The following is a 104,832-nucleotide window of genomic DNA, read 5'->3' as shown; positions in this document are numbered from 1 at the left end:
GCTGTAAGATGCGTGTTTAGTGGGAAATAATCAGAAAAATATACTTATCCCTTAATCATGCTGTACATGCTAGACAGTAGAAATTGTGTGTGCGTGTGTGCAGAGAGAGAAACATGTGCATTTTAATGATATTTTGAACCACTTATTTTGTCCTCATTTCTGGCATTTAACTTAAGTATTTGACAAACAACTTTGAAAGACTTATTCAAGTCCTAAATGTGTGGAAACGGTAGCCCTTTTGAGTACGTACTCTTGGCATTATTGACTCACAACCTTTTAGGAGTTTCTACCTTAAATTCCAGGTCTCTGTCTTAAAAGTTTTTATGGACCAGGAGATGTTATCCTATAAATCTAGGCTAGATAGCTATTTCTGCGTTTTGGTTCATTATTTTCCATTTTATAAGGAAAACTGGGTTGGCGCAATTATGGGGGAGAAAAACTTCACAGGAAACTTAACAGAGAAATGGAAGATCATCCTTTCTTCTGGCCTTACCTTAACTATCTCCCTTTCCAGCTCATCAGTTTACCTACTATGATAAATGATCGCCACTACCTCCCTTCTAATTCTATAAGTCCCCCAATTTTTACCTTCCAATCTCATGCCTAGTTCTTTCCTCCTTTTCCTTTTCTGCTCCTGCCTCCCAATTCAGCCCTTTTTCCTCCTGGGCGCCTAGCTCAGGCCTCCCCAGATACTCCCTCCCAGTCCTCCTAACCCTGCAGATCCCCAACCCCCACCCCTTTCCCATTTGGTCTCTCTTCTCAGCAACTTTACCTCCTTACCTCTCTTTGACCTCCTTTCCTCTCCTTCACAGTTTGGCCCTTGACTTCGGGGCCTTCTTACCTTTCTTTACCTGAAATGATCTGCCCCTTACCCGGGTCTCCTTCACACCCTTCTCTCTGGTCCTAACCCTTCTGCGGCCAAGCCCAGCATAGCTCCCCGGCTCGGCCTGGTCAGCTTGAGCTGTATTTTGTTCGAGTGCCCCTGGCCTAGGAAAGGAGTGTGTAGTGTAAAGTGGGGCCAAGTGTCCCCCCGGGCTGGGGCCACTGCCTCGCCCCCTCCGCCCCTCCCGAGTCCCGGTTGCAGCGCTTCCTGGGCGGATGGTTTGGACTTGCTGCAGCAGCTGCGGTTCTGCTGTGTCATGCAAGAAGGAGGCGGCGGCGGCCGGAGCTGGAGTGGGAGGAGGGGAGGAACCTGATCCTCCGGTAGCGAAGGGCTGGAGGCAAACACCGAGCTCCCCCAGAGCCGCCCGGGAGCAGGGAGGGCTCCGCTACCCCGAGGGGCCCTCCCCTAGGGGCCGAGGGTAAGTCGGGCGGCGCAGGTGGTCGCCTTGGGAAGGGAGCGCGCAGTGGGGTTAGGTGGGGCGACGGGAGCATCTGGAGGGAGCCTGGCCCAACCGAAGGAGCCCAGTGTCTAGCTGAAAGGGACCCAGGCCATAATAAGGATGGCAAGCCAAATGCAGCAATAATTACTATTCGAATAACGCCCCTTAGTTGGTCCTGGCTACACAGAGGGTGGAGTTGTGCATCCCGAACTCAGGGCTACGCTGGAGGCAATGATTCAGGGTTGGAGAAACATCATCCCGTCAGCCCTGGCGCTTTAGGGTCCAGCTGAGAGGCAAAAGCCAACATACCCCATATTCCCCTAGCCTTGCTGCGCTTTCTGGGTTGTCTTATTGAAAACTAGGGAAGGGGATGGGAAACCTGCCCAACCTCACTTTAGCCACAAAAATAATGCTCTTGGCCAATGGCCCTGGAAAAAACAACCTCTGGTGCAATTAAACAATCAATAGGAAAAGAGCTTCACTCCCCTCACCACCCTCCTTCACCAGGCTCCTTCGACCAGGGTAATTCTTTGGGTTTAAAGGAGAAAGAAAATTTGTTACATTCCTTCCCACCAAGCCCCCGCCCCCATCAGCCTCTTCATCAAGCAAACTGCAAACAGCACACCCCTGGCTCACCCCACCTTCAGAGCTGAGCTTCTGAGAGAGGTTTCAGTACTGTTCCATGTTGCAGGAGGAGACAGCCTTAAACTCTGAAGGATTACATCTCCGTTGCCCTTTACCCACAGGGGATTCAGAAACCTAGCATTGACAGCAGCGAAATCTAGGGCCAGGCTGGGCACAGAGGAACATCACTCCCCCCACCCCATACAATTCTCAGGGTAACTATTTTATTATTGTAAGTACTAGTATTCCTTTCCATTTCATTTCTAGAAAATTCAGAAAGCACTTTCTGAAACATAATTTTTTTAAATGTCAGTCATACATTTAGAAGTAAGGGGTTGACGGGATTAACTGAAAGGCTAATGACTGTCTCAAAAGCACATGCGGTTGCTAGGGAACTCAAGCTCATCCTGCTCTCTAATCACCAGCGTGTTAGGTGGAAATCAAACTGCTCAGGGTGTTATTAAAATGAATGGCATTTGGTTAAAGACTTTCTTGCTATGTTGTAGCATCCTGGATTATTATCGATTGCCTCACACCCACATATCTTGTTTTCCTAATTTGATTTCTGTATTTGCGTCACTGCCAGGGACACTCAGACTAGACCAGTCAGGTTCACTTCCTGTTTCTCAGAACTGGTTTATATTTGGTCTCAAAGCACTAGCTGGTAAAACATTATCAAACTGGTCCTCTTGGAAAGAAACCTCTGCTTTCCGTTGAAAACAAATTATCCCAATTAAATGCTAACTCCCATGGAAAACGTCATCATTTGAGGAATAAGGTAGACTGCCAACCTACTTTATTAAGAAAACCATTCTTGAAATGTAAAGACTAAAAAAAAAAAAAAAAAAAAAGAAACCCACATCATCTTTATTTCTTTTACCCAGAATCTTCAGTCTTCAGCATTGGAACTAAAACAAACTCAAGTAGAAAACAGATTTAAATATGATATTTCTAAAATGAAGCACAAAAAAATACACATGGAAACTGGGGAAGTCATTTTGACTAAATAAGGCATAGAACTGAATGGAATCCAGGCCCAGGAAGGACAAATAAATTAGGGTTAGCACTGTGGCACTCAGAGAACAAAGTGTAATTACAGGACTACGCTATCAATAGGAAACCTCATCACTTTGTGTACCAATCATCTCTTTTACCAAGTCTCCTATGTCCCTGGAAAAGATAACCTTGTTTTGTGGATTTTTCCCATCTCATTCCTTTCCCTTTATAAAAACAGTATCACAAAGGCAATATCATAAACGTAAGATTATGCAAGTACTTGGGTTCTGATGTGATTGATATATTTAAAAAGCCCCTTGGAAAAGTTGTATGTGGCATGAAGAAAAGATTGCCCACTCAAAGTTGGGAAACTTGCTCCCACTTCTACAAACTCAATGAATTTTGGCTAGCTACTAGAGTTCTTTCAGTGAGTTTCTCTTATGGAAGCATAACTAAAAGTGCTAGACTAAAGGACCTGTAAGTTTCTTTGCATTTACAAAATTCTTTGACCTCACTACATAATTTCAATTTTAGCTACATTTTGCAAAGTTAAAATTTTAGCACTGAACCTTTAATACCTATCTATAGAGACACTGAGATAAATGATTATGGGAATGATTCCCTGCTGATCCATCAGACTTCAGTGTCAGTTGCCAGATAAATAGAAACTACCTTGCTCCTGACTTATTTACTCCCTCTTTGCCTGATGTTGGTAGGGAAGCACCAGGGTAGGAAGTTCAAAACATATAAAAGTGTAGAAAAAGGCCTCTTCCTTATTTTAGATGTAGTGAAGCCAAAGTACTTTGATGAATAAAGTGGAGGAATGACAGAGAAAGAGCTATATAAGAAATAATTAGCTGAATCCTCATGGAGCTTTTTGCCTGTATTTTAATTTGTAAGAGGTAAAAACATATGTGACTCAGATTTTAGAATTTTCAGATCTGAGATATTAAGAAATAGCATGAAGAAATGTGAGATTTGTGGCAGAAAGAAAAATCCTGACTTTGAAACCCAACTCTGCCCCTTTATCTATTCATTATTGAGTGCCTGCTGTGGGTCAGGCACAGGGCTAGGCCTTGGGAATACAAAGATGAATAAGACTACAGTCTCTGACTTGCAGGAGCTTATAGCATAATGAGGAGGCAGATGAGTACACGGGGAGGTGGTTTCTTCAGGGGGGCTCATAGGTACCGGAGCTCAGAAGATGAATCTTGAGAGGAGTACGGAAGGATGAGTAGAAGTGATCCAGACACCTGGGTGAGTCAAAGGGAAGGTGTTCCAGGCAAAGAAAGTGCTGTGTGAAGACCTTAAAGTAAAAAGGTGTGCCCAAAGACTTGAAGGCAAAGGCCAGTGCCCAGCAGATAAAAGGTTCTCAATGAACACATTGTACAAATGCATGGCAGAAATCCTGAAGGATGCATCCAGAAAGATCAGCACAGTTTTGTAATGTGAAAGATTTTGTCTATCTTCCTCAAACATTTGACCTTATCTTGAGGCCAATGGAAAGCCATCAATTAATTTTAAGGAGCATGAAGTGATCAAATGTTCATTTTAAAAAGAGCACTCCAGTTTGCAGAATTTATTAGTAATATTGTGAGCAGGGAGACTAGTTAAGAGGTTATTTTAACACTATGGGAAATAAAAGATGGACATCTAACCTAAGGCAGCAAAAATGAAGATGGAAAGAAGCAAAGGACTCAATAAACGTTCTAGGCATAGAGTCAGGGAATTTGATTGTTGATTATATCTGCAGGATTAAAGAATAAGGAGAGATTTATGGCTCAGGTAAATGGGAGAACAGTGGTATCATTCATCAAGATGGGGACCTTATGAGGAAAAGCAGGTTGAGGGAGGAAAGTAATTAATTTTAAACATGTTGCATTTGAAGTGTCCATGGGATGTCAAAGTGAAGCTGTCTTCTACATAATTGAACAGATTGATCTAGAACTCAGGAGAGAGATCTATGTGAGAGTCATTAGAATAAGTATAGTTCCATAGAAGTAGAGGAAATCCCCGAGACAGAAGGGATAGTGAGAGAAAATAAGAGGACCTGCTATAGAACCGTAGGAAAACACCAACATTTAGAAGTGTAGGGAACAGCCGAGCATGATGATGCACACCTGTAATCCCAGTTCCCTGGGAGACTGAAGCAGGAGGATGGCAAGTTTGAAGTCAGCCTGGACAACTTAGGGAGACTTTGTCTCAAAATAAAACAGGCCGAGGATGTAGCTCAGTGGTAGAGTACTTGTCTAACATGTGCCAGAGAGCTAGGACCAGGAGCAAGGAGAGCTTCAGGAGCCAAGGGAGGAAATACCAACAGTATTAAATGCTAGAGAGAGACCAAGAGAAATGAGGACTGAAAAAGTCTTGAATTTAGCACAAGGAGGTCATTGGTTTTTTGGCAAGAACTATATTGATAAAAGGGGATAGTAACCAGATTGCAGTGGGTTGAGGAATAGATGAGAGCAGAGGAAGTGGCTAGAGGATGTTCTCTTAGATAAGAAGGACGAAAGGGCAAGTAGGAAAGGAAAATAAAGATATTTGGAAGTATTTTTGTTTGTTTGTTTTTAAACTCATAGTCTATGAGGTTCAGGCTATCTAGGAAAAAAGGGGAAATAATATGGAATTCCAGATTCTTTTAGCCATCTTCAAATTATGTGGTTTCACCATCCACCAATTGCTCAAGCTAGACAAGAAGTAGATTTCTTTGTTTTGTTTTTCTCTTTCCCTCCATTTTCATGTCCAGTCCTTGAGGAATTCAGGTCAATTCTATCTCCAAAGCATTTCTATCTCTACTGCTACCACCCGGATGTAGACCACCATTATCTCCTTCCTGTGTTCCTGTAATAGTTTTCTAAATGGTTTTCCTGCTTCCACGCTTGTCCCCATTCTCCACAGCACAGCTAGAGACATAAATCATACGTTATAAAACATAAATCAGATTATTTCGCTTCTCTTCTTAGAATCCTTCTGTGTCTTCTGACTTCACCTGAAATAAAGTCCAGACTCCTCTCCTGGCCTCCAAAGCCCTGCGTGGCATCTGAGACCACCTCTTCAACCTCATCCCCAACCACTCTCCCAGACTCCAAACACACCAGCCTTTTTTCTATTCCTCAAACACACTGAGTTTCCTCTTGTTTCAAAGGACTTACTTTTCCTGGAATATCCTTTGGGTCCTTCTGATCTTTGTTTACATGTTATCTACTCAAAGTGGCGCTTCCTAACCACTTCTGCCTGAAGTACCCTTCTCTGCCCACCTTTCCAACCATGCAATGAATTTTTTTTTCACAGTAATACAACTTTATTGCTGAGACTTTATTACCATTTGTTTTTATTGGTTATGGTTGAGGACTCCTTTAAAATATAAACTCCATGAGGATTCCTGACACATAGTAGGTACTTAAAATGTCCACTGGATGTTTGTAGAAGGAAAGAAAGTGAACAGATCAGGAGAAATTAAAAGCATCAAGGAAACAGAGTCTGGTGTGCTGAGGAGTGGCCAGTGATGATGGATTGCTAGGCTTTGAAGATTTCAGAAGAGAAGGTTACTAGCTGTGTGACCCTGGACATTCTCTTTCTCTGAACTTCACTTTATGGTTAATAATAGTACATGTCTCCATGAGCTGTTAGGAGAACGACATGAAGTAGAGTGGACAGACACACATTGTGGTCTTGTCAAGCCATTTCAGGAAGTCGGTACTTGCACAAATGGATTCATAAGCTCTATGTTTGGGCCTCTCATCGTGGAATTTACCCCCTTGATAATTACTTGTTATTAGAATTAAAAATGGACAAAATTGTAACTTTTTAAAAACACCTGGATATCTGATGGGAACTGGAAATTAGATTAGAACAAAGCATTTCCATCAACCAATAAGAAAAATATAAAAAACTCTGGAAAACTCGGCCAACGGTGTGATAAACAGATTTCAGTTCAAGAAGTACAAAAGGATCTTAAAAATATGTAAAAACACTTACCTTTTCTCATACCTATAGATATGCACTTACAACTGCATTGAAACATATTATTTATATATTAGGTTGACAAAAATCCTAGCATTTAATAACATACTTGGTTGGCCAGCCTGAGAGGCAGGTGCATTCTTATATATTTGGTGGAGGAGAAGTTGGTACAACCTCTGTGGAGGGCAATTTAGCAATATTTATCACAGTTTTAAATGCAACGCCTTGGACTTAGCAATTCTACTTTTATGTATTTATCCAATAAATAGGCTCAAACATATTTTGAAGGATGACTCTTCTAGAACCTTCAGTAAAGCATTCTTTATAATCATTAAAGACTGAAAACAGCCATCAATAGAGAAGCAGTTAAATAAATGATAGTAGAGCTATACAAGTGAAAGGTAGGCAGTTATTAAAATTTGTGAGGCAATTCTAGCTATACTGATGTGAAAAGATCTTTACAATACATTACCAAGTAAAAAAGTTAAAAATGACACACATACTTGACTAACACTGTATCTTTTTGAAAGAAGTTTTACAGAAACACATTAACTGTGGGAAGATCAAATACAATAGGGCAGGAGCATTTGTAGAAAGACTGGTTGAAAGGGCACTCTAGTGGTTTGTGTGAGAGATGATGGTTACTCAGGTAAAGGCAGTGATGTGCACAGGAACAAATGATTAGAGTCAAACAGCTGTTTTCAAGAACTCAATGACTGTGTAGGGATGGTGTAGGGGGAAGGAGTTACTGTTATGGTGGGCTTAAGAATTCTTCCATGATGGGACACATGAGCAGAAGTGTCTGCCGGCAAGATGGTCAGTCACAGAATTGCAGGGGAAAATCAGAAGTGGAGATGTCCACTGTAGACTTGTAGATATGGTTCTGGAGCTCAGAAGAATTGCTGGAGAGGTGAATTTGGGAGCAGATTGCCTAGGGAGGGCAGATAGAATAAAAAAAAAAGTGGCACTAGGACTAAGCCCTGAACATGTAGAGATTGAACAGAAAAGAAAGATCTGGCACTGGAGACCCCAGAAACCCAAAAAATAAAACTAGGAGAACACAATGCCACAGAAGCCAAGAGTGTTAAGGTGGATGGACTTGTCCTTATTCACTGATGAAGATCAAGAAGGAGCATCATAACTCATTTCTGTTATAAACTTTAAGCTTCAGGAGCTTATTTTATATATTTTTGTATCCCAGAGCCTTGCCCTATACATCACACATGATAAATGATCAGTAAATTTGTGTTAAATTTTGGAAAGAAATATATGCACAGAGAGAAAAGCAGACACACAGAAAGACAAAAGAGTTTATGTTTGGATCTCCAAAAATTAAAAATTAAAAAATAAACAAATAAAACAGATTCCCTTGAAGTTTACCACAAACTAAACTTGATCTTAGGCAGTAGGGAGTCCTGCACCCTTTGTTTGCTCTCAAGCTGGCACGGGATAGGGCGTTCACAGTACCATGTTGTTGCCTTCCAAAAATATTTTGATAGGTGATACCTGTGCCTGGTCAATCTGAGTCATTTTTTTATCTTTATTTAGGTCCTGAGTGATGACAAAAAGAGCAATTTGCTTTCCCTCGTCTATCCGATCCCATCACACCACCCTGAATCAGTTGATGGAATCTGGGGAATCCATTTCCATGCCCTAAATTCTGTAAGAACCTCTTACAGAAGCCACCAGCTTCTCAGTTTGTTATTGACTCTGCATAAAGGTGTTGGCTGCTATCAGCAGAAGCCATAAAGAATATCACAGAGAAAAAGGTTGACTTGGTTGGGAGAACATGGAAATCTACAACAAAGTGTCCTTGAAGTAGAAATTTTAGAAACTAAAATAATACATGTACTTTAAGCGATACTAAAAATGCTGTGACATCCTGTGTTATTTAGTTAGACCAGAGGACAGCAAACATTTTCTATAAAGAGCCAGACAGGAAGTATTTTAGGCTTTCCTGGCCATGCAGTCTTTCTCAATTACTCCATTCTGCCACTATAGTGAGAAAATAGCCATAGTGATAGGTAAATGAGCAAGCCAGTTGTTTCAATAAAACTTTATTCAAGTACACTGTAGTGTTTATTTCACATAATTTCCCCATGTTATGAAGTATAGTTCTTTTCTTGATTTTTTTTACCCCCAACTGTTTTAAAAATGTGAAAACAATCCTTAGCTCACAGGCCACATAAAACAAGGCATGAGCTGGATTTGGACTATGGGCAGTATATTAGCAACATCTGGTTTAGACACACATGAAGATGATGAGAACAATATTCAGATTTGGACTTATAAAGACAATAATGTGTTGTGTGTGTATATATGTATATATCTATCTTTATTTTAAACTCTCAAATTTACTTGAACATATAAACACATTTGCCTACCTCTGACTTAATTTGGTAATAAAGTATGTCTCTTCAGTTCAGTAATGCTTTGCTTTCTCTTCCTGGTAATGGACATGTTCATGGTTATAGTACAGCCTTGCACCACAAAATGGCATTTTGGTTAACAACAGACTGCATACACAATGGTGGTCCTATCAGATTATAATAATAGAGCTGAAAAATTCCTGTTGCCTGGTGATGTTGCAGCCATCAGAACACCGTATTCCTCATGGACGTTAGTGTAAACAAACCTACTGTCCTGCCAGTCGGATACAAGTACAGTACGTGCAATTTTGTACAGTACCAATACTTGGTAATGAGAAGCAACTACATTACCAGTTTATGTATCTATTATACTATACTACTATTTTTGAGTATATTTCTTATTTTTAAAAAATGACAGTAAAAGAGTTTGCTGTTACACCAGCATCGGTTTCATACGTCTTTTTCTCATATTTGATTTAGTCTTTTTTCTTCTATCATGGCCTAGAAGCAATAGGCTATCTTACATATGTGTGTGTGAATGCACATGTACACTTGCATATCTACATACACACACACATACACCGTATAACCTAGGTGGGTAGTAGGCTGTATCATGTAGGTTTGTATAAGTACACTCTAGGAGTTTGCAAAATGACACAATTACCTAAGGACACATTTCTCAGAATGTGTTCCCATCCTTAAGCAACTCATGATTTCATCTAGAGCAAAATGAAGAATTCTTACTAGTTGGCTTTATAAATACCCAAATCAAGAGAGAACTGAGTGGTGCAGTTAATCACATTTCGAACTATATTCATTCATTCAGTAAGTATGTATTAAGGATCTACTTCTTGCATAGGGCAATCCGTGGTAATATGGAGTTAAAGAGGTTAGATTTCTGTGAGGTAGGTAGGTAGGTAGACAAAAAAAAAAAAAAAAACTAGTGACTTATAAGTTTAGTGAAAATGGTTTGGGCATGTCACTGTATAAATGTAGACATTTGAAGCAGTGGATAAGCAGACAGAAAAGGCTAAGTTTAAATATGAGCTCTTCTGCATCTCAGCTGTGTGAACTTGGGCTGCTGATATAAACCATATAAGCTTCAGTTTCCTCTTTTTAAAAATAGAGGTAACAATAACTACTCTAAAGGAGGTTGTGGGAATTAAATAAGGTAACATGTAAAGTAGCTAGCATGGTACCTGGGACGTGATCAGCAGTCAATAACTCCTAGTCATTGTTGTATTACAGCAATATGAGGATATATCACTTGTTCATCCAGAAAACACAGTAGGAGGTGGGGGAGCATGACCTTGTCAGTAATGAAGTCATGGATACATATGGAAACCCACAAACCTGAGGTTTGACACCTGGTGGAGAACATTTGGGTGAAAATAAAAGCAGAAGTGACATTGTCCCAGGAATATGTAATGAGGCACCAGGCCAGTTGACTTCCCTAGCAACCAGCAGCTGGATTGTTTTAAGAAGCTCCACCTACAGGTCTGACTCCCCAGCCTGCCAACACTGAGAGGCCAGTTCTAACTGGAAGAAAGTGCATCAAGGATAAGGGCCCCTACCACCTTGCTTCCTTCCAGGCAGGTCAGCTGTGAGCCTGGAACACATGTAGGTCCCTCCTACTATGTCTTCCGGCCGTGTTTGCCCAATTCTTGGCCTCCAACATGACACACTCCTTTCTGGCCATTGTGCCTTGCATCTAGATCTCAGTCCTGAGATGTGGGAGCCTGTCCTGGTCCCTAACTTACTTTCACCATGATTTTGATGTCTTGTTTAGCTCAGCTTTGACCAGTCCTCTTCCCCAGGGGGCTATATTCTATTACCCACACTCTTGCTGTGATCATCTTAGACCATGGACACAGGTCCCTTACCCTTCATGGGTAACCTGCTGCTGGAGTAAGTCTGGACTGCTTGGTATTAATAGCTTTCTGAATTTTTACTTTGGTATGGGACACCAGATCTTGCACAGCCTAGCTTCCCTAATCCAGGCCAGCTCCTGTATTCACAGTCTGGCCCTGGGAATACCCCCACCCTGGTCTTGACTCACACCCTTTCTCCACTGGCCATATTCTGTCAACTAGTTCTAGCATGCCTGTGATCCTGTTATGGCAGCATTCAATAATGCTTTCCAAGTAAAGATGACAAAACTATTGGCATAGGAGTGTAGTGGAGAAGTTCAATTGATCTGACATCATCAACTGACAATATTGTTCTGTTGAAAATCGAGCATCAAATAAAGTTGGCACTATTTAAATTTAAACTAATTGCTTATTGAAGAAATACTATTTTATGCCTGATTCTAACCAGCTAAAAAGAATGTGTTAGCAAAGTAGAAGTGACAGTCAACTTGAAGTAAGTGACCACAGCACCCTTGAAATTGTAATAGCCAGAGAAGGCAACTGCATTCACTAACCTCATGTGAAGACAAAGACATCATATGTACATGAGACTGGGCAGGAAATAGGGAATAAAAGCTCAAGAAAGATGACTTGAAATATATGTTCTTGTAAAATCAGTGATTTCAAGGAAGAAAAAGAAAACATTAGAATGCTTGCTGAAGAAGTGATCTGATAAACTCGTGGGTTTGGGGGGTGGGGGTATTTTGTTTTGTTTGTGGTACTGGGCTGAGCTATATCTCCAGCCCTTTTTATTTTGAGACAGGGTCTTCCTAAATTGCTGAGGCTGACCTGGAACTTGTGATCCTCCTGTCTCAGCCTCTAATTTGCTAGGATTACAGGCATGCACCATCATGCTCAGCATTAGCTCATATTTATAAAGGATATGCAGGAAAGACTGGAGGAAGGATGTACAGTAGTCCTGCCCTTATCTGCAGGAAGGTTATGTTCAAGGCCCTCAGTGGATGCCCAAAACCACGAAGAATACCAAATCCATATAAACTATGTTTTTTTCCTATACACAACATACCTATGATAACGTTTAATTTACAATTTAAGACACAGTAGGAAATTAACAACAATAACTAAACTAGAAAAATTATGACAATATATTATAAGAAAAGTGATTTAAAACTAGTGAATTGTTTATTTCTGGAATTTTCCATGTAATATTTTCAGACTATGGTTCACTAAAGGTAACTGAAACTGCAGAAAGCAAAACCTCAGATAAGGGGGAACTACTTTGTAAGAAGGGCCCATGAGAATAATGCTTGAGGGGTTCATGTCCAGAGGCAGCTGGAGTCTGGGAATAGTACTGAAGACAATGATTGTTTTCCATGTTTACTTTTGCTTACATTTATAATAAAGAATAATAAAGAATGAGGGGTAGGGCTATTGAATGGGGCAGACTGACTGATGTGAATAGTTAATTAAACAAACAGAACGGTTCAACTGTAGCCTTCCCTAGATTCTAAGGTACAGATTCTTTTTTTTTTAATATTTATTTTTTGGTGTAGATGGACACAACACAATGCATTTTATTTTTATGTGGTGCTAAGGATCAAACCCGGGTCCCGCCCATACTAGGCAAGTACTCTACCGCTGAGCCACAATCCCAGCCCAAGGTACAGGTTCTTTATTCCCACATTTTTAATATTTCTAAAATCAGAGTGTATTTTCAATAGGCACCTGTAATGTGGTACTGTGTTTTGGAAGATCTTGAGGCAGTCATTAAAGCGTGGTGCATCCTACCATAAGTTGATTTTAGAATACAGGAAATTTGGAATTTTATTATTTTAGCTCTAACAGTATTAATTGCACTCAACAGATAAGGGGTCCACTTTGTGTCCTGAAAGTGGTAGTGCTGTTAGTGGTCACTGAAAGATAGAAAGAAGTTTGGACGCCACATTCAGAAGTGTGTTATTCCACGAAGGATACAGGATTGGATGAGCACTAGTGAAGAATAAGAGTGGCAAAAACTAGGACCCAGAAAGGCCAATGGGATTCAAGACCTTCTATAGACAAGGACACCACTGTCATCCCTTAGAAGCCAAGTCACTGAACTTGTCACAGGGGGTCTGGATGGAGACAGGGAATGTATGTTGAAAACGCCAAGGGAGTTAAGATACAGAAAAGGATAAACAATTATACAGATATTCAATATGGGGTTAGATGGACAATGGCTTCCCCTGGGCCTGATGTTTTGAACTGTGCCTGGCACATGGTACCACTATGTCCTGCCTCTTCTGAACCAATTAGGTGATTGATTTTAAACCCTGATGTCCTCAGCTTCTACTGACCCAAGGGAAGCCTCCTCTGAGAAGGTATTTAGAGGTCAGGGAACACAAAACAGGGGAAGATATTGCAAAGTGATTGAAACTTGGGCAAATAAATAGGACAAGGAATGGTCCAAATAATTAAAGAACCAGGTAGCCAGAAGACAGAGACTTGGCCAGAAAAAATTCAGGGGAGAGTTGAGGCTGTTGTCTATTTGTATCACATCTTTGAAGTCCATGTTAAAGAAGGAATTCAGAGAACCTATAGATCAGTTAACCATGGAGGAAATTGTTCCAACCACATCTGATCAGACCTCTAGAAACTGCAATGTGTCCAGGTGATCCATATATATCTTGAACATAAAGGGAAGGGACCATGTCTTTTCATGATCTGAGCTCTAGTGTCTATGAGTATGAATAGAGGTAAGACAAACCAGCTTTTGAATGACAGGGCATCTGTCATTTTCCATGAAAAAACAATGATATTGATCCTTTAAAATAGAACGTTAGTTGCCATCTTACTTGCTTTCCACCTTTCCAACTGCTCCTTCCCCGAAAAGTTCTGGGAAAGCTGGGTTCTCCAGCACTACCTTCATCTCCAGGGGGCAGGGCACGTGGCCAGGTTAAGCCAAGCAGTGAATAACATCCCTTCAGACTTAATGACTTACTCAAGTATGGGTATGAGACCTAAGTCAATTTCACCAAAGAGAATGTCAGGAGTTTTGCTGGGAATGCTAGACCAAAGATGCTTCCTTCTGGAAGTTAATACACAAACAAGTAACCCTGAAAATTCTTGGCACCATCAAGGGACCACAAGAGGAGAGTCTGTTGAGATTGGAGCTGTCACCAGTGGCTAAAGCAAAGAAATGAAGTGAGAACTGTCAGGTCCTGTCCACATTGTGTGAGACACCTGACCAAACAGACCTGAAGTCTTTGAACTTTTCACTTCCAGGAGCCAGAAAATTCTATTTTGTTGGTTAAGACACTTCAAGTTTAGGTTTCTATTTCTTGAAACGGAACCATCGGAACCATCGTCTCTGGTTCAATAGGATGGAACAAACACAGTTAAGAAGGAATGGAATACGTTGCAGATGAATTAAGGGGTTCATTTTGGAAAATGACCCACATAAGAAAAGTGACATGCGTTGAAAAGAGGAAAGTGCCACAGGCATTGCTTGATCTGCAGGCGGTAAAAGGCCTTTGTGAACAATAACATTAAGCTTGGTTGGTTTCTAAAAGAAAAATGTTGATATATCTGATTACTTAGAACTTTTAAATTTATGGAGATAAAACAGCATCACAAACAAAATTGAAAGGCAAATGACATGTCTAGGACTTTAGATAGAGCTATGACAAAGGGTAGTGTCCTTAACATAGAAAGAAATCTTACACAATTATAAGAAAAACACAACATCTCAAAAGAATGAGTAAAGAGGCCAGGCCTGGTGGTGGGCCACACCTACAATCCTAGCAACTGGGAGGCAGAGGCAAGAGGATTTCGATTTCAATTTGGAGGTCAACTTGGGCAATTTTGTGAGTTGCTGCCTCAAAATTAAAAAAAAATAAAAAGGACCGGCATGTAGCTCCACAGTAGATTCCCTGTGGGTTCAATTTCCAGGGCTCCCCACCCCCCCAAAAAAAAAGAATAAATAAGAACATGAAAGGACAAAAAGAAAAAAGGAATTCAAATACTCAACAAAGATTAAAAAGATTCAGTCTCACAGGTAATTAAAGAAAATGCAAATTAAAGTAAAAGCCTGGACTGGGGGTGAGACTCAGAGGTAGGGCTTGTGGTTGCATGTGTGAGGCCCTGGGTTCTCCAGCACTGCCCCAAACAAACAAACAAACAAACAAAAAACCAGCCAGATGCCTTTGAGCCTTGCAAATGGTCAAAAACATTTATAAGATGCTTTCTTGCATGGATAAAGATTCAGGGAAATAATTTCACTCCTATTATATTGGAAGCCCGAACTGATATAAGCATTCCACAGAGCAATTTGTCATTGAATGTTAAAAAACCTTAAAATAGGGCTGGAGTTGTGGCTTGGTGGTAGAGTGCTTGCTGCTTGCCTGACATTTGTGAGACCCCTGAGTTCAAGCCTCAGCACCAGGGCATTTGTGAGACCCCTGAGTTCAAGCCTCAGCACCAGATATAAATAAATAAATAAAATTAAAGATCCATTGACAATTAAAAAAATTTTTTTTAAATAGGGAAATAAGAACATACTTTTTAAAAAATTAAAATATACAAACCATTTAACACAGTAATTTCATTTTTAAGTCGTTATTCAAAGAAAATGATTGGAAATGCTCACAAAATTTAATGTCGAAGAACATTTAGTGTCATTGTTTTGTTTTGTTTTTTTGGTGGTACTGAGGATGGAATCCAGAGTCTCACACCTGCAATGCAAGGGCTCTCTTCTGAGCTGCATACCAGTCTTTTAATATTTATTATATTATATTTTATTATATTATTTTTGCAGAACTGGGCACTCTACCATTGAACTACATCCTCAGACCTTTTTATTTTATTTATTTACTTTTAAATTTTTGAGACAGAATCTCACTAAATTGCTGAGGCTGATCTTGAACTGACAATCTTCCTGCTTCAGCCTTTCAAATTCCTGGGATTAGCCTGGCTAGTACAGCATTCTTTATTAAAATTGAGTATTTGGACATCTAAGTGTCAAAAAGAATTATTGCATAATATTGGTATATTCCTATGATGGAATGTATGTATGTATACAACAAAAAGTGGGTTTGGGAAGATGTCATGGCATCAGAAAATGTTGGTCATTTATTTTAAGTATATTTTCTCAGGAAAAAAAGACTAGTAAAATATTAACAGTGGTTATATCTTTTTTGGGTTTGGTGGGAGGGGCTACTGGAGATTGAACTCAGGGGCACTTGACCAGTGAGCCATATCCCCATCCCTATTTTGTATTTTATTTAGAGACAGGGTCTCACTAAGTTGCTTAGCACCTCATTTTTGCTGAGTCTGGCTTTGAACTTGTGATCCTCCTGCCTCAGCCTCCCCAGCCACTGAGATTACAGGTGTTTGCCACTGCACCAGCAACAGTAGTTATATCTTGGTAGTGAACTCAAATTGATTTTATTTTCTTCTTCATGACTTATGTATATTCTAAATCTATCTCAGCAGACATACATATTCTTCTGGTCAGAATAAAGAAAAAGTTTAAGGGACTGGGGGTATAACTCAGTGGTACAGCACTTGCCTAATCCCCAGTACTGCAAAAAGAAAAATGATAAGGAGGAAAGAAAGAGAGAGAGAGAAGAAGAAAATTTTAAGATGAAATGGGATCCCAAGGTGAATGATGGCAGTGTAAATTTAAATAAAATTTAAATTTAGATAAGATTCAAATTTAAATGAATTCAAATCTTCAGATCTATATAAACTACATCTAGGGATACAAAAAATACTTCCAGATATGATCATAGACACATTGTGAAGAATCACTGAAGAGAGAAGTACATATGCCTGAGGTTAGGCAATTATGCCAGTTTTTAAAAAGGGAAAAGTGAATTCTAGAACCTATTCACTGATAAGTTTAGGATGCTTGGGGAAAGAAAACCCATATAAGTAAGCGCTAGCATGGGTTCACTTAAGTTAAATACCTGCAAATCACCCTCATTTCCTTATCTCCATATTCAAGTCATGAGGTCCCCTTCCAGACCTCCAGAATAGGCATCATTATTATTCCCATTATGCAGAAGCCACAGGTCCGAGATGTTAAGTGATTTGCCCAAAATCCTAAACCTGGTTTGTTTGGTTTTTTGGTTTTGTTTTGTAGATAAGGTTCCTATGTCCAAAGAGTAGAGGCATATTTGTCGTACCTGACATTGTAGAGATTTTCTAGGGATCCTGGTGGACAATATAATGGGACAATATTATACAGTATATTTAGTAGATGAAATGATTATATGGAGGTTTCTAAGTGGCAATAATAATAATACCACTCACTGATACTTATTGGATTGAAGGTTCCGGGCAGAGGTGCTTTCTGTCATCACCTTTGTTAATCATCCCTAACATCTGAGAAGCAGGTATTGATATCCTCATTTTACAGATGAGTAGGACAAGGCTTGGAGTGGTTTATAAATTCATTTCTGAGTACATAGCTAGTAAGTAGAGCAGCTGGGATCCAATCACAGAAAATCTGGGTGCAGAACCCATTTGCTTAACCGTCATGCCAAAGTATTTTCTTTTGGTCCTTGGCTTCTATTATAGTCAACATTTTATTTTATCTTATTAATTTATTCATTATAACAAGCATTGAACCCAGGGGCATTTTCCCACTGAGCCACATCCCCAGCCCTTTTTATTTTTTAATTTTAAGACAGGGTCTTGCTAAGTTGCTTAGGGTCTAGCTAAGTTGCTGAGGCTGGCTTTGAACTTACTATCCTCCTGCCTCAGCCTCCAGGGTCACTGGGATTATAGGCATGTGCTACTGTGCCTGGCTTTTCTTTTTATTAAAAGAAAGTTGTTTTTTTTTTTTTTCTTAATCTTTAGTAGCAAGACATACATCTACTAAGAACACAAAGCTGAGAGAATCCAAGGAAATCAAGAAAACCAAAATATACTGAGCACTCAGTAGATATTCTACCCTGCTTGTTTCAGCCTCAAAACCACTTTGCAATGTGGACAGGATTAGCTCTCTTCTCATTGTTAAGCTCATTGAGACTCAGAGAGATCACATGACACATTCAAAGTCAGTGGGCTACCTAACAAAAGCAAAATTTGAATGTAGAATGCCTGACTCCTAAACCCTTGCTCTTTTTTTTGCAGGGGGTGGGGTGGAGGTGGGAGGGTACAGGGGGGTACCAGGTATTGAACTCAGGGGCACATTCCTCAGCCCTATTTTGTATTTACTTAGAGACAGGGTCTCACTTAATTGCTTAGCACCTTGCTGTTGCTGAGGCTGGCTTTGAACTCATGATCCTACTGCCTCAGCCTCCTGAGCTGCTGGGATTACAGGCATGTGCCACCATACCTGGTTAACCCTTGTTGTTTTTACTACTTAGCTAATAAAAATCAATGTAAAAACATAATACTTAGTAAGGAAAAAATGTTAAATCCTGCAATTGACTTTTAAAAGTGTAAGATTTGGGAGACCTAGTTTGTAAAACTTTCACGTCCAAAAGATGTCAGGATATTGATTGTGAAACATCTGGAGGCAGCAGTATGGCCTCAGGACACATATACAATCTACAATCTCAGGTGGTGGGACCACAGAGACCATGTCCTGAACAAGGGAAAGGATGCTCCTATTGGTTTATACACTGCTTTACTAGATGAGGACAATTGCAATTAACTTTGAATGCAACTTTTTTTTTTTTTTTTTTGGTACCAGAGATTGAACCCAGGGGTGCTTAACCACTGAAACACACTCTCAGCCCTTTTCTATATTTTATTTAGAGACAGGATATCACTAAGTTGTTTGGGGCCTTGCTAAATGCTGAAGTTGGCTTTGAACTTGAGATCTTCCTGCCTCAGCCTTGAAAGTCACTGGATTACAGGTGTTTATCACCATGCCTAGATGAGTGCAACACTTTAAAAGAGATTAGCTATGGATACTTGGAGAGAAGCAGCCAGCTGATAATAAAATACCTACCTACCAACAAACATACACATGTGAAAAGACCAGATTATTTTGCAAAACTGAAACAAGTGGGAAATCCCCAAGGGGGCAGGGGAGAGGACTCTTCAGTTAGCAAAAGGACTGCTGTTTGAAAGAAACTCTTGTTGCATCAGGTACAGCTCCAGAGGACAGAGAGCTGTGGTCAGAAGAAGGCAAGTTTAGGCTGATAAATGAAAAGCCAAAATATGACTGCACCTGGGATTTCTTTTTGAGCGTTGCAATGCTGGTCTGCTACTTTAGACACAGCAGGTGCTCAATGAATATAGGCTGAACCAAATAGAATGCTTGGCTGTGCAAACACTCGGAGGTTGTCTTGTGGACAGAAGCTGGATGGCCAGCCACCTGCTGTACTTAAAACTCCCATCCCTACACCTGGCCCTGCTCCACCTTCTTCCGCCACTACCTGGACTGCCCCCAGCCACACTTCAAAAAAGAGGCTTAGCTAGGTCCCTTGCAGACCAGCTTCTAACTGTTTGTCTCATCTTCTAATTACAGAACCTCCTTGTCCTTTCATCCTGGCCCATCATTACCTCTCAGAAGGTGGCTCCTCCCTCTATTGACAGACCTTACTCTGTCCCACTCCTGTGCCACCTCTATGCAGGTTCGTTTCTAGTCCTACCTCAACCTCTGTTTCTTCTCTCCTGACAGCTGCCTGCATGCTTTCATTCTGGGCTCGTGGTTTGTCTTCCCCTGGACATCCTATCCATTATGAAGGCTTATCTGAATCTTTGCAGTCAGTCCAACCTCTCTCCTCATCTGCAGACCTGTCATTCATTCATACTGGACACCCTGCAATTGCTTCAAACTTAAAATGCTACTAATCATCCCCTCTGCACCTGGTCTCCCTGTGTTGAATGTAACTAAACTTTAACCTTGGCCTGTCTCCCGTACTGCCAGACTTACACCTAATCAATCATGGTGTATTTGATGCTGTTTCTAAATCCCCCCTGATTTTGTCACTACGTTTTTTTCTTTTCTTTTTTCAATACATGGTATTGAACCCTGGGCTGTTTTCCCACTGAGCTACATCACTAGTTCTTTCCCCATCCTCCACCCCTTTATAAATTTTTTTTTTTTTTGAAGCCAGGAGCTGTGGCATATACCTGTAATCCTAGCAGCTTGGGAAGCTGGGGCAGGAGGATCGTGAGTTCAAAGCCAGCCTCAGCAAAAGCAAGGCGCTAAGCAACTCAGTGAGACCCTTTCTCTAAATAGAATACAAAATAGGACTGGGGATGTGGCTTGGTGGTTAAGTGCCCTGAGTTCAATCCCTGTCCCGAAAATTTGGAGATAGGGTCTTGATATGCTGTTCTGGCTGGTTCAAACTTGCAATCCTCCTGCATTGGCCTCCGAAGTAGCTAGGATTATGGCTGTGTGCCCCTCACCTGGCTATTCACTATTTTTCATTCCACTGTTGCCATAGAGACCTTAATCCCTTCTTTATAGACTGTTTCAGTGGGTTCGTAATTGACCTTCCTGGCCACGTTCTCTCCTTAATCTAGTTCAGCCTCCATCTTGCTGCCAAAATTCATATTTCTATTTTTGAAACATAAATACTTATGTCTCTCCCTTCTTTAAGGACCTCTAAGAATTACTTCTTGTCTTCTGTGTAAAGTCCATATTCCTTAGCTGTTCATCAAAGTTCTTGAAACATACCTAGAACCTACTTACCAATCATCTCCAACCTGCACCAGACCGCTTCCTGTTCTCTGAACATTTTCTCTGTTCACGCCTTTGAGCCTATTTATTTATTTATTTTGCAGTGCTGGGGATTGAACCCAGGGCCTTGCACAGGTGTGGCAAGCACTCTACCAACTGAGCCTTTTTTTAAAAAAAAAGTTTTTAGTTTTAGATGGACATAATGCCTTTATTTTATTTATTTATTTTTATGTGGCACTGAGGATTGAACCCAGTGCCTCACACATACAAGGCAAGTGCTTTTCCACTAAGCCACAACCCAGCCCTCTTTTCTCATCCTCTTCCCCTTAGGGGGAAAAAAAACCTCTACTTTCTCCTCTTGGCCAACTCATCTCTCCTCCTTCAGGGCCCAGCCCAAACTTGAGCCCCCCTGGGGAAAGAAGTCCTCTTCAGAAGACAGGTCAGGGTGACAGAGATGGTATCTGTCTATTATTTTTGTGGTGCTAGGAAGGAAACCCAAGGTCTCATGAACCCTTTGCAAGTTCTACCCTTAGCCATATCCCAGCCTCCAGGGTGTGGTATTTAAAGCAATGGACTGAATGGGCAGTGATGGAGGTGCAAGCCCAAGGTGACTTCCAACATTCAGAGATCAGAAAGAGCCCAGCAAGAGACTAAGAACAAGAAGGAAGGAAGACAGCAAGTGTCAATAAGAAGGGACCAATCATCTGTGCTAAGAGGCTACAGAGGGGGGTGAGATGTGGTCTGAAAACAAACCATCGGAATCAACATCATGGAAGTCACTGAGACTTCCCAGCCGTGTGTTTAATGGAGTAACGGGAGCAGAAGGCTGATGGGGATGGCTTCAAGAGATAGAGATGAGGCAGGAGATGCTTCTTGAATGGATGAAGCCTGGATAAATGAAGAAATGATATGTCAGAGAGGATCCTATGAATTCGGAACTAATATCAATGAATTATTTTGAACTCTTAAAGTAGCTGAAAAATTCCCAAGTACAAATACGGGTGTGATTTCAGGGTCAAAGTTTTTCACAAGTGACAAGAGAAGGCAGAGTATGATCACTGAGGCAGTCGATTAGTCGAAGGACAGTTCTTTGTGAATTCTATTGTGTTTGTATTTCTTCTCTCTCTCTCTCTCTCTCTCTCTCTCTCTCTCTCTCTCTCTCTCTCTCTCTCTCTCTCTCTCTCTCTCTCTCCTCAGTTCATACAGCCTTCTCAGAGGGGAAGATGGAGTCTAGGAAAGAGCTGTCACTACAGGGACTTGGTGTAGAATTTTCAGAGGCCATTTCCAACTACCTCCTCCTCCTGGTGTTTAATCCGGCTCTTTACTAGGCTGTGCGTTTCTTAAAGTCTTTGATTTTGTTTTTATCCTTAACATCTAGAATAGTGCTTGATATCTAAAATAATACATTTTGGGCACAAAATGTTTGTCAAATGAATGCATGAATGCTTGAGAGTGTGAGGGAATGAAAACATGAATAAATACATTAAAAGATCAGAAAAACTCTCTGACCTGAAGCTCACGAAAGAACAAGAGTATCAGTGCTTTTACGTATGTGCTAAATTTGTATAGGTAATGGCGCTTCCCAGGTCGAGGCAACAAGACCATTATGACATAACTCCCACCAAGAGAGGATGACACCAGAGTGGCTTGTGGTGTGTGTGGTGCTGAGAGCCCTGCTGAGGATGAGCAGAGTTGGCCGGGAGTTGATTGGTTAGCTCTAGATTCATGAGGGCAGCTGGATCTGAGGAGCACGTGACTATGTTGGTCCTTGTTATTTCTCCCTAAGAGATTTTTCATTTTCAAATGTAAGGGTGAGATACACCTTTAATAAACATGTTTATCCAAAATGTGGCTTCATTGTTAATAAAAAGTGAAAAATAAACCAGCAATGACACCTCTTAAATGGAAGTTACATTGAACCAGTCATTTCATTCCCACCTCCCTGGATTTCTTTCATGCCTCATTTATAAAATGATAATAGCCCTTACTAGTATTTACATTATAAAAGTGTTGTTACTCTAAATTAGATAGTCCTAAGTGGGTAGGGTGTCTTCTGTGAAAGACAAGCATTATACACAAATGAGGTATTATTATTTAGTTTTTCCTTTTCAGTCCCCTCAAATGAGAATTAGATGAAAATTCTGCTTTAAGCAATATCTAGCAGGTAAATGATTATTGACTTTAGGGAAATGGAAAAACAAAACAAAAAAAATCTTCAGCTGAAAGCTCAGTTGGCCTTCTGTGCACTAACCAAAAATATTGGGCTAATCCGTGGTGTTTACTAGTGTTCTCTCTCTTTTCTGTGCTCTAATCGCAAACTGAAGACAGTTAAGCCTTTCGGTTTCCTCACAGTGTGCACTTTAGAGAACCTAGATGTCCCGGAAGGATCATAATTTAGAAATCATGTTTCCACTTTTCAAGTCATTAGGTAGTTTTCTTATTCACTCAGAGACTAAATCAACGGTCAGGCCTGTTTCCGCCTCAAGGAGAGCCATTCCTATGACCTTTTTAGGTTGGTGATCACCAATGCCTGTGGGCACCCCCTTAGCAGCTCCTGGGCCAGAGCTTTGCTGTCTCCTCAGAATACAGGGTCATGATGGTAGGAGAGGGGGTTAAAATTGGGGGACTGTTGTGAATGTCAGAAACTTCGTATCATGAAGGCCTGAGAACTAAAGCAGGGCCTCAGAAGCATGCAGGGTGGAGATGTGGACATGTGGACAGCGTCATCGCATCGGGCCTCTGAGCTTTACTTCCTTTCTGGTTCTTTGGTCCCTGTTCTTGCCCGGCCCCCTGGACTCCTGCAGCATCCAAAGCCCCTCTAGCATCCATCCATTATGTCCTGGCTCACCTTCACTCCCTGGGACCAACCTTCAGCATGGCTTGCCGTTCTGGTCATCTGTTTTCCACCTGACCCACTTATTTTGGCTTCTGGATTTTGCTCTCAGAGAGACTCCCTGCTTGCATAGCTGCCTGGCCAGCTGTGGGGCCAGCTGCCTGTTCCTGACTCCAAGGTGACCAGACTCCTCTCCCCTCCCCTGGCTGTTCCCATTACATGAGCCATGACAATAGGTGAGAGATAATGACTGTGAGAACCGTGTCTGACCAGATTTGTCCCTCTGTAGGTCATGTCGTTGGTGGATTGCTCAGAGAGGTCAGCGTACCTTCTTGCATCTCAGCAGGCCTTGGCCCAGGAACACCTACAAGGAGAACATAAAATTATAAATAAATGGCTTACCTGACAGTTCTGGCCTAGTCTGGGGCTGGTGGTTGGACCATGTCTGCCCAGAGCATTGCCACAGTGGTCAGCTGAGCTAGTGTAAACAAAAATCCTTGAAAATGGGCCTCCCTCAGGACTCAGTTTCCTTCCCTCGGGAAGAAGGTCTAGGGATCATGTCTTCTTCCACTTTGAAGGCAAACTTTTGACATATTGTCTGAATTCATTGGTTCCGTGGTCTCCTCAATTCACTGTGACCTGACTTCTGTTCCCACCAGCCTAGCTCCTTACCAAAATGGTCAAATATTTCCTTGGTGCACCTGTGGGTGCTTCTCAGTCTTTCTTACTTGATCTCTTGACAGCGTCTGCCTTTATTGCCCCCCACCCTCGTGTACGTGAAATGTACTTCCCCTCATCCTCTGAGATAGCTCTGCTTCCTGTCGCTCCTGTCTCTCTGGCTGCACCTTCTATCTGCTTCTCAGGGTCCTTCCTCTGCCTACACTGTGAGCTTCACTGTGGATTCTAGGGTCATGCTGATGATTTCTAAACCTGCGTCTTCTGACTTCTGGATCAACCGCCCTCTGCAGCTCTGACTGCTCACCAGGCATCAGAAAGGAACCCATCCAGGGCCGAATGGGTCACCTGCTCCCCCACCTACTGTCCATGTCCTTTTCATGTTTTCCACTGTCTTATGAGAGATATCACTATCCACCTTGTTGCCCAAGCCCAAAATCCGATCTGCAGTCTCAACTTCTCCCTCTTTGAAATGTCAACATGTCATCAATCACCATTCCCGTGCAGGGTACCTCCTCGATAACATGGCTTGCACATTTCTGCATCATGCAGTCCTTTTTACCTTGCCAGTCTCATCCCTGACCACTTTGCCTGATTCTCTCGGCCTCACCTGCATGGAAGTGCATTCAGGTTCCGTTCTGTTATTTCCACAGCGTGTGCTGTGCCTCTACCTGAAACGGACATGCCACCTCCTTAGGATTAACTCTTTCTGCTTAGAAGTCACTGACTTCCCACTTCCCATCCTTTTCTCTGTTCAACACACTGCTTCCTTAGAGCTGGCTTTCCTGTTTCTACCTCCCTCTCTATTGTGAGCTTCCTGGAAGCAATGACCATATTTTATCCTATTCCCAGCACCAACAAAGTATATGGTACAAAATAGATGACTGAATGTAAATACCAAAGGTATCATTGTGAGGTATAAGATGAATTTCCAACCAAAGGGCACAACTAGAATCTTAATAAACAAAAATTTATCAAGTCCCTTAATAACAGAGGGATGTAAAGATTGGAAATATTTAGAAGAACTGGGCACACCTATAATCCCAGCGACTTGGAGACTGAAGCAGGAGGATCACAAGGGTGAGGACAGCCTCAGCAACTTAGCAAGGCACTAAGCAAGTTAGTGAGACCTTGTCTCAAAATCAAAAAATAAAAAGGGCTGGAGATGTGGCTCAGTGGTCAAGCACCTCTGGATTCAATCCCCAGTACACACACACACATACACACACACACACACACACACACACACACACACACACATTTTAGAAGAATAATCAACATTAAAATCATGAGCAGAGAGCAGTTGATAGAGGCAGATTTCCAATCTGTCACTATGGACTTCTTTTCCAGAATTCAATGTGCAGACTCTCTGAGCCGAGCTTTGGGGTCACCTAAGTACCCCATCCTCCAGATTCTTCGCAGGCTATTGGACTTGGAATTCACTCCATTCTTGAGAACATGGGGATTGGAATAAGGTAAGCAGTAGCTTTTCAGCTTTTTCCTCTATTGTTTTGCTTTCAACCATGTACTGTGCCTGTAGTCTCAGGAGTCTTCATTAGGAGATGTGACTGGCTTCCTGGCAACTCCACTTGTCCTTAAGATATTTGAATATCCTATGTGGACAGAGAAATGGGAAGTCCTTTCAAATTCTTTTTTTGTTTCATGACTAATTAAATTCTTCATCATTGCTCTATTGATTTTTGTTCTAATATAATTCCATATAGAGAAAGGGGGTGTTGAGAAATCAGAAAGACTTGCTGCCCACTTGGGAAGAACTTTTGGGTCAGACACATACTGGGAATGCAGGACCTGCGCATTTTGCTTTAGCCATACAGCCGGTAGACAGTCCCCACCTCCATCCCTTTGTCCAACTTCTCTAGACTTTTATTTGCTTTCATTTTTCATAAAATTGAATGGAACTTACATATCTTCTTATTTTTCATTGTCTATTTCCCCTTCTAGAACGTAAGCCCCAGGAGGGCAGAGATTTTGTTTTGTAAGGCACTTGGAATAGTTCATGGAAGGCACTCAATAAATATTTGATGATTGAATGAATGATTTTTTTTTTGAGATGGTATCTCACTAGTGCCCAGGCTGGTCCCAACCTTGCGGTCCTCCCTCCTCAGCCTCCCATGTAAAACGTTCTTCCATGTAGCTAGAAATACAGCTGTCAACCACCATACCAGGCCTAAATGATGTCTTTTAAAAGTGTCTTTAAAAAATATATATATGTGTATATATATATATATATATATATATATATATATATATATATATATATTCTGGTTGTAGTTGGACAAATACCTTTATTTCATTTATTTATTTATATGTGGTACTGAGGATCAAACCCAGGGCTTCACACGTGCAAGGTGAGTGCTCCACCGCTAAGCCACAACCCCAGCCCCTAAAAGTGTCTTGTTTTTAAGAGGCAGATGCATACCCAGGTTTCTAGATCCAGTACAGGTCTGGCTTGCAACCATGTGCCCCCTAACACTTTTATTGATGACTAAGCTGGTGACATTGATGGGCATACTGAACAAAGTTACAGATGACACACAACAGTCAGGATTTCCTCCCCCTAGCTCCTGACAAATGTAATAATGACTCATATCTAACAATCTAAAGCTAATGGGTACAAATATAAAGTGCTCAATGATCCCAAAATTCAATTATACAAGTATAGAGTGGGGGCGGGATAGCTTATAACTGCACATGTCACGAAGATTTAGTCCCCTGTTGATTGTGAGTGGATGATGAGTCAACCTGGTGAGATGCTGCTTCAAAAAAAAAAAAATCAATCTTTTGTGTTAATAGAAATATGGTGTTCAAAAGGGAACTAGTTCTCTAATACTCTCTGGTGATCAGACCACATTTGCTCTATTTTATGAATGCTGGACTTCAGACATTCAGATGTTGAAAATCAGGAGATTATTCAAGAAGAGTAAAAAGTATTATAAAGAATCTGGTAAACAGTGTTAATCAGAACTAGCAAGAGGAGCTAAGGTTATGTGTGGGCATGTGAGAGGAAGGTGAGAACTGGCAGTTCATAGCTGCCTTCTGAAGTTCCAGGGACCGTTCCACATTGGACAGATTCGATTTCTTCTGGGTAATCCCAAATGATGGATGGAAGACCGATGAGTGGAAGATATAAGAATGCATAGCTCAATTCCCTGAAACTTAGCAGCAACTCAATTTGCTTAGCAACCAAATGGACAAGCATAGGATGTAGTAAATTCCTGACCCTGGTGGGGTAGCCAGGTCCCATTTGCAATGGAAATTTGCAATGGAAATTCAAACAGTGGGGTGAGGGAGCGGGGAGAGTGGGGTTAATCATCACAGAGAGCACACTTGTGTGTTGTTTATGTGGCAAGTACCATTGTAAAAGATTCCCAGGAGTTTTCTTTCTAACTTACCAATCCTATTAGCTCCATTTTACAGATGAGAAAAATGAGGCATAGAGGAATTTTTCTCAAGTTCTTATATCTTGGTGCAAACCAGATCCAGGATTTGAACTCAGGCAGTCAGATTCCTTACCTTAATTATTATTCTATAAAGACCTTTACTTCCAGGAACCCATTCTTTCCTGTAATCCAATCCAATATAGTCATCAAACCAAGGAGTTTATTATTTCAAAGAGTAGGTGATTCTATAACAAGTAGTTTCCTTCTACATGTAGTATGTAGGGACTAAATTCATCTGGGCATTTGCCACTCTTGGCACACTGGACGGAGCTCAGCTTTGGACCTTGCAGTCAGCAGGTGCTCAATAATTATTCAGTGAAAAGAATAAACAAATGCAAACTCATAAGATTGGCAGAATCTCAGTACATTCTAACTGGAGAAAAACAAGCACTTCCTGTGTGATCCACTGAAGACACCAAGCAAAAGTGACAATCCATCCAGCAAAAGGCCTCAAGAATTCCTGCTCCAATGTTTGGACAAGGCTCATTTGAATAAAAATTAATTGAGTAACTATCTGGTGCTGAGGATGCAGAGGTGACTCAGATACACTGTTGGTTGGGCAGTGGAGTGGACAGGTAAACAGATCACTATTGTGTGTATGTGTGCACACATGCATACGTTTTAAGTATCATGGAAACAGAACAAAAGAAAGGAACTGATTCTTCTTGGTTGAACAAGATGTCTAAAACTTGATTATGTTTTAAAAATAACTTCTTTAATTTTTTTTAGTTGTAGTTGGACACAATACCTTTATTTTATTATTTATTTTTATATGGTACTGAGGATCGAACCCAGTGCCTCATTTATGCTAGGCGAACGCTCTACTGCTGAGCCACAACCCCAGCCCCTAAAAATAACTTTTATATATATTATCTCGTTTGAATTAATTCTGTCTTCCTGAAGACCACACGAGACAGTGATCCCTTCTAGTGTAGAAGATGAGATAGAGTCCCAGAGAGGGTCAATATGATCCCCAAGGTCATGCAGCTGGTACTAATAGTTACTCTGGGCTGAGGCTCTGTGCTAAGCCCTTTTAGAATCTTGAAGCCTCACAAAAACTCGGTATGGTAGTTATTGACATCATTGCTGGCTTATGAATGAGAATATTGAAGCACAAGATTTAAAAACCTTGCCTAGAGTCACATAGCTAGAAAGTGGGTAAGTCGGATTGGCACTTGCATAGCCTGCTTCAGCGGGCACACCCTAGCCCATGGCTCTAAAACACTTTGACTGGTTCCCTGAAGAGCTGGAGCCACATACTTGGACTCTGACTGCAAGTTCAGTTTTCTTTCACAGTACCTGGCTCTTTAGCAGCTGTTGCATCTAAATGAGAAGAAGTGGTAGGCTGGGGCTCTGGTTCAGTGGCAAGAGTGCTTGAAGAGCATGCAGGAGGCTCTGGGTTCAATCCCCAGTAACCCTCTCCTAACACACACACACACACACACACACACACACACACACACACACACACACACACGGTGGTAATGTGGATGCAAAGAGGTTTATGTAGGTTGTGCTCTCCTGGTATTTCGGGAGCCATATGGTGAAATCTAGAAGGTACATTGACCCAACAACTGACCAGTAGCATGGCTCAAGTTTTAGACTTTCTGTGTTAGGTCTGCAGGGTTTTTCATGGCAGTTAGAATTTGGCCTGCTGTTCCCCAGGACAGTGCTCTGCGTTCTCGGGGGATATGACTTGTTACTCATAGAAACTATTGACCAACACTTACCCTGCAGCCTTCTGAAATGTAGTTTAAATTTTTCTAAAAGGAAGAAGACGAGATGTAAAATATTAAGAATAAAGCAAGTTGAATTCAAAACCTTGTAAATTAGCAAGAATGGAGATACAGCTAAGGAGAAATAAAGCATATAATTGCTTAAATTGTCCAAGCGTTCTCTCTATAATAAAAATTCTTGGGTTGAAAAAAATAGTTCAATCCGATATTATTGTGCTTTCTTAATTAAGTTGGGCTGGCTCTGTGGCAAATCTAACTGGGAAGGAACTGGTTACTAAAATGAATGAAGTAGATTACCCCTTCCTCAATAATTACCACTTAGGCCAATGTGGATTTGACCTATGAGATCAAAGCTATTGTGTTTTTAAGATACCCATCTCCCATAATTTTTTGGAGATGTGGTAATTTTAAAATCAGCTGCAGGCGGGATTTCTGTGGTAGGCGGCAGGCAGAAAAGGTCAAAGCTCTTCGGCATTCTTTCCTTCAAAGTAGGTGGGGTTTTTTGGTTTGTTTGGTTTTTAGCGTTTTGTTTTGTCATTTATGGAAACTTGGTAGATTCGGCTGATTATCTTGGCCTTTGTGTTTATGGATTTCTATTTTCTTGGCTGTAGGTCCCTGGAAACATTTGTTCCACCAGTGGCAGGAGAGCGAGTTTTGACATATTTTATTTTTGTTGTTCCAATTGATTCCTAATATCCCTTAGTTCAAGTCTACTTCCAAGGTGTCTATCTCATAGCCCATCTTTATGTCTCCACAGATAAAATGTTCCTGGTAATAATCGTTATGACCTTATAGGAACAGTTGATGTGAGGCTCCCCCGTGGATGCTCATCAGGATGATTCTGTAATAACAGTAGCTAGAACATTGAATTTTATCACTGGATGTAGCATTTAGCATATGAAATTTCAAGTTTCTTAGATCAATTATTTTTGAGTTACCAAGTAGCTGTAATCTTATAAACATTTTTTTTTCAATTCATTATTGAATCAATAAAACTTGGAAAATTCTTTTCTCATATATTCCATTCTTTAAGCCTGAAGGTAAATTACTTTGAAAAAACCACATCACAGTTTCTCATAAAGCTAAGAGCAAATGAATAGAGGGGGCTCTGCTAGCATTTGGGATGTACCTCTAATTAGAACTCTCAGTATTTTCAACATATAATTTACTAAAAGTGAGGGTTTTGATTCCAAACTTTGAGTCCATGGGGATGAAACAAGTGACCCGTGTTGGAAATATGACAAGAATCAATTTTCTCAGGTTGACCTTTAGCTCATTCATCATTAAATCAAAACATTGTCTATGCCTAGATTTCAAGATGTCTGAACTTTCTTAAGTTTGCTAAAAGATCAAAGCAGAAGGCTAGCTCTGCTTTGCCCTTGTGGAGAACAGATTGCCCTCTCCCTCCTCCCGGACCCTTGACTTTGATTTTGCATGAGAGCATGTTCCCACTCAGCTAGCAACATTTTTGCTCCGCTATTGAGTCATCTTTACCTCCTGTACATTTCCCAGGATGTAGGGGGAGCAGGGTACCTTGTTTTCACAACCAAAATAGATGGATATCAACCTTGAGCCAGTTTGACCTACTCTCCAATACCAGGCTGGGTCCTAGACACGGAGGACTGTTACAAATGTTCTCAGTTGTCATTATTCATAATGTAAAAGTGGATAACACAAGACTTGGAATAGCTTAATTACTATGTGACCTTGAACAAGCAATTGAAACTCTTTCAAAAATAACTATCTCACAAGGTTATTGTACTAAGTGATTGGGATTATATATAAAAATACTTAGCACAGGGCTGGGGCTGTAACTCAGTGGCAAAGCACTTGTCTAGCATGTGGGAGGCACTGGGTTCAATCATTAGCACCATATTAAAAAAAAATAAACAAACAAAATAAAGGCACACTGTCCATCTACAACTACAAAATAATAATAATAAAAAATAACTTAGCACAAAGCCTGGAAAATAGTTGCAAGTGTAGACTGAATTTATGTGAAGCATATAATAATCCATGGAAACTCAAAAGAAAAAAATGACATTATCTTCCTCTAGCAACTTTTTAATTAGAAAGTTTCACTTCCAAAAGAATAACTACATCTACCTACTTTCTTTGAAGTCTACATTCAGAACAAAAAGGTACTTCAATGATGATCCATTAATATTTCAGAACATTTCACAACAGTTTATATAGGAGAAAATTAGGTGAATAAAAGGAAGAATGAGAATTAGATAAGTAACATTTCTCTATTTAAAAGTGATGGAGAGATTATAAAGCATCGGGATGATTTTATAATTATATATGCAATTATAAAATATGCAGTTATTTTAAGTTTAGTTGGTTATTAAAAGTTTTATTGATCTGAAAGGATTGATTTTAAAAGATTAATTGAATGACTAACCATGTCATACTTCATACTAGTTTTTAATATACTAAAAATACCCATTAACTATCTTTCTTTCATTGCACCTGTCCTGGCCTACATTAATTTTAATGATACAAAAGAAGCAATTCAATTTGATAAGTGTTTGTTCTCACTGCATATCAGAAAATAGGAAAAAGAACCCTGAAAAAAGGACTCTCCCACGTTGCCAGGAACTAACACTGTAGCAAAATTACAGAGAAATTTTGTTAGGAAACCTTTGCTCAGCTGCAGGTTATTTGACTGAAATCTGAGGTGCCATATTTCAGCACAAAGGTGACTTTCGAGGAGAAAGTTTGCACCAAACTGGATCAGTTGTTTCTATGTTACGTAAAAAGGAAGGGAAAAAAATAACCATTTACTTCCAAGCTATAAATTCAAGATGATTCTGTTACGCCAAAAGACAGAATTTCCAAGCCACAAACTTGATGTTAGGGATAGATTTTCATAAACTATTACCTGTACCCACTCAAAACTAAATACAATTAATACTAAATGAGTCGCCTTGCCTAATTATATTTATAAAGTATGAAGTTATTTTACTCATGGCGTCAGAGTTGAATTATAGTTGAATTGTAAAAGTGATATTGTTAAACAAAATATTTCTCTTTTCAAATAACTTTTTTCCTGATCATGAAGAATGCATGTGGGGGCTGAGGGTGTAGCTCGGTGGTACAGCGTGTGCTTAACATGCATGAGGTCCTGAGTTCCGTCCCCGGCCTCAGAAAATAAAAAGGAATACATGTGCAATGTAAAATGTATATGTAGAATATATAGTACAGCAAAATAAAGAAAATAAAAATCACCAAATCACTCAAAATTTTATCATACAGAGATAATCACTATGAAAACTTTGTAGCATTTCCTTATAATGGTGTTTATGCAGTGTCTGTGCACTGGCATGTGCCTAATGCGCAAGCCTCAAAATACTGACTATATGAAATGCATATTAAATTTTATTATAGAAATTTCAAAACATAAACCAAAGTTGACAGCATAATGAACCCCATGTGCCTATCATCCTACGCTTGCCAGTCAAGAACCCCTTCTACTCTCTTGTTCTTATTTTTTCTTTGTAGTGCTGGGGATCCAACCCAAGGCTTTGAGCATACTAAGTAAGTGCTATGCTACTGAGCTACATCCCCAGACCTCTTTACCATTTTATTTTGAGACAGGGCCCTGCTAAATTGCCCAGGCTGGCCTCAAGCTTGTGATCCTCCTGCCTTAGCCTCCCGAATAGCTGGGATTGCAGGCTTGCACCACCGTGCCATCTTATTTTGAAGTAAACTCCAGATATTGTATCATTTCATCCATAAATATTTCAATCTGGATCTTTAAAAGATAAGAACTTTTAAAAAATTCACCATTTTCACATCTAAATTAATGAATTATTTAAAAGTATGAAATATTCAGTGTTCAAAAATTGTCTCATTAATTTCCTAATGTTTTTATAGCTTGCTTATTTTGTTGTTTTGAAGTTTTGGGTACTGGGGATTGAACCCAGGGGCACTTTACCACTGAGCTACATCCCTGGCCCTTTTTTATTTTGAGACAGAGTCTCAACTGAGTTGCTTAGGGCCTCACTAAATTGCCCAGACTGGCTTCAAATTTGAAATACTCCTGCTTCAGCCTCCTGAGTCACCAGGATTACAGGTGAGCAGGCCACCAAGTGTAGCCTGCAGCTTCCTTGTTTGAAGCTTGAAGCAGGACTCAAATATATTTACACATTGAGATTGGTTGATATTATCTGTCTGGTCTATCTATCTCAGTCTGTCTTACCCTCTGTCTTTCTCGTTCATTTTTCTCCCCCAGTGTTGGGGATCAACTCAGGGCCTTAAGCATGCTAGACAAGCACTCTACCACTGAGCCACATTCCCAGCCTAATATGCAAGAGAGGTGGGGAGTGGAGAGAAGAGGATGGGGATGGGAAGAGAGGGGAAGAAGGAGAAAGAAAAGAGAAGAAACCAAACCTGGCTGTTTCTCCTGTAGTTTTCCATAGCTGGATTTTCCTGCCTACATCCTCATGGTATAGTTAACATGTTTCATGTTTCTCCATCTTTTGTATTTCCTGTAACCATCTACAGCTTTTACCAGATTCAGTTTTTTTTTTTTTTTTCTTATTTGATTCACAGGTTGTGGTGTTTTGTCATTAGGATGTGTGTGATGTCTAATGAGCTCTTCATTTGTGAAGTTACCTAGGTCCACTAGTTCATTAAGGATTGGAAAATGGTAGTATTTGAATCTTATTATTCCTTGAGTTGATATTTTGGCATGTGTCAATAGTGTTGTTTGGTTGTTTAAAAAAGCTTTTGTTTTTTGTTTCTGTTTCTCAATTATCATTAGAACTCATTCCTTGAAACAGACTTAATGTATTACAGTATGTCTAATTTTTTTTCTTCTAGTTTTGTTGTTGTTGTTGTTTGTTTGTTATGGTACTGTGGATTGTACCCAGGGTCTTGTGCTCATTTCTTCTACTTATTGCTCAAATGATCCCTATTTGGTCTGTGATAGCACTTCAGACTGTCTCCTGACTCCTTCTGACATAGCTGCCCTGCTATTGGTATAAGATGACCTCCGCTCACCTTGTATATTTCCACATAGTAAAAATATGTTTGTATTCAAAACTTCAGCGTGTGTGTGTGTGTGTGTGTGTGTGTGTGTGTGTGTCCAAAAGCCATAGGGCAGAAACGACCTTCTATAATAAAACTAGAAATGAAGCAAATGTCCATTAATTGGTTGAATAAGCTATAATACTCCACACAATGGGGTTCTCTGCAGCTATAAAATGGAATTGGGAGGCCAAGGCAGGAAGATTACAAGTTCAAGGCCAGCCTCAACAACTTAGCCAGACCTTCCTTAACTTAATGAGAACTTGCCTCAAAATAAAAAGGGCTGGAAATGTGGCTCAGTGGCAAAGCACTCTTGGGTTGAATCCCCAGTACTGGGAAAAAAAAAAGATATTGGGAATCTTTAAATATATGTATTATAGACTGATCTCCAGGATGTATTGTAAGCAAAAAATCAGGGGACTGCTGGGCAGAATGGCACACTCCTGTCATCCCAGCTACTCAGGAGGCTGAGACAAGAGGATCACTTGAGCCCAGGAGTTCCAGACCAGCATGGGCAACATAGTGAGACCTGACTCAAACAAACAAAGAAAAAAATATGAGGAGAGAAAAGCAAGTAAAGGATACTACCACATATGTAAGAATGAACATATGTGTGTGTGTGTGTGTATAAAATATACACACAAACATATACATGCATATATATATACATATTTGCTTATATTAAAAACACAATGGAAGGATAAACATCACAAAAATCATAGTTACTTATAGAAAAGAAGGGAATAAATTGGAGGGAATAGGGATCAAAACTGGACAGCTTTGAATTTACCTTGCTTTGTAGATTTGACTTTGAAATCATGTAAATATTTTACATAATTATGAAAATATTTATTTTAAAAATGCAGTTCCTAAATGTTTTTAAAAAGACCTTGTGTATCTAATTGGTGGCCTACAGGGAACTATGTAAAGTGACTTCAAAGCATACTAATTTAAGCCACACACACAGCATGTCCCTGTCCCAGCTATTTGGGAGACTGAGGAAAGAAAATTGCTTCAGTCTAGGAGTTCAAGACCAGCCTGGGAAACATGGTAAAATCTTGTCTCAAACAAAACAAAACAAAACAAACAAACAAACAAAAAAAACCTCCGCCTAATTTGGCTATATATCCTTATTTGGATATATACTAAAGAAATGGCAAAAACATTTTTAAAGAGTTTTTAGTAGTTATGAGCCAGGCATGGGCACAGGTGGGATTATGCCTGTAATCCCAGCAGCTCAGGAGGCTGAGGTAGGAGGATCCCAAGTTCAAAGCTAGCCTCAGCAAGAGCAAGGCACTAGGCAACTCAGAGAGACCCTGTCTCTAAATAAAATACAAAATAGGTCTGGGGATGTGGCTTGGTGGTCAAGTGCCCCTAAGTTTAATCCCCGGTACTCCCCCAAAATATAAGTTTTTAGTAATCATATTGTTGATGGTAGTGTCAATATTGCTATTCTGGGAAACATGAGATAAGCTAATATGAAGGACTATTAATTATATCATGCTTGGTGTCCTTGGGAGTCAGGATCCACCTGGGAGAACAGGAATACAGATGTAAAATAGAAGAGGTTAGATACAACCCTGCAGGCCTGAATTTGAATTAGAAGTTATTGATATAAACTGACAATATATATGTCTATATATAGATATATTTCCCAGCTCCTCTGTTCACTGAAAAGACCTAGAAACAAAACCAGCAGCAGTGAGCACCTCTAGTATCTATATTATGATCTGGCTGAGGCTAGAAAAATATTAACACTTGTACACATAAACACACATCATAAATATATGTTCACATATATAGTTAATGTATATTTAGCTATTCTTTTATTTTCAGTTCTCTACACTTAGATTTAATGATGCGACAAAGTCTTTGTGCATCTCTTATTTCCTAAGTACAAATTTCTGTAAGTGATGAAAATGCCCAGCAGGTAGGAACACTTTGAAGCTCTTGATTGATTGTCAAATTGATTGTCAAATCGCCTCTAGAAAAGTTATAACAGGTTCCATGCCATGTGACAGGGTGGGAGAGAGTGACTGAGTCACTGTGCTCACAGTGATAGATAATTTTTGGACATTTACGCCAACATGTTTCCGCCAATCTGATAAGTGAGCTGGAACTACTCCTGTATTTCTTTGTCTTCCTCTCTTTGGTTTTTCTTGTAAAGAATTAAAAAAAAATTATAAATGCCACATGAAAAACCATATTGACATAACACTCTCATATTTATGTTGTGAATTAATAATTATGTATCAACAGAGATTGAAATGGCCTCTTCAAACTTAATGTATTACTTATCATTAATGTTTTGAATTTATACTTTAGTTGTACAAGTACACATTACAAATGTATTAAGATATGACTTGTTATAATAAAGTTTTGGTAATTTTGGTAGGTGCCTTTGAAATTCCTGAGGATTTTCATTGTAACCTCATCTTTGCAGAACTCTTTATATGTGAAACTTATTTCCCAGACATAGTTTAGGAAGTTAACTAATTATGTAAACACTGTTTTATATATCTTATATACAATTCTCTAGCACTATTCCCAATCACCTATGAAAGCCAAAAAAAAAAAAAAAGAGTAGCTCACAGACAAAATCATCTACTGCTGCTGCTAGAGACCTCTTAAAGTCCATCTGGTCTAACCCTTTCATTTTATACTTTGGAAAACTAAGGCAAAGGGCAGTTATGTAACTTTATCAAAGTCACACAGCTTCTTTGGGACAAAAACCCAAATCTGATTGAGTGCAGTGCCCTGTTCATATGGCTTCTCAGAATAAGCAAATCTTGAAGGCAGTGTGCAAAAATGGGAGTAGCCACTGTGCTAGGGAACTGGAATTTGGGTGTCTATCTTCAAAATTATGTTACATTTTCAATAAAAAACCTTATAGAAAATGGATCAATAACAACATTGTAAAATCAGATAAAATGTAGTAATATTTGAGAAGATAGAAATAAAGTATGGTGTTTCTAATATTTAAGAGGGATTTATAGTAATCAAAATATATGGTATCTGAATATACACACATACATATAATATATATAGCATATATAATATGTAACATATTATATATGCTATAAAATACATATTATATAGCATATAATGCATATATTTTGTATAATGTATTGTATATGTTATATATAGTATATGTATATGTGTTTGTATAATTCAGGTGCCATATATTATATATTATATGTATATATGTATATATAATATATTGAATAATATATTATATATATGCTATATATGTATATATTTCTGTGCACTGTTGAAAGCACTTTATTTGCATTATCTCATAATTGCAAATGCAGGGAGGTTCTATGACTTGCCCCAGGTTGCTCCAGAGTGTCAGACTCAGGATTTGAACCTGGGCAGACATAGACATACTGATTCACTTGAAGTTTCAAGTCTCTACTATCAATTGCATTGCCATTGAGGGTTGGTGATCGACTGAGTCTCATCAGTTATTTCCCTACAAGGTCAAAGTGACACCTTAGAAACCCCATTTGTTCAAGTAACTTCAGTGGTAGAGAACTTGCCTTGGCATATACCAGACCCTGGGTTCAATCTCTAGCACTGCAAAAGGAAAAGGAAAAGGAGAAGAAGAAATCTACCACTTTGAACACTATGATGAAATTTCTTGGTGCAAAATTTCTTAGAGATAGTTCTTCTAAGCCCTCATCTGTCACTTGCTCACTATGTGATTTTTCAATCCCTATCTTCAAAATGGGTGTGATAATATCTATTCATAGTATTTTAGAGAAATAAATAAGGTAAATTGCATCCATTTTTAAAATTTTTTTTAGGTACCAGGGAATGACTCTGGGGCACTTGACCACTGAGCCACATGCCCAGCCCTATTTTGTATTTTATTTAGAGACAGAGTCTCACTGAGTTGACTGGCACCTCGCCATTCCTGAGGCTGGCTTTGAATTCACAATCCTCTTGTCTCAGCCTCACAAACCACTGGGATTGTAGGCTGCACCACCATGCCCAGCAAATTGCATCCATTTTTAGAAGAATATCTAACACATAGTAAATATTCAATAAATAACTGATACCTTCAACCATCACTGATATCCTTGTTGGTATTATTAATATCATCATTAACAACAGTATCGCTATTACTTCTTTCTCTGTGTTGACCTCTTTTTTAATGCAAAAGCTCCGGGAAGGGATGTTGCATTACCCTTGGGGCTAGTGACTCATTAGTTGTTTTCCTCCTGACAGGAGTAAGCAGAGAGGTATTAAAGGCAAGAAAGGAAGGGAGATCTCAAAGAGAGGTGGGAGACCCCAAAAGACTATTCAAGCTGAGTTTTCCCCTAGAGTAGGTGGGATAAGTTTTCAAAACAGCTCATTTGAAGTCCAGTGCTCTTTTATGAGATCCTGGGATCTTTCTTAGGATTCCAAGAAGCCTGAGAGGGAATGAGGAAATTCCCTCTTAGCAGACTGCAGACACCAACTGCCCAAGGACTCCCACACCCCATGGTCACCTGCTTATTAAGCCAAGTTTGTAGAAGTAGCAAACAGCCTTCCACAGTCTCTTATGTTTACTGTGCCTGGAAATAGGCCTTTTGCCATGGAAAAGTTCCTTATTGTACCCATAAGCCCAGGACTCGAATTGCACAACATAAAAGGTCTTATTAAGACTACTTGTGGGGGCTGGGATGTGGCTCAGCGGGAGAACACTTGTCCAGCCTGTGCAATGCCCACAGTCCCCCAAAGACTTGTTCTTTTTAATTTTTTCCTTTGGTACAGGGGATTGAACCCAGGGGCACTTACCCACTGAGCCACATCCCCAGCCCTTTTTTTGTATTTTATTTAGACAGGTCTCAACTGAATTGCTTAGGGCCTCAGTAAGTTGCTGAGGCTGGCATTGAACTTGTTATCCTCCTGCCTCAGCCTCCCAAGACCCTGGGATTATAGGTATGCGCCTCTGTGCCTGGCTCTGGGTGCCTTTTCTGAGCTGTCCTTCCACTCTTAACTAAGAGGTTAGACGTCTAAGGGTGGCCTGCAGTGACATCCTCGTACCTCCTTCCAGAACCCTCAGGTGGTCACTGAAGTTGAGGCCACCAGTTTCTCCCTCAGGTCCAGGGAGCTTTCTATCTCCTGTGTTTTATTGTTCATCTTTATGGAAAGGACATAGGCAAATGGTACAAAATAAAATGGTGCACAGGGTATTCAGTGAAAGGTGCATCCGTCTCACTCCCAGTGCCACGGCGCAGAGGTCCCCACCATTTCTGCACCCTGCTATTCTGGATGCTGGGGATCGAGCACAAACAGCACAGTCAGGTCCCTGCCATCTAGTAGGAGTCGATGGCCACAAACAAGACATGTGATCAGATGATCATAGAGCACGCTAGAAACGGTGAATGCTATAAACAGAAATGGGCAAAGGTGGGGGCAGCGTTAGAAGTCACCGAGGCCACACTGAACAAAGTCCGGAAGGAGAAGAGGGAAAGAGCTGCTGTGGGAGAGGAGTGTTCCAGACCCCAGGAGAACAAGAGCAGGCAAGTTACACATGGCGTGGGGACAGGGTTTGATTTTCATTTATAAAACGCAGAGCCTCACAGAACAGGCACTCTTCGGAGCACCTGACATCTGTTAACTCTCTGCTTGTCACAACAAGCCCAGGAACTCTTGTCATCCATTGTAAAGGGAAACTGAGGCATGGAAGTGTTAGGGGAGGTATCCAAAGTCACAAAGCTAGCAAGTAGGGAGACCTGGACTTTAACACAGGCTGCCTGGCTCTGGGCCTAACCACTGCTCTCCATGCTCCACAATAGGGCAGGGGGCTTGAAGAGGGGTGGGGCTGGACCTGAGAGTGAGGTGGGACCCCCAGACAGTCTTGAACACAGGAGTGACAGGTGCATTTGCTCAGAAAATCCTGACACGCCACATGCTTACCTGTTTATGTACCTGTACATGCATTTGTCCTTTAGGTTGGACAATAAACTTTAAAGCAATTTTCTTTCTTATAAATATTTTTTAGTTGTTGATGGACCTTTACTTTTTATTTATTTATAAGTGGTGCTAAGGATCAAAGCCAGTGCCTCACACATGTTAGGTAAGCACTCTACCACTGAGCCACAACCCCAGCCCTAAAGCAATTTTCATTTATGGAAAGAAGAAGGAGGTTTGCTTTAGCTAAAGATGATATCAAACAATATTTCGGTCATGAGTAATTGCTTCTATTTTTAAAGTCCTACAAATGTCTATTCTGGGGCTCTGGCAATACTTGTACCTGTGACCAGGTTTCCTTAGGACAACAGATCAACTTTTTTGTTTCAACAATTCATTGGTATTTTACATTCACAGTGTTGTGCAACCATGGCTACTCTCTGGTTCAGAACACTGTGGAAAGAAAGTCCCACACCTGTTACTCTCAGTTCTCCCCTAGCCCTGGTTAACCATTTCAATTAACAATGATATCAGCCATGGATCTATATTCTTCTCCATGGATTTCCCCTTTTTGAGCTTTTCACATAAGTGGAATTATGCAGTACCTGACCTTTTGTGATGGGCTTCTTCACTTGTTTTCAAGATCCATCCCTGTTGTAGCATTATTAGTCCTTCATTCCTTTTTATGGCTGAATAATACTCCTTCTATGAATCTACCACATTTTGTTGATCTATTCATCAGCCTGTGGACATGTGAGTTGTTTCCCCTTCTTGTCTGTTATGAATAATCCTGTAAGAAACCTTTGTGTACATGAATTTGTGTTAACACCTTTTATGATTCTCTTGAGTATGTTCCTAGTGAAATTGCTTGGTTTTACCACAACTTTTTTTTAAGAATTTTTAGTTGTCAATAGACCTTTATGTTTTATTTATTGATATGTGGTGCTGAGAATGGAACCCAGTGCCTCACACATGCCAGGCAAGCGCTCTACCACTGAGCCACAACCCCAGCTTTTAATCACAGTGTGTTGCTTAACACCCTACTACGTGGAGGAAGGAAAAATATAGGAGCAGGTGATAGCTTTAACAAAAGTCTTCTCATGTCATATTTATATGAGAAGGTGACAGATTAGTAGTGCCTCCTTCTTGGGGTTTCATGAGTTAGTACTGGTCACTGGAGTTTACTGGATATATTCTCCATAAAGATCCATACATCAGATGGGGAGTGACTTTAAGGAGTCACCCCTAAAAGTAATCTGAGGACCGAGACTTGAGCAACCAGCCTCTTCAAGGCTCCTAAGAGCATTGTAGACAGGATCAGTCTGGAGAAGCGTTGAAACGTTTCCAGAGAACTCAGACTAATATTGATGATATTTTTTTTGCATTCACTAGATGTCTAGCATCATGCTAAGGACTTTGCAGCTTTTTCAATAGATTCACATTCTCCATACTGTAGCCACGAGGGACATATGGCTCTTTCTTGAGCGCTGACAATATGGTTGGTCTGAGTGGGGAGATGCCATGTGAGTCAAGTTCACGTGGGATTTCAGAGACTCCGAGAGAGTCACTCACTAATATGTCCTACAAGTTGAAATGATAATTTGGACACGAGTAAAATGTAACACTAAAATTAATTTCACCTGTTTCTTTTGCCTCTTCTTAGTGGGCTACTCCAACAATTTAAATTACCCATGTGTTTCACATTGCGGCTCGAATTATATTTGTATTGGACAGCCCTTGTTCTAGATTATTCCTCACAGTAATTTGATCAGCTGGACGGTATTATCATCCCCACATTATGGGTGAGGAAATTGAGGCTTAGAGAGCTTAAGTAAATTGCCTGTGATCACACAGCTGTGGCTTGAACGCAAATCTGTTTGTCTCCAAGCCTCAAATCTTACCCATTACTGTGTGCTGTCTCCTCCAGTCCAGAAATATGACCCATGTAACACAGAAACAGTTATGATCATTAGCTATGGCAAAACGCTGTCTCCATTACAGAGTACAAGAAGAGTGGCCCGTGCCATTCCATAAGGTAGAATTCAAAGCTGGTTGGGGGGAATTGCTTATGGGCAGGTTTCTTAAATGCTCACTCTTTGTTTATATCAGTGTGGGGTCACCTGCCCAGGACAGAAGAGAGGTAAAGCTTCTGGAACCTTCCTTTCATTTCTCTGACCTTGGCTTTCCTTGGACGCTCAGGTGGCCGCAGCTCTGACCCTCCAAGGGAGAGGAAGGACAGCAGGGTGGATGAGTGCTCCAGCTTCATCCCTGCCTCTAGCAAAGCAGAAGGCTTTCATTTCGTCCTGTTTCATTCAAATGTCAATGGAACATTCCTCACAGCAGCCCTGTCTTCCTCTAGTTGCAGTGGGAAGGGAAACTGTGAAGCAGACAGCCCTTCTTGTTCCTTTAACGTTCTCAAACACACATCTTAACTCTGCTACGTCTTTCCTTTCCTAAGGGCCTCTGTGTTCCTCGCTCACAAAGTCTCGTGAGTGCATCGTTAATGCTAGCTGTTACTATTTTTTAAGTGCTACGACTTAATTTTATTTGCATTTTTACTTATATTGGTGTATAGCGTGTATCAGGAGTATAATTTGCTTATTTAAAGTTCCAAGGAGGAAACCCAGTTTAGGACACATTAGCTCTTTGACTATTTTTGCAAGTTGGGAAAACGGGGGACTAGGATAATGGCGAATTGTACTTGGCCACTGAACCTCATTCCCCAATGTTTAAATCCTTCTCATATTTTTTAGGGGCTAGAAATGTTGCTGGGAGCTGTTAAGCAAAGGAAAAGGAAAACAATCACACACACACACACACACATGCTTCTTTTCTTTTTTTCCCCCTAGACTGCAAATTTACAACACACAAACTGGCAACTCGATTACTATAAACACAACTCAAAAAACAAAATCTAGAAAGCCAAAAACTTTCTAGAGGTGTACATGGTATGTGTTTTTATTGTTTGTTTTCCCCTTTTAATTCAAGTTTTTAGTTAAATTTTCACTTTGCCTTACATAGCTACATGGAAAATAGATCCCAGCATTTGTTTTTTTGCTTAGTCATTCTTCCTTAAAATAACTTAGCGGTTTCAGATGCAGTTCAGATGAGATGACAATGAACTACAGAAAGATAGAATGGTGTTGGGAAAGGTATATGGAGCTGGGAACAAGATGACCTGAATTTTAATTCTGTTGCGAGAATGAATTAGCAACGAGGCCTTGGGGACATTAAGTCCCACCAACATTTTATTGAACACCTAGTATGTTCAAGGGATTGTCATAAGTGTTGCGGGAGCTATAAAGATGTTCAAGGAACTTATCACCTACTAGGGAAGACAGCACATTCACAAACTGGGGTACTACATGGTGCCCAGTGTGTGAGTAATGCCAAATTTATGTGAGCACAGAAGGAAATAAGCAGAAGTGCAGCCAGGGAGATTGGAGATGGATTTGTGAAATGGTGGTATTAGGAGTGTATCTGAGGTGGTCCTAGGAGTGTGGGTAGAATTTCTCAGTGGGGCTGGGAGGGGAGAATTTTGTTAGTTTGTCTTGTTTCATTTTGGCCATCCTGGGGATTGAACACGGGGGTGCTCTACTGCTGAGCTGCATCCCCAGCTCTTTTTCGTTTTTTTGAGGCAGGGTCTCACTAGATTACCCAGGCTGGCCTTGAACTTGCAGTCCTTCTGCCTCAGCCTCCCGAGTCGCTGAGATTCCAGGTGTGTATACCAGTGCAGCCGGTAGGAAGGGGCTTTTAGATAGAAGGTTCAAGGAAGGAGAGACCATGTGAGCAAAGGTGTGCAGAGCTGGTTCAGGAAACTTGTTAGACAGGAAGGCAGTGAGTATTAAGGGGCGATAAGGTTTAACTACGAGATTAGAATGGAATTGTGGCAGGGCTTGAATTTCACTCTGAAGAATTGGAACCTGGTGCAGAGCAGGGTGACAGCAAAAGTGAAGAGCAGACCAGTGAACTACCAGCCTTGCCAGAGTGACAGTTCTGAAAGCAAGGGTAGCCTGAGTGGAGGAGCAAAGAGAGAGCTGGGATGGAGACCAGTCAAAAAACTGTCAGGGCACGTCTAGGCAGCAGGACTGGACGGAGAAGGCAGAAGCAGGAGATCTTTGGGAAGCAACGTTGACAGGGCTTGGTGACAATTAATTTTGAGATATAAAAGATGACCATGACCCGGGCTCTGAACATTATTGAGTCAGATAATAGAGTTGCCAAGAAAGGAGGAAGTCATAGGAAAGATGCTGAGTTTGGTTTTGGGCATGTTTAGTCTATTCTGAACACGTTGGCTAAAGTAATCACAGAAAACGCGAGCCAGTTCCCAGCTCCTCCTGCTCAAACACCTCTGTGCCTTCTCATTTTACTCGAAGGAAAAGAATCTTTCATGGCCAGTAAGTCCTTACCCGCCCTGCTGCCCCCTTTCCTTCTGACCTCATCTCCTTCCACCTTCCATCTTCTTACCAGGCCATATGGGCCCAGCATGGATCTGCCTTAGGGCCTTCATGTTGTTTCTGCCTGAACTCCTTCCTCAGACAGTTCTCCTTCTTTTCCTCCTCATTTCCTTCATCTCTCATTCAAATGTCAACTTTTTAAAAAGGCCTTTCCTGGATTGAATTGTCCTGTCTGAAACAGCCACGTCCCCCACTCTCCTCTCCTCTGTAGCACCGATCACTGCCTGACATACTAGATGTTTACTGGTTTATTATCACAGCCTGGAAACTGAAGCTGTAAAAAGAAAATTAATAATGAAACAATCCAGTGTTTTCAAGGGTGCCGTGAGGTTTGTCGCTTCCACACACCCTTCTTGGGACTGGGATGATAAGTAATTTGAAGGCAGTCTGGCAGGTAAGGATGAAGAGTTCATAAAATGTTTATGTCCTGGAACATTTTGTTTTGGAAATTCTGAAAGTCAATTCTAAGAAGGTGATCTAAAGCATGGAAAAGAAAATGGGCAGGAAAATGTCGACTGAAATGTGAAATATTTATAATATCCAAAAAGTTGGAAAGATTCTCAACGTCTAACAATATAAGATAGTTAAATTAAGTAAATTACTGTTCATTTGCTTAATGATATATTATTCACTTGTTAAAAGGAGAGTTATGAGAAGTTGGTTAGCAACAAGGAAAATGCTCATGAGATAATTTAAAAGAACAGGATCCACAATTGTATACCCTGTGATTTTGATTTCAGTTTTCTTTAAATATGCATACTAAAAAAGATGAGGAAGAAATTAACCCAAACGCTGCTATCAAATGTGCTAGGCTAATGGGATTCCAGATGGCTTATTTTTCCTAAATCTTTTGGATTTTCTGTATTTACATTATATGGTTGTTGTAATGTGGTTATTTGATTTTTAAAAATAATTTGTTTTTTTAAAAAAACACTCAAAAGAAACTGTGGCTACAACTCAGCTCACCCTCTAGACTGCACTGTTGGGTCTCAGTGCTCTGTGTGAGCTTCCGGGTTGATGGACTCTGCCTTTAGCACCAAGGGTCACCCACATAGACCACTGGCCCTGCCACTTATTAGCCTTCCACATCTCAGTGCCCCTCAAATTGACTCCTTCCTGGGCTCTCCTTCCTTGCACGTCGGACTGTGTTCTTCTGATTATGAAGTTCACAATTATGAAACCATAAAGGCTAAAAGAACACAACTTGCCCCCATGCACCTTGATGACATTTATACATTAGGCTAAACCACCTTATTAACGGCTCTTATTTTAGCTACCCCTGGGTAGACATCTAGGGTACCCATTTTTCTGTCCTCCATATTGCTGATCACCAGCTGAAATATTATATCTTTACTTTTTATTATCATGACTGAGAAACTGAAGTTATTAAAAAAAAGAGTAATATTCCAATATCTACCCACTAAGCACCAGGTAAACTCTTTGTATATATGACCTCATTTTATCCTTACAAGCCAGAGAAAGAAGTGCTACATGTTAGAGATGAGGAAAGTGATGCTTAGAGACATTATGTCATTTGCTTCCTTACAAAGGAAGTTACCAAATTGGAATTTAAATCCTCATCTTGGGGCTGGGGGTGTGGCTCAGTGGTAGAGCACTTGCCTAGCATGTGTGAGGCCCTGGGTTCAATCCTCAGCACTACATAAAAATAAATAAATAAAATGCAGGTATCGTGTCCAACTACAACTTAAAAAAATATTTAAAAAATAAATAAATCCTCATCTTTCTGACCTCAAATTCCATTGCCTTAGCTGTTATGTTGAGGAACATGTATCAATTACTGAAAGGGCCAAAGTTAGTATATTATGTAGACATTGCCCAGGCAGACTAAACAATTGAGAAACTGAACAACTCAACCAAAAACTCATCATCAATGGATGCTAAGTGTCTTTATGTCTGAGTTAACCAGTCAGATGCTTTAAACTTTCCTGGTATATGTCCAAGGTATCTTCAATAACTATTCGAGACTCTAAAATTAACAATTTAAAGTATGTAACTGTTTTGGTCATCGACAATATTCTAAGCAGTTAATTATTAGATAAAACTTAATTTTATCTGCTTTGATTGATGCCCTCCTTTGAAGGATTTAGCAGATTTCCTTGGGACAAACAACAACTTATTTTGATGAAACAAAATCCTTAGTTATTAAATATTAAGTGGGAGCCTTTAAAAATGGTTAGTTGGACTTCAGAATTGAGACTATTAATAGGAGACATATACCATGCCAAAAGGAATGTGCACGTTATACCTAATACTATTTCAGAGGAAATTTCTAACAAAAAGAGATTTTCCATGCAATAAGCCATTTATTTCAAGCAACAGAAAGTTTAATAAAGACCCTAAACAAATCTGTTGTAGGATGAAAGAAGGAATTGAATTGAATTTCCCAGGAAATATCACTCACAATGTTCACCAGCCTAGCAGTGTTCTTGAATGGCTTCTTTGGCTAAAATCCTACATAGAAATGCCTTCAGCTCCTGACATAGATATGAGCAGCCATAACAGGACTGTCCCAGCCATTTGAAAACTTTCTGTGGGCCAGAATTTGCGGCACACTAAACTTAGTTATTTCATTTTAATGTCAGCATCCAATAAAACAGGCACAAGTGCTATACTTGTTTTATAGATAGTCAAAGAAACTGAGGCATAGATAGGTTAAGTAACTTGTTCAAGGGTCCATACTGAATAAAACACCAGATATGTTATATTGGCTGTGTCGCCTTCTCTGTCATGCTGAGTGAATAACATTTTTTTTAAAGAAATGTTAAGTTAGACTATAGCTTCTATGTGAAAATGAAAAATGAAGGGCTTTTTGAATTGCTGCAGTTCTTATATGCCAGTGATTAATTCCACTGGAGAATTGGTTCAGTGAGAGTTTAGATTTTAGAAGTCTAAAAAGTCTGAAAGCGTGTGTTTCCTTTGGATATTTTGTGCTTCCCTCTTGGCTCCTTCCTGGTCTGGCTGGCTGTAAGATGGTTTCCTCTTGGGTGTGTGACTGCTGGAGCTGTCCTTGGTCTGAGAGGTCAGAAGAGGAAAGTCTTGCCTGGGGTCCCTGACTTCTCACAAGGCTGTTGCGTTGCTCGGCTGATTCATAAAAATCCTCCAACACATTAAGAAAATTGTCCAGAGAGGCCATGAGAACTCTAAAGGACTCATCCTAGTACATTGTCACCTTTCTCTCCTTTGAGCAGAGTTTTTCCACCTTAGATCAGGACCCAGGGAACCTGCTTGTGTTGAATTCCCATTTTCTGCACAATACAATTCTAAACTCTGCAAAAGATCAAGATATCTTCGCTCTCAAAGATTTTACTGCAGTGGTAAGACACTCCCACATACAAAATTAAACAGCCCAACACCAGAAAGAGATGAATCAGAAGCCAGCAGAATGCCTGGATACTAAGTGTTTGAAATCCAAGGCAGGGTGATGGGGAGGAAGTCAGCAGATGCTGAAGCAGTGGAGAGAAGTTTATCATAGGACTTGAAGAAGAGGAAGCTACCCACAGCACTGAGTATACAGGATCACCCAACCTGTATGTGTGGAGAAGGATACCTAGCAAGTAAGAAGGAGGGATGCCTTAGTCCATTTTCTTTTGCTATAATAATAATACCACAGACTGATTAATTTATAAAGGAAAAAAAGTTTATTCAGCTCATGATAAGCCCAAGAGCATTATACTAACATTTGCTCACCTTCTGGTAGGGGCTTAGATGCTGCATAACACTGCAGAAGGGCAAGAGGGTAGGAGCAGGAAGAGAGCAGAAGAGTTCAAACCTGCTCTTTTCAACAACTCTTGAAATAATGAGCGAAATCCCAGGAGAACTCACTCACTTCTGAGAGGAGGGCAGTAACCCTCTAAACCCTCCTACAATTCCCACCCCTGACACAGACACATTGGGAATTGGGGTTCAGCTCTAGAGGGAATGCATTCAAACCAAAGTGGGGAGAAGATGCAATTAGTGGGTGGTGAGGGAGGGGAAGGAAGGACTAGAATTCATAGGGACTTTCAGTTCTTACTGCACTTCTTAAATTTCTATATCGTTTAGGTCTGTCTCCAGTGAGAATGTATTCATGCATTCTTTCTTATTACTAGGAAATAGGAACTTACTCTGAAGGGATAGGACTTGGGATTACAGAACCAAAGGAAGAAGGTTGTTTCGGGTGAGAAGAACAGCTGGAAAAAATGCCTGCAGGTGACAATGTACAGGGTGTGTTTAGAGATCAGTGAGAAGCATGGGACCTGCAGAAAAGGGATGTAATAGGACAGTGGGTTAGGGTCAGGTGGAGGACAGCTGTGAACACAGAACCCGGGGAGGTGAGTCTTTCACCTTTGACCAGAAGCAAAGATGAGCCTTTGTGTGATTGATTAATCTGGCCACACAAAGGTTAATTTATAAGCAGGCACACTTGGAAGACCCAGCAAAGTGAGATCCATGAATTCAAATCTACCTTTCTTGGACTCCATGGAAGTCCATGAGAATGTCTCCTACAGTAACTTCAGCAAGAAAGGCCTGAGAGACATAAGCCTGTTGGTAGAGTCTTCAAGAAACTGAAAAATAAAAATGCTGTCAGATGCAATGGGGGATCAGCCACTTACACTTGATCCATAGTATTAATCCCACTATAAATCTTTATGTAATAGATGACATCTGTGTTGAATGATTCAAATGTATGGGGGAACATGTTATCCCTAGCATATGAGAAAGGATGGATTCAGATCTGCAAGTCAAATAAAAATTTTTTGATTTAAAAAATGAAAATCAAAGTATTCTATCACAGGTCTTTTAGTGAATTAGTCCTTTCTTTGGGTAAATTGATGAAATCAGTATTTTATTTAAACTTATGTTTATAATGACAGTACTATTCAAGTGTACACATTATATTTTGGACAGACACGCAGACACTCCTTCATACAGCAGAAATCTATGGCTACCTGGGGGTGGGGAAGTAGCTGACCTACCGCTCATCTAGGAGGACACCAACCCTAATATGAGGAAAAATCCCACAGCTGGTTGAACCTTGAGTTCATGCATTGTGACTCTTTTCCCAGTGATTGGAGGAGATGAATTTCTTTATTGACCAAGTGGAGGAGGGACACATCAGAGTCCCAGAATGATGATGTGAGATAGATTTATAAAAGCAGTCTGCATCTCCTGAAATGATCTGGTAACCCCAAGTGCTATTTGAGGAAGAAATGGACAATTGAAGTTGGTTGTCAGTTTTCACTTTCCTCCTTCTTCAGGCTTCTAAGATGTAATTCCCAGTGTATCCTTCACCCCATGTTCCCCACTCTGCCATCCCATGCTGTCCCTCCTTTTTCAGAGAGGCAGATGGAACTCTTAAGAGACAAAGCTGAGTTTCCTTGTCTGGTGATGGGAAAACAAATCATGGGACAAAATTACATGGAAAGAGAGTTTCCTAGTTTCATTTTCCTGCTGTCTCTTTTCTTAATCATTTAAAATTTATTTTGTGGCATCTCTTTCTATCACCAGGGTGAGGACAGTAGGAGGTAGACCTCTGCATGTCGGGAGAAGGCAGGAACACGAGATGACTCTGTACCTTGTGTGCTCAGACAAACATGTACATTGTACCATGACATTTTTCAGAATAAACAATGACCCTTAAATTTTTTTTCTAATCATTTTCTTTTTCTTTCTTTTCTTTGGTACCAGAGATTGAACCAAGGGGTGCTTAACCACTTAGCCACATCCTCAGCCCTTTTTTTTTTTTAATATTTTATTTTGGAGACAGGCTTCAGTAAGTGCTGAGGCTGGTTTTGAACTGATGATCCTCCTTCCTCAGCCTCTTGAGCCACTGGGATTATCGGCGTGCCCCACATGCTCAGCACGCTCGGCTCAAATCATTTTCATGTAGTTCTCGACACTGATTTTGAGAAGAATTGATAATTCAATACAGCAAATATTTACCTCTGTCTTCCAAGTTAAATTTAAAATTGCTCTTATAGTCCTGATAACATTGTGTCAATCAAAAGGGTTGCAGAAAACGAGAATCTAAGAATCTGTAGACTCCAAGCTTCTAGAATAATTCAGACTGGGCAGTTCTGTTCTCTGTCTTTCTCCTCTCTCTTTACTCTGTTTCTCCTCCCTTCTCTTCTCTCCCTCCCTGATAAATGGATACTCTGTATAAATTATGAAAGGGTATATTAAAATCTATCACTACAGTAGTCATTTCATGTATGTATACATATGAGAGAGAGAGAGAGAGAGAGAGAGAAACAGAAGCTAAAAGAAACTTCTCCCTGAGCTGGATGTTCTCCTACATCTGGAACATCCGTAAATGACAACAGCTTCAGCAGAGACTGGGAAAGAATATTTATGAATGCAGAAATTAATGAGAAGGTCATTCAAAGCAGAATACAGGAACTGGTTTTGCAATCACACAAAAATGTTTAAAAGAGAGAAAGGAGTAGAGATTGGTGAAAAATAAAGGCTCTAAGACGATGAAAACAAATTGTTAGGAATAGCTAGACAGGAAATACTGTGGACCAAAAAGAGAAAAACAGTCTCCATTTACCTGTTTGTATATCCACATCTTTGAGATGGAACATGCAAATGTATGCAAAAACACAAGCATTACTCTGATGATGCTGTTATAGATCCCCAGAAGCAAAGGAACAAGCACCCCATTCATTCCCAGATGACTTGTCAGTTTATCCTGGGTTTGTGAACTAAAATGAGTTGGGGAGCTGACTGTCTTCAATGGATTTCTGTTTGCCCTCTAAGTTCAGGGCTAAAACTTAATTTTTAATATAATTGATATTTTTATTATGGCTTATTTTATTAAAAGTATATATCAAGATATTGAATATTTATAATTTGTAACATATCCCATATACTTATAATTTGCTTATGTGAAATAAATAATTTATTAAAATACACACTTAATGTTATTCTTAATAGATGCACATATTTTCATAAATTAAAGTACTTGTTTCTGGAAGTTCTCGCCTTTCCTTACCTATTCTATTGTTGTTTCAGACACGGTCTCTCTAGGTTGCCTAGGCTGGCCTTGAACTCCTGGGCTCAAGTGATCCTCCTGCCTCAACCTCCCTAGTAACTGGGACCACAGGCGAGTGTCACTGTACCCAGCTCTATTTACCTATTTTTAAATGTTTTAAATGCTTCAACATTTTGTGGGTTGTCTTGAAGATTTATATCAGTGTTTTCCTTGTTCTGACCAACAGCTCAATCTAGGAGCCCTATCTTCTGTCCCCCAAAATCTTTGTTAACTTAAAACGTTTATATTTGTGTGGGGGGGTGCTTATAAAGACTTCTTGTCCTGTAACCCTCATTGACAAAGTTTTTGTCGATTGTCTTCGACTGTCCTTCATACTAGCTTTTGCCAGCAATAAGCAGAAATAAAGCTGAGACTGTGTCAAAAAAATTCACTGCCCACATTCATCCTTCTTCAGCAGGGTTTACTCTATAGTGCGCCGCATTCAGCAACTGTGCCAGCCGGCGGAAACAGCCAGTTGTTGTCTGAAAGGAAGAATAATTGGAAACATGGTGCCTGTTTCTTTCCCTGCAAGCAACAATCCATCCATTTAACATTCTTCTGTGCTCTTGAATTCCGTGGTAGACAGCCTGTGTTCCCTGTTCTGTGGAGGCCAGTCTGAGAAATGCTGACCTTCCAGTCTGCTGCTGGCCCTTTCAATATGGAGCAGTGACAGCCATCCCATGGCCCAGCCCCTCTTCACAGAGCTGGTTACACACCAGCAACATTATGTAGGTAAATGGCCATCGGCTGGAAAGGACTAGGCTGGGTGAGGTTAAAATTAGGAAGGAGAAAATTTGGGACTATTTCAATCCCTACCCTACAGATAAAGAAACAAAGTCCAGAAAGGCCAAGTAACTCGCCCAAGGTCACTTTGCTGGCATGCTACAGAGCACACATGATCGAATTTGTCAACATTCCATATCCATATAAAAAGATTGCATATGCTCTCTTTGTAAGGGATAAATATCTAGTTTATATTCTGTTTACTATTCACATACATATACTCATATTATATATATCATAAGCTTTAAATTAATGTGATTATAATCATCTGTATTCTTGCTGGTTTTTAATGTCATACTCTATCAAGTTCTGTAAGGGATATATTAAAATCTATCCCCGTGGTTGTCATTTCATTTCATAAAGTGCTACTTGTTTTTTGATATTTTTTTTTTATTTTGTGCTTTGTTTTTTAGTGCATAATAGCTGACGACTGTTAAATCTTTTGTTCATATTTTTATTTATGCCAAATGAATTGGGCTCCCTTCATATAAAAAAAAAGACACTCAAAGAATAGTGGCTTCGGGGGCTGGGGCTGGGGCTCAGTGGCAGAGCGCTTGCCTAGCATGTGTGAGGCACTGGGTTTGATTCTCAGCACGGCATATAAATAAATAAAATAAAGGTCCATTGACAACTAAAAAAATATTTTTTAAAAAAGAATAGTGGCTTCAATACATAGAGATGTATTTTTCTCATACATAAAAGATGTTTGGAGGCAAGGAGACCAAAACTGGTATAATGGCTTCATGGTCATCTAAACTGCAATGGTCTTTCTATTCTGCCACCTCTAATATGTGGCGTTCACTCTCCAAGTCCTAGTTGCAAGATGGCTTCTGCAGCTCTCACTATCACATACATACTCTGGGCAGGAAGGAGGAAAAAGAGGAAGGTCAAGAGGAAGAGTTCCCCACAGAATTGAACTTCATCAGGCTTCACCCACTAACCTCTGCTTACAACTTAGTATAAAAGGGGGTGGGAAAATCATTATTTTAAAAGTCTGGACATGTTGCTGTCCTTAATTAAACTGAGATTTTGTTAGCCAGGGTGAAGAGAAATAATAGATGGTACAGGCATCTACCAATCTCTGCTATGTACCTTTAAACATTCAGTCCTCTTGTTTCTATTTAATGCTTTTGGTGTTCAATTTGATATTAATATTGCTGTTTGTTCTTTTGGATTTGCCTGATGTATATCTACCCAATCATTTATTTTAAAACTTTCTCTGAATTGAGTTCCTTATCCATGGCTTAATTTTTGTGGTTGAGCCCAATCTGAAAGTTTATCGTTTGCAAGGGAAATTCAACTCATTTCAACATATATTATTTTTTATTCTTATTGTTTTGTTTTTACTATTTATTATATACTTCCTTGTTATTTCCTTTTTTCTTCTTTCATTAGGTTTTACTGACTTGATCATTTGTTAAGCTATCTATCCCCCACCCATCAGGTAAAAAGTTTCCTTCTAAGTAAGTGCTTTCATCTCTTAAATAAATAAATGCCTTTCCCTGACATAACCATATCCTTGTGTCTCAGAGATTCACCGTGAAAATGCTGAGGAAGAAATGCAATTTTATTTCTTCAATAGTGACATAATTGGCAAGGTCACTGGTGCCATCTAATAATTAAGGAAGCTCATTTTCCTCATTTCCTTCAATATCATATGCAGATAGCAACAAATATCTTGCCAAGTCTCTTAAGTAGAGCTGGAAATGAGCCCTGTGTTGACTAAGGTGCAACAAACAGCACTTCCCATATACCTTTCAGGGTCCACCAAGTTAAGAAAAAAGGAAACCTATTATCCCCAAATTCCAAAAGTCTACATGGGGATGAATTATAGGAAGTATGTATCCTTACACTTTTTATTATTTAGTGAATGCAAAATGAGTTATCATGGATGATAAGGCAAATATCAAGAAGACTGCAGTACATTTTATAGCTTGCTATCCACATTGCATTTATTTATTTATTTTTGGTACCAGGGATTGAACCCAGGGGTACTCAACCACTCAGCCACATCCCAGCCCTTTTTATTTTGACACAGGGACTCACTATGTTGCTTAGAGCCTTGCTAAGTTGTTGAGGCTGGCTTTGAACTTGTGATCCTCCTGCCTCAGCCTTCCAAGTCACAGGATTTCAGGTATATATCACCACACCTGACCGCATTTGTTTTTAAAGAGGTTATGAGCTGGACACAATGGTGCACACACCTGTAATATTAGCTACTCAGGAGGTTGAGGCAGGAGGATTGCAAGTTTGAGGCCAGGCCTGGCAACTAAGTGAGAAACCTGGGTCAAAATAAAATAAAAAAGGGCTGGGGATGTAGCAAAGTTTGTTATAACTCTATATGGAACTTGCATATGAAATGTGGCTTTAGATTACTTGGTAAAATTATTGATTTTTTTTTTTAATGCTTCTACATTTAGGTGAATAGATTGTTTCGCAAAGAAACCTTTTTTCTCTTGTCTGGCTCCAAATTATACCTTCCACTTCATGCCACAGCGGTATACTTGTTCCCAAGAGCAATCAAGGATCCTAAAATTAAGCAAATAGTACAAGTGCTACCACTTAGATAGGAACGCTGCTCTTTTTACCATGGGGAACAATATACAAGAAGAAACCTAAGTTTTAATAAAGCCATATAACTTCTACCCAACTTCACAAGTCTAATTTACTTCTTTCTTTAAAAATTATTTTAGATCTCTTCTGGGTATGATTTGACTATAAACTGTTATACATCTTGAAAAATCTTAGAAGAATAATTCTATGCTGCAGACTATTTGTACTCTGCAGAACATTTGTAATATATATGAAATGAGTTAAATAAATAGTAACATATTACAAACAAGAAATTGAAATAAATTAAATAAATCAGTAACATATTATATACAAGAAATTCTCTACCTGGAACATTTGGGTTATAATACCTGTCCCCAGCACATTCCCTTCCTTCAGCATTAAAATCACAGAGATGCCCCTGAGCGTACCTGCCACTCCCCATCTACTGTTGTGGCCAAGGGTCAAAAACGCAGTTGGGCTGTTGGCAATGCCTCCCTTCCCATTATCACTGTCTTCCTGCAACTCTCATTCCTAGGGGCATGGCATCCTAGGAAGAGAATCATTAATAAGTTTAAGTCCCCACTTCCTCCTCTTCTTAGATACTTCCATTCTGCTACTGACTATGACAGGGCTTGGCCTCACATCAGCCCCAAAGGGGGAGAGCCTGAGAGGGACAGAGAAAAGTGCCTAACAAAAATAAAATTATTCAAAAAATATAACTAGAAATAAGCGTGTCATCAGGTTTGAACATTGAAACGTATTAGTGTATAGTGGGAGTATAATTTTACTGGCTACTCATATATCTATTAAAAATGAGACTTGGCCAGGTGTGGTAGAGCCTACCTGTAATTCCAGCAACTTGGGAGGCTGAGGCAGGAACTTTGTGAGTTCAAAGCCAGCCTCAGCAACTTAGGAAGGCCCTGTCTTTAAATAAAATATAAAAAGGGGTGGAAAGGTGGCTCAGAGGTTTAGCACCCATAGATTCAATCCTTGGTACCAAAAAAGAAAGAGGCTTGAGGAGGAGTTGGGGGTATAGCTCAGTAATAAAGCTTGCACAAGACCCTGGGTTCCATCCCCAACACCAAAAAATAAAAATAAAAATAAATAAAAGCCTTAGTAAGAGAAGGCAACACTTAGCAAAGCCAAGTCATTGGTTTTCCAGATATTTCTAGTTTCGTGTTATTCAGGTTTAGAGAACTCCATGGGGAATCAGACATTTATATAAACTAACCTAGAATATGCCATTTAATTTAACTCTTAGTGTCTCTTTTACTTTCTCTCTAGTTAGAGAGGGAGTCCAGAGACTACATTTTATATTTTCTAGAAGCATTCTGAGAAATAATTTTGTTGGAAAGATTTTTCCAATGTATGATATAGAATTCTGTTACAACAGGAGATTGTCTTCTTTGCTAACAACACATAGGGAATAAAGACTATGAACAAATTAATTGTTCTTAGAGTCTGTTTTATAATGTCAACTCTTTGTGAAATTTCCCACATAAGGTACCATGTTTTTCATTTTCTTCTCAGCTGGCCTTGGCTTACAGCCATGATCTGCCACACTCATGTATCAGTGATGTGCTGGAATACAAAATATACAGGATCCTTGCCTGGGGTGCAATTTCAGTGTTCTGCTAGCAGCATAAGAAAGACTCTGACACCCTAGTGGGGTATGAATGCCTTGAACTCCGTGATCCTTTGTGATTGATGTGAGCATGACATGCGTTAGGACTTTTTTGGTTGGCTTACTCGGATTTCAATCAAATGTTAAGGTAACTATGGGGTAAAATGCACTAGGGAATGTATTACATGGTATCAGAAAAGACGCAGAGTGGCTTTTCTACTCAAATAAAATTAAATCCTGAGAAATAAAACCCTCAAAGGAACTGAATGTAGAGGAGAAAGGGAAAGACAATACCTTATCATTAAAAATCAATCAGATATTTACTAAGTGCGTCTTCTGAGGATTCCTTACATTTCAGTAGCTAGCAGATCTGGGTTTACAAAATAGTCTCACATGCATTATCTTATTTGATCCTCCCAACAACCAGTGAGAGAAGAGAGGCAATCTAAAGATGAGAAAATTGCATCTCAGACTTAAGTGCTTCCTGAAGACCTTACACCCAGCTTCAGAGAGTGGAGGGGCACTGAAATTCCCCCGGTCTCCACACACTCTGTCCTGGGCTCACTCTTCCTCCACCCCTGGGTATTGTGCTGTGTTTGGTTCTCCAAAGGAGTCTAAAGAAGTGAAGACATGATCTCAGCCCTTAGGAAGTTTATGATCTTAGATGGGGAAAATGCAAATTTTCATAATGAAACAAGCAGAGAATCCTTAAGTGTTAAACTGTAGTATGCAGGCTATAAATACAACAATTGGATTACTTTAATTGAAAAATAAGGTGCTATAAATTCTACTCAATGCCCGGAAAAAAAAAATATGTGAATAGGTATTTCTGAAGGTTTTAAGATAGGCCATCAACATTTTCCTGGAGAAGTTCCATGATTAATTCTTATTTATTTATTTATTTATTTATTATTTTTGGTAGTAGGGATTGAACCCAGGGGTGCTTAACCACTGAGCCACATCCCCAGACCTTTTCATTTATTTATTTATTTTATTTTGAGACAGGGTCTCACTGAGTTACTTAGGGCCTTGCTAAATTTCTGAGGCTGGGCTTTGAACTTGTGATCCTCTTCCTTAGACTCCCAAGTCACTGGGATCACAGGCATGTGCAACTGTGCCCAACCCATGGTTAATTCTTGACCAGGAGGAAAGCCAACAATCACAAGCTTGCACAGTTTTACAAGGACATTTGGTTGACTGGAGGACCAAATTGTTGAGTCCCTGACCTCATACTGGCCTCTGTTGTGCCTCAGACTGAGGACTGGAAGTCTGTAGGAGCTGGTCCTGGCCTTGATATATTTGTTAGGTCCTCTAAAACATCAGTGGAGGCCATCGAGAAAGGCCAGTTGGCCTCCTGTTATTTACCTAATTTGCAAAGGGAGTAAAGAGGCTTTTTTTGTTTTTTTTTTTTTTTGAGAAAACTGCCCAGAGACAGGAAAATGGAATACATTTGCTCTGTACTCAAAGGGACCACGGACTTCAAGGCTCTGTGGAGATCCTGTGATCATTTGAATGTTCTACTATCCTAATGTTCAAACCTAACACTTTTCAAATCCCAACTTGTTTTAGAAGCAAAATTCTATTCCAACTACCTGTTTTTTGTCTTTTCGGCAGAGCAAGCCTGTGCTGAGAGACAGCCCCTGTCTGTCACTGTCTTTGTCTTCCCTAAGGAGTTGATGTATTGCTTGAGAGGCCCCATGGGGACTTCCAGAGCCACAGTGAGTGACTGGCCCCAAACTTTTACCAAACATTGCCCGTGCCAGCTTCTCAAGCATTGTAGCAATCCTGGGTAGTCTTCCTCAAAATGCCCTTTGCTTCAGCAACTTAACAACAGTAATTTGTAATATAAGCTGGGTGCCCCTGAGACACTGCATCCTCTTCATCTTCTCAACACCTAGCAATGGCCAGCACAGAGATTTTAAGCTCATCTCTAGAACAGGCTGGCATGGATGGTTCTACTGGACGATCACCACCAGGGAAGACAGACAAAGACAGCCTGCTGACGGTGCCTGGGAGTCACTGAGTGCCACCCAAAGGGAGGAGAGGATGGTGGGGGAAATCAGATTGCAGCTCAGAATGCAATTGTTACTGCAAGAGCAGAACAAGAGCAGACCTTGCAGGTACCGACAACGCTACTCACAACCCTACTCACACGGAGCACTTGAGTGTCAACGTGAACACAGTGCCATCAACTTGTAAGCCCAAGCATATAACCACTGTCATGCATGACCTTGCAGGCGCCTCCTTTGGAGCCGTTTTTCCAGGAGTAGAAATAAGTTAATGCTGAGTCAGTCACTAGCTTTCACTTCACCCCACAGGTGTGAACAGGGCCTCTGGGACCCACTCTGTCACCTACTGGGTGTGTGATCTTGGGAAAGTTATCTAAAAATTCTCTGTGTCTTCGATTCCCTGTATGTGAAATGGTGATAATTATATCAGCTCCCCCATAAAGATGTTATGAGGATTAAATGAGGTTAGAAATATGCGGGGCTTAGAACATGCTAGAACGTATTCTGTACTGGGCTCATCTAATTTGAAATCTTTGCTCCAGACACTGAAAACAAAGAATAGGCAGTTTGTGCCTCCGTGAGTCTACAGTCTATACTGTAAATCGCTGTTTTAATGACTTGTGTAGCCTAGCCCAAGAGTCAGAAAATGCTCAATCAGGGTTTCTGAATGTGATTGGCCTGGGGAAACAAGCAAGTTATACCACCAATTTTAATTAAATGACGGTCTATACGAGTGTGTGGTGTATATATACGAGTTCTGGTCCCATAGAAGCATTACCTCTTTTATTTATTAGTTCTGTAGCATGAGTGCTGAGACTGAGTGTGGTCTGGAGGTTGAGGGTGAGGAGGTGGAGGTGCACTTGGGGAAGTCTTCCAAGAGGCTGTATCATTGAGCTTGGTTTTGATCAGTGAGTAGGCGTTAGCCAGTAAGAGAAGAGGGCTAGGAGTGTTCCAGGCAGAAGGAACATTGTGTGCACAGTTAGAGAGGCGTGAAATAGCACAATACATTCAGGGAACTCCAAGTAGGCAAAGTACAAGAGCAGCCCCATCATCAGTGTAACACACAGCCTGTGTTTGTGAAATGAGTAGTTGAGATTAGAGGCTGTTAAATCAAACAAAACAAAGGAGACTTTGCTTGTATCATTCTGGCCTTTAGCATTAACTAAACAACCAGACAAGGACAAGCTGCTCTGGAGTTTTAGTGATGAGGTATTGTATAAGCCTGGTATAAGCGCTCTATAGTCAGTCCCGTTGTGTATCCTAGAAGAAGTCAGTCCACTCAATTTGTCTTTTAATTTTTTTTTCAAAGTAGTAGAGGTGAATTAACAATAAAGTTGATGGAATCATGGTATAGGTGAAGATATTTTGGAATAGTCCTATATTGCTCTAGATCAGAGGTCAGCAAGCTGTGGCTTGAGAACCAAATCCGGTCCATGGCCTGCTTTAGTAATTAAGTTTTACTGGAGCGCAGCCATGCTCATTTGTTTGCATGTTGTCTGTGGCTGCTTCAGCGCTGCCACAGCACAGCAGACTGTACAGCCTGCAAAACCTGAAATATTTCCTACTTGGCCCTTTGCATTAAATGTTTGCCAATCCTTACTCTAGATTCAGTTTTCCTAATCTGATAAATCAAAACCAATATTTAAAACAAGGGCTTGGGTTGGTTGAGAATCAGTGTGATAAACAATAGGTTTATTGGATTTTTTTAAAAAATTCACTAGTAAGGAGCAAGAAGATTGCAAATATGTTAGCCATAAAGTATGAAATATATGCAAAATAAATGAATAAATGTAGATGCTAGGATTACCTTTCAGATTTGACTCTGAGACTCCTGGCTGTCAGATACAAACTAAAAGACAGGAATTGTTCCTCTAGTAGTTACCTATTTCCTCATAACAAATTATCTGAAAATTTAGAGCCTTAAAGCAACCGTCCTTTAGTATGTCTTATGAATTGGTGAGTTAGCTGGGTGGTCCAGCTGATCTTGGTAGACTTGTTCATACAGTGGTCAGCTGGCTTGTTGGCTTGGGGCTGGCTGGTCTAGGGTGACCTCAGCGGGGGACAGTTCATCCCTCCTGCACACACTCTTGTCCTCCAGCAGGCTGGCCTGGGCTTGCTCAGTTAGGAGTGGGAGGTTTCGAGAGAGAAAGTGGAAGCACAGACTTGAGGCTAGCTTGGAAGCAGCACACTGTTACTTCTGTTGCGTGGCCAAAGCAAGTCAAAAGGCCAGCCCAGATGCAAGGGGGAGGGGAATAGACTCCCATTCGTGATGAGAGAAACTGCAAAGTCACATTGCACGGGGAAGGGAAACAGGAGGGATGGAATTGAGGCCACGTTTAAAATCACAAACAATCAATCATAAGCTAAAACAGCATGTATCCTGACCACGCATTTTTAAAAAGTCATCTCTGTGGTCTCAAGTGGAAAGAAATATTCATCATACATGTCTCTTCAGCCCCACCCACAGATATGAATCATCAGTGTCTTCGACTAAGAGGACCATTATCCTGTAGCTAATGACAGATACAGAGGAGGAGTGGAAAGAAGCCTGAACCAGACCTGTACTCAAATACCACTTGACAGATTTCACTAGGAACCAGACACAGCAGGTATAACCAATGACCAAACTGAACAGCCTTTGTCACTAAAGTCTAAACTGACCTATGACATCTCTGCCAATCCTTCCATTCCCCTCCACCTTTGTTATCAGGTGGTGGCAAAACTGGTCCCTGAGGACATTGCTATCTGTTGTTTCTGGATGTGACTGAAAAGGCAAAAAATGGGATGGATATATATATTTGTTTAACTCACCAGCCATGGGATGATTTTTTAAATTTCTTGCTAAAAAATCTTCACTATTACAAACTTGCCTCGATAAATAATGTTAAGTATAAATAGCAACAGTGACGTCACAAAACCTCCTTCACTGTTCCTTTCCTGGTCCCCTAGGGATGTCAGTAAAAAGACAGCGAACTTGGTAGCCATTGCTTCTTAGACTATCTCAAAATCTTCAGAAAATCTAAAAGCAAAACAAAAGCGAAACTCCCAAACCACTCAGACAAAAATCACACAGCTTTGGGTTTGAAAAATGTTCTTTCTGGCCCAGAACCAGTCAGGGTCATTGGACTTGTCTGCAAGAAGCCAAAGCCTTTACACTCAGACTTCAACAGAAATGCCACTACCAGAATGCTGGAGAGGAATGTGCCAGAATTTAAGGAACTATTTAGACTCCTGTTGACTGGCATCAGAACCAGCTGTGAAGGGGACTATATTTCAACTTAGATACAGTGAAAAGGAACAGAACTGTTGACATTATTGAAGAGGGTGGAGACAAAAACCCCCGGATGTTTGCAGATAACTAATTAATGCACTGGGGGTTGGGTTGGCTTTGGAAGAACAGAGGACACTTCAAATTTTGGTTGTAGAAAATCAGAAGCTAACCTTAGGCAGGTCACAGAAAGGTTAAATAGACACAACTACCTGGTGGAGTACCCTAACAAATGTCGGTTCCCTTTCTCCCTCTGGATCTCCTACCCAATTAGGGATTTCTTTAAAAAACCAAGAATCCTGCCAGCCTGCTTCTCCTGGAAAAATGTCAAGTAGGATAAGCTGCTGATAGACGATAACAATCAACAAACTTCACGTTCAGCTGGAGGGAGCAGGGCGTGTCCCCTCTCCTGCCCCTCCCTCCCCTCATCATGGCTCAGTAGCAGCACAAAGATATTCCCTCCTTCCTGCGGAGGAAGTGTATGTGTTCTCTCAGACCTACCTTGGCATTCCTTGATGTCTTAGAGAAGCAGATGACCCCGGCTGAGCAAGACAGTCAGCAGAACAGCAGCCCTTGATGCTGCATTTGGAAATTTCCATTCTTTGCTTGCAGCTCTGAAAAAAAAAAAAAAAAAATCTAAAGAGCCCAGTAGCTGGGAAATTTCCACGATGGAAAATTTTAACATATTCTTTAGCTCTAAACTATGCAGGTTTATAGACACTTTTTTTTTCTTTTGGTAATTTCCTTCTTTAACAATAATTTATGAACATGGTAACTCTGGCACTGTGGCAATAAAGAGGGCAAGATGACCTGGAGGGGAATGGGCTCAGTTTGCCCAGTGGGAGTCTGCGCTATATAAGCACTTGACCACCCAAACCATAGAAATGCAGATCGCTGCAAGACCCACTGGTTGGGAACTTATCCAAAATCAGAGATAATTTGCCCTGGAGCCCTACACAGAAATCTGTATAGAGACTGGAGGTGGAAAGTGATGGATACAACTTTGGAGCAGGACATGGTGAGTTGCAATCTTAGGTAGATCCCTTAGACCACTGCTTCCTAAATCTAATTGTGTATGGGAATCACCTGGGAATCCTGTGAAGCTGCAGATTCCAATTCACCAGGTCTAGGGTGGGGCCTGAGTCTGTGTTTCTAACTGGCTTCCAGGAGACACTGAGGCCTCCCTTCTGAGGACCACAGTGTGTGGGCACAGCAAGGCCATAGGCAACAGGTGCTCATCCGTATGAGGTCAGTGATGGCAGCAGCAGAGCACTGCCTGAGGGGGCCGGAGGTGAACTCCTTTGGGGTGGTTTTCTCAGGTTATGAAGCTGAGGTCTCAGTAGAACTGAATGTCTCCTGGAGAGATGCACCGTGCCATCCTGGATACGGTAGAACTTCTGGAATATGGGAGCACATGCCATTATCAGAAGGCTGCCTATTCTAGCAGATTTCATTTGGGGGATTCTAGAAATCAGTGCCTTTCCAAAGAAACCCCTGTATCAAATTGATGAAGATTCTTGAACCGGTCAGAATCCTGTGAAGGGGAAGAGCACTCAGAGAATAAATTACCTTCATTGTAGCCAAAATATTTGTTTTACTATTTGGGGGATAAAATAAAAAGGGAATTGGAGAATTTTTCATTTCCTTAATAGCTATCCCACCTTTGAACTACCAACATGAGACAGACAGACAGACAGATATATCAAAGTCTACGGCATCTGTCCTCCAGGATGTTACTTTCACTTGATCTGTAATGTGTCTGCTTTGTACATTTTTAAAGCAACATTGGTCCCATTTTTCATTTTCCATTCAATTGAGTTCTGCATGGGTTATTACTCCTTACTTTTCAAATAAAAGTACACAGAGGAACAGATGGAAGGAAAGGAGGAGGGAGATTACAATCATGAAAATGTGATTGAAGTCAGAGTGTAACAAGCGTGGAAAGAATTTGATTACATAATAAAAAGAATTAATATAGATTAAGAGTAAATAAGTATCCTAGTATGCTAACAGCCACATGATATTTAAAAATTCTAAACGGCTTACAGGATTGCTTTAGGGGTTTGAGCGTCAAGAGGTTGGTTGATGTCTTCTCTTTCAGAAATCTTCACTGTAGGGTCAAGGCATGATTCAGCATTGAAACAGGCATGCTGATTACTTGAGTAAAAGAAATCAGATGATCTTTTCTAGGTCTCCATGAGCAATTATTCACCATTCACCTACAGCCAATCAAATACAATTTGTTTGATCCACCTAAAGCACATATTTAAGATTTTTTTTGTAATTGTAGAAGAACAGCAAGCCTTTATTTTGTTTATTTTTATATGGTGCTAAGCATCAAACCTCACATGTGCTAGGCAAGTGATCTGTCACTGAGCTACAGTCCCAGCCCCTGATGCCACATATTTAAGGAATACTTTTTAAAATAGATTTGAGGTGAATTTCCAAAATGAAAGGGAACATTTTAAAGCGAACAGTTTGGAGGCATTTAACATATTCATGACATTGTGTGACCACCATTTGTATCTAGTTCTAAAACAACTTCATCACCCCTGAAAGGAAATCCTAAATCCCATGAAGAGTTTGCCTCCCAATTCCTTCTCCCCCGATTCTCTGGCAACCACCAACAAACTTTCTTCTCTGTGGATTTAACTATTCTGGGTAGTTCAGATAAGTGGATTCCTGCAATATGTGGCTCATCTTCTTAACAATAAACATAATAATTATAATAAAATTTAGCATTGAGTGCTTATAACAGGTGAGGCACGTAATTATTTTTTATGTATATATTTATTTTTTAGTTGTAGTTGGACACAATACCTTTATTTTATTTATTCTTATGTGGTGCTGAGGATTGAACCCAGGGCCTTGCACATGCTAGGCGAGCACTCTACCTTTGAGCCACAATCCCAGCCCAAGGTATGTAATTCTTACAACAGACTTATAAACAGGTACTGTCATTATTACATAGAAGAGTGTTATGGTTTAGATATGAGGTGTCCCCCCAGAAGCTCCTGTGTAAGACAATGCAAGGATGCTGAGGGCCATTAGATGAGAGCTTTAATCTAGTCATTGGCTTCATCTACACATATGGATTAACTAACTGGATTGTAACTGTAGGCTAGAAGAGGTAGGTGACTGGGGACATGCCTTTGGGTTTACATTTTGTCCTTGGTAAGTGGATCTTGCTCTCTGCTTCCTTGTTGCCATGTCTCCAGCTGCTTTCCACCACCATGGCCTTCCACCATGATGGCCTGCCTCATCCTGGGCCCAGAACTGCAGAGTCAACCAGCCATGGACTGAACCTCTGAGACCATGAGCCAAAATAAACTTTCCTCCTCTAAGTTGTTTTTGTCAGGTTTTTTGGTCACAACGATAAAAAATTGACTAAAACAATGAGAAAATTGGCACTTGGCTAAATGAATTGCCTGAGATCCATAAATTATGGCCTAACAAGGAATAACCTTTGGTCAGACCCACTTACACTAGTGCTTTTTCCAAATGCCTCAGCTATATCTCAACTTCATTTCCCTTATCACAGACAGATGGATGGATACTCCTTCTCAAGTTTAACAACTTCATAGAACTTGATTCAAATACTGAATGTGTTGTTACTTGCTTACAGCTGCTATTTCTCTAGCAGTGCAGTAAGTCCAGGCAAACTCTTTTGAAGAGCTCATTAAAACTGCTAAAATAAAGTCTTAGAAGCAGGTGCATTCATTAGTTGAAATGCAGACGATTATGTTAATATCACATTCAGGTGACAAATTTAAAGGCATCAAAATCATGGAGGATAAAAGGATTTTCAAAGCTAAAGTTAACTTCTTCCTTTGTAGAACTCTTTGTTCTGTTAAGCATGTGACTGACTGCAGCTGTCCAACTTGGGGACCTCCAATGTTATCTCACAAAAATAAAGCTGTTTTGCAATAATTTATTTCCCTTACAAATTCTTGAGCCTCAATTTAGAAAAAGAAAGATAAGGAATTGTCTCCACCCCTGCTGCTAGATCTGGCACCCCATTTACAACTTATTTTCCACCCTGGGTCCAAGGGTAGGGGAAACACATTTAAAAAGATGATTGAAATATGGAGGCAGAATTGGGGACGTAGCTCAGTGGTACAGCCACATGTGTAATATGCTGAGTTTGATTCCCAGCATAAAAAAAAAGTCGGGGGGCTGGAGTTGTAGCTCGATAGTAGAGCACTAGCCTAGCATGTGTGAGGCACCGAGTTCAATCCTCAGCTCCACATAAAAAATAAATAAAATAAGGTATTGGGTCCATCTACAACTTAAAAAAAAAAAAAAGTTGGACTGTGAGCCCTAATTTGGGAAAGATGGGCCAACAATTCTTTTATTTTGCCCTTCTTCCTTTTCTTTCTTTCTCTTTTCTTTTTTTTCTTTTTCTTTTCTTTTCTTTTTTTTTTTTTTTTTTTGATACTTGAGCGCTCAACCACTGAGCCACATCCCCAGCCCTTTTTAACTTTTTATTTAGACACAGGTCTCACTGGGTTGATTAGGGCTTCCTCACTAAGTTGCTGAGGCTGGTGTTGAACATGGGCTCCTCCAGCCTCCGCCTCCTGAGCTGCTGATACAAGCATGCACCACCAAGCCTGGCTTGCCCTTTATTAATCTGAAAGAAATGTTGAGTGTGAAATGTGTATGTGTCCACATATGTGTTTGGCATATTATTTACATATTTATTTTGTGGTGGGCTGTTTGGCTGCTGTCACTAAAGGACCCAACCAGGACAGCTGTAGAGGAATAAGTTTATTTGAGGGCTCATGGTTTTAGAGGTCTTAGTCCTTAGACAGCTCCATTCCTTGAGGCTCAAGGGCGGGCAGAACATCATGGCAGAACAGTGTGGCAGAGGGAAGCAGCTCAAGAGATGATCAGGAAGCTAGAGAGAGGTCTCTGCTTGCAAGATAAAAATATATACCCCCAAACCACACCCCAAATTCTCACCTCCTCCAGCCACACCCCACCTGCCTTCAGTTACTACTCAATTAATCCCATCAGGTGATTAATTTACTGATTGGGTTCAAGCTCTTGTAACCCAATCATTTCTTTTCTGAACCTTCTTGCATTGTCTCATACATGAGCTTTTGGGGGATACCTCACATCCAAACCATAACATGAGGATTGAACCCAGGGGTGGAATTTGCAATCCTCTGCCTCAGCCTCCTGAGTAGCTGGGATTATACAGGCATGTACCACCATGTGGGGCCAACATATATGTATTTGAGAGCCTATATACCAGAATATTAATAAGAGTTCCACCAGAATAATTTAAATTTTCTTTTTTGTCAATTTTTATATTTTATAAATTTTCTGCAATAAATACAAAATTTAAATTTTTAAAAATTGATTTTTAAAATTTTTAAATCTGTGGCTTTTAAAACAATTTTTTTTTACTTTTTAAAAGTAAAAAAAAGTATTTTATTTGTTTACTTTTTATGTGGTGTTGAGGATTGAACCCAGGGCCTTGCATGTGCTAGGTGAGTGCTCTACTGCTGAGCTACAACCCCAGTCCCCCAAATTTGTGCTTTCTAAACTTATGAAAAATTATTGTGGAGCACATAGCCCTTCCACATTCAATAGTTTTACTGGTAAGATTAGGTTACCACTTAGTTGTCTAGCACATGGAAGCTGGGTGAGGTGTTTCTGTAATTCCCTTCCTCTTCTCAAACCCAGGATATCTGTGGAAACATTGCTTTTTCCTTGTAGAAGAAAATACAGTTCAGTATCAAGTTACTTAATAAGAATACAAGCATGGTTAAATAGTTTTATATTTTTCTTCAAAACCTCAGTCAAGTGGGCTTGCATTTGATGAATGTAGTTTACCTCTTGCAATGGGAAAAGGACTAAAAAAACCTATTTAGGACAAACATATTTATTTTTAATATTTTAGTTGTGCTGTCTGTGAAACCTTTGTAAACTATACTTGACTTTCTTTTTTTAAAAGTGTACAAAAATAATTGTGTTACTGATTAAAACATAAATACTGAAGCTGCTATAGACTTGAACCTTGCTACCAATAGAGCATGTTTATGTAGTGTGTGTGTGCATTGCTCAGTAGCTTGAAATTAACAAGCTGAAAGACCCCTTGTACAGTGTAATAGTCCTATTTTTGCCTTTCTCCCTTTGTCTTCTACTTTATCCTTCCCCTGTTCAATATTACTTTCTCTTTTTTTCTCTACATAATTTAGAAGTCCATCAATGCCATTTAAAATGAAAAGCCATACATTTAAAAAGTCAGAAAAATCCCCTTGGGATGGGTTTGGACAGTACTTTCATGTGGTAGTACCACATTGAAATCAGCGGGTATGTTCCAAGACCACAATGGATGCCTGAAACCATCGATAGTACTGAACCCTATAATTTAATACCTTTTCCATCTTAACTAAGCACTTATCAAGCACATGGCCATAACTTTTGCAGTTAGAGGTGAAGCAAAGCTAGTCCAGATTTTCTCAGATAGAACCATAGACCTCATCAACCACAGAATAGTTTTTTTTTTTTTCCTTTCCTTATTAAGTCAAAACTTTCACCTCTTTCCTTGGTCTCTTGTTGGCATATTTGAGTTGTTAGTACCACTACTCTTGTGCTTCGGGGCCACTATTAAATAAAATAAAGGTTGCTTGAATAAAATCACATGACACATAACAGTCAATCTGATGATTGAGATGACTACTAAGTGACTCACGGGCAGGTAGCATATACAGCATAGATACATTGGACAAAGGGGTGATTCATGTCCCAGGTGGGATGAAACGAGATGGCATGAAATTTCATCATGCTACTTAGAACAGCAAGTGATTTAAAACTTATAAATTGTTTAGTTTTAGAGCTTTTTATTTCATATTTTTGGACCAAGGCTGATTTGAAGTAGCCAAAACCTGAGATGAGGGAAAACTGCTGTATACCTGCCCCTCTTTTTGGTTAGCAGTAGCCTAGCTGAATCCTGTTCCAAAGTGCCATAATATGTCTCATTAGCTGAAACTTACATGGATACAGCTCCTTTGACTGCTGGACAGCTCCGAGTCTCCTAGCAGTATTTTCCCACCCACCCTCTTCTCTTTCTGTTTAATTCTCAGAGCTAACACCCTCACAAAGCTGCAGATTTTAGACAAAACAAGGAAGATAGCTAAAAGAGACTCTTGTTCTTCTAATATGATCCATCACTACCATAAGATAAGAGGGTAAATTTCAGACCATAGAATTTAGAGATAAACATGAGAGGTCACTCTAGTCAAGTTTCCTTTTCATGGATGTGTTTCTTCTAGAGAGTACCTGGTAGTCATCCAGCTTGACTTTGAAATTTTCCAATGATGAAAAACTGTTCTACTTTTGCCCCCACTTTTCTCCTGATAGATGGGTCGATAGAGCACAAATAGCATTATAACCACAATGCCAGAAAGAAAATAAATAAATGAATCCTAATCCTTAAAAACAAAAATCGGCTTTTTTTTTTTCAAATTTCTGTTACTGATCCAGAACCCAGTCTCAAGGAAATATAACCCCTTAGGATTCACGAGGAATGCAATGAGGTTGAATCATTTGGCTGAAAGACACAGATTTTATTGGTCCAGAGTGTCCATTACACCATGAGAACAATACCCAGAAAAGGAAAATTGTATAATTTATTTATAAGCCTGAATACCAGAGTGTCGTTCAAATCTCTTTCTAATTCATCCCCTTTGTCTCCCTGATGCCTGTGCAACAAAAGAAAATTTCTGAAATTATTTAATCCAGGAATCTTGCCTTCAAGGATATGCCAACATTTGCAAAGACTAAGTTGAGTAGTATGTTTCCAAGTTACCTAAATGTACATATTATGATTTTCCTTTCAGAAGAATTAGAGAGTTCAGCAGTATTCTGAAACAACTAGATATGAGAACACAAAGAAAAATAATAGCAAAAAAATTTTTTCAGAGACAGGGGGTCCTATGGAAGCCACGGGATATCCTGTCTTTTCACATTGGTTATGTCATCAGACCTTTTTTTTTTTTTAAAAAAAAAGTGATTGTAATGATTAAGTGGGGTTGAATTTGGAAAATCAATTCATTAATAGAAAGGATAGAATACTGTGAACTATAATTTTGTCTAAGTAAATATAAAGGAGAGAGTTTTTGAATGATTATTATTGTAATGAATTGTAAAAAAAAATTCAAGTACAAAAGAATGCAAAGAAGACAAGAAACCACCCTACATCCCATTGCCAAATAAATAAATAAATAAATAACCACCATAAATGTTAGGGGTATATCAGTTCAGTTATAGAAGTAAGGATACTTTAGAATTTTAAAAGGCAACTTATATTTGGGCAATTGAACATGGCCTTATTTATGGCCCAATTGAAACAGACACAAAAATTAAGGCATTTAAAAATTATCCATTTACTCCAAACAATTTTGAGAGGAAGGGTATTAATTAGAACTTTGAATCTATAAGAAATTCTGAGAATGTGAATTCAATAAGTATCAACAAATGTCTTTAATTTCTTCTGTATATCCATCTTCAATTCAGCTGCATCAAAAGTATATTATGGTAAGATATGTTTCCCTAATTCATTTCAGTTTACAAATCAACTTTATACTGACTTTCAAGACCCTGTAAAATAATCAGGGCTCCAGTCAGCTGGTGCATGCTAGTTGGGCCTTCTAGTTTTTTTAGTCTATCCTGGTTCCTTGGACATACATTGTGATTGGTCCTTGTCTATGCTATAACAGTTATTAAGATTGTTTTTTTTTTTTTGGTACCAGGGATTGAACCCAGGGGCACTTAATCACTGTGCCACATCCCCAGCCCTTGTTCATATTTTATTTAGAGACAGGGACAGGGTCTCACTGAGTTGGCTAGGTTCTTGCTTAAATTGTTGGGGCTGGCTCTGAACTCGAGATCCTCCTCCCTCAGCCTTCTGAGCCGGTGGGATTACAGGCGAGCACCACCACACCCAGACAGTTATTAAATATTTTGAACATCATCCCTGAAATAGGAAATAGAGGAAAACCTAATAATTTTGTCTAGCAATTTAAGTTTGAAATACACACTTCTCATCTGCTGGCCACATTCCCACTGTTCTTCTCTTTGGAGCAAATACTGAAGCAAAACCACCTTCTTATGATTCTTTTAGTACAACTTTGTGCCGATTCATACTTCCACATATTAGCAATACGTTTTGTTCCAAGGACGATAGATTTCTGTAGGGAAGAGGTGGATAGATGGAGAGGCATGTGGTAAACACCTTGGTTTATCTGAGGAAGAGGGCAGGTGGCAGTCATTTTACCCTCGGTCTTCACCGAGGTCCGAGCAGTGACCAGCAAGGCTGTGACAGGAGCTCAATTCAGCAGGGTTCCAAGATTATGGAAATAACATTATTCCTGGGACAGGAGATTCTGCCAGCTAGTCATGCCCATCATTATAAATAAATGATGAATGCATGCCCATCATTAAGGCAAAACCACATACTCTTCAATCCAAAGTCCCCATTTTAATATTTACCTAAGAATGTTTTTTTTTTTTTTTTTTTTTTTGCTTTGGCCAAATCTACCTCCCTCCAAGAAGAAAGGAGACTTCTTGTTATTGTAAATAAATGCAGACAACAATGGGGAGATCCAAATGCATCACATCAAGGTCTATTTATACTAGTGATAGCTTGTTATATGGCCATACTAAACATTCCCATGAGCTAAATTTGTGTGTGGGAGGGGTGCTGGGGGTAGAACCCAGAGTCTCACATTTGCAGCAAATGCTCTGACTAACCTTCACCCCCAGCCCAAGTTTTATTCCTTTGATTTTCTAATTTGGGGGCTGGGGTTGTGGCTCAGTGGTAGAGCGCTTGCCTAGCCTATGTGAGGCACTGGGTTCAATCCTCAGCACCACATAAAAAACAATAACTAGAATAAAGGTATTGTGTCTATCTACAATGAATATATTAATAAATACATGACAAATCTTTAAAATATATGTATATATATATATATATATATATAAAACAAATCTTGAAAAAAAATTAAATAAATATGTCTCTTATTAACTTCATCTACTTATTAAGGAGGTCCCTCTCAGTTTCTTTCTATTGAAGAGGTGAAGTAATTTTTGTTTATTTAATTTTTCTTTATAAAAAGGAATGAGTAACCCCCCACACACACACTTCCCTGCTCTTAAATATACCTCATTAAACTCATGTTGGGGCAAAAAAAAATTACAGGAAATTTTCAAACTCAAAGGAAGTTCTGCTTCTTTATGTTGCAAAATCAGAAACATCATGGTCTCCATGATCTTTGTGAAATTCAGGGACATTGCTTCTAACTCTCTAAATGGCAGATTATTACAATTATTTCTGTTTGAAATTTGTATGGCACTTCTCCCATCCTACTTACACTTGAGTAATGGTAATACAAAAATTAGATGCCAGGTCCTGCCTTACTCACCAACTTACATTGAAAAAATACAGGCCAAATAGATGGAAGAAGAAAGCCACTACTTCCTGGGTAACCCACATATCACAATTGATGGTAATGGCCTAATCAAAAGTACAGATTTCTGTGTAATAATAGCCCTGTTTACCTCATAAACACTAGACCACTTGATTGTTTTTCCTGGAAAAAAAAAAGTCCTAACTAATTTTAGTAAATTAAATCATATTTTTCCACTGACATGTTCTAATTTAAAGATATGACTTCATTTTTTAATTGATCCCAAACTGAGAGTGACACTCAACTGTCCTTCTTTTCTTTTCTTTCTTTCCTTTTTTAAACCCAGAAGTGCTGTGCCAGTGAGCCACATCCCCAGCCCCTTTTATTTTTTTAATTTTGAGACAGGGTCTTGTTAAATTGCAGTGGCTGGCCTCGACCTTGCAATCCTCCTGTCTCTGTCTCCTGAGTCACTGTGATTGCCCTCGTGCACCAGTATGCCCAGCTACTGTTTATAATTTCAAACTTGATTAGCATTCACTAATTAGGTACTTTAGGGAAAGGGCTAATTTGAATTAGTGAAAATTTTGAATGCTAAGATATAAAAATACAGAGTTATATCACCTCATAATACAATATGCAATTCCAGGAGTCTATAGAGAAGTATTTCTGAGAAGAAGGCTACTGTGAAGACTGTTTTAATAAAATTCCTCTTTAAACCTTAGGTAAATTCATGCTGCTAATTGATCTGAATACGTTTAGCTCATCTTCACTCTGTAGTTATTATATGCTTGGCATCATGCTAGAAAAAATTTTGTCCTCAAGTTAACAATTCACTCTAAATTATCATTCATTTTGCCCAGTGACATTTTATCTCATGCTTCATTCAGCACCTGTCTCCGTGTACTCATTTATTCAAAAGACACTTTAAAGTTATAATGGGATATAAGCACAAATTCAAAATGACTGGGGTCTTGAGGTGAAAGTCATTTATCATGTGGACTAACACCAATCCATCAGTAGAGCAATCGATCAACAAGTCCTTTGTTCTAGCTAGCACAGCTGGGTCAGGGTTTCTCAACCTTGGCACAATTGACCTTTAAGACTAGAGAATTCTTTATTGTGGAGGGCTGTTCTGTGCATTCCAGGAGCTTTAGCAGGATCCTTGCCTCTTTCCATTACATGCCAGTAATGACCCCACTTCCAGGTCTGACAATCCGAAATGTCTCCAGACGTTGCCAAGTCCCCAGGGGAAGGAGGGGAGTGCCCCTGATGGAGAACCAGTGGTTAGTGTGTGTATCATGCCTTCTTTATTAGATTATAAAGACTTTGAGGGCAGAGACCCAGTCTGATTCATCACTCTACCACCCCTTCTCTACCACCTAAATTTAGTTTCTGGCACAAAAATGCCTCTTGATGAATGTTCTGAAAGGAACAAAATATCTCTGGAGTGTCTCTGCTGCTGTCAGCCCTGCACAGGGCACCTTGGGAAATCCAGAAGCTGAATAAAGTAACTGGGATGAATTGTCTAGCAAACTTTTACAATTTGAATAATCATCTGCATTGTAGACCCACTTGGCTGCAAAATGTCTACGTTTGTATAAGCCTTTCCTATATTCGAAGTATGTCTCATATAATAATGCTGTTTAATCCAGACACCATGTTAATCAATTTGGCCACCACTGTTTATAATGTAAGCTCCCAAGTCCTAGGAACATATTCTTAGGCAAGAGTGGGAGGTATTCCGGTTGCAGTAGCCTTGACTTCTTTTATTAAATGGAACTCTTAGAATTGGTTTAATAATGTTAAATTTAAAGTTCAGATTCTCTTTTGTCACATTAGAACATCTAAAAGGCTCTCCAGTGATCTAAGTAATTTGGGTTTGCTTAGATTCCTGGAAATTGCCAGAAGACTTTAAGGGAGGAGGGGGAGAAAAAAAAAAAAAAAACGAGTGAGGAAATTTTCCCTGTGGGCAATTCGGGAAAACAAAAATATTTTTGTGCTGTGTGGAGACTTCTCAGGAAAGGAGGGTTGGCCAGTACCGGCTGCGTCTGCGCAAGGGGAATTTCCACATTTGGGAAAACATGATCATAATTAATGACTTAGGAAAGCCAAGAAAATGGACCATGTTGGAAAAATATGATCTTGGATGGCTAAGTCACTGTCAGTGGATTGGGCTAGAAAATTGGATTGTTTTAGACAGAGATTTTTATTTGTGGATATTTTCCTATAGTACCCTGCAACTGGGGCCATAGGAAGTCCTGTCCCTGGACAACTGGCTTCCCATATCTAGATCCACTCTCCCTGTCTCCCTGCCTTCAGGGTGTGTTTGCTTTAGACGTCTGGCCTAGCCACTGACTGGTCTGGAGTCTTTGGGTTTGAACATGACACAGAGGTCTAGCCAGCAGGGGCCGTTAGTATCTGTTAGAACCAAGACGATTATCCAGGACTCTGGGGTAAGGACAAGAGGATGAGATGGCCGGGTACAAATGCAGCCATCATTAACGGAGGCTTCCATGTCCCAGGCCTGGTGCTCAGAACATTCAAAACTGTCTTGATGTAGACTCACAAGCAACTGAAGCTCAACAAATTTGAGCCATTTGCCCATGGCCATGCAGTTTTTACCAACCAAAGTATATTTCCCTCCCTTCTGGTCCTTCACAGAAAGTCTACTTCCTAAATTGGAATGTTCTTCCTCGGAGTACAACCTCCTGCTTCCTGAACCGCTACCTTCCTCTTGCTCTTTCCCAGATCACTTTGTTTAAACTAGATCTGCTCACGGGAGTTCTCTATGGTTACCTCTCATTCTCCAGAGGAGAAATCCGGGTTAACAAGTTCAGCACCACTCACATCTCGGTTTACTTAGGGAATGATTATGCGCTTAAAACATTCTTGACCTGCTTTCTGGTTTTCTTTTACCTGGCCAATCAATTTTATTGATACAGGTGTGATCCTCTTATGCCTCTTCTCTCAGGATTTTCTCAAGGTAGAAATAGCTTGCCACATTTGAAAAGATTTTTTTAAGGTGAAGGTCAAGTTCTTCAAAAAAGGAAATCTAACTAGGAAAGAAAAAGATCCCTATATTTGACATGTAGACGGAGTATCCAGTGGATCACTGATAAAATGCAACACAGTGTTTTGCAAATTAAAAAAAGATTACAGGTTCATTCGGGTCCCTCGGAAGGAACAATTCCACACCCTAACCCATATGACGTAGCTTCTAAAGTTAGCTCTGTCCTGCAACTGCAATGAATCCAACAAAACAAACGTAAGCAGCATTGAAGAGTCTAATTGTCCTCGATTGACCCTTGAATATTGTAATTAATATAAAAATCACAGCATTTGGAAATAATTTAATACACTCTATTAAACCTAAAACAACATAATTTGTATTTGGAGTGTTTCATGGGCATAGTCAGACATTATTAACTTCATTTAGAGATCTGAAAACTGAAGAGATGTATTCGTTTTCTGTGACAATGAAAAAATTATCCCAACCTTAAGGATTAGAGCAGTAGCCCACTTATTCTGCAGGTTCTGTAGTTTTGTAGGTTGCTACGGTCCAGGTGGGCTTGCCTGGGATCCCTGCTTAGGATAGAAATCAAGAGATGAATTGGGCTGGACTCTCATCTAGAGGTTCTGGAGAAGAACTCCATGCAGTAATGCTCACGTATTGATAGGGTAGAAATCAAGAGATGAATTGGGCTGGACTCTCATCTAGAGGTTCTGGGGAAGAACTCCGTGCAGTAATGCTCACATATTCCTTCTCACTTGGTCTTCTCCATTCTCACAGCCAGCAGTCACGCTGGAGACTTTCTCACAAATGAAATCTTTTCATCTTCCTCTAAAAACTATTCTTCTAAAGGATTCACTGGATTGGGCCAGGCCCACTTAATAATCTCCATGTTTTAAACTCACCTGGGACTTAAAACCCTCCCCAGCTTGTACCCCAGTGACAGTCTAACGGAATAACCAGGGGATGGGAATTTGGGGCTGCCATCTTTAGAATTTCGTCTGCCATAAGGAAATAGTCACCCAGTTAATCTGAGACAAAATCTGGAGACAGACTCTCAACAGTACTGAGTCCAATAACTTAATTTTCCCTATATTCCTCTTATTGTTTTGTTTCTAAACATATATGTATGGTTTGTTTTTAATACATGTGTTTTGGGGGATGCATATCCCCATATTTTTCACTGATGCATGGTCAAAATCCGGTTGCCAAGGCTGGTTTGGGACATCGTGTTTCAGAGGTCTATCTGAGAATTATTATCTAGGACTAGAGCTGGACACTGTGCATGGTGGGGGAGCAGTGTTGATAGGTAAGGAAGGACAGTGGCTAAAGTTTCACTGAATACAGAGGAGGAATAGTTTAGTCTTTTCTTTTCTTTTCTTTTTGTGGTGCCAGGGATTGAACCCAGGGCCTTGTCCATGTTAGGCAAGCACTCTACCAACTAAGCTTCGTCCCCAACCCCATAGTCTTATTTTTAGTATATTCACTAAAGACAGTTGAGGATGGGGATTCTCTTATTATTTTCTTTTTATAATATTTATTTTTTAGTTGTAGTTGAACACAATACCTTTATTTTATTTATTTATTTTTTTTATGTGGTGCTGAGGATTGAACCCAGGGCCTCGCATGTGCTAGGCGAGTGCCCTACCGCTGAACCACAACCCCAGCCCCTCTTATTATTTTCTATAGGCAATTCCAGAAGTTCAAAGATCAGGAGACAGAGGAAGGGAGGGGAAAGGGAGAGGGAGAGATTGATTTGTGAATAGAATTTGAGAATCTATTTTTTTCCCAACAGGGAGATTTGGGAATGTGCTGGATAAGCATCACTAGCAGATACCTAGTGTGGATCTGAATGAACTTCCCAAACTTTTTGTTGTACAATCCCAACGAGTCATGGCCTGCAGGTGTGCTTGAGGTCTTGAATACGGGCTGAGTTCTTGGTCCCAGCTGACTGTTGATCCAGAAATCTGGGCCTACACAGGGTCACCTTGGGATTGGGAAGGTCTAGAAAAAACTGAGAGGATCCTAGAAAGAGAGATGAAGGAAGATGGCGTATTCATTTCTCTGACTTTATCATTATACCTGGAGGACAACCTAATAAAAAAAATCTAGTATTTTGGTCAAGGGAGTGGAGATGAATTTAGCCTTTGGAAAGTCATAGATAGAAATATGAAAATGTAAGAGAAAGGCAAGACATTTCAGAGGCTAACTAAATCTCTCTCTCCTCTTTCAAGTACATTTGGGTTTTCCCTTCCTTGAAATCCTGGGCCAGAAATGGAGAGGAGCAAATCATTCCCCAAATGTTTCTTTTCAAAGTCTCCCAAATCTTCAGAAAATGGTGAGACAATGCAATCATGTTATTAAGCAAAGAGAAAGAAGTCAGTGGACAAGACATTGAGAAAGAGCAATTTGGTTCAGAGGACACGTGGTTTGTTTGGCTTTGGAAATGAGGACACAAGGAAGAAAGAGGTAGGGCGGGAGTTAATGTTGCTTATTAATTGTGACGTCTTAAAGCAAAACACATTTGAGATTTTTTAAACTGAGTGATTTTGCTCTATAAAGGATAACTCTAAGGATCCTGATAACATGTTGCAGATGTTATTTTGATTCACAAAGTTTTCCACTTAAAAGTCTTTCCTTTCATGTCTTCGTTCATTCAGAAATATTGGATGAGAACTTCCAGCAAATGAACACAACAGATGAGGTCCCTGCTTGCATGAAGCTTCGTCCTAGTGGGGAAGTTAGATAATACACAAATACACAGGTCTCATAACATGATGCATGAAGAGGTAAATACTGTGAAAATTAGACAGTGATAGCTATATGGAGAAATAAAAAAAAAAGAGTGAATCGATGGATGACCTGGTGACATTTTAGACTGCATGATTTGGGAACCCCTGTCTGAAAAATGACATTAAACCGTGATCTCACTGACAGAGAGGAACCCATCATGAAAAGGTAGGAAAGAACAGCAGTCTAGGTAGAGAGCACAGATGACTCAGAAGTCTCTAAGATAGCAAGAAATATGAGTTTGAGAAAGAGAACCCAGGAGACTGGAACTCATTGGCAAATGGAAAAGTGGCACAAGATGAAGTTGGACAGGTGGACAGAGTCTAGACCATTTAGGCATGACAGGCTAGGATAAGGAATTTCAACTTTGGACAGATGGGAAGCCATTGGGAGGTCATAAACAAGGAAGTGATTTTCTGTTGGGGCATAGAATTGTAGAGAGCAAGAGAAGAAGTTGAGTGGGGAAGTCTTTAGGAAGCAATTGTCATATAGGTGAGAATGGTGGTTTGATCTAGGACGGTAACAGTGAAGCTGGTATCTGGGGCAGGTGCAGAAGGTGGAGTCCACAGGACTCTCTGTGGGTTTGTATGTGAGATATAAGAAAATGCAAGGACTCAAATCTATTGCCTCTACTGTCAGCTCAGGTACCAGGTGATGCCATTGGTGAGGCAGGTGACATAGGAATAAGAAGAGTGGCTGACCCTCTTAATTCCCTCCCCACTCACTGTTCCTTTCTTGCCTCTAACAGAGCCTTGCCTTTGTTTAGAATGACAATATGTCCAGCCCCAAGTGATGAATCATGATTGGTATAATTCAGTCATAATAGTCCCATTCCCTTTTGCTAGATACTCAATTTTCCCATTTCCTTTGCAGCTAAGGGAGCCTTATTTCTGGCTAATGAAATCTCAGTGAAAGCCTCTGGGCATAGATATGTCTGTCTGGAACCCCCTCATCATGGGTGGAGCTATGGTAGATATCTTCTGACTTTAAGACGAAAGGCCTGAAGATTAAAAACTCATGCTAAGGATGGTAAAGGAGAAAAAAAAATCACCTGAATCCAGGATAATATGGTGGAGTTAGATGAACCTACACCAGAGACCTTGTTTATGAAAAACAGAAATTAAATTTTGTTTAAGCCTCGTTGTTATTTGATATGAGATGGTTCAAGAAAAGAATCAAGGGTTCTCCTTTGACTGTGTTGAGTTGGAGATGTCCATTAGATCTTCTTGTGGGAGTTACTGTATAATATTTCCCTTCTCTTACCAGTGGAACAAAAGTTTCTAGACCTATTAAATCTATATATAGACAGAATCATATAGTATATGACTAGAAAACTATGAAAAGATAAATATAAATGTGAAAAAACTTGCAGTGGCTATGAGAAAGCCCCAATTAGAATCTGACCATCAATATATAAGACTGACTCCCCCCATTTGTTAGGTTAACAAGATTGAAGTTTTTAAAACAGGAAGTACAGCCAGGTATGGTGATGCACACCTATAATCCCAGAGATTTGGGAGGTCGAGGCAGGAGGATTACAAGTTTGAGGCCAATCTCAGCAACTTGGTGAGATGCTGTCTCAAAATAAAAAAATAAAAAATGGCTGGGGATATAGCTCAGTAGTAGAGCACCCCTAGGTTCAATCCCTGGGACCAAAAACAAAACAAACAAACAAACAAAAACAATGCAAAAAAAAAAAAAAACTCCCCAAGAGAATGGCCAAGCTGTGTGGTAGAGAAAGTCTGAAGACCAAATGGGTCCCTACATTTCCAAGTAACTTCCATCATCTTGGCAGGGCAATATTGCCCTAAACTAGAGTACATATTTCCATTAAGACACTTTCGTATCTATATATTACAGTGTTCATGTATTGCTATATTCCCTCCTTGAAAAACTTACTAGGGAGCCTAAAATAGGCTAAATTGGGCTTTTAGCACAGTTCTGGTTGCTGATAAAAATCAGCATCTACAAAACCAATTGCACTTCTTTCCATTAGAGCTCTCACCCACTGCTGGATGTACAGTTTTATATATAAAAAGTTTGCCAACCCATGTATTTCTCCCCCCTAGACACTTCATCTGTGCTGGATGGCTTGGACTTTATCTACAGAAAAAAATATATATATTTATAAATATATAGATGTATGTATTTTGTTGTTGTCTGTTTGTTTGTTGTTTTTGCCACAACCCTATCAGACACAGCTATTGATTTTGTGTGGACGAGTAACTGAATCTGCAAAATTGGCTCTGCAGTATAAGTACCTTGTATTCTGCCCATACTGTGAGTCTGTGTTCTCCTGAGGTTGATTGGCTCATCATATTCTGCTTTCGTGTTCCCTGGTTTATCACTGTGCTTGGGGGTGTTTGCCCCTACACCTTTCACTTTGTCTTCTCCTAATTTATTACAAACAACTCTGGTATTTTTTGAAGTCTTGGATCTGCATTAATTTTTAAGTCCCCAAGGAACATTATGTTCCCAAACATTATGTTCTGCACTCTCATGCTCATATCACTTTGTGTAGTGCCAGACACCTCCTGGGATCCCAAGAAATGTTGTTTCTTTTTAAAAGATGGGCAATTATTCCAGGAGGCCCATAAAACATCTTTCTCAGTTGATTTACTTTCACCATTTACTTATCCCCAGTGGTTTGGGTCAAAATATTGGTTAATAGAAAGATGTCGTCTTTGAGGTCTTGCTAGCTTCTCCTCATTTCTTTAAAAGCGGAGGAGAATATTGACTGATTTTATAGGAATATTGGAAAGAAATGATGAAAAGCATTGGGATGAGAAAGGCTTTCGTTAAAAATATGAAAAGCTAGGGAGATGACAGTGTCGTTTTTACGGAGCAGGCCTCAATACAGGCAGAGCTCACTTCACTGCTGGAAGCTGTTCCTTCATTATAAGAATAGCCATCCATGGCAAACAGTAGGAGCTTCTTCGCAAAGTCTCGAGACCAGCTGTGTACACATTTCCTCTTCTCTCAGCTTCTCAGCCAGATCTGTAGCCCTTCAGTGCTTTCCTTCCATGCAAATTGGAACCTCCCTCTGAATTGCTCCAGGGCTAGAGACACCGGATAGGACCATGGACAGAGGTTCAGCCTACCAATCACTGCTGCCTTGGGAAAGCTGTTCTCTTCCTGCCAAGAATCCCTGGGAGAGGGTCTGCAGAGAGACTTCTTTACCCTGGGGTAAATCTTCCCTTCTCTAACTTCCTTTGGAGTGGCCTACGTTTCTTCCAGAAGCACTAGCTTCCTCCACCAACTCCATGCTCCTGAGACAGAAGGAATTATCATGTTTGCAAATGGCAGCTCTTAAATGTTTGAACCTATTTCCATTATAAAATAATTTCAAGCAGAAAAGTACAATTTCAAATAGAAAAATATAGAAAAATGGTTTTAAAAACATCAATGTATAAAAAACCACCTTAACAAATCTTAACATTTGATTTATTTGTTTTACAGTTTGCATATAAGAAGTCTTAACAGTACTGTTGAAGCTTCTGACCGACCCCTGGTTTCATTCATTTCTCAATTTTTTTCCTTCCCTTTTTTTCCAAAAGTAACCACTATCTTGAAGTTACTATAAATTATTCTCATTCATGCTTTTAGACTTTCATATTATATATAGAGAAACAATATATATATACTTTTATATTATATGTATATAAAACAATATTACATAAACAATATGTAATATTGCTTTATGTTTATAAAGTAAAATGTATTATGTTGTACATAACATTCTGCTTGTGTGTGTGTTTGTGTGTGTGTGTTACTGGGGATTGAATTTAGGGCCTCAAGTATGCTAGGCAAATGCTGTGCCACTGAGCTACATTCCCGACCCTTTAAAAAATTTTTTTTTTATTTTGAGGTGGGGTCTCACTAAGTTGCCCAGGTTGGCCTTGAACTTGTGATCCTCCTACCTCAGCTTCCTGAGCTACTGTGTCACAGGGTTGAGTTGAGCCATGGTGCTCAGCTGCCATTTTAAAATGCATCATTACTTTTTAGATTTATTCATACTGCAACCTGAAATATTAACTCATTACTTAAAACTGTTGAATATTATTCCTTTGTTTGAATCTACACACATTCTGTATCCATTCTCTTGCTTTAAGGTTATTTTTAGTTTGTTGTTTGCCATAACAAATAATGCTCCCATTAACATTTAAATACCAGTCTCCTGGAGCACATTATGTGAGGATTTTTCTAGGCCAGAGCTTCTCACCCTTACCTTATTGACATTTTGGACTGTGTAATTCTTTTTTGTGGGATACGATGCTGATCCCTCACCTCTACCCACTAGATATGAGTCAGGCCACTTCTCCCTGCCCCCAGTGTGACAATAGAAAATGTCTTCAAAGGTTGCCAAATGTTCCCTCAGGGAAGTCACCCTTGGTGGAGGACACTAATCTAGTCAATGTAAGAAAGAAAGAAACTACTGGGTTTTAGGATGTATTTTAATATATTTTGTCATTTTTGCCTTCCAAGAGTTCTGTTTCTCTATATCTTGTTAACTCCGGATATTCTCAGAGTTTGAAATTTTTGCTAATTTATGGATATGAAACAGTAACTTTCTATTATTTTATTTTGTTTTGCCTTAATTGCTAGTGGTATGGAACATGTCCTTGAATCTCTATTGGTCATTAGGGATTCTCTTATAAGAATTGCCTATTCATATCCTTATGCGATTTTCTTTCTAGTTTTTTTCATTATTATTGCTTTATAGCAGTTCTTAATAATTTTTGAATACCAATACTTTGATGGTTCTATGTCTGAAAAAAACTCCCAAGCTAAGCTTTTCACTTTGTTGATGATGTTCTTTTCTTTTTTTGTTTCCCTACTGGGGATTGAACCCCAGGATGCTTAACCACTGAGCCATATCCCCAGTCCTTTTTTATATTTTATTTAGAGACAGGGTCTCAATGAGTTGCTTAGGGCTTCAGTAAGTTGCTTAGGCTGGCTTTGAACTCATGATCCTCCTGCCTCAGCTTCCTGAGTCACTGGGACTACATGAGGGTGCCACTGCACCCAGCTGATGTCTTTTATTTTAAAGTCCTAATATGCACCAATACTTTCTTTTATGCTTATACTTCTGTGCTTCATTTAATTTCTTCCCTATCCTAAAGGTATAAAGACAATTCTTTAAAAAAAATTTATTCTAATTTGTTATATATGATAGCAGAATGCATTACAATTCATATTACATATGTAGAGCACAATTTTTCAACTCTCTGCTTGTATACAAAGTATATTCATACCATTCGTGTATTTTTCATATATATACTTAGGGTAGTGATGTCTAATCTCATTCCACCATCTTTTTTTTATCCCCTTACCCCTCCCTCCCTCTCCTTCCCCTTTGCCCTATCTAACTTTGTCTAATCTTCCCATGCTCCCTGTCCCAACCCCACTGTGAATCAGCCTCCTTATATCAGAGAAAACATTTGGCATTTGGTTTTTGTCATTGGCTTACTTCACTTAGCATTAGATTCTCCAACTTCATCCATTTAGATTTATTCATACCATTTACCTGCAAGTGCCATGATTTTATTCTCTTTAATTGCTGAGTAATATTCCATTGTGTATATTTGCCACATTTTCTTTATCCATTCATCTACTGAAGGGCATCTAGGTTGGTTCCACAGTTTAGCTATTGTGAATTGTGCTGCTATAAACATTGATGTGGCTGTGTCCCTGTAGTATGCTGTTTTAAAGTCTTATGGGTATAGCTGGGTCAAATGATGGTTCCATTCCTAGTTTTCCAAGGAATCTCCATTCTGTTTTCCAGATTGGCTGCACCATTTTTCAGTCCCACCAGCAGTGTTTGAATGTGCCTTTCCCCCCACATCCTCGCCAACACTTATTGTTGTTTGTATTCTTAATAGCTGCCATTCTGACAGGAGTGAGATGAAATAGTAGTTTTGATTTGCATTTCTCTAATTGCTAGAGATGATGAACATTTTTTCATATATTTGTTGATTGATTATATATCACTTTTTGAGAATTGTCTTTTCAGTTCCTTGGCCCATTTATTGATTGGGTTATTTGTTTTTTTTTTTTTTTAGAGTTTAGCTTTTTGAGTTCTTTATATACCCTGGAGATTAGTGCTCTATCTGATGTGTGAGTGGTAAAAATTTGCTCCCAAGCTGTAGGTTCTCTGTTCATCTCACTATCTAAGGTTTCTTTTGCTGAGAAGCAGCTTTTTAGTTCACATCCATCCCATTTATTAATTCTTGGTTTTAATTCTTGCACTATAGGAGTCTTGTTAAGGAAGTAGGGGCCTAATCCAATATGATGGCGATTAGGGCCTACTTTTTCTTCTATTAGACACAGTGTCTCTGGTTTAATTCCTAGGTCCTTGATCCACTTTGAGTTTGAGTTTTGTGCATGGTGAGAGACAGGGACTTAATCTCATTTTGTTGCATATGGATTTCCAGTTTTCCCAGCACTATTTGTTGAAGAGGCTATCTTTTTTCCAGTGCATGCTTTTGGCACCTTTACTACCCCATTTACAATAGCCTCAATAAGGATAATATTTTATATTTTTCCTAGAAATAATATTTTACTGTTCACCTTTAGGCCTTTAAACCAACTTAAGTTTGCTGTGGTGTACAATAGTAAATGCATGTGCAATTATTCCAATGCATATTTATTGAATAGTTAACCTTTCACTCCTGGTTTGTTATGCCATCTCCAGTTTGAAGTTCTGATATTTAGTGGAAAAAAAACATGCTAACTTATTATTCTTTTTCAAAATTATTATGGTTGTTAAAACTATTATGGTTGTTATCTGAACAATAGTTATTACCTCTTTCTTCTTTCTAACGGAACCTCATTGTCTTCAGATATCCCTGGATTCTATCCCTTTGTGTGTACTTGAAGCTCATCATGAGGGCAATTCTCTTCTATCAGAATTGCTTTGGGCCTGGGATGTGCTCCATCTCCTGCCAGTGAGAACTAAGTATACGGAATTGTGCTACACTGAGGATGGAAAGGCATGGGAAAATTTTCCTCTTAAAAAGGTACAAAAGGAAAAAGAGTTACCATCCCTTTCTTTGAATAAAGTTGGAGGAAGATGTGATACCTGATACTATGGCAGCCATCTTGCCACCCTGGGAGCACAAGCCACACACCCACACACTGAGAGTGGCTTAACAGAAAGATGAAAAGGTCACAGGTCCTGACAATGGCATTGTGTGGCTGAATTAACCCAAACTGGAATCTCCTGTGATCTGAACTAACAAATCTCTTATTGCTTAACCACTTTATGTTGTATATTCTGTTATGTCCAGCAAATGCATCCTCAACTACAATAAGATTTTTGACCCCTTACTTTCCACTTGAATTTTGTAATCATTGTTCCATGTTCCCAATCAGGCCAGGAATTTAAAAACTTGAGTTTGCATTAAAAGTAAATGTTAACTTTGGGAGAACTGACATCTCACAATAATGAATGTTCCAATTCACGGATATGGTATGTGTCTCCACTTATTCAAATCTTCTTTAGTGCTTTCTATAAAAATATTTTATATATAAAATCTACATTTTATTTATACATAAAAATCTATATGATTTTAAATATTTATACCTAGCCACAATGCTATTTCTATTAAGCCTGGTAGCTTTTGTTTGCTATTAAGTATTATACATTTTGGCATAGTGGTGCATACCTGTAATCCCAGCTATCGGGGAGACTAAGGCAGGAGAATTGCAAATTTGAAGGCAACTTAGTGAGACCCTGCCTCAAAATTTTAAAAAAGGCGGGGGAGGGGGAGTTACTGTGGATGTAGATCAGTGGTAGAGCATCTCTAGTTTCAATCCCAAACACGACAATAACAACGTGTGTGTGTTTGTGTGTGTGTGTGTGTGTGTGTGTGAGAGAGAGAGAGAGAGAGAGAGAGAGAGAGAGAGAGAGACTGAATTTTGTAACTGATCTTATACCCATCAACTTTGCCAAATTGTCTTTTAATTCTAAAAAGACAATTCTTTTCCACTTCTATGGAGCCTGTTTGAGTTTCTTCATAGACAATTATATTATACAATAAGAAGAGTTTCTTTTCCTTCTCAGACTTGCAGTAAAGGAATAGAGGCCATCAGGGAGGCCTGTGGTTGCTTGGTCCAGTTGCCTGTCACGTGCACTTTCTCCTGGCCTCATTATTCCCTGGTGGGAGGCCCATCACCAGGCATCAGGCAGCTATTCCAGCCTCTTTACGGGTGGTCTGAGTGTATGGGGTGGGGGCTCAGTGTGGCCTGTGGTTTTGGGCACTGAACCTGGCTTACCACCTACCCTCCTCACCCTAGGCAGTCAGTTCTCATTCCCTGGCCCCTCAGAAGCCCACGCTGGCATCCTGGGCCACCTTCCAGATTTGGGACCCAGGAACCCCATCTTCTGCTCCATTCATGGCTTTGTGTTTCTAACCCATGGAAAAGCTTATACATTGAGCTAACTGTGCCTTTTAATTTTTCTTGTCATATTTTAATCACTGTTGTTTTGAATGTGACCAGCATTCCCTGTTGAAATTTAATCCCCATTTTGAGGTATCTGGAGGGTGAAAAATCTGACTATAGTATTTAGAGGTGGGGATTTGGGATGTGGTCAGGATTGGTTAAGGTCATCAGGGTGGATCCCTCATTTGAATACTGGTGACTTTATAAGAAGAGGGACAGAGACCAGAGGACATGTACACAACACACACACATACACACACACACACACACACACATGCGTGTACTCTTTGTCTCTTGCCGCATGATGTCTTGTGCCACTTTGGGACTCTGCTAGCAAAAAGATTATCACCACATGCAGGCTCTTGAACCTCTAGAACTGTGAACTACATAAACCTCTTTTCTTAATGAGGTTACCCAGCCTCTGGGATTTTGTTAGGGTAATGTAAAACAGACCAATATGATAACCATTGCTTTGTATGTAGAGATGAGCATGAGCATCAAAGGCTTAGGTACAAAAATCCTACCTTGACTAGAAATTATGATTCCAACATGTATTTTTTAAAGGGGCACAGAACTAGCTTCTGCAACTACTGATACTTAAAACAGTAGTTATCATCAAATACAATACTATTTTCAAAAAATATTTATGTTTCAATTGTAGTTGGACACATACCTTTTGTTTATTTACTTATTTATTTTTATGTGGTGCTGTGGATGAACCCAGGGCCTCGCACGAGCTAGGTGAGTGCTCTACCGCTGAACCACAACCCCAGCCCTTTCAATACATTTTTAATCATCAAATACAATACAGAATTTTCACAACTTCCTTATGCTTTGTAAACACTATAGTTGTGTTTCTGTTTGTCATCTGGCTAACAGGGAATGGAAATAAACACTATTTTCTGTACCTGAGAAAACCAGTGTCTCTTACTTAGTAGTAATCAGGAATAAGCAGAGAGAGCCATAATTCTGTGAGTTCCTCCAGAGATGGAGCTGGGTGTTGTTGATCCTGTGCCTCATCCAAAATAACCCCAGGGAAAGATTTTGAGCTGAGTAAACCAAACTCCAAAGCCATGCCTGGCTTTATTCAACAGGATGTTCCATTGTCCGAGGGACCCCTAATGAATACCCTCAGGATCTAACAGGGGAAGAAAGACAGGAATAAAAGTTGGTTTTCAGCAAGGTGAGTGGGAAGGAATTGTCAATGGCATTTCATCTAGAGTGGATTTTGATTGAGATTTGGATTTTTTTAATACTTATCTCCTTATATAAACTAGCTTACTATGTAAATATAATCAAAATAACATTCATTAAAATTGCAAAACTTATTTATTAAAATATGTAAAGCAGCCAGCTGCAATACTGGAGACTAAGAAGTGTAAAAATATTTTGTTGAACAAATATTTTTGAGTTCCTACTATGTGCCCACACTGTACGGGAAGTGGGCATACCTGGATAAATAACAGGTTCCTGTGCAGCTAAAACTTCAGGTGGGCCAAAGGATGGGTAAACAAATAGTACAAATATGATGGAATAAGCTTCTTTAAAGAGTGTTAAATTTGTACAGCTGTGTTTATGGTAGTTTGGATTTGAGGTGTCCCTCAAAAGATCATGTGTGGGACAATGCAAAAAGGTTTAGAGGAGAAATGATTTTAACCCAGTCGGTGAATTGATCCCCGATGGGATTAACTGAGTGGGCACTGGAGGCAGGTGGCTGGAGGAAGTGGTTCATTGGGAACATGGATTTGGGGTATATATTTTGTATCTGGTGAATGGAGTCTCTCTCTCTCTGCTTCTGATCATCACGTGAGCTGCTTCCCTCTGCCACACCCTTCCGCCATGATGTTCAGCCTCACCTTGAGCCCTGAGGAATGGAGCCAGCTGTCTATGAACTGAGACCTCTGAAACCATGAGCCCCCAAATAAACTTTTCCTCCTCTACGATTGTTCTGGTTGGGTCTTTTAAGTCACAGCAGCTAAAAATCTGACTAAGACAGTGCTCATAGCAGCCTTATTTACAATAGCCAAGAGGTGGAAGCAACTCAAGTATCCACGGTCAGGAATGGACAGGCCAAGTCTGTTACACATCGGATGTAATACTGCTCAGCTTTAAAAGAAAGAGAAATTCTTGATACAGGCTACAGCGTGGACGAACCTTGAAGATATCATGCTGAGTGAAATAAGCCAGTTACAGAAAGACAAACAACTGGCTGCCTCCACTTCTAGGAGGGAGCTCAAGTAATTAAATCCATAGAAACAGAAAGTAGAGATTCTGGGGGTGGAAAGGGAAATGGGAGCGGTTTACTGTGTTGGATGCATGTTCAGTTTCAATTTTACAAGATGGGGCGATTTCTGGAGATGTCACCACCATGGGAATTATTCTTAACACTTTAGAACTGTATGCTTAAAAATGGTTAACAAGGAACATTTTGTGTATTTTACCACAACTTTATTAAGTAAAAAAAAAAAAGAAGAAGAAGAAGAAAGAAAGAAAATGATCATTGGGTTCCTGAGGGTTCACTCCTAGCTTCTAGCAGAAGGCCTGATAAGTCGTAGGCACTTGACTAATATTTTGCCTTCCTTTGGTGTCTCTCCCTGCCCAGTGTCCTCCACAGCAGGACAAAGGCCACGTAGTTCTAGGAGCCCGTTCAGCAAACAAAGGCACTTCTCTCCTCGGGGCACAAAGGGGAAGAATTTCAAATATTTGTGATTGAATATTTGTCTCGATCACACCAACTAGGCTTTGCTTCTCAATTATGCTTATCTGAGCTCTTTGGCATTTAAATTCCCTAAAGATAGATCCTGTTCCTACTTCCCAAAACAGAATAGAATTGTGATGGCCTTTGTAAGAAAAAGGAAAAAGAAACAAAAAAAGTGGAAGGAAATCTGTAAAATGAAATCATTCTGAGGCCAAGGTACAAATGGCTTGTGGGCTCTGGTTGCAGCCCAGCGCAGGAGGGAGGGTGGGGTAATTAACATGCATTTCACAGTTCTGCAGTTTGTCAGTTGGTTCCTTCCCTTCACGGGCTCTGTCTGAGTCTCTTGGTTTTTTTTTTTTTTTTTTTTTCACTTGGCCAAAAATAGAGAGACAAAAAAAGTTTTCTTGTACTTACTTAGGCTTTTCTACTTTTTTTTCCTGGTATGTTTGGTTTCCTCTCGCCATGATCCTTCCTTCTTCCTGCCACCTGCCGGCTTCTCTGCTCCTCCTCCCCTTCTATGACGTCTTCTGTGGGATGCACACTGTGGAGCCACCACAGCCAGCAGACATCCCAGGAGCCCCATGGGAGGTTCTCGGAGCGCTACTCCTTAGGTTCTGGAACCCTGGCTTGGTGCAGGGTATCCATGGGGGACAGCTGTGTGCAGCGTTTGGCGATGTACAGGCAGGGAGCTGGCGAGGGTCTGAGGGACTTGGGTGGGGGGATTCCCATTTTCTGGTCCACGCACTGGACAGAGCTTCTCCTTCTGGCTGGGCCTTGGTCTGGGTGTGCACATTGTTAGAAGTCAGAATGAAGCAAAGGTGCCTTACCTTTTCTGCAGGAGAAAATTGTCCGGATGCCTTTCTTCTGCCTTCTCCTGCTGGAATGATGGGAGGGTACGCACAGAGCCCACCCAAGACTTTGTCAATTAGGAAACAACCAGTGTCCAGGCGTGGAGATTTGATTATATTACTTTTTAAACATTCCACTTACGTATCTCTCATTATGTGACAGACACTGTTTTAAATATTAACTCAATCCTTTAAATATTAACTTATTTAATCCTTACAACCACTCTATGACTTGGGATCTACTATTGTCTGAATTTTTATGGATGAGGAAACTCAGGCCCAGAAAGGTTAAATGATTTGCTCATGATCACAGAGCTAATCTCTCACAGCCTGGCTCCTGCATCCACTCTTTTAACCTACTACTCTTTGCTACTGGTTTATGTACAGTTCCCCAGCATTCCCTTGGAGATTCCATGCCTGATTTTACAAAATCTCTCTCCCCAAGTATCACACTCTCTGCTGGGTGTTGGGCCATATGCACATCCCTCTGAAATGTCCACGTGGCTCCTGGGATGTCCGCTGGCTGTCACAGGTTCATAGGCGTCCCCTTCTGTAGGAGACCTCAGTATCTGACTTTCTTTCTCTTCCAGAATCAGGGCATAAGGAAGCAATTTCTACCCATACAGACTTTAAGACATAAAATTTCAGCACATCACAAACTCTTCATCCTTGTATGAAGTGCCCTGCCTCCACACAAACAAGGAGACGATCTTGGGATCTGTCACCAATCAGGGTGAGTTCGCAAGGAGTCTTCCAGGCCCTTGGGAACAGGGTCATGAATTTTTTAGATAGTTGGCTGGAGTGGCTCGGAGCTGGAGGACAGACCTTCCGGTGAGTGTAGCAAATGGGTCTGGAGAGAAGCCCGTGACCTTGGCCTCCTTACCCTGGGATTCCAGGTGGGGACCTGAACATCCCAGGGTGCTTTCCTAGTCCTCTGCCCTTCCTCAGGTCCCTCCCTGTACTGGTTTCCCTGGTGAGAACTGGGCGAGCAGAGAAGGATTTACAGAAAGGCAGGGTGACTTGTCTTTCTGCTGTGAACCTCTGACTTGTGTTTGGGCCTCACTGTTATACACAGAGAAATGTCTCCAGCTCTTCCATGCCTCCTGCCAGCTTCCTGCTGGTAATTCCCAAGGCCTTCTCCGCCCCCAGAATGCTTTTCCTAGATCCTCTTCCCACAGGGCCCCAAAGCTAAGCTGTCTGGAAGTAGTAGGAAGTGAATTCTTGCTATGACATCTGAATTCTCTGCACATTGCATTTTTATCTTCCTGGGGATATCAAAACTGAAAAGTTTAAGAGTAGGAGTGGAATGTCAGGTTCCCTGCTGTGAGCGGGATTTCGGGGGTCTGCTGTCTTAGTACATGATATCAGAGACCAGGTAGTTTATGATCACGATTTTTAGAGGCTGAAAGTCCAAGATCAAGGCACTGGCAGATCTGGTGTCTGACGAGGGCCTCTTTCTGGTTCATAGAGAGCCATCTTCTCACTGTGTCCTCACATGGTCAAAGGATAAAAGCAGCATTCTGGGTTTTTGCTGTTGGTGGTAGATTTTTTTTTTTTTTTTTTTTGGTACTGGGGATTGAAACTAGCAGTGCTTTTATCACTGAACCACATTCCCAGACATTTAATTTTTTATTTTGGGACAGGGTCTCACTAAGTTGCTGAAGTTGGCCTCAAATTTGTGCTCTTCCTGTCTCAGTCACTAGGATTACAGGCATGAGTCACCACACCCAGCTTCTGGGGCTTCTTTCCTAAAGATACTAATCCTATTCATGAGGACTCTGGCCTCATGACCTAATCACTTCCCCAAATCCTACTCCTAATGTTATCACTTTAGTAATGAAGTTTTCAACATATCAATCTGGGGGAATGCATTCTGTCTATAGCAGCTGTGGTCCAGTAGACCTTCCTACGTGTGGATATGCATCTGAAATTGGCCCTGGTGTCAGGGCCAGGCCCACAGGTGTCCTCAAGTCCAGAATAAAAACCTTTGCTTTAGAGCCACAGTGTCCGGTTTGCAGGATTCACTAAATCTAGGGCCCAGATCCCGGTAGGCATGGGGGTTCAGTTTAGGCAACTGGAGTCGAGGCCTTTGTCCAGTGGGGTATTTCCTCTGACGTCACTGGGCTGATGGTCAAGGCTCCAAGGTGGGTCTCTGCCAGGAAAACCTGAACTGAAGAGGAGGAGACTTGGCCTTCGGGGAAGAGGGCCTGTGTCCTGGCAGGCCGGAAGTGCCTGCCCCGGGGCTGGCTTCTTTTTGCTGCTGATTCTCTGGGTTAGTGCACTTTTGACCCAAGAGGAGGGAAAAAAGGGAACAAACAGTGGAACTGTGACTGTCAGATGTTGCGGGAGGGACTTTTGAACCGGTGGGACGGTGACAGCCATCAGAGGCTGCTCTCTTCCCTGGCCCGTCCCCCTTCCCACCTCCTGCCCTCACCTCTGTCCTCCCTACTCTACTTCTGAACGCCAGCTGCCTGGGCGACACCTTTTGCTTCCCAAGCCTCCTTTGTTGTTTTTCCTTGATCCCTTTCTCAAAAATATTCTCCTCTCTTTCCCTCCGCTCAGTGCCAGACTCCTGGCATCTGACTTGCCGGCTTGCGCAGGCTGCCATCTCTCTCTGGCTCACCACGGTTTTATAATTGCCTCTGGTTAAAGTTTAAATAGATGGGTTTCAGCCCCAGAGAAAAATGTAAACAAGCCCTCTCTGCAGTCTCTCAGAACTGCTGGCCTCCAGGGCTTCTGGATTCTGTGCTAGGGGATTCATCCTGCTCCTCCCTAACCCCGGGAGCTGAGACAGGCCGCTGGCCTTTCAGAGCCACCAAGGCCTCTCTGAAGCCATCAAGCTATTGAGAGACTTTTAGATGGCCTGGCACTGTTCCTTTTAACTCAATCAAGCCAGCAGGATCTGGTTCCCATTCTAGCCAGGGTATCTGGTGTGATCCGGTGAAACAGGGCAGCAGTCCTCATGGGCCGGCTTCTAGATAGGAAGGAAGTGACAGGGATTGTCAATTCCCTGCTGGAATTTTTTTCTCTGGGGGAGAATGGGGCTGGATTTGCCGCCCCGGGGTTTTGGTGGTTGAGATGGTCTCAGGAGTCATTAGCATGGGGCCATGTGGAGCCATCACAGCAGGGAGAGGTAGGCCAGGGTTGAGCTCCTGTGTTCAGGCACAGATTCCCTCCTTTGCTGTGATTCCTCAGAAGTAAGCAGGCCTTCCTTTATTTTTTCTATTTTTTTTTTAATTGTTGGGAGTTTTGATTTGTTTGAGTCTTGATTAAGAATATTGATTTTTCTGGGGCTGGGGTTGTGGCTCAGTGGTAGAGCACTTGCCTGGCATGTGTGACGCACTGGGTTTGATTCTCAGTACCACATATAAATAAATGAATAAAATAAAGGTCCGTCAACAACTAAACAACAACAACAACAAAAGAATATTGATTTTTCTATCTTTTTCTGCTTTGTGTACTTTGTGTACTTATGATCTGGTGTCAGATGGATTCAGCAATACCTTGGAATGTTTTAGTCACGAATTTGATTGAATGATTGCCTTCCCCTACTCAAAAACCTTCCGTGTGTCCCTGTCTTCAGTTCAGGGTCTTATTCAAAACCTTCTGAGGCCTGGTTCTGTCTTCACCTTGCACCATGCCAGCCCTGATGAACTCAGGTGACCTCTTCCTCCCTACTCCTGTGACCCATTCCCTCACTCCCTACTCCTCTGCCCCACCCCTGCCTGCTGAGAGCCATTGCCAAGTAGGAATGACGCATTGTAATCCTTGCCAGCGTACCCCATGTTAAATGGACTTGCCTTGGAGATTTGCTGCGACCTTGCTTGTGTGTTTAAGAAAGGTGACCCTGCTCAATGACCAGTGTGGATCCAGGATTAGGGTGTATCCTGCAGGAAATATCCCCGTCCTTGGGTTTAGGGCGTGACAATAGGAGTTTTAGGGAAGTTGGAGGTTGAAGATTATTCCTGCTGGGAGTAGGGCGTGCCTGCTGCCTGAGTTCCCGCTGAGTTCTCGTGGAGAGAAAGTATTTAGGACATGAATTGTGCGGGAGATTAGAATTTCCCCTGAGCTTGTGTGGAGGCTGGTGTGAGATGGGGAATAAAGAATTGCTGTTTGAACCTACAAAGCTGTGTGGTGGCTCGTGATTCTGTGCCAAGCCGAGACATTGGCATTTGGCACCTGCCCTGCTTAGCACCTGCTCAGAACCATCTTCCTGTGTTCTGTGGGGTCTCCTACCCTCCCTCAACAACCAGGGCCAAGCAACCTTCCTTTGGTTCTCCAACAGCCACGCCCAGCCCCTTTCCTGTAACCCTATTTTGTTGTCTGATTTTCAGCCTGTTCCATCAGCCTTGCACTTGATACTTAGCTCTTTGGTTGGAGGGTGATTTTGTTTTTCTATCCCCATCCTCATGTGTGACCCTCTGGTCAGTGCTCAATAAATATTTAATCTTTGTTTTTCAGCCTCTCTGAAAAGATGTCAATATTTTTAACACAGAGGAACCAAAAGGAGTGAAGAAAGGATTGGGGAGTCGTTAGATTTGGGTTTAAACCTAAGTTCTGCTGAGGTTAGTACTACGACCGCTTCCCGGTCACCATCCTTTCCCACCTTTACTTTGCAGGTAAAATGAACACAATAAGCTGACTTCTATGGGTTTTTGTGCAAATTAAAATGAGATCTTTAAAGTAAAGAACCTAACATAGTTCCATCTCATCCTTATCCTCTCCTGATGTTAAAACAATTTAAATCTTATTAACCAATTTAAAAGACAGGTGCCATGTTCTCCCATTACTCACACAGCCTTCCTTGATGGAAGCATTTCTTCTCATTCACACTTGCAAGTTTTTAAAAGGCTATTTTTTGGGGGGATGGCATTGGACTTATTTATTGGTCATTAGAAGTTCTCTCAATGAGGCTGGGGTTATGTCTCAGTGGTAGAGCGCTTGCCTAGCATGCATGAGGCACTGGGTTCAATCCCTGGTACCGCATAAAAATAACCAAATTTAAAAAGGCATTGTGTCCATCTACAACTAAAAAAAAAAAAAATTAAAAAAGAAGAAGATGGGCTGGGGTTGTGGCTCACTGGTAGAGTGCTTGCCTTGCACGTTTGAGGCCCTGGGTTTGATCCTCAGCACCACATAAAAATAAAGATACTGTGTTCATCTACAACTAAAAAAATTTGAAGAAGAAGAAGAAGGAGAAGAAGAAGAAGAAGGAGGAGGAGGAGGAGGAGGAGGAGGAGGAGGAGGAGAAGGAGAAGAAGAAGAAGAAGAAGAAGAAGAAGAAGAAGAAGAAGAAGAAGAAGAAGAAGAAGAAGAAGAAGAAGTAGTAGTAGTAGAAGTTGTTGTTGTTCTCTCAGTGGTCGGGATGAAGGTGAGGCAGCTGGTGTTCTTTACTCAGTTAATGTCACATGTCATCCATGGCGTAATGTCACCTCTTCACTGCCAATCTTAACTGGAAAGAGAGGAAGATGTGCCAGGGAGGACCCCTTTCCTTTCCTCCCTCCATCAAAAGTAGGTAGCCGTCTCCCCCATGGATGGAGAGTGTGGATGCCCACCAGGTGCCAGGTGCTAAAATGAAAGATGAATCAGCCAAGGCCCCAGCGTTTTGAAGTTTTCAATCCAATGTGCTTGCTGCAGGTTGACTTGGGACAACTCATCTAATTAAACCAGGATTATAGGGGTGCAGAGGAGGAGATAGCACTGCAGGAAAAGCTTGAGAGAGAGGATGACCTGGACTGAGTCTTGAAATATCGGTACACGAGTGTGCCCAGTCAGGGCAAAGCCTTGATCCTTCCCCTCTGATCCCTCCGTGCAGCCTCCAGCACTGGCTCTGCCATCTTTGACTTCAGCTGTGCAGCCAGCTTCTCCTTGCTCCAATGGCCATGAGAGCTTCCTTCGAAGCAGCATTTTTAGTGTCAGAGAAGTGACACTGGGAGCCTGCTGCTGTTTTTGTTGCCAGGGCTAGAGAACAGCTGGATCGGTTTGAGCTCCCTGGGGGAGGCTGGACGAGCCAGGCTGTGTGTGTGTGTGTGACTTGTGCGTGGTGTTTGTGTGAGTTGAGAGCGTGTGGGTGTGTGTCCTTGTGGATGGGCGGCTAGATGTTTACATGTAGGTGTTGCCACCGAAAACAGAAGTGGAGATGCTGAAAACAAAGTGGCAGCTCAGGACCTCACGGGCAGGAAAGGGGGAGGTTGAAACAGCCCCGACCAAAACAAAAACAGAGGAGGAAGTTGCATCAGAAGAGGAAGAATGCCAATGTCATGCTGAAGAGCCACAAATGTCATAAAATAAAAATAAAATGTGCTATTCCTATTTTACCTAGGCAAATACTGTTACACTGTTTTCCTCTTTACAGTGTGTAATAAGATTACCAAAATAATATTTTGTGCGGCAAAAGTGAAGAACAACCAGAGAGAGCCACCCACAAACAAAAATTGCTCTATTTTTTAAAAAAATTACATACATCATATTTTATTTATTTGGTTCAGTGATTGATTATAACTTTGCTCTCTAGCTGCATTTAAAGTTTCTTTTTCCTGCAGCACTTAAAACTATTAAAAACCAGTTATGAAACTGACTTATTGAAGAACATTTCAAAGGTCTCCTTACTATTAGCACAAACTGAGAAATTATAATAAAGGTGTTCGAATAATAGCAAAGTGACTGAAGATATCAAAGCAAGAAATAGAGATCCCAGGGATGTTATTCACTTTTTTTCATTTCAGTTAAAGTAGAAATGTTAGTCCCTTTACTGAAAAAATTAAAAGGATAGTTTTCCTTTTGATTAGGTTCTCATAACTACACTCATTTAAAAAAATATATAGGACTGGTTTTAGATGTAGGGGTTCTATTTTTTAAAAAATTTTTTTAGTTGTAGTTGGACACAATATCTTTGTTTTATTTATTTATTTTTATGTAGTGCTGAGGATCGAACCCAGCGCCTCACACGTGCTAGGTGAGCACTCTACCACTGAGCCCCAGCCCCAGCCCCAAGATGTGGGGGTTTTATGAAAAGGTGATGTAATTCTGGGATGAACTTTGCATCTGGGGCTCAGCTAAGCTTTTTGAATCTATTTCTTTATAAGTATAGTCAGGGTTATTGGCTTTCTATCACCTTTCTAGAATTGTAATGACATCAAATGATTAACTGAGTTGCCAATTTTGCCAATAGTTAAATGTATATTGAATTTTTGGCAGTGGACTGGGCAAATATCATGTGCTCTGGCTAAAGTAATTCTCAACTGAATAAAGTTTTAAGCACATACACTAGTTGACTAGCAAATGTAGAAAGAAGCTTACTTAGGTCAATCAGACAAAGACAAGCAGCCAGAAATGAGGAAATGGAACAACCAAGTATGCCTTTTGCTCTGTGTATATACAGTGGGTGCTCCCTAATAATGTGGAGGGGGAGCTGGAGTTGTAGCTCAGTGGTAGAGCACTTGCCTTGCACACATGAGGCACTGGGTTTGATCCTCAGCACCACATAAAATAAAAAGTAAGTAAAATAAAGGTATTGTGTCCATGTTCAACTAAAAAAAAATTTTTTTTAATAATGTGGAAGGAAGAAATGGATGGAATGTGTGAAGGAATAAGTATAATGAAAGCAGCTTGAATGCCTAATTCAAAATGAGGTTTAGATTTGGCTTCATGATAGGGTTATAGCATATTTTCCTTTTGATTTTCAGAAGTTGTGAGATTAAAGAAAATATCTATAAAATTAGTTGGGGGAAAAAATGAAAATACATTCAAAACTAAGTTTTTAATTTTTAAAGTTTATTTATGTATATAAACTTTATATATATGGTTATTATATATAAATTAAACTATATATTTATATATATATATATATATATATCTTTTTTTCAGTGTTACTTTAGGAACAAAAAATTCATTAGGGGACTGAGGATGTAACTCAGTGGTTGACCACTTGCCTAACATGTCCAAGGCCCTGGGTTCAATCCCCAGCACCACATATCACACGTGTGCACAGACACACACATCCACAAATTGGGAAAAAATAGGTTTATTCATAAAATTATTAAATGTTTAGGGCTATAATCTATTCAAATAATAAAAATCCACTAATTTGAAATGACCTTTTTCTTCTTAAAACTAATTACTACTGGGGCTACAAGCTGCTGTATTTTATGATAACAAATGTCATTTGGCTTTTGCAACTGAGAGGAAACCAGTAAAAAAATTGGAGAAGAAATCATAAACATCATAATAAAAACAAACAGAAGCATTAAGTTTTATTTTTTCTAGATCCACTACCTTCCATATAGCATTTATTTTCAGAAAATATATAGAAATAAACATTTATTTTTAGAAAATAATTCAAAGGAGTGGGCAAGGAAGAGGGAGAGAAAGACCAAACCCATGAGCTGCAACATTTTTTCAAACAATATTTTTGATAACGAGTCAAAGTTCCCACATTCGCCCGTTTCTCTGCTTTCTGAACTTCCACATCTCTAGGGGCCCTCCACCTGGACATACAGTTGGCTTTCTGGGTCCACAGTCCAGCATCCTTGGATTCAACCAACCATTCCATTTCAACCATTCGAAGTCTTTGATTTAAAAAAAAATTGCATCTGTCCTGAACATATACACTGTTTTTCTTGTCATTATTTCCCAAACAATATAGTATAGCACCTATTTATATAGCATTTACATTGCTGAGGTATTTTAAGTAATCTAAAGTCGACTTGAAGCATACAGAAAGATTTGCATAGGATATATGCAAATACTATGTCATTTTATATAAGGAACTGGAGCAATTCTTAGATTTTGTTATCCCAAGGGGGTCCTGAAACCAATCCCCTATGGGTATGGAGGGAAGACGGTATTTCCTGACTTGGAATTTGCCCAAAATCTAAAACATTGCTCCAGAGGAATTGCGCAAACTCCCTGGCCCAGCTTGTGTTCTCTTCTGATGGCGTTCTCAAGGAATGGGCAGGAGGAAAGACAAGGTGTGAACTAGGAGATGTTACGTTCTGTTTAACGTCGTGGATCTGTAGCTCTTTCTGTCAATGAGTTGCAGGCCATTCTTAAATTCTGCTCTTCTGCACTGAAGGATCTTAGCCTCTCTTCCCCTGGAGAGCCAAGGAACTTTGCTCTTTGCCCAAAATACCTTTCTCACCCGAAGCAGTTTCCCCTCCTCTGATAAATGCTGTCGTGTCAGGCTGCACTGCCCTTGAACCAGACAACTTTCTCTGCGTGTCTTTATCTGTCTAAATAAAGCTAACCTACATTTGCTGTCTAATTCATTTGGATGCTTGCTGATGCTATTTAAAGCATCCCTCAAGGCCCAGAGGAAAACAAGATGCATTATCTCCAGTTGGGAACCTTTAGGTTTGCTGGTCATTTAAGGAATTCAAGGATCTTAAGAATTCATTCAGTCTTCACTGGTGCTGATGCAAAGGACAAAGGAACTCTGGATTTTTATTCTAGACAGCTTTCTTTGACTTGTGCATGCCTGGGATCATTTCACAGAAAGGTAGTTACGAAGTCAGTCTCTGTGTGTGTGTGTGTCTGTCTGTCTGCGTCCTGCTCCTCAGGCTTCATGAAATCAACTTTCTGAAGATTTATTGCTCATTAGAATATATTTTTCATTCTAGACTCCGATGATCGGTTAGTCCACTGTGTGAGCTTACTTTATCTCGGGGAACAAATGTGAAAATTCAAAAGCTGCTGTCACCTTCATAAGGAGCCTTTTGATGAGTTTTTGACTTGTTTCCACCTCTCCCTCTCCAGATACCAAATGTCCTTTCATTAGAGAACCCTGACATTTCTACATTCCAGAAAAGAAAAGGAAATTCTACAGGGAACGGAGCAGAACACTGGTGTTGTAAATAGGACTCCACTGTGAATTCATGTACGACTGAGAGTTCAGAGAGGCTTCAGATCTGTTGTTTTTCCAGATCCGGCATTTCTGTGGGTCTGTTGGCTTGCTGGTACAATGGGGTTGTTTTAACCACTAGTGCCCTGCTTCTACCTTAAGCACAAGCTTATTATCAGCATCCACTTGTTCAGCCAGGATTCTGTGACGTCCATTGCAGTGGGTGAGTCAGAAGCCACAAGCTAACAGGTCTATTCCTTCCCACTGTCACCTAGGAAACCATCGCATCATCCACAGGAAATGCAGGCCCCGATGGGGGGTGTGCCCGGATCGGGTTATAAAGCTGGCAAAGAGTTTTTCAAAGGAGGTCAAATAATAACATGCAGAATCTTGGTCTAAGGTGGGAGGTGATCCCAGCCTCTGAGGCATGGATTGAGAGCTGTGGGGCAGAAATAGCAGGAGAAATTAATCAGCGCAAAGCACATAAGATGTCTGCTTTATAAGAAAGTGATCACGGGCAAGAGACATACAGACATGATTTGATTCCCCCAGGAAGCAGTATTTATTTACCCGATGGCTGAGGGTATTTGGGGAAGGTGCGGTTGTACAGTGTGCAAAATGAGATGAAGAAATTGACAACACATCAAACCAGGCTTTTCTGTTGAATGAAATGCATGTCTCTGTTTCATGGTCATTATCCCTTAGCTTAAGAAGGTGCTAGGCAGTACCTTGGAGAAAAGCACACAGCGCCCACTGTTTTGTTCTTGTTTGCTGGTGCTGTGCCTGATTTTTTTCTTTCTTTGGCTGCTACAGTCCTTGGTCTGTATATCCCGGTTCACTGCACAGTATTCAGATACCTGTGGATAAGCTTAGTGCAACTGAGAAAAATTTACCTGTACCCTTTCATGTTGTTCGACAAGCTTGATGTTTCTGGGAAGCTTTACATTCCCATAGCTGCTATGAGTCATTCTACGTCAAAAGATGTGCACCCCCAGGTGTTTTGAGGAGAGAGGAGAGGTAGAAAGCTTGATCACAAGCTCAGGGAGATTTAACAGGTGATATGGCCGTCTTAAGAGATTAGGCTGCTTTAACTGAAGGATGGTTTCCAAGAGAGGCAATGGGTTCCAATACCAGCTGGTCAGGTGCATGTCAAGAGTACGTCCATCCTGAGTACCCATTGAAGGAAGAGCAATGGCAAACCTGAGTGTGTTCAGAGGAGGGCAAAGATGGTGATGACAGTTCTAGAAACTGTAACCTTAGGACAATTAAAGAGCATTAGTCTACTTACCCTGAAGGCTAGAGGATCTGTCATGGAAGAGATGGGAATGGGTATCCTCAAACAGTTGAAGTGCTGTCTCAAAGAGGGTTCAGACTGATTTCGTGTGCCCACAAAAGTGATCATAAATTGTTACAAGTTAAAGGGTGGTGGAGTTTAGCTCCATATAACTAATTTTCTAATCATTTAAGCTGATCAAAGTGTATTAAACTGACTAATACAACAGTGAAATAATTTTGTACCTTTGGAGTTGTTCCAATATTCCTTTATTCATCCAAAGGCATTCATTGAGTACCTGCCATATGCCAGACATGTTAGGTACTAAAGATACAAAGATGACTAACAGAGTCACTTCCTCCAAAGGAACTGCAGTCCAGTTGAGGTTCTGTGATCATTTATACGCAGGGATTGTGTTTTAGTACATTTTATGTTACTATAACAAAGTACCCAACGCTCGGTAAAGGAAAGAGGCTTAAATACCCTCACAGTTGTGGAGGTCCCAGAGGACGGTACCAGTCTCTGCTTGCCTCTGGCAATCGCATTACATCCCAACATGGCAGATGGCATCATGGTGGAAGTGTGAATGAGAGAGAGAGAGAACACATGGCCAGACAGGAAGCAAGAGACAGAGAGTTGAGACAGTCAAACTTGCTTTATAAAAACCCATTCTCAGAAGAACTAATCCATTCCACGAGACCAGCCTTGTTATTCTGTTTAGTACCCTACGTCCTCATTATCTTCTAATAGGTCCCACCTTTTAAAGGTTCTACCACCTCAACAGGAAAATTCACGTAATATTCAAAGCATGTCAGACAGGATGAGCAGTAATGTAGAATGTTGTGGAAGAGATTCATGCTTTCATGCCTTGCACAGAAGATTAGATGAAGGCACTTTGAGATTGCTGTCTGTGTTAATGAAGGCAATACTGGCTGCTGTAACAATCAACCCCACAATGTCTTGTGGCTCATGAAACATGATAGGAAGCTTTTTTCCTCACCATATACACCCAAAATGGTTATTTCTGATGGTGGGTGTCTTGCTTCTAAATGGTAATTCAAGGACCCAGTTCCTTCCACTTGGTGATTCTGTCATCTTCAACTTGCAGCTTATGGGGGACATTCTAGGCATTGGCATTTTGTTGATAGATGGGAGAGAACATGGAGGATCTGGGGGGGTTTGGTTATGAGTTGGACCTAGAAATGATGCTCAGATACTCTCCTCCCATTCTATCCAATGGAATTTAACTGCATGTCCACACCTAACCAGGAGGCAGGCGTGAAAGGCAATCTGGCAGGTGTAGCTCAGTGGCAGGGCACTTGACCAGCAGGTGCAAGGTCCTGGGTTCAATCTCCAGCATTGGGGGGAAAAAAACACAAACCCCTCAACTGGTCGAGCTGTTTTGCCAAAAAAAGAGCAGAAACTGGTTTCAATGTCTGGTGGCAGAACCAAGATAAGGAATTTGGGTTGGGTGGGGGTGGGGCTGAATAGATGGGCAGGGTGCTCCATTTATTTATTTTAAGATTTTATTTTTATTTATTTATTTTCTTTTTTGACTAATAAAATATGTATTTATGGCATACACCATGCTTTGATATATACATGCACTGGGAAATGGTTAAATCATGTTAATCAACGTATTCATTGCCTCACATAGTTATTTTAAAAACCATTTTTGTGGTAGATGGACAGAATGTTTTTATTTTATTTATTTGTATGCGGTGCTAAGGATCAAACCCAGTGCCTCACACATGCTAGGTAAGTGCCCTGCCACTGAGCTATAGGCCCAGCCCAGTTATCATTTTTTTGTTGTGAGACAAAAGTTTTAAAAAAATTTTCTTATTTAATGCCAGTATCATCATGTCCTATGTTTACAGTAAATGTCTTCCTATTGAAGGTCTCTACTCAGATATGTTATTTTTATTACTTATGGTTGTTGTTGTTCAGCGGTGCTAGGAATCAAACTCAGGGTCTTGCACATATGAGGCAAGTGTTCTACCACTGAGCTATACCCCAACGCTCAAGGTATAATGTTAGGCTCAAAAAAAAAAAAAAAAAAAAAAAAAGCAAGGTAGAGCACAAAGCAGAGTATGTTACTTTGTGTATGAAAAGGAAAGCAATAGTACTATTTGCATTTGTTTTCACATATGATGAAACACTGGAAAAGTGAAAGAAACCACAGAGACCCGGATAAAGGCAGAGGGAGGATGGAGACATCAGTGGGAATGAAAGTTTATGTATTCCTTTAAATACTCATTTATTACTTATTTATAAAAATATATAATTTTAAAAAACCAATTTTATTCTATTGCAGGAGAATGTTTCACTGACTGACCTCTTTTGCGTTCAAATGAAGAAAAGTCAACAATAAAATTTCTTGGGAATGTAAGCAGGACATAACTTTTGAGCCTGAGGTATAAATAATGATGAATTCTGTGTCTTTCTTGTTATACTATACCGGATGAATTAGAGTTTTTGAAATAAAATAAAAGAATATTAATGCAACAGCTTGGTTTTATGTGAAATCATCTAAAAGTCTAGAATGCTTTCATATTCAACATCTTTGTTTATTTTCATAACATTCCTGAGTTAGTCAGTTTTCTGTTACTATAATAAAATACTTGAGATAATTAATTTATGAAGAGAAAGGGTTTATTTGGACTCACAGTTTTGGAGATTCCAGTCCATGATTGGCTAGCCCTTTGTCTTTGGGTCTCTGGCAGTGCTGCATAACATGGTGGAGAAGGAGCTGGGGTCCCACAGTTTCCTTTGAGGGCCCACCTCCAATAACCTAAGAACCTCTCAGTAGGCCCTACCTCTCAGAGATTCTACCACTTCCAGATGATATCACTCTGGGGACCAAGCCTTTAATACATAGATTTTTATTTTTTGCTACATTATAGCAATTTATAATAACTATTAATGTTCAAATTAATATCTTGTTTTTGTAGGATTCTGTCAGAACCAAGAGTAGGAGTTCAATTGTCTACAAATTCATGTTAGAATTATAGGCCAATGCCTTTTAATTCTGAGTAGACTGATCATTGGAAGTATGTGATAAATATCTTTTATGTTTCACAACATTTTGAACCCAGGGGCATTCAACCAATGAGCTACATCCTCAACCCTTTTTATTTTTTTTATTTTGAGACAAGGTCTCTCTAGGTTACTTAGGACCTTGCTAAGTTGCTGAGGCTGGCTTTGAACTTGCAATCCTTCTGCCTCAGCTTCCTGAGCTGCTGGCAATATAGGCATGTGCCCTCATACCCTACAGCCAGGTGAATTAATTGCAACTGGTATGACCTCAAATTTAGAGAAGCAAAAACAATGGTGGCCACTATTGATAAAGTAAAAAACCTTATGAAACTT

The 104,832-nt window shown here is 40.3% G+C and overlaps 1 long non-coding RNA gene across 5 annotated transcripts; it reads left to right on the top strand.

The window, feature by feature from the left end:
* Positions 1 to 1,155: 1,155 nt before the first annotated feature.
* LOC113185597 (uncharacterized) lies at positions 1,156 to 103,943 on the top strand. 5 transcript variants are annotated; one of them, XR_013343388.1, is made up of 5 exons: positions 1,156 to 1,301; positions 19,613 to 19,718; positions 25,632 to 25,756; positions 85,204 to 85,380; positions 103,778 to 103,943. It is a non-coding gene; the product is annotated as an uncharacterized LOC113185597 (long non-coding RNA). The 5 variants fall into 5 exon arrangements; XR_013343385.1 differs by lacking the exon at positions 19,613 to 19,718; XR_013343386.1 differs by lacking the exons at positions 19,613 to 19,718; positions 85,204 to 85,380.
* The last annotated feature ends 889 nt before the right edge of the window (positions 103,944 to 104,832 follow it).

Source organism: Urocitellus parryii, chromosome 3 (genome assembly GCF_045843805.1).
Source record: "Urocitellus parryii isolate mUroPar1 chromosome 3, mUroPar1.hap1, whole genome shotgun sequence".
Taxonomy (NCBI): domain Eukaryota; kingdom Metazoa; phylum Chordata; class Mammalia; order Rodentia; family Sciuridae; genus Urocitellus; species Urocitellus parryii.
The sequence above is the reverse complement of the archived record's forward strand: the minus strand, read 5'-3'. Positions and strand labels throughout refer to the sequence as shown.